Raw genomic sequence first — 144,179 nt, 5'->3', positions numbered from 1 at the left:
TCACTACCTTTTCTGTCAGCTTCGCCCTCTTACCCCCACCCCCAGACAACACCCTGTGCAAATGATGATAACTGTGCCATTTCCTTGATTTTTTTTTATCTTTTGGATTCAAGGATACATACGTCATTTGTCTGAAGCCCTGAGTTGATACCTGACTGAGTGCTTAGTATATATGTTTTTGTGATGCTCTTTTGAAAATTGTACTGCTTTCTTACAGGTTTTTGTAATGTGTGTATCTTTGATGCATGAGGACTATTAGTTGATAGAGAACACATCTATTAATATAAGTCAGTGCTGTCACATATTGATGTCATTGCTGTAAAACTCTCCCACATTCTACTTAGTTACATTAGCAACCAACAGTATGCAAGGATATATTTGTGTTCTTTGCTATTTATTTTACAATTCCAGGCTCTTCACGTACCTTGATAGTCTGACAGTTACAAGTGTTTTCATTTGCGGCTGACTCTGCGTGATGCTAGCAGTACACAGGCATTACATGGGTAAGTAAAGGTTGTGAACATTGCCTGGCATCAGTTTTACTGTATGCATCTGCATAGGGTGAATGCCTTATCCCCATTAGGCTGTGAGCATGTGTGCTATCCATTGTCTCTTGGCAAGGGCAAGGGCATATCATGGATGCCTACATCTAGCTACACCCACAGTGACTGGTAGTTCCCCCTCTAAGTCTGGCTGTGGTGACCTTGCCAGTGGTGGAGGGATGTCTGTGCCTTCCCCTTGGTGTTCCCACTAAAGCTGTTTTCTCAGAATAATATTGTGAATGATACAATAGACAGTGAAAATCTCTGCACAAGTATGGGCATTGTAATGCAGGGCTCCCCGTGATGTATCTAGGCATTGGAATCATGACTTCAGCAGCCCAAACACACACTCTGTTATATTTCTTTTTTGAGTGTGTGGCTCCTTATAGCATTCTTCAGTGAGTGGGTGGATGTGCATTTCTGATGGGTGTCATCAACCATGACTCGAGTGCGTACCCTGCATCCCCCAGGAAACAGCCCTGTGGTATATCCCCCCAGAAAACCTCTGATACAGTTGAGACTTGTGCTAGATTTGAGAATTGTGGCAACTGCTTTGGTTGCCAGTACATATGTTCAGGATGATTCCCTTAGAATTACATATGATCTGGCAGTTAATGAAGTGGAAGCCCTTTCTATTTATGGACCCCATTCCCTGTTTCCCAGGTGGTGCTTTGATTTCAATATGCATGCAGTCTATGGCACCCAAGACTTTAAGGAAGTGTGCTACAGGGTAGAAATCCCACATAATTGCAGCTTTGTCCTCAGGTGTACAGGGAAAATGTATGTAGTCACTGGCATGTTGTAGGATAGCATTCAGAAATTGATGCAGGATCTTGGAAGCTGATGCCTGTGACACTCCCAACGTGCCCCCTGTTGGTCTCTGGAAGGTTCCTGTAGTTAATATTTCTAAGTGCTACACATACCTTAGTCTCCACAGGTATTGGATCCTCTCAGTCTGCCCTGCTCTCAATTGAGGATGACAGAGGTTGCAGAGTTCCTGTAGTGTGTCTATATCCACCCTGTACTGCTCTAGAATGTCCACCTCATGCAGACCATGAAAAGTTAAATGGGGTCTAAACACCCTTCTCCTTCTTGGCCAAGGCCTATTAACAGTAGCAGCAGCAGCATAGACTTGGGCCTGTTGCACATAATCATGTATAAGAGCAACAGCAGCCCCTATATTGTTTCCATGTAAAGTAGTTTATATGGCTGTATTCCAATAGGTTTTCGAATTCGAGACTAAAACCTGCACTGAGTGTACACCATTGCTTTATAGCTTGTTGAATAGGCCTCTATCTTGAATTGGCTAATTAGCATACAGTTCAGCTGCTTATCTTGTAATTAGCATGTCACGATGTTTACCATGTTTGCACAGCTCTACATGCCCTGTAGAGATGCTTACTGAATACAAATCGGTGTATTACCGTGTGTGTGTCATGCAGCAACATGCACACAGTCTTAGCACATCATGTAGACTTTAATGAATCCAGCCCAAAGACTTTTCCTTTATTTATTAACTAATCCATCTTGAAGTGCATAGGTTAATAGCAGCATAATGATATACATCTGTCCAAGAAAGGAATGGCTGTGTTCTCATCCGGGTAGAAACCCAATTAACTTAAACACATACAGCCATTTGCAATAACTACAACAGGATGTATTCTGGAATTCAGAGCTTTTTATTTTGTTGTACACAACATATCCGATAATGAGGCACAGACATGTAAACATGGTGCAAGGCTGCAGTGAAATACATTTGCCAAAGCACTAAGCTTCAGTAATGCATATCAGTTTGGATGCTTAAGAAATTCAGGGGATAATATAAAATGAAATGTTTCAAAATGCACATGAGTAGTGCTGTATCAGTGTGTTCTGTTCTTCTGTTCCTATTAAAGTTAGAGAAGCATAAATGTCAACAGGAAACACTGATTTTTATGTTACAGTTTATTTTGACTGGATATACATTGATTCTGTCTCTGTTACATGTTTGCAGACTTGCTGTTATGGAATAGTAGATTGAAAGTCACTTAAATGTATCACAGGAAGAGGGCACTGTGTAAAGGTCATGGTAAACTGAAAAAGACTGCAAGAAAGAAGAAGCAAAAAAATAAAGAAAAAAAAAAATCAGGAAAAAGATGAAAAGATGTAGCAACATCTTTTCAGGAGCAGGGAGTAGATTAGGGTGAATAATCAAAATAGAGGAGAAAGGCTACTAGAAACAAAGATGGAAGGAAAGAAGGATAGAAGGGGAACTGATGGAAGAAGGGGTGAGTGGATGGTTGAATAAAATATAGTGAAACACTAATGACAGAAACAAGAATCAATCAAAATATAGGGAAGAGAAAAAAAGTTGGGGAAGGAGAAAAGGTCACATTTATTGGGGGCATCAGTTGAGCTTTTATCTTTTATTGTGGTCTTTATAGAATAGTTTATTTGCACTAAATCATCTCCACAATATAGCAAAAACATGTTGTTGATAGTGACCCTATCAATGGAAAGACAAAAAGTAGAAATAAATAAACAGCTATATAATTTTCTTTTTTGCAAGTGGTCAAGATCACTGCAGGTCCCCCCCTTCCAATTCTAAGATATCACAGCACTGGAGAGAAAGACAATTTCCTATATCCCAGTGATTGCAGACTCCCACTAGACATCCCTGGTGCCATGAAAACCTAAGTTGTGTAACTGAATCATAAAGGAAGATTCATGCACACTACTTAAACTAAATGGAATGCATGTAGTTGAAAAAGAAAGACATACACTGACTAGACACACTTCACCAAATGTCACTCTGTTTATCTATATGTATATATGGATAAACATACAAGTAAGTGTATTTATGGACAAATAGATAGAAAGCTAGATAGCATTAAGCATGCTAACATGTAGTTATACAAAGCTGGATTTCATATTGTGCACTTGCATGTAGAAGGAGCCATGTGAAGGACTTCATGTAGCCTGACAATATACCATCATTGCATGTGTTGTTCAAAGAATATCATGGTAAACATTTACATGTTATATCATGTTAGAAGCAGAGAATATATGTACAGAAGTAAAGAAATAAGTTAGATTTTGAGAGGTTATGTCCTTTGAAGTATGGAGGCATAATATGCAGTTAAAACATGCCATAAATCCAAAGGATTCTCTTAAGGCAAGGAAATTTAACATAAAAAGCAGGAGCTTTAGGTAAAAATATGTATTCTTCACTGTGAGTGGAATAGCTGGGAAGCCTAAATGGTGTACTATGTAACTTATTGCATCTCTTTGTTTTTCTGAGAGAAAGGCAAACAGCAGCAATTAGGAAAAACACATCAGGAATCATAAAATAGTCTAGAACAGTAATTTTGGGACTGTGGTCCACTGACCCCTGGGGTCAGAATGATAATTTCTAAGGGTCCGCACATCCACTGATGCAGCATTCGAATGACCAAACTTGCTGTAGTTAAAAAAAACTAATTTTCCACTACAGCTACACAGTTCACACTCAGTAATTAAAAAAAAAGAAAAGAAAGAAAAAAAAAAAGAGAGAGACTTCCATGTTTGTAGCTGAGAAGCTGAATTTCTATGTTCATGGGTAAACAGCTGCTTGCTCTTCATTAAAAAAAGGAAGAAGACCTAGTAACTTCTGAATTTGCATTTGAGGCTGAGCAGCTGCTTGCTTACCCTGTGTTTTCCACCTGGCAATTGGAACTTGGAGGGAAATTTAAACAAACTGTTCTGTTCCCTTCATGTTACAGTGATGGATTTAGGCAGGTAGCAGGGACGTGCACCTCTCCCTAGCATAGAAAAGTCAGTACTACAAAGCTGATCCTGAAGATCTCATTCCAGTAATTCAGGAGTGAGTGTTTGAAGACCATGAAGGCATTTTTTTTTTGTTTTTGTTAAGCAAGGCTTGAATAAGTCCAAAGCAGATTTTCACAGATTTTTGTCATATTTTTGACAAATCACTGGGATGATTAAAGTTACTAAAACTAAATAGTGACATGCATTTGTGTTTCAGACTTCATATCCTTCAGAAAAATGCATTCTAACACAAATCCTGTCATTCTAGCAATTTTCTATGTTTATAAGAGCAATATTTAAAATGTATCCCTAGTTTTGGGGCTTTGACCCCCCCCCCATTATGACGGGCTTTGTCCAGATTTCTTGCGCTAAGAGGTTGAGAGGTTTGTGTTCTGTGTGTGTGTGTGTGTGTGTGTGTGTGTGTGTGTGTGTGTGTGTGTGTGTGTGTTTTGTGTGTATGTGTGTTGTGTTTTGTATGTGTGTTGTGTGTGTAAGAGGGAAGTAGATGTGTTCTGTGTGTAGAAGGGAGTGAGGTGTGTTGTGTGTGTAAGAGGGAAGGAAGGTGGTGTGCATGTGTGTGTGTGTGTGCGTGTGTGCGTGTGTGCGTGTGTGTGTGTGTGTGTGTGTGTAAGGGGTAGCTAATATACCCCTCAAATGTCAAGGTTTTTGCAGAATGTCTAGATTTTTGCCCCATTATTTCTGTCTGCTCCTCCTAAAAAGGATTGAAGTTGCTAAATAATGACAGACATTTGAGTTTTAGATGTCATATCCTTTAGAAAAATAAATACTAACACAAAGCCTATTATTCTAGTAAGTTTCATTTTCTAAGTTCATGAGATCAGTATTTATAATCTGTCCATATTTACTTTAGGCTTTGCCCAAATTTCTTGCACTAAGAGGTTGAGGTGTATGTGTAAGAGAGGGAAACGCCCTAGTTAGGGTTAGCTGGTGGTTAGCTGGTGGTTAGTAATTTGCTTAGTCTCAAACCCTGCATCTTAGCTACAGGAAACAAGAGCCTGACTCCTACCCCAATGACCAAGCTGCATTTTTCAAGGAATTGCATTTCTGGTGCATTTTTCAAAGAATTTAGTTTCAAGCACATTTTCAAGGAATTGTTAGCTTCAAGGGAAGAGATGTTTACTGTTTTGTTTAGCAACTGGTATCACTATTGTGGTATAGAGTTTCCAAGCAGTGTTAGCAGCACAACAGGTAGCATACTTGTCCTTTGATACATAAGGCTGTGGGTTCTACTCCCACAGTATGTAGATGGATTGCTGATACGGTGTTGCATTTTAAGGGGGGGGGGTGCTGCAGTCCTGTGTATGTCCTCATTTAGATGAGATGCCTAGTAACTATGAACCTGTTTCCATTTTGCCATCCATTACCAGCTTGCCATTTTTTAATGTAACATAGGCAATTTATTCTTCAAGGGTAGCAGGAATTGACTTTTTAGATGAAACACTGAAATATAAAGTTTTTAAAATTCAAATGTTGCTTTATTTGTATTAATTATTAATTATTAATTAATAGTGTAAAAACACAATCCAAAATATAATGGTCTGCCAAAATATTTCCTTTGTATAAGGTGTCCTCCAGCTTGCAAAGTTTTGAAACCACTGGTCTAGAAAGAACTTGTTTATTCAACATTTGTTTTCCAGAATAATATAAACAACTGCACAGACTGTAAGTGTTTATGCTACTGAGATGAATAACTGAAAGACTGTGAACTTGATGAGTTGCATGATTTGTTAATACAATGGAGACTCCTTTTTAATATAGGAAATGATCAAAAAGGGTCAGGCTATTTAGAGCATCAGACTTGGCTATATTCAAAGCTGTGGATGTATTTAAACCGTATATGTTTCAACTAATCAGCTGAAAATAATCACGTGAGGAAATGGATGTACGCAAGATAAAAATCTAGCTCAGATAAAAATCTTAAATTGAGAGATAAATTGTTAATGAATACAAAGAGCCCACAAAGTGTGATGTAACTAAAATTCAACCTAATATACTATATGTTGCTATAAGTAGGAGAGGAAGCATTGTCTTCTGTAACTTTTTTTCAGTGAGTGGAAGTATTGTCACTTTTGGAAGCTGTTTTATAACATATCATTTGGCAAAAATGTGTAAAAGGAAGCAAAAGCATATAAACTCATGTGTTTGTTTTAAACTATCAAAATGAGATGGTTACAGGTGCTTTAAAAGTGAAGAGTTTATATTCTAAACTGTTGAAATTAATCAGAAACAATGAGACACGTATGCAAGTTAGACAACTGTCAAGAAATTCCAAGAACTAAAAACTTAAATACTTAATTTTAAATGGACAGAATGTAATATAATTGATAATGCATTTGAAAAACGGGTACTAAAAGGCATATAAAAGCAAGTTTTATTTACATCATTAACATACCAAATTTAAGTCACTCACTCACTCCAATGGAACTTATGAAGTCTGCACTGTAACTTCCAATGGGCAGAGCCTAAGCTTTTAGACAGAATCAAATTATGTCCTCACACTTCAAACAAATGCTCATATTTCTGGAATTATAGGGGCTATGAAAGAAGTATAAATGGCAAACTCTTCAACACAAACTGTTTTTATAGTGGTAGTATTCTTTAGGTTCTAGGTCTTAAACCATATTTTATGTCACAGTTAACACAGTAACTATTACATTTGTAATATTTTCTAACAACTTACAAAATCTCAGCAACTGCTCAAATTACACACATACTATCAGCAGCATTTTACTCATCTAGCTGAGAGCTTTCATATGAGACTAAGGAGTTCTGTCTGTGTTACTTGGTTGTTAAGCTATTTAGAAAAATGTGGAAATTATATAAATTAATATCATAAAAACAACAGTTAATATGTATTTACCTGCACTAGACAAAGGTCAAATATTAATGCAGTTGAGTTTGCCATTGTGTAAGGTTTAAGATGAAATCTTTTAAAACCTTGTATATAGCATGGATTTGGAATTATTGGTGCGAATATGAATGAATAATATTTGACACCTTGAGGCGCTGGAGGAATTAACTGCAGATGCATCTGAAGGCATCACTCGGATGTGATGAGTTAAGTCAATAAGTAAGCCACTGGGTCAAAAGCTACGCACATCTAAACAGGAAAGTAAGAAGTATAAGATCTTATTTTAAATTGTAGTACTTAAAGAACTAAATTAACATGATATTTTGTGTCCTTTGACTTCTGAGATGGTAAGTAAAAATGTGTTCAGGAACAGATGGGCAGTTGCTGAGACGCTTTGCTTATGGTATAGACCCATAACTATGATATATATTTTTTTGATTTTGCTGAACTATTAACAGGCTTAAGATATTTGACAAGAGAATATCATAAAGAAATAATCCAAATGTAATATCAGCCACACATGGTCCTGAAAAAAGTATCAGTAGCTCTCAGGAAAAAAAAAAACTGAGCAACCATTAAAATAAACTGAAACCTTATACAGCGTTAAGAAACAAACACTGGTGCAAATTAAGACACTGTTTTTAATTGTATCAGTCCTCTTGTTTACAGTTGAAAATGTGGTCTCAGAAATGCTAAATGTTCTTTCAGTATTAGGTGCTGACCAGGTGTTCTGACAGATAAAGCTAGATGAATAAAACTCTAGTCTGTATACTATTAATATGCTACTTTGAAGCTACATATTCTTTAGACTTCCATGGGTATTCCAAAAAGCTGTTTCACATGTAAATGAAAGTTTGGAAGATGTTGTAAACATAACTAGTGTTCTGTTGTTGTGGGGTCAGACACAAGAAGAGAATTAAAAGAAACATATACCGTTTCTATATGGCATAAAGCAGCTAATTGTAAGTTAAGTAAGAACAAATGGAAAAGTTAGGGTGACAAATCTGAAACACATGACTCATGCTTTAACGTTAGAGGTAATGAAGCCTGATATAGTAAAACTATAAACAATTTTTCCAAGTAGCAAGACCAGAGAACAAATAGACATTACAATTGTTTCTAGATATGATGTGGTTTAATTATAGTTTTTACCTACTTTGTCAAGATTATTATCCTTTAAGAAAGCTTTTAGAGCAAACTACAGATTGAGAATGAAGATACATACAATAAAAGTGTTTTGAAATGGTCAATAAACTAGTTCCAGCACCACTGATGTCAAAATATGATGATGTCAACATACAGATTTTGTTGTGGGTAGATGGCAAGCAGAATGGTATAGAAGTTCTGGTTTTACAAGAAAACAGAATAATTCCTTATGAGTCAAGTACATTTACAGAACCACAAAAAAATATGCTGAAATAGAAAAGAAGCTGCTAGTTACAGAATGGATCTGAAAATTTTCAAGAATATGTCCATGGCAAGAAAAGAGAAAAAAAAAGAGAAGAAACAGGAAATAAACAATTGGAAAGGCATAGTCAGAAAGTTTTTATAGAAAACATTTCTTAGACTAGAGAGGATGTTACTCATCCTAAAAGGTATGATCTAATCTTGAAACAGGCAATAAATTATGCTTAGCAAAAATATTGAGTAGAGCATATTTAAGATGAAGTGTTTTTGGAAGAACAACAGACTCTTTATGTAATTCCACAGTTACCTCTTGCAAAAATAAAATAAAAGAATTCAAGAGATGCATTGACAGTAATTTAGAAATGCAATTACTGAAGGCATTATAGCAAGTGCCTGGTCAGAGCAAAAGGTGTTAGTAAGGATAGAAACTCAGTTTTGTTTTTCTTTCAAGGAAGCAATAACTAAGGCTTAATGTTCAAAACTGACAAAATAATAGTTCCCAATCAAATAAGAAGAGGCATGTTTGAAAGGATGCATGAATCATATCTGGGAATGGTGAGAAGCAAAATGTATTGACAAGTCGTGCTGACTTGTATATAAAACAGTTAGTGCAAAGGAGTACCATATGGAGTTAATACACTAATAACAAAGCTAAGGAAAACATAGGAGCATACCCATTTCCAAAATTTCCGTGGGGCAGAATAGACAAAGATTTGTTTCACTTCAGGGAAGCTGAATAGTACAGATTTAATTAGGTCAAGGAAGTTATACACCTTATATGTACAGATTATTATTCTGAGTACCTGGAATAATCAAACCGACAGACATAACAATGGCAATGCAGTTTATTCTACTGAGGGGTTAGTAGTTCACAAAGCAAAAAAACGAACTTCAGGATATTTGTGCATGAATGGGAATTTGGACAGATAACATCCAATGCATGCTCTCTGCAGTCTAATAGGCATAAGGTTGAAAGGTACATTGTCTGCCTTTACATCATTACTGATACCTGCAAATCAACACAATCTAAATGAAATGCATGAAAGAAATCAAAAGTGACTGAGCTTTTCACACTTTGGGTAGAAATAGATGAAAAAAGAGAAAAAATACGCATATAAAGACAATGGAAATGTCTACAGACTGAATCAGAAGAAGATGGCTAAGCAGCTCAACCAAGGACCTATGTTATTTAGAGAGAGGATAGAAAGCTATAAAGAAGCAATAATAGATACTCATATAAGACAAATGTTAACATCTAAGGAAAAAGAGCATCCATAGTTATTACAATCCATAATGCTGCAAGAAAACAAAGACTGTGAAAACTGAGATATTCGAGAGCTGTGGAAAGAAGATCCTCAGGACGTGTCTCTAAGAAAAGGCAGTGAACTGCAAGGACTAACCCAAAAGGAAGATCAGATACCATAGTGAACAGTCTTATTAAATATTTCAGACTGAGGACGACAGAAGAAATCAGCCAGATGTACTGATAGATTGAGAGGTGATCATAGTGCTAAAGACTGAACAGCAGTATTTATGCAAACATACGATCTAATTTTTTTGTAAAAGCCCTTGCTCTGCTTAGTATAAAGTTAAGATAATTTAATGTGATCAGTATGACTAATGCACAATATGCAAAGATTATGTATGAAATTTCATATATTATGAATAGAAAACAAGTGATATGGTGCATTTTGATATTTACCTTAATGTGCTATGCATTGCCATAGGAAGTTGTGTGTTGTGCGGTATACATTTTCCTAGAAAAATTCACAGTATAGACCATCACAGTATAGGGTTCATGGAGGCTGGTCACATGTCAACTGCTCATTCAGACTCTGCTGTACACTGCTGTGACAGAAAGGTTAGTTTGATTTTGCTTTCTTGTAATTTGTAATGCTTTATTGCCTATATTTTTGTATATTGTGGTGTATTTTCATTACATTGTATTTTAATTGTATTCTGCTTTCAAGTACATACTTAAACTAGGAAAAAAAACAGAGCCGTGTCTCTTATGAATTAAAGAAAAGTTAGAACAGGGCAACTAGAGTTAGGTACCTGTGAACTGAGGGTGGAGCTAGGAACTAAATCTTGTATTTAAGGGGTAAAATAAAACATTTCAAAGCTTTAATGGAAAAACTTACACTCAGATTCTGTCATATATTGATGTGATAGAAAAGTTAGTTTGTTTTTGCTTTCTTGTAATTTGTATTGCTTCATTGCCTTCTTTTGTTTTGCATGTTTTGGTGTATTTTCTTTACACTGTGTTTTAATTGCATTCTGCTTTCAATTGCATATTTAAACTACAAAAGAAACCACATCTCTTGTGAATTATGGAGACATTAAAATTTCCCACCCTCACACTCTGTTGCTGTTGTAGACTTAAACTCAGCTGTCCCTCTAGTTGCCTACCTCATATGTTAATTTGACCACACATTTCTTTATCTCTCCTCTTTCATTGGCTATTGTCAGTAAACAAGAAATTGTCATTTTGTGAAGTCACACCTTCAGCTATTTAAATTTATTGGCCACCCCATTGTAGTACAAAGAGCAGAATACTAAGTGCCCACCCCCTTCCAATCTACTTTGCTCTTATAAAATGAGTGGTTCTACTCTTAGATTGTTAAAGCTTGAGTTACCCCCTCTTTCATATCTAATTCTTAGTGCATGCTGCAGCTTTTAGGATATTAACCCATTTTCCATCTTACCTTTAAAATCTGCAACATCTAGTCTAAGATTACCAGTTATTGGAGAGCCCTCATTCTGCCTCTCAGTAGCCATCTTGGGACTAGTGGTGCTGATTTGCTCCTGGTGAGATAAAGAATATAGGAACATTATTTTATGGAAACTGCAGACCACAAGAAAGCCTGATAACTGCATCATATGTACCAGGTTGGAACTTGTGCTTAAATTTTGCTCTTGGTGAGAGATGTAGCAGAGAGCTTTGATATCTGACTGCCTTTGATTGGGCAGTGCGTGTTTTTGTGGGACCTTCCTGATTAGTCTGGTTGCTGTTCAAGGCATGTACCAGTTAAAGGCTACAAGTCTACAGACCCCTGCATCATCTGGGACAAGACTGGTGATCACCAAAGAGCCTGTGGTCTGCTTTTCATTTTTTTTTTCCTTCTGGTCAGAGAAAAAGCAAATGGACATTGTATACCAGCAGCTTGAAGCTGTGGTGAGACCATCACTAGTAGTAGTAGCCAATCAAGTGAATTCTTTCTTTTCATCATTCTTGACAAAGTTAAGTCTTTCGTTTTGGTACCTTCTGCTTAATTAGCTGCTGTCTAACCTAACTTCAGAATATCTCCCTAAATACGTCTTCCATGAATCATCAGGGTTCACTTTAGTAATGTCTTCTCTAGTGTTTGGCAGTGCTCTGTATAGATGCAGGCACCTTGAGTTGACATTTTTCCTGTAAAAACACTCTTGAAATGTCACCAATACCTAGTTGCACACAGGACAACTAGATTGCAGTGACTAGCACTTCTTCCAGAGTTGCAAACCAGATGCTCCTAACATTACTTTGTATTCTTACTGCAACCATCTAATCAATAAAAAAGGCCTGTTGCCTTGTATATGAACTTTCCCATCATCTCCTTTACCAGTCTGGTGACTATGGGCATTCTGAGACAATGCAGAAACTGCCTCATGTTTACTCACTACCAGATAATTCACAAACAAACTAATAAGATATGTGACAGATATATTTACACAATGTGACTGGAGGCAAAGCTATAAATAAATGCAATCGGAGGGTCATGCTACTCAATGCTAGAAGTCTAAATCTCAAGATGCACTCACTCAAAGCACTCCTCAAAATGGAGAACATTGACATTTGTGCTGTAACGGAGACCTGGTTTAAAGCAGCAAAAAGCACCCCTGCGCTACCAGGCTATAACTCATTCCATACCTTTTGGTCTGAAGCTCCAAAGGCGGTGGCATCTCCATATTCATAAAGGATATGCACACCTCCAGACTAGTAGTCCAGCATAACACATCAGAGATACCCACTGTTAGTTGTACCTGAAGTAAGACAACGATTCAGGTTGTAGCCTGCTACAAGTCTCCAACCATGTCCTAGGACTCTCATTCCATGTTCCTAAGCACCCTGGAAACTATTAGGGTCTAACCCAACACTCTCATACTGGGTGACTTCAGCTACCCCTCCATCAACTGGGAAAACTACTCATGCAATAATACACTTGCCCAACGCTTCCTGGAATTCCTTAATTCCAATGTGCTGGACCAGCTCATTCGTACCCCCACTAGAGGAAGCAGTATCCTTAACTTGGTTATTACTAACATGGGCAACTGTTGCTCAACACCAATGGTCAATTCCTTCCTGGTTATATCCAACCACAAACTAATTACCATGGAAATCCACATCTCACCCACACAACCAGCAAATGTAACCACCATGAAAAACTTCTCCAAAGCTGACTTTGAGCTCATACAAAGAGTGGTGGCTAACTTCATGGTACCCATGCAAATGGAAAGTAGGTGCATGACCACCGAATCATACACCAATGTACTGTAAGAACATGTACATAAATGCAGGAAACTAGCCATACCCAACAGAATCAAGATGCTCTCCTCCAAAAAAAGGAAGCCAATCTAGTGGTCCCCTGCCATTAACAAACTCTACAACAGAAGGAAAAAACTGTTACAGAAAAAGTTGAAGTCCCAAGACTGGAAAAAACTCCCTTATTAGCCTCAACAAAAAGTTGAGATCCCTCATCAAAACCTCTAAAGCTTGCTATGAAAGCAGAATTGTGGCAGACACTAAAAACAACCACAAAGCCTTCTACAGTTATACAAGAATCTCCACAGCAATACCCAGATTTGCTCTGAGTTACTGCACAATGGTACCTCCTATACTGAGCCAACAGATATTGCCAACATACTAGCCAACAGATTAAGTGCTAACTTTACCCCCCTCTCTCCCTCCCTAAAGGACCAATCACAATACCAGAAGAATGCCAGGCACCCAGCATTACTGCAGCACAGGTTAAAGCTGCATTGTCCAAGGCCAAGAATACAGCTTCCATGGGACCCAACAATATTTGTGTTCTACATGAAATACAAAGTGAACTGGCACCATACTTTTGTGACCTGTTCAATCACAGCTTCACCTCAGGCTTTGTCCTTACAGAATGACACACTGCTACAGTCATTCCTCTCCATAAAGGGGGAGTGAATACAGACCCTGGGAATTATCGCCCCATTAGCATGATGAGTCTGATATGTAAGGCTATGGAGAGCATCATCATGAACCTAATTAACAAGGATATAGGGAATCTCCAAACTCTGGACCCCACGCAATTTGGTTTTGTGAAGGGCAGTTCATGCTTGCTCAACCTGGTTGACTTCTTTGAGTCAGTCACCAGAGCTGTGGATGAGGGCATGACAGTTCATACAGCCTACCTCGATCTGGCCAAGGCCTTTGATACCATTCCCAACTCAGGAATTATCGATAGCCTCACCAAACTAGGCATCAACCCCTATATCACTAGGTGGGTTACAAATTGACTCACAGATAGACCCACAGTGTGAAAGTAGCAGACCCCTATTCAGACTGCCTACCGGTCATGAGTGGAGTCCCACAGGGATTGGTCCTGGGTCCTCTCCTGTTTGGCATCTACTTCTCAGAAGTACAGGCCAACATGGAGGGAATCTGGCTGACTAAGTTCACTGACAAATGCAAGCTGGGAACCATTATTAACTCCCCAAGTGATGTAGACATCCTACAGAAAGGCTTCACTGAGACCAACAACTGGTGTCGAAACCACGGCCTTAAGCTTAATGCCAAAAAAATGCATCGTCATTCCCTTTGGGAAAAACTCAGTTCCCACTAATTTCTACCTTGATGGTAGCCTACTGAACACTGAAGGTGTTATAAGAGATCTGGGGACACAGGTTGACAGGAACCTCTCCTTCAACCACCACATTGCCACTGTGGTAAGAAAGTCCTTCTATGTGGCACATCTCATTAACAAGGGTTTTGCATCCAGGAAGAAAGAGTTCATCATCTCTCTCTACTCTTCCCTCATTAGACCAATCATCGAGTATAATGCCCCATTTGGCATGTACCTCACTAAACACCTGAAAGAGCTGGAAAGGCTACAAAAGTACCTCATGAAGAGGATCTTAGACCTTAAACACATGCCCTACATGGACAGACTCAAAAAACTCCAGCTTTACTCTGTCTCATATCATCTATTAAGAGGCAATCTCTGCTTGACTTACAAAGCCATGTCTGACCCAGCCCTGTCAGAAATGTTAGACGTAAAGAAATTCCAATCCCTCTGCACCACATGCTCCAGGGATCTCAACCTCATTATCACAGTCAACAGAACATGCTGGAGGGACAGGTTCATAACCCAGAGACTGCCCATGCTTTGGATTAGACTTCCCATACATGTCAAGCAGAGCACATCACTGGCCCTTTTAAAGAGAAATCTTGAAGAGTGGATGGGAAATATTAAGTTCACCCCAGGGATCACCCCAGTGGCTCTACTTGATAGAGGCACCAGGAACTAATGGCGGCATGATGCCAGGGCACTTCTATCGGCTAAGCTTGTAAAGGCACCAGGGCCATTGGCCTAGTACACATCTATGAACCTATGAAGGTATGAACATACAGGCACTCCTAATGCCAATCAGGCTGTCAGTAGTACACATGCTGCATCCATCACATACAGTACAAAGCAGACACATAGACCCACATATACTGAGGCCCTTAAATGTAACCTTCCTAAACTCCAAAGACCTCCTAGATGAAATACACATAAGAAATATCTTCAGCAGCCCTGAATGCAATCTTTCAAAACAGCACCCTCATCAACACATACTGCCACATCTCATGGAGTGTCTAGTTCTAAGACCATAACACAGGACACCACACAATCCAACATTCTGGTCATTGGAGACTCCATTGTGAGACATATTGATATCCCTTTTACCAGGCTGAGTAAGAAGAAAGTCACAATTTCTTATCAGAGGCCAGGATCTGACAAATTCACATGCACTCAGGTCACTGGACCACAAGTGCTATTAGTATTCCTATTATTTCCTCGAAGAGGTGTTCTATCAAATACCTTTTCATCGAACTTGAAGCAGCAACATTTGAAAACATTAAATGTCCACATAAGCAATTTCTTTCCTTGGGGAAGAAATTGCTTTGGCCATCCTCATCAGTTTGCCATTTTCCCCGCTGCGGTGCGATGTCAGAGTTGGTATACTTAGTTAGGGGGTGTGTGGGGGACACAGCCTCCCATGTTGGAGGGTGTGGGGGGCAAAACCCCCACTTTGTAGTGTTCGTGATTATTTGTTGGTGTTTGTAGGGCAAGCGATTTCTTTCCAAGGGAAAGAAATCGCTTATGTGGAGGTTCAATATTTTGAAAGTTAATGGTTTTAGGGTCGATGAAGAGACACTCAATGTAATACCTCTTTGAGGAAATAATATAGACCTTGCCTGTATGACTCAGTCATAGTTCGTGTGTGTGTGTGTGTGTGTGTGTGTGTGTGTGTGTGTGTGTGTGTGTGTGTGTGTGTGTGTGAATGCCCTGAGACATACCTCCCCAGACTATATGAAGACAGACATCATGGAGCTCTCAGAATATTTTTCCCAGGTTGGAATGGGCCTAGCACTGAGCAGCATTTTACCTTCTCCAAGGATGATGCACCAATACAAACAGAAGATGGCGGACTTTAATAATTGGCTTAATTTCTGGTGCACACCTGTGAAACTAAGAACAGTGCCTGTGTTTTATGGATCATTCCAAGAAACAGCCAAATGCAGCACCTGCATCCAGATCTGGGAAGGAAATTAACAAATGAAAGTAATAGAGCAGGTCAGTCACTCATCTAGAACAGGAAAGCATGAGAAGATAAAGAATTATAGGCATTGTACTTTCCAAGCACAATAGGCTAGAGATTGTATAATAAGAGCAATCTTTACCAGCAATAACCATGCAACTTTATGCTTTGCAGTGTTGGAAGATGAAGGCAGACAAATAAACACGAGCAAGGAAAGAGACTATAGGAAATAGATTATAACAGTCTGAGAAAACAGTGTGAGGCAAAAAGAGCAAGCAGCTTATGAGCTATGAGTAAGTAAAGGATACAAGCAAACATGAGCAAGAAATTAGGAAAAAAGGGCCAACATGAGAAGAAGGAATAGATTAATGTGGTTCAACAGGAATTTAAAGTAGATAAACCTAGGAGCTCCCAAGAATGCAATAGAAAAGATGGTTAAGGAGCTTAGAAAAAGAGGGAGACACAAAGTCCAGATATTATATCTGGCAGGATCCAGAGGAATTTTTCAGTCGTGCTTATAGATCCTATGATTGAAATCTTCATCTGATCTCTTGGAGGTAATGAAGTTCCAGAGAACTTAAAGGATGCCACAGTTGTACTATTCCAGAAAGGGATCACAAGAATTGATCCAGAAAACTTAAAACTCATAAGCATCACATTTGGTATAAGGAAAGTTAAGGTAAAATATTTAAAAAAACATTAGTTGATTTCCTAAATGCAAATTACTTAAGTAATAAGAACTAGTTGTAAACAGGCCATGTCAAATCAAAATAAGTCTGATCCATATCTTTGTTAATATTGGAGATTGACAAAGAAAGCCTACTGGATTTGGTATATACAACTTAAGTAAGGCCATCGAGTCTTCAGCAAGACCAATTACTCTTCAAAGTAAGAGAAAGATAAAAATGGGCAGTCAGATTCCAAGAAAGAATGGTGGTTAAGCAGATGTTGTGAAGATGGAAAGCAAATTGTCTCCTTTCATCCCAGGGGTGCTAACCTCATTGGCCTTTCTTTACCACCTCATATGGCACTTCCATCCTAGTTAAATCAGATCACCAGACTATAAACTTATTTTATTTATTTTATTATTCATTTTATTGACATTTATTTATCAGGAAAGTCCACTGGGCAGAACAGAGCCAATTTTCAGTGGAGGCCCGGGGAGAAAAGCTCCAATACACGATAACAACAAGGTAGTTACGATATTTACAAGAGTCAATACAATACAAAAATTGGCAAAAATAAGCAAATCCAAACAAAATAAAAGAGTGATTGCAGAGTTTCATGAAAATCAGGTTAAACTGAGCAAGGTCCACCAGTCTGAATGTGGTAGAGGTATAGAGTCTATGTCAAATGTTAAGTATAAAGGGAATACAAGCATGCAGAGAAGATTCAAGTAGACAGTAGCTACATAAGGTTATAGTTAGTAAGTGGTAAGGTTAAGATGGAGTATAAATGATATAAAAAAGATGATATTACATCAAGGATAAATCTAGTGCTGGAAAAGTGTAGTTAAGGTGGTTAGATAGTTAAGAAAAGCAGTATTAGGTCTGGGTCTGGGGGAAGGAGAGTTAAGTAATAGCATCAATTTAGGTAGAACAACTGCAGATCCATTTAGAGAATAGGTGCTTGTGTAGGGCAGTTTTGAAGTTAACGGGATACTGTTCAGAATGGAGAGAGGAGGGGTGATTGTTGCATAATCTGGCAATGATCCAGGAGTATAAGAGTTTACCTGCAGGTAGGTTAGGTTTGTGAATTTGTAGTAGGTGTTGATTTTCTGATCGTAATGACCTAGTGGGAGAGTAGTGGGAAAATAGGGAGCTGAGAGCAGGGCAGTCTTGTGGTTTGTAAATTAGTTTGTGAGATGTAGTTAGTTGAAGGAGAAGTAGGTAATGTGAGAATTCACGCCACTGGAGATTTCTTAAGGCTGTACAGTGATGGGTAGAATGTCAAGAGTTAGAAGCAAATTTGGTGATCTTTTTCTAGCAAGATTCTAGTTTTAGTTTCAGGGATGACTGCGGATTAATTAATAAGGGTGAACAGTAGGTTAAAGAAGATAGTAAATAAGAGAAGGCTAAGGCTTGTTTAGTAGATAGGGAGAGAAATGTATTATGCCTGTATAATAGCCCTAGTTTTTTATGGGTTTTTGAGATGTTGGATTGGATATGTAAATCAAATTTTAGATTGTTTATTATGACTCCTAAAAGTTTGGTACTAGCTACTAGTTCTACTTTTAATAAATTCAGTGAGAGAATGTTAGTCTTATTTATCGACAGCAGTATTTTGTTAGGGTTAAACAGTATGTTTTTTTTTTTTTTTTTGGCATTTAAGGAAAGATGATTTTTGTGGAGCCAGGATTCAACAGTAGAGAAAGCTGTTTGGGTCATGTGTTGTAGGATATTAGGGTTGGGCGCAGAGCAGACTACGGTTGAGTCATCTGCATACTGGACTAGGGAGGTGTGTGGCATAGCTTGGTGTAGGTTCTTTATGAATATGTTAAATAGTAAGGGACCTAGGATTGAACCTTGTGGGGCACCTGTAGAGTTATAGAGGTAGGGAGAGATAGAGTGCTGCCATTTAATGGCATGTTGCCTATCTGAGAGATATCTCTTAAACCAATTAAGAGACTGAGAAGATAGACCTATGGAAGAAAGGTGAGAGAGGAGGATATTGTGAGATATAGTGTCAAATGCTTTAGATAGGTCTAGGAAGAGAGTAGATGGTATATAGCCAGAGTCACGGATTTTGTTAATAGTATCCAAGAAGGAGATTAGTGCAGCAGAAGTACTGTGCCCTGGATGGAATCCATGTTGGGTTGGGGAGAGGATGCTGTTGTTTAGCAGGTAGTGGAGTAGTTGTTTTTGGAAACATTTTTACAGAATTTTAGATATGAGGATAGAATAACAATGGGTCGGAAGTTTGCAATACCACAGGAAGGGCCACCTTTATGGAGGGGAAAGATAATGGCTTTTTTCCAAAGAGAAGGAACATATGACTCTTGGATAGATCTATTGATTAGGATGCTGATAGGATAGGCTACTGAATCAACAGATAGCTTAAGGAATTTGGCAGGAATATTGTCAGCTGAATTGGAGCAGGGTTTTGAGTTTAGCAGGAGTTTTTTATAGAGGAAGTGGGGATAGGAAAGAAATTAAATTCAAGTTGGGGGGTTTGCTGCAGCTTTACATGGATGTGTTTGGGGACAGATATTGTGAGGTAGATGAAAAGAGGAGGAGTTCTTAAGGTGGTGATTACTTGGTAGAGGGGAGGAAAAGGAAGTTGTGAAACTAGCTATAGCATCAATTAAATATAAGTTACATTTGGAGGTAATAAGATTGGGTGGCATTTTAGGGTAAGGACAGGGATTAGTTTTTGTGCTGGGATTTGTAAGGCCATAAGTTCATAGATTAGTATTAGGCTAACTGCCCTTATGTGCCATTTTAAGCCTAGCCAATTACCCCATGGTATAATCAAACCCTGCACCTTGTGTCTGTAAGGTAAACACCTTAATCATTATGCCAGCTTCCCACCCACTGGAGATTATTAGTGGAAGACCAGAAGAGTTTGGGGTTATTTTTTTCTATTTGACTGTAAGTTCTAGAAGTACTGTTGCTTGTCTTTGCGAATAAGTTTTTTAGCAAGGCTACAGAGCTGTTTGTAATGGATAAGTTTGGAGGGATTACCAGATTTGAGCCAATGCTTCCAGGCTTTGTCCCTATTTTTCATGATTTCTTTAGTAGATTTAGATAGCCAGGGGGCATGGTTGGATTTAATTCTAATGGATCTAGTAGGTGCCAAGCTATGGAGAATGCTTAGAAAGAATTTATTGAAGTAAAGCTGGACATCATCTAATGGCAGGGTTTTAAGACAGTTCCAGTTGTAGCTACTTAGGATAGTGTTGAATTTATGGGGACAGAATTTTGATAAGTTTTGTGTAACCCTGATGTTATGGACTTTTAAGAGAGATGCACAGTTGCAAATGGTGTAGGCTGGGATGTGATCACTAAAGGAAATTGCTAAGGTGCCAGCAAGTGGATATTTAGAGGGATCTGGGACAAGGACAGTCTAGAATTGAGCCTTTGTTAGTTTTGTAGTTGAATCTAGTAGCAGAATTAATTGAGTAAAGTGAAATAGATTTATGCTAGTGGGAGATTGGATGGAAGAAGTAGCAACCCAATCAATATTCATGTCACCTAATATAACTTCATCCTTAATGCTAGGCTTCCCATCCATAAAAAATACTATTCAACAGGCAACTTTTTGTTACTCACAGATATCCTGGTCAAATACAAATGGTATATTCCTCCAAACAAATTAATTTATGATACAACCTTTGCTTTTTCATAGTCCTTAGAGATGTACTGAATATATGAATACATGTATCGAAGATGATGCCCCTATCCACCACAAGCAATGTGGTTCAAATGTAAGCTAGCATGGTCGAATTCCCATATAAATGAACTCTTATTGGAAAATAAAAAGCTCACGAATCTTTACAAAAATCCCTCTTTATCACTATAGAAGAGCTCAAATGTCATTAACGAAAACCCTTAGGAGAACCTCCAGAGAGTGAAACGCCAGTTATGAATTCACAGTAGCCACCAATACTACAGATAGCCACAAGCATTCTTCACTTGCATTACAAAAGTCCAAAGTAATATTCAGCCCTTATCTGAACATACCTCCACTTCCAACATGCTTCAGTCTGACCCAAAACCATAATATCCTTATGTACAAATATATGTCCAATATTACACTGCAAACTTGTTTCACTGCATCTCAGTTTCTCTCCGTATTGTCCCACCTGAAATAACAACTCACATCCACAAAAAATAACACTAATTCCATGGGTCCTGACAATACTCAAGTTTGTCTTCTTCCAAGTATAAAGCACATTTACTAACCCTTCTTAGTCTATTTCATTTTAGCCTCACCACAAAGTATGCTTGGAGAATAGCACAGTAGTGCCTTTCAGCAAAGTGGGCCACATGAATTATTCCAGTTACTACAAGCCTATTAGTCTCACTAGCATTATTAGTAAAGCCATGGAATGCATTACTATTGAACTAATTCAAAATAATATAGGTGACCTCTAAACTCTTTATCCGTTTGATTTTGATAATGGCGGGTCATATATACTCAACCTAGCTGATTTCTTTGACAAAATAACTAAAGCTTTAGACAATGGACAGACTATACATGATGTCTACCTTCAACTTACCATGGGCTTTGACACCATTCTCCATTTAGGTATCACAGGAAAATGTTCTGGTATCAGTGTTAATCCTTGTATTGTCCACTGGAAAGCAAATTGGCTCACTAAGCAGACCTCACATCATGAAAGTAGACATTATTTCTCCCAGCCACAGAGATATCAGTAACAGTGTATACAACACTGAGACTTAGGACCGACTTATTTGTTTTCTCCATCTGAAGAGTGAAATTGTGTTTTGGGGTCTCTGAATAAACATAGTTGCTGATGACAATAATTTAGGCACAGTTGTCAACTTCACCCATGAATCTAATATTCTCCATCAGAGACTGGATGAAACCAATATTTGCTGTGTCAGCCAAGAACAAACCCTGAATATTATGAAGTACAGTCACCTTTGGGAAATCCCTATCCTCTTATCTCATTGCAGGTACTTCCCTCAAAAAAGCCTCTGTTTTTACAGACCTGGGTACTTACAAAGACAAATAGCTTTCATTTGTACATTATATCTCTGTTGTGGTCAGAAGTCTTTCTGCTTTGCACAGCTCATCTGTTCAGGAATGTCATCTAGATCATCACATGTTCTTATCCTTCTATACTCTTACTCCTGTATTAAACCCATTACAGAATACAATGTCTCCTTTGAAATATGCCTAACTACCTTGCATAAATTGAAGTGTCCCAAAGATTTCTAATTCAAAAAAAGATCTCCAGTCTAAATCACTTAAAGTATGTAGATGAAACAAAATATTTTTCCTTTTATTCCATCTCATACAGCTCTAGAGAGGCAAACTATGCTTAGTGTATTGCACAGTGAAAGACCTTACACATTTTGACATTTTCTACCTTCACAGGACATACCTTCTAATGAAGACCTGATCCAAATCCATTAACTTCTATGATTACAAAGCCTGCTGGCATGATGGGTTTCTAACCCAATGCACTCTTCATCACTGGGATAGGCTCCTCCCTGCACATAAAGAAAAGTATCTCCCTTACTATCTTCAAAGCCAACCTTGATTATTGGATTGGGTAACCTCAAATTTATATCTGACATTAATGTGACCATCAGTCTAAGATATGCAAACACACACAAACATGCAACACCTATACCTTCACTCATAACCAGTGTTAACCCCGACCCACATACACATCCACAAAAACTCTCACCACTTCAACCCCACTTACCTGTCACAACATTACACACCATCAATATTTCCACTGCTGGTCTAGCCCTACCATCAACAATACACCATACCCCCTGTGTTTCACAAAGAAACTAGCCTACCTCTACCAACACATGGATGATGTGACTACATTTTTTAATGCCTCACCAACTTTAAGCTTAGTATAAACCTATAAAGCTACCTCTAATCCTATGAACCTGAATTGGCATTGGACTATACTGCTGAAGAAGGATGGGATGGAAAAGTTGGAATATATGCTAGAGAAAGAGATGTGTGATGTTAAAGCCTGTGAGTCTGCAGAGTGTCTCAGAATGCTGATTGAGTAATGATAGTTGTGATGTCAACAATGACTAAATAAAACATAGATAACTTAGAAAGTGTTAGCATGGTCTAGCTAGGGTATGCAGAGCTATGACCTTGTAAGAAACAAAAGACAGAACTACATGCAAAATTGTATATTTCTTAATGGAGGACACACTGAAAACATATAGCCTCATAGTTTTCCATGGGATATTTTCAGCAGAAGAGCAAAGGGGGGTAAAGGGTAACTTGAAGGTAATAATTACTCTTAAGCAGAATCACAGTATTCACTGTGAAAATGCAATGGCAACAGCCAGTATAATGTCTGTGAGCATAGCATGAATGGTTAATTCCAGAAATGATGTGCTCCTCCTTCCATTGTGGCAGGCACTTTGAAAGAGGAAGATGATGATGATGATGACTGACAAAGCCATTTATAGAATACTTTGGATATATTTGGAGGCCATGCAGACAATGGGAAAGTAGGTTATTAGAAAATCTGCTGTGTGCAGATATAACAAAGTCATGAAGGGTAGAAAAACGTAGGAACATGAGCAGAAACACAGTTAACTGGTGATGTATACATTACAAGGAAATAAAGGGATACAATATTTGAAAACATTACATTCTCTGAAGATATGAGTGGGGAAGAAATGAATAAAAAGGAAAGTGGGGGAGACAGCTGAAAAGTTGTTGAATCAAATTAGACAGGAAAAGCTTCTATTTCACAGAGGGTAATAGTGTCCTATTGTGTAGGAAAGTGCACAGTGTGAGTCATTACAGAAATGAAAAGATGCATGTACAGAACAAAGATGAATGAGCTAAGGTGATGGGAGGGGCATTGGTGAGGAGATAAATGCAATATTTGTAGGAGGTTGTTAGAGAATGTATGTTTAAAGCAAGAATGAGACCAGTGGGGCTTATGACTGAGAGTTGAAATCATTTACACAAGCTGGCTTGCTGAATATGATAAAGTTGGCTTAGTTTTGGTTTTATGCTATCCTTCAAGTATTTGCCAGATTTATACTGAATTGTTCATAGGTGCTATGACCTCTCATGTTATAGCTTACATCCAATTGCTTTTGTGAATTAGTAGTGTGGATTTTAAGTAAGGTTTAAAATAGGTAAAATGTATAAATTGGTAGGCTGATATTGGTGATAACTTTTGCACCATTAAGTAGGCTGTGACGATTGGGGAGAGATGGGCGAAGGCTGCCAGCCTAGTCAAATAGAATTTGATATACAATTCTGGCATTTGTAAATAATTGGAAAATACAGGCATGTTTTCTCGATAATAAATGTAAAATACAGACATGTTTCTGGAGTGCAAAGAATACTGTGAAATGTGGAACTGCAAAATATGTGACAACATTGCACTCTACTGGCCCATTGAAGCATGTTGTGACCCTTTCATGTTAGAATTCGGCTCCAGTGTGGCTGGATGAAGGTTTCATGCCCATTGTTTTAAGGCTAAAGTTTATGACCAGAATTTAGATGTGGAAGGTGCTTTATTGCTCTGGTTTCTGCTAGCATATACATGTGAAATGCCTTGTATTGTTGTAAGTTTCTGACCAGGTGTTAAGATGATGCAATATGAATATTGGCAAAACCTAAGTGTAAAAAAATATGTAATTTGGGAGGGCCTTAGAGACATGTCTGTTAGTAATGTTTAAATACTATTTCTCTCAAGAGACTGGAGACCATTTTGATCTTGATATCCAACTTATCAGCACTCTGTCTTGTGCTCACATGTAAGTTTTAGCACTGTGATTCCTTGTAGGAATAGTTAAAGCTAGTAAGCATTAATTAGGAATTTTTCTTTGAAATCAGACATGTCCTACTGTATTATTTTAAGTTTCTGTGTGATCTCTGAACTCTTGGATATCTCTGTGGTGTAGTAGTTTTGTCTTGTTTTAATTATTTATTATTAAATATTTTTAAAACCTTCTACCTGTGGCTGGTTTGTGTAGAGATATGCTCTAAAGTACATTGCGTATTTATAGAGGTTATTGTAATAGGCCACTCTAAAGTAAGCCTTAACTGTTAGTCATACTACCATTGGATAATAATATTGCACAGTAATAATTGGTCACCCTTTTAATGGCCGTTTAGTAGTTGATATTATTAGTTGGGTGGTGGCAGTAATTACTACGGTATAGTCTGGGTAAAGGGGCACAGCTGGAGAATCTATGTCAACCTTTCCCAGTAGTGTCTGTGAAGTTGTATAAATACTTATCTCAAAGTGTGTGTGTTGTGTCAGCTACTTGACAAGGACACGAAGCACTGGTTGGACAGAGAGGATACTGGAGGTTTTAGCTTGCCCAGCTAGGCTGAGACCTGGACCCTATAGTTGTGCCAGTGGGGAGTCTTATTGGGGACCTGGTGAGCAAGGGAGCAAGCAGCCCCAGACTGACTGTGATCTCTGTGTGCACTTAAGTGAAATTGTACTTTACTGTGTGTATTATCCTTTTTTCTCTTTTATGATAGACCTACCTGGTGTTAATGGTGAGGATTGAGGCTTCTTGATTGCTGGGCCAGGGCACGGTCGTCACATAGGCTTTCACTTGATATCATGAAGTACCACATATACTCTATATGGCACAAGTCAGCACAGATATTAATATGAAACATGGTCATAATTTGGCTTAAAAGTCACACTTTCTGAATTACTGACTATTGTGTTTTGTCACCAGCTATTTCTAAGTTTGAAGGATGTGGGGGGTGCAAGTGGGGCTTGCACCCTCTGCAAAAAACATTTTAAGGAGAAGAATGATTTTCACTTTTCTCCTTTGTTTCAGACTTTTTTCAGCTTCTTGGCACTTGGCATTCCAAGTGTTGACATTTCAGTAGGGAGCCAAGTACTACGCAAGCTGCTTAGCCAATTTCCTTTTCAAAGGTGAGAATCGAGCACTGTACCTTGTAACTAGGAGGTAAATACCTTCACCATCATACCAACCCCCAACACATATAATGCTTGCCTGTTAATTTTTACTGCAACAAGGTGTGCATCTCCTGTATAGATGCAAAATACAATATACAAATGCAACAAGCTAACTTCCCCATTACTAAACTGCAAAGACTCTTTTATTTATTGTGAACCATTTCAAGCCATCCCATTCTGTCTTAGAATTGTTTGAGTCTGCGGAAAAACTTGATTGTTTGAAAGCAGTCACTCTAACTATATGCATCTTTAGGCTAAAGCAACAAAAAGTTATGCTTACTCCCATCTTTTTTTAAACAGCAAAATGCTGAAAAAAATATTAAACATTCTTAACTAGAAAGGGGGCAGAACCATTTCTCATATATTTCCATTAAATGAGAACACTTTTAGCATTTGATTTTAAAGAGTACCTATCATTCATTTTCTGTTTCTTTTTTCTTTATATATCCCTTTATTTTGTTGCTGTAGCCATAGATAGGTAACTTATCTTCACTTTTTTAAATGCTCACATATTTGTTAAATGAAAACAAATTGTTTCTAATTATCTAGTGTCTGTATGCTGCTGAGAAATGAACATGCAGCTAGTCTCTATACTTCAAGGGAGTAATTCCACCTGGTTCCGTCTGGATCTGCAGAGATGTCTCGTAATTTGATTGGTTAGTCCTTCGATGGCATCAGACACCTGGGCAGGTGTGAATGCAATGGCAAGAAACATGAGAGATAATCCAGCTGTTTAGGAGGGAGCTGGACTTTATTTACTTTTTAAAGAAAAAAGTAATACTTATAAATTATAATAAAGCTTAAAGTTAAAGCACATAACATGCTCTCCATTCTGCAGGACCATGTAGCCAACTATTGAACTTCTTAAATCTGGGTTATGGGGGGATCAACCCGATATAAAAATAAAAGGTAAATAATACACAATTAACTATTCTTCCCTATTTGAACTGTTATTTGTTATTACATGTAGTTAAAGATGCCGAGTGTGTATCTTTAACTACTCAGCTGAAGGAAATATTTATAAGTGCTGAGTGGTCGTAGGGGCTGCAGGTGTGAAAGCAGTCTCTTTGTTCAGAACCTGCACTGTAGACATGAGTGATACAATTACAAATATAGCTCTATAGCAGTGATGCACAACCTTTTTGTGGGGAGGGTCACTACACGGATTCTTAGTGCATCTATGGGCCACCTCAAAACATAGTAAGTAGCTACAAGTTGACAATAGGTACAGGTGACTGGCATTTTTATTTAAGACAGCAGTAAACTGCAACATAGACTTCACTAGACTAAACAGTACATTAGTAAAATGAGTCACAGTATTCACATTAAATGTGATTACATTTCAAACACACTCGGTGGCAACAGTAGGTTATACAGTCAGTGTGACAGTTGTGGCTGCATCTCTGAAATGAGCTTTGCAATATCAGGCTTAATGCTTGTTGATGACAAACACAACACTTCAAGGTTATTGTCTGTTAGTTGATTCCGAATGCTACTTTTGTTCTGCTTCATTTGTGAAAATGTCTGTTCACAACGATACGTGCTGCCAAACATACTTGCATGAACATGTGCATTGTCTTTCAGATTTACAAACACATCAGGAAGACTCTTGTAAAAGTCAGACTGTTTTCTCTGAATGTAGCATGGAGTCCATCTAATGACTGAAGATCAAGAAGCTCTAAATGGTACTTTGCCTCCATGTCATTAACAGAAACACCAAATGGATTTGCAAACAGTTTCAACTGCAGTCTGTGCTTTTCAAAATCTTGAAACCGACTGTTAAATGAATGAATCAAAACATCCAACTTTTCAATAACAGTCTGCATATCAATGCCTTGGTGTTTCTGCAGTATTGACTGGAATGTGGGGAAGTGGATGAAATTCCCTGATGCTGCCTGCAATCAAAATAGCTTAAGCTTGGGCGTGGCCAAGGATGAACACAGGATAGGAGCAGATTTCTTCAGCTCCACCAATTTCATTACATTGACAGGAATTAATTACTTAAAAAATTAATTTTTGAAGTAATTTTCTTTCTAAATATGTTTGTTTTATATAGTTCTTGAACTATATCTAAAAAAGAAAGGAAATCTTAACAATATTCCTGTCAGAAATCACTTTGGAAATTTTCCTGTCAGTTTATCAGTCTGAAATGAGTTCCAGTAAGACAAATTCTCAAGACTCCAGCATCAAGAAAGAACTTCAGTCTCTGATAATTATAATCCAGCAACTTACTGCTAAGATGGATAAAATGGATACTAAAATAGACACCTTCATAGAAAAAACTACAAAACAAATAGACTTGTTGCATATAGACCTGCAACAACAGAAGATCCAGATGACAGGCATAGAAAAAGCTCTGAATGACATGGAAAATAGAATACAAGAAGAGGAAATCAACATTGAGTTTCTCCTGAAACAAAATACACATTTACAAACAAAGCTGGATGACCTGGAAAATAGATCTAGGCGCAATAACATTAGGATTTTTGGACTGCCAGAAAATATTGAAGGTAACAATATTACTTCTTTTTTAACAACATGGCTCCCTAAAACTTTAGACTTACCAGAAGCATTCTCTTTTGGTATTGAAAGAGCACATAGATCTATAGCTAATACTAACTCTTAACAAAAACTATCCTAGATCAGTTATAGTTAGATTTCTATCATCTTTTGATAAAGAGATGGTTCTTAAATCTGCTTGGGCTAAAGCTCCTGTTAAGATTAATGAGACAACTGTGCGTTTTGACAATGACTATTCTTCCATGGTAATAGCTAAAAGAAAAGTTTTTCTGCCACTAATAAGGGAGCTTAAAAAAGCACAGTTTAAAACATACCTTCTGTTTCCTGCCAAGCTTAAAATCTTCCTTCCTGATGGTCCTAAAATTTTCGATGACTTAGACTCTGCTTTACTGTTTATCAAAAAAAAAATAAGATTTTGAATAAAATAGAAGAAATGGAATGGGCTAGTCCTTCATTAAAGAGACTGGCAACTGAAACTTCGTGGAAGACTTCAGAGAAGAAGAAGAGACTAAAAAACAAATGATTTGTTCTATGTTTTTTTTCTCTCATCATTTTATTTCATTATTAATCTTTTTAAATATAGTTCCTGCATTTCCAAGAAGCCACAAATATTTTGAAAAAGATTTAATCAAAGTTATTCTCTGTGTGCAAAGAAATGTTTTGTTTCATAACTAGTCAAAATATCTGGAGATTTAATGGCAAGCTGTGATTCAACTTGTTTCTCTTTCTGAAAAGGAGAAGTAAGGTCAGTAATTTGATACATTTTTTTCTTTATCTTTTTTTTTCTTCTCCTTTTCTTCTTTTCTTTGTTTAAACAATGACATTTAATTTAGATTATGTAGTGGGTAAAGGGTGGGGGAGGGCAGGGAGAGAAGAGTAATGAAAATATGATTAATAGAATAATAACATATTTATTCCTTGTATAAAGTTTATATGTTCTTCAAATGCTATTCCTAATTATACTTTCTTGATTATACTGCTTATGCTTGTTTGTAAATAATCTGTCATGCTTTAACTAATAATAATTAGAACTAAATAATAGTAAATAATATGTTTTATTTTTAACTCTATTAATATAAATAGTAAGTAATATTCCATTGTATATACTTCTTATAGCTTTCTCTTACATTTTTATATTTCTGCCTTACACCCTTTTACTTACTACACTCTTTTTCTTTTCTTTATTAATATATAGAAATGCTTTTGATCATATAGACACAGTAAATAATAAGATTTGCATAAAAATTGAGTTGGGACAAAAATATTGAGTTTTATTACTTATTAATAATTTTGGGCTTAATTTCACTTACATAGAGGCTGTAATAACCTGTAAAATACATTGCGAAGGTTTTGTCATGTTTAGATGCATTTACACTGCTAAATGAATGTTTGTCACTAGTTTTTAATAAGTTTACCGCCAAAATGTTAAGAGAGACAATCTGGGATGTGGGCTGTCTCATGCACAGTGTCCATGAGCTACTTCAAAAGCTTCAACTCTCAGAATTCTCACAGAGAAGCTGAAAGCTGCCAGTCTCACCTTTGACCTAGATATCACACTGACACATCACAGATTCATGAATGTCACTCTACCAGGAAATAGAAATGATACAAATGCGACTATGTGAAGGAAAATGAACTCTTTAACATCTAAATGTGAATTATTTTATATAATTACTTAAATATATATGTTATAATTCATAAAATATGTCAGTTATAATGAGTTTAAATGATACAGTTTCTTGTAGTAAGTAAATGTCTTATTTTAGAAGGCATAGAAAATGAAACATTTATTCAAGTGTTTTTGAAAATCTACTTAACAGCAGCTTAATAATCTGTGTTAAAAACTTATGTTTCAAACATATACATTACTATAACTCATTTAATTAATCTGATTGACAAGCATAAATAATTTTATAACTCTATTCTGGAAGAAATTGTCATGTGATATATTTTAAAGCAGTAGTATAGCATGGTTGTAAAATCTGGTTACTAAAATGTGTTTGCTGTGCATTATTTTGTATAAAGCAGACAGATTTATTGTAGGGACAGCAAGTAAGATAGTGCTCGGCAAGGACACAACTCAGTGAGATCAGATATATATATATATATGTGTGTGTGTGTGTGTGTGTGTGTGTGTGTGTGTGTGTGTGTGTGTGTGTGTGTGTGTGTGTGTGTGTGTGTGTGTGTGTGTGTGTGTGTGTGTGTGTATGCATATATATATATATATATATATATATATATATGTGTGTGTGTGTGTGTGTGTGTGTGTGTGTATATATATATATATATATATATATATAAATATATATATATATATATGTGTGTGTGTGTGTGTGTGTGTGTGTGTGTGTGTATGTATATATGTATATACGTGTTTCTGAGAATCTGCATAACTATGCAGTATGATTTATAACAATATCTATGAATACAATATTTTATTCTATTGACAATAATGAGTTTGAGTAAATGCTCATATACAAGCAATTCAAGGTTTTTTTGGAAGCTGTTAATTGCATTTACATGACAGAAAATAGATGCATCTTAATATATGTAATGTCTGAATCATATTAGCCAAAGTTTTTGATTTAAATGAATGTTAGAACTTATTTTTCTCTTCTCTTGATTTCTAACATCTAGATTATTTGAATGCTATTTGAATACAAGTGTTTTATATTACATGGATGTATATAGTAGTATGAACAGTTTTTAAAAAAAAAAGGTTTATTTTAGTTTATATGATGCTGTTTTACCAAATGTGTAGTCTTGTCTTGCTAGATAATTGAATTGAAAACTGTTAACCTCAGTTAAATATAACTAGTATTAAATTGATAAGGTGGTAGCTGAGGTACTGCTGCTTAGGGTAGGGGGTTAACTTGAGTGGTAAATACTACTCTAAGTTGGAGTTTATAACTCCAGGCTGGATGCAAGGTTTAATCCTTACATTATTTTCACTTGTTCATTGTTATTTGTATATAGTTTTGACATCCACAATATATTTTGTACATTCATTGTCACTACAAACAAAATTGAATCCTATACAAAATCCCATAAGAGATTCAATAAATACAGCTATATTTAAAGGTACACCTAAAGGAGGAGATGTAACATTACTTATCTTGTTATTTGTTATTTTGATCATAAGATTCTTAAGTTTTAAAAATGCAAAATGACATCTTTAAAAGGAATTTCTTTAAACGGTAATGGATTGAATAATCCATGTAAAAGGGCAAGCCTAATAAGATACATTAATTTACATAAGGCCAACTTAGTCTTCCTGCAAGAAACCCATCTCTTGAAAAAAGATATTGATAAACTAGCCACAAACAAATATACAGTATTGGTTAGTTCAGAGCACACTCAGAAAAAAAGAGGAGTGGCTATTTTATGGAATAAAAGTATGCCCATTCCTAAAACCATTAAGTCTTATGAGGATGACAAAGGAATGTTTTGTATGGTTACAATACAAATTAATGGGAAGACTTACACTTTAATTAATGTATATTGGATACCTGGAATTGGTATTAATACAGTGAAACATCATCTTGATAAGATCATATTATTCTCTATAGGAGATATTTTAGCTGGTGACTTTAATTGTATACTACATGAAAGTGATACTACCACTATAGGGAAAAGAAGAATTACATCTAATGCAAAACATTTAAATGATTTTGCTAATTCTTATCATATGAATGATATTAATAATCAGATAGATTCAAATTCATTACCATACACCTTTTTTTCTAACAGATACAAAACTTATTCAAAAATAGATAGGGTCTTTATTTCTAACCAGATTGTAACAGATTTAATTAATTCCAAAATCATTTCATGTCCTATATCTGATCATAATTCAATTGTTTTTGAATTCATGATAAAAATACTCATAATGTTCAGATCAAAAGGATACCAGCATACTTAACTCAACTAAAAGACTATAAAGAATATATACTTTCAGAAGTAAAACATTTTTTAGACATAAATAATACTCCTAAAGTCTCCATTGTTTATGTTTGGGATGCCTTAAAATCATATCTATATGGATAAAGTATCAGATGGTATAATAATAAAAGGAAATCTTGGGATAAGGAATTGTTAGATATTCAAAGTAAATTAGACTCTTATAAACATAATAATAAAGAAAATATTATGGACAAGAAAGTTATTGAAGAAATAAACAAACTAAATGAGAAATACAAAGAAATTTTAACTCATAAAGTTAAAATAACTTTAGAGAAATACAAGTTTTGTCTTATTCAATAAGCCCCAAATACTTACATAGACTTAAAAATAAAACAAAAAGGTTGAATAAACAAAACCATATCAAAGAAATCTTTTCTGTAAGGAAAAAGAAGAATGTTTCTAGTATACCAGAAATACTAGATGAATTTAGAAATCACTTTCACAAAATTAACCATAATAACATTAACATGGAACCTAAAGATAAAATAAAGGAGTTTATAACCACAAACATGAATAAAAAGCTTAATAAACAACAGATTAAACTATTGGACAAGAGTATTTCATATACAGAAGTTATTACACAAATAAATAAGCTTAAATCAAACAAAGCACCGGGTAATGATGGTATTATACCAGAGATATATAAAATCCTTTCTAAAAGTACATATTCATTAATACATAAGGTTTTATTTTGGCCCAAACTGAGTTAATAACCCCCATCTTGGCAATATACATTTATTTCGCCAATTTTAAAACCTAATAAAGATCCAACTAGATGTTCTTCATATACGCCGATCTCATTACTTAATGTTGATTATAAAATGTTTATGAGTATTTTTGCTGATAGATTGAAGACAATCATTCCCGGCATTATAGATATAGATCAGACAGGCTTCATTGTAAATAGAAATACTTTTGATAATATAAGAAGAACTTTAACATTAATAGATTTTGCAAATAGGAAAAAGAAAGATTTAACACTTATTAGTCTTGATATAAGTTCAGCATTTGATTCAGTAAGTTGGGACTATCTGTTTACCTTAATGAAGTGCACAAACTTCTCAGATGCATTTGTAAATCTAATTGAGCATTTATACAAAGGAACATTGGCTTATATTAAGGTAGGAACTTATGTTTCACAAAAAATACCTATTTTTAAAGGTACAAAACAAGGATGTCCACTTTCTCCACTATTATTCACTTTAGTAATGGAGCCTTGGGCTAATTTGATCAGAAACAGTACTGACATAGAGGGTTTTGAAATAGATGAAAATACAACATCCAAAATTCAACTTTTTGCAGATGATGTTCTAATTACATCAGCAGGATCTAATTCTTCTATGCAGTCTCTATTTGATAACATGATGAATTTTAAAAGTATTTCTGGTTTAATATTCAATGAAGAAAAAACTAAAATACTACCTATATATACACGAAAAAATATTCTCATTAGTGATTTTACTAAATATGTACCCAATTCAGGTCAGATAACTTATTTAGGTATAATACTATCTAAAGATATTAAATCTATTATATATAATAATTATAATACCTGTTTTCTTAATATACAAAATCTTTTTAATACCTGGAATAATATGTTTTTTACTATGGAGGAGAGACTTACAATTATTAAAATGATAATAGTCCCCAAGATTTTATACTTAATACAATCAATAATAATTCCACCTACAAAAATAATTATCAAGAAACTGAATACACTAATGTTAAATTTCCTATGGGCACCTAATAGACCTAGGATTGCATTAAAGAAACATACTAATAGCTGGTCTCAAGGGGGTATTTCTTTTTCAGACTTTAATTTATATACTATCTCTTCTATTGTAAAAGTTATTACTTTATTAATAGATCAGTCATATGTCACAAAATGGAAAGATTATTGGGAGCTAATTAGTATGCACTTCATGAAAATCTCCTTAACACATAAAAATATGATTGTAAATAACTCCATGTTATGGTTACTAAAGGAATTTTGTACTTCACTTATTACACCTAAACATATGGTTTGTTACCCATTAAATATTATTATTAGTTATCGTAACTTTATATTCATGCACCCTAAGTATAGGGAATGGAATTTTATTGTATTCCCTATAATGTATACTCAGGGTATGCTTTTGTCATCTACTTCTGAAGGAACTCATTTAGCTATAGATAATGATCTAAAGTACTGGTATCAGTTGATATCTGATAATAAAGTTAAAAATCTAGATTTCTTAAAACAAGAATTCGATCTAAGAGAAACTTGCTGGTTAGAGGTTCAGACCTTTAGACAACATCTCATTAATAAAATAGATCTAATGTCTATAACAGTTAAAGAATCTATTCCAGCACTGATTGATTACTTGATATTAAATTTACAACATAAAGTTTCTGATAAAGGTAAACTTTCATACATACATAAAATTATCAGACAAGAAACTTTTTACAGTGTAGATTCATACTGGAATTATTTCACTTCTATTAATGGGGACCCACCAAATCAACAAGATAAACAATATATTTTGGAATCTGCTTATAGAACTACGTCTTCCATTGTCTGGAGACTTTATACATGGAAATTTTACATAGATCTTTTTATACACCTTTGATGATGAATAAAATAAATAATAAAGATAATTTATGTAAGAGATGTAATGTAGAAATTAATGCTGACTGGGCTCATATGTTTTATGACTGTATAAAATTGAAAGAATACTGGAAGTCAATTAATGAATTTTTGCAGGCTCTTTTTACAGATAATTTCATTATTTCTAAATCTCTTATATTATTCAACACACCTGTACCTCAAAGTGTTAAAAGGTTAAGCTTCCCTTGTTATGGTCTATTCTAGCAGTGGCTAGGAAAATAATAACTAGAAATTGGATTTCAGATACACCTCCTTTGTTCAATGAATTTAAAAATGTTATGAATACAGTGTGCCATATGGAAATAAACACAATTAGGACAAAAACAAATAGAAAAACATCTTATTATATTGTATGGGATAATTTACAAAATTTGTTAAAAAAATTTTAATTTCAATAGCATGGTATTTTAGTTTAATTAATTGATCTGATTGTAGTGGATGTCTTTGTAAATACTTTAGTTGTTTTGTTGAATATTATAATAATACCTATTTTTAATTACTTGTATAAAATTGTTATGATATTTCTCTTATATGTTAAAACAATAAACCTGTTTTGAAAAAAAAAAAAATAGCTTAAGCTTCATCTGAAATGCTGACACATGGTTTGCAAGTTCACAAACAAGCTGGTTTTTCCACTGCAGTTTCATGTTAAGATCATTAGCATCAACAAGAAATGCCAACTTAGCTTGACATGATATGTCAGTAAGGAAGACAACTTCTGTTTCCTTGTTCTTACTTCTCATGAATGTAGCAACCTCATCAAGCAATTCCCAGAGTCTTTGCAGCATTTTACCCCAACTAAGCCATTGTACTTCACAGCAGTACACCAGGTCATTATGATCTGATTCAGTATCCTGAAGAAACTGCTGGAATTGATGATGGTTAAGGCCTTGACTTTTTATGAAGTTAATTATTTTTACTACCATCTCCATTACTTCTTCAAAACCAAGGTCTTTGTTGCAGAGATTCTGCTGAATGTATGATACAGTGAAAGTTTTCTAACTGCCTGTTTTGATCTCCCAGATGTTTTTTTCATCAATGATACCAGCCCATTACTCTCTCCTGATCAGTTTTAACAATTGGCTTAAACTCTGGTGTCATTCAAAGGGGATCCAATGTCTGTCTGCCTGGGATGACATGCTGGACAAGCCACACTGCTTCGCAAGGGACGGCTTGCACTTGTCACCCCTGGGATTCCGGATTTTGGCAAAGGCTCTTGCCACCCCCATAGTGCCTTTTTTAGGCAAGGCTCAAATTCTAAACCTACCACCCTAGAACAAAACAAAGAAAAAAAACTAAGGGTAATGCTGCTCAATGCCAGAAGTCTGAACCTCAAGATGCACGCACTCGAGGCCCTTCTCAGTATGGAGAACATCGATGTCTGTGCTGTGACAGAAACCTGGTTCAAGGCTCCTGAGAGCACCCCAGCACTATCAGGTTTTACCTCATATCATGCGTTCCGCCACAAAACCCGGACAATACCAAGAAAGGAGGAGGGTATCCATATTCATCAAGGACACCCACACCTCAAGATTGGTGGCATCGCACGATGCATCGGAAACCATCCAGGTGCAATTAACCATTGGCAAGACTGCTATGCAAATTGTAGCATGTTACAGGCCACCCTCGCAAACTCAGGAACCTCACATGGCCTTCCTAAAAACACTGGAGGGGATAAATGTATCTCCGAACACCATCATACTAGGTGACTTCAACTACCCTAATATAGACTGGGAACACTACTCAAGCCCAAACACTCTAGCCCAAAAGTTCCTGGAATTCATAAACTCAAATGCCATGGAACAACTAGTCACCATCCCCACAAGAGGAGAGAACATACTTGATCTCATCATCACGAACATGGGAGCACAATGTTCAACGTCAGAAGTATACCCCTCACTGGTGAGATCTGACCACAAACTAATCTTGCTGGAGGTCCTCATCCCGCCCCCACCCGAAATGAAAAAGACCACAGTAAAGAACTTCTCGAAAGCCGACTTCACACTTCTAAAGACTAGTGTGGTCTCCTTTAAGCCCCCTGAGCCGGCGGTTAACATTACTCAAACCGCTGAATCACTTACAAATGCCTTCTACCAGCACCTGCAGGGCTGCATGGATCAGGCAATCCCAAGCAAAACAAAGACTCTTTGTACCAAAGGCAAGCGTCCAGTCTGGTGGACCCCAGCCATAAACAAACTCTACAATAAAAGGAGAAAGCTACTACAAGATAGAGCAAAATCCTTAAAGGTAAGACACGCTGATCGCTATAAGTAAAAAGCTAAGAGCTCTCATAAAATCATCCAAAGCTAATTTTGAGAAAAAATAGCTAAGGACTCTAAAGACAACCATAAAGCATTCTTTAGCTATGTCAGAAACCTAGGAGGAAATTCCCAGATATGCTCAGAATTAGTTCAAAATGATGTGAAGATTACTGATCCTACAGACATTGCCAACATACTGGCTGACAGGTTCAGTGCAAACTTCTCCCCACCCTCCCCACCTAAAGAAGAGATATCTATACCAAATGATTGTAGCCCCCCAAACATCTCCAATGCCCAGGTGAAAAATGCTCTCCAAGGCAAAGAACACAGCATCCATGGGACCTGATGGTGTCCCCGGCTGTGTGCTCCATGAACTCAATGAGGAATTAAACCCACAGTTAGGACAGCTGTTTAATCTTAGTCTCACCTCCGGATGCACTCCAGGAGTGGCGCAGCGACTGTGGTCCCACTCCACAAAGGCGGTGCCTCCACCGACCCTGGAAATTACCGTCCCATTAGCTTGACAAGCCTAATCTGCAAAGCCATGGAAAGGATCATAATGGATCTCATAAATAAAGACATAGGGAATTTGCAGACTTTGGATCCAACCCAGTTTGGCTTTGTCAAAGGCAGATCATGCCTTTTAAACTTGGTTGACTTCTTTGAAACAGTCACCAAGGCCATTGACGAGGTGAAGGCAGTCCATACAGCCTACCTAGACCTGGCGAAGGCTTTCGATACAATACCCCACTCGGGTATCATTGAAAAACTCATCAACTTAAATGTAAACCCATACATTACAAGATGGGTTGCAAACTGGCTGAGTGACAGAACCCACAGGGTCAGAGTTGCTGGCGCCATGTCAGACTCTAAGCCTGTCACAAGTGGTGTCCCACAGGGCTCAGTCCTGGGCCCACTCTTGTTTGGCATCTACTTTTCTGAAGTACAAGCAAACACAGGAGGGTTATGGCTGACAAAGTTCGCAGATGACTGCAAACTGGGCCGTAGTTGAGAACACATCCGACACAGATATCCTTCAGAAGGGTCTCACAGAAATGGATAACTGGTGCCAGAGCCATGGCCTCAAGTTAAATGCCAAAAAATGCATAGTCATCCCCTTCGGGAAAAATAAGGTTACCCCTAGCTACCATATAGGTGGCAATCCCCTGAACACAGAAGAAGTTATTAGGGACCTGGGAACCCAGGTTGACAGTAGCCTTTCATTCGACACTCATATTGCTAAAGTAGTTAGGAAGACCTTCTACATTGCCCACCTTATCATGAAGGGATTCACATCTAGATCAAGGGAAGTCATAGTCTCCCTGTACTCATCACTCATCAGACCAATGATCGAGTACAATGCCCCATTCGGAATGTACCTGACCCGACACTTGCAGCAGCTGGAGAGGCCACAAAAGTTCCTCACCAAAAGGATAAAGGGTCTCAAAAATCTGTCTTATGCTGCACGACTGAAAGAACTCCAGTTATATTCAGTTGCATCGCTTACTCAGAGGTGACCTATGCCTAACATACAAGGCCATGTCAAACCCAGATTTGATGAACATGCTTCATCTCAAAAAATCTAGATCCCTCAGAGCCACAAGAGCGGGTGACTTAAACCTCGACACGGTTATTAATAGGACGTGCTGGAGGGATAGATTCATCACCCAAAGACTCCCTATGCTGTGGAACAAAATCCCGGTTTATGTGAGGCAGAGCACCTCGCTGGCCTTGTTCAAGAGGAATCTTGACCAATGGATGGGAGATCGCAGATACACCCCAGGGGTTACCTCAGTGTCACTGCTCGACAGAGGCACGGCTAAATAATGGGCATAGTTTCTCCAAAATAAGGGGTGGCGTAAGCCACAAAACTATGGCTAGGCTTGTAAATGCCCTCAGGCAGATAGCCTAGTATGAACCTATGAACCTATGAACTGGTGCACCATCAGTTGTTATGCTCACTAATTTTGTTATATCCAGAGCCAGCCCCCTGTCACACAGTTTCAATCTCTGTTCTAGCCGATCTGTCCCCTTTGTTTGTCCTTTAAAGAAGCCCATGCCTATCAGCTCTTCAGTAATGTCAAAAGTAGGAGATGCTCCACGAACAAACACCAGCAGTTGTGCTGTGGAATCAACATCATTTGATTCATCGGCAGCCAGAGAAAAATATGAAAACAATGCTGCCTTGTCTGCCAGCTGCCTTATGACATCTCCAGACAAGCTAGTAATTCTGTACTGTACAGTCATGTGATTCAGACTGACTGTTTCTATTTTCTTACAAACTTCTGGACATGGCTTTTTTGTTGCAGCTATCATGCAGTTCTTTACAAAATCACTGTCAGTGAATGGACGCCCAGTCTTAGCAATCATTAGTGAAATATCATAACTAACCTCACAATCAGTGTTAAAATCTGCCGATCTTTTTGTAAAAATGTTCTGCTGTTTAGTCAAACTATGATGCAACCCCTCAAGTTTGCACAGTCTTTCTTCACCAGCCACATTTTCAAAATCGTTATGTTTTGTCTCATAATGCCATTTCAAGTTTGATATTTTCAGCACCACAACTATGGGCTGACACAGAAGACAAGTAATGTTCTTCTGTTGAATAAAACAGTACCGCTCCTTCCAGTCTTCATGAAATTGCCTGTTTTCTGCATCAACTTTGCATTTAACTTTATTCTGGCTTGCAGCTATGACTTATCACAAACTCTTGCAGAAATTTACTACTGTATGACAGCAAATAACTGCAGCTGACAGCTTTGTTCATTGAACATTCACCCACTGCTCATTTCCAGCTGGAATGGGCATGGCCTACATGGTTGACAAGCCAGACTCCGGTCAAGCAATATGCATAATACATAGACACCAGCTATCCTATCATTAAAAATAAAAAAAAAAATTAAATGTCGTCTCACCAACTATTTTTCTTTACTTAAATTTAAACAGAACAGCATACTGATTACAATAGACCAATTTTAGGTACAGCCCAGAAATCAAAGAACCAGACAAACAAAAATCATAAAAAATTAAGTTGTCAAACTGTATGCAATGACAACAAAATTTCACATAAAACATGCAATTATTATGTACAATCATCATACATACATTATTTAGAGCACAGAAGCAAGACAGTATTGGATACCAACACAAGAAAATGGAAAGGGGGGGAAAGAACATGGAAAATAAAGAACACAAGGGGACGGGAGCTGATTCAGATTAAAAGTGAAAGATAATATGGAAGCAGCCCAACAGCTGCTACATGAAAAAAGATTGACGGGAATGTAACAGGGGGGCATGACCCGAAGATAAGCAGTTTCAGTAGTCTCCCAACTATGGCAAGTTTACATAAACTATCACCCATGAATCCAATAGACAAGCCCCTGCTGCACAACACTAAATTCTAGTTACATATTTCAGTAACAGCCAACAAACTTCAAGGGTGAGGTCTGACACAGTAGTCAAGATACAAGGTGCAGGGTTTGTTTATGAACTCTGGTTACTGGCTAGGCTTGTGATGGTCTGCAAACTGATATTTACCCATGAACCTATAAACTTAAAGCAATCCCCGAGCAAACAATAACTAATGAACATTAAACTGCATAACTCAATACAGCAATATGACATCTGCACAGGCATGTGGCAAGCAGAAAAGGACAGCTCCTCTAAAAATCCATTTGATGCAGTTTTTGTTGTGTAAATAAACAAATTCCTATCTGGATGCAGGTTAAATAAATATTGTCCTGTCAGAGCATTACAGAAGGTCACAAGCCCTTGCAACACTTGTTAAAAGCACAAGGCCACCTACTACCCAAACAAGAACTTGACTCCTTTACAAATGTCCATCAAAATGTCTATTTCCCCTTCACGCTACTCTGTGGGAACAGCAGCAGGCTTCACACGCACGCAAGCACAGCAATAACAACCTGTCTACTACACAACAAACTGCATTTCATATAAAACAGAAAACTATAAGGCATATAAAATGCGTTTTATCTGCTGATGTACCGGAAAATAATTTTTCCTCCTCTTACAATACTTATGACATTCAAAACAATTTGTCCCACTGCACTGTTTTCATAATACACTTGTACTTCAGTTCCATTTTATTCACATCACATAAAAAGTATAAGAATGGAAACAGGGGACTGGGGGCTGGATGGAGTTGCATTGTGAGCCGGATTTGGCCCACAGGCCGGACGTTGTGCACCACTACTCTGTAGAAGCAAAAGAGTTAAATATATATCTGCAGCAAATCTATATGGATTCTATGTGCAGTAACAATAAGGGATTGTTTCTGATCATGATGTAATTCCTACACTGCCTTATGTTTAATGTTCTATGTAATTAGTCTTACACTCCTGTGGAGAACACCATCTAACTCTGATTTTATCAATACACCATCTAACAATGACTTGATCAATAATTAGATGTTAGTGCAAAGACATTTAAATGCAAACAGCATATGTAAAATGTATAACTTACTAGCAATTTAATCCAAGGTCCATAGTGGGTTTTGTGTTTGTCATTCTCTTTGACTTGGGTCATTTTGGAAAATGGACTAAGGATAAGCTTATTCACCTAGTTAATAAATGTGAAATAAGTTAAATAAATAAACACCCACATGAGTGATGAAAAGGGCCTCACCCCAGGCAAAAATGTTTATGTTTTGTGTTTAAATACTTGCATGAATTTGCTGTTCTCTTCAGGCATGCAAGTTTAGTCTTTATATCTATTCAAATGGATGGGTTTCATGCACAAATGTGCAGGTTGTTATGTATACAGAGTGTATATTTTGTACAACATGGTAGACGCTAGAGAACATGAGCAAAGAAAAAGAGTATTTTCAGTGGCTTCACTCATGCAGGACCTTAACTTGTAAAGAATTTGATTAGTCTTGTTGATTGGTCTTAACACCCATGAGTTAAACTGAATGGAGGTATTTAGAAGACCTCAAAGCACTTTATATTACCCATCTCTACTATCCCCCCCTCCACCTATCTGAGCTGTGATGGAGATGGCTGGTAATGGGATGCTCTGAACTGCTTAAAGCACAAGAACACTGTTTTTGCTTTAGAGATATTATAAATAATGCTAGATGAAACTAGTTACTTTTCCATCTTATTGAAACCTGTTTGCTATATGTGTTGGATAGCATCTGTGGAGTTGCATACAAATAAACCTATGGAGTCATCTGTGTCCTGTCTATCTGGTTGTTGGTACAGATGGTTTAGACTGTCAGCTGTAGTTCCTGTGGTCATGGTATGATTTGTCAACCTTCATTTGCCTACTGTATGACCTTGAGCAAACCAGTTAATCAGAAATTGCTCCCAGATTACCCCTGAAAAGATACTGTGTATCTAGTGGATCTGCTTCATTAAGAAATTGATGTTATTATTATTATTATTATTATTATTATTACTGTATTAGTGATAGATAACAAATGCCCTATATTTGGTCAGTAAAAAGGTAGATTACATAGGTGTCCCAAGACTAGAGCCCTGAGGAACAAATTGCATACTATGAAATGGTTGAAATGGGCAATTATCCCACATTATGTTTTATTTTTCTTTCTTACAGAAACTTGATGACTCACTTAATCACACCTAAGCAATGTTAAGTCTGTTCAGTAGCATCTTATGGCTGAGGAAGTCAAATATTTCAGATATTAAAGAAAAGACCACCACTCACAAATCTTTCATTTAGGCTATTCCTTGGTAATTCAGCTGGAGTGAGTAATGCAGTAACTATCCCATGCCCCTTGCAGACGCCATGCTGTGCATAATTAATTAAGCTGATTGTACCCCACTTTTACCAGGATATTACTAGAAATTTGTAGTAACACTTAGACTGTACTTGTTCATGTCATTTGATCTGCCATCTTTATATAGTGAGGTGATTATGTATTCTTTCTAAACTGATGTTTTTGTTGATGAGGCACATTACTGCTACTAATAAGTTGTAAGCTACATGCTAGATGCATGTGGGAGGAAGTCGACCAAAGTAGAACACCATGAGTTTCTTTCTGCCAGAGCTTAAGGGGTCCCTACTCACTTCAGGTAGCTCAAAAGATTTTCAGGTGGAGTATTCAGAATTCTTAATTTGTGCAGATTATATGTTATTAATGTCAAAAATAAAGGGCTCAAAATTATTCAAAGACTTTCCAGAAATTATTTAACTGCCAGAACCAGTTGAATGGGAAGATATGGGGAAATTAACAGGTGTATTAAGTTTAATTATACACCCTTGGCAATTCCAGAGCCAGTGTATGTATTCAATGTATAATTTTAACCATATTTTATGAGATTTTTGCTGGTATTTTAGTACCATCAGTTCTCCTCCTCCAGAGAAGTCAAGAGCCTGTACTTCTACTGTATTTACTTTCCACCTACAGTAATCATTAGCAGCTTAATCTCTGGGGACAGCTATGATGCACAATTAACATTCTTCCTGAAGCATATGACTTGAGCAACAGAGCCATATCACTTGTTTAGATATTTTAGTATTATCCAGACTGAGAATTTTATTTGGTGTGAGATGTTAGGGCAGTCAAAGATATTTTAGGCTTTTGGCTCTAATAAATCTATATTGATAAGAGGTTTTGCAGTGACCGAATGTTCTAAAGATGGGGCTGAAACACAAGCAAATCATGTAAGCTCAGAGTACTTCTGATATCAGCAGGACAAAGTTAGAGGACCAAGTTCAAAATGTTTTCACAATCAGTACTTTTTTCTTTGTTTGTAAAGGAATTAGTAATTCCAATCTGAATTATTTACTAGCTAATAGTGTCCTTGTTGACAAAGATATTGTCTGGCCCATTCCATATATCTGAACAAGTTCATGTGTGAAGATACAGGTCTATATTAGATCAGGGAATGCTTAAACAAGCGAACGCTGATTGATCGACCTTATTTTAGCGAATGTTCAAAATATCGAAGCAACAGAAAACCAAATTTTTTCCTAGGGAAAGAAATTGGTTGTCCGTTTCTGTTGCTTTGGTATTTTCAGTGCTGTGGTGGAAAGTTATGGGTCAGATTCAGGTAAGTGTGCGATTGTGTGGATGTGAGTGTTAGGGTGGGTTAGGTGAGTTAGGGTTAGGGCTCAGGTTAGGTATGTGTGCGATTGTGTGGACTTGAGGGTTAGGGCGGGTTTAGGTGAGTTAGGGTTAGGGAGTGGGTGAGGTGAGTGTGCGATAGTGACAGACCTTAGGGTTAGGGTTTGGGTTAAGGTAAGTGGATAGTTAGTGGTGTGTGCATAGTTTAGTGTAGGGTTAGGTGTCATATTTTAGGTGTATGTGTGTGGATTTCTGTTTGTTTGGTGTGTTTGTGTTGTGTGTATGTGTTTTGGATCAGCGATTTTTTTCCCTAGGAAAAAAATCACTGATCTGACAGTTCGAGATTGTAAGCTTTCACTTATATAAGGTCGATCAATCAGCGTTCGCTTTTTTAAGCGTTCACTGATCTAATATAGACCCGAAGATACTTCCTCTTCATGTCAAGCAGAGTACCTCACTAGCCCTTTTTAAGAGGAACCTGGATGACTGGATGGGAAACAGAAAATATACCCCTGCAGTCCCACCTGTGTCCCTGCTGGACTGGGAAAACAGATGCTGACTTTGTGGGAACATGGGTGAAATTCTTGGCTAGGCTTATAAGGGTCTCCTAGCCAATAGCCTAGTATCGCCCTATGAACCTATACCTATGCCTAAAGTACAAACACTGATATCACCCACTAATAGTACTTCAAAATAAACATTTTATGTAGCCTCTCTCAAAGTCTTGTCTAATACTATATTCTGATGGGTTGAGAGATATGGATTTCCATGGTGTGTAAAAGCATCTGTCCCAGAGTGGCAGCTCCTTTAGCACAATACCTCTGTCTTGCATTAATGGAAGTTAACTGGGATGTAAGGGATATAAGGAAACCTTTGGCAACTCTATTACAAGGACAGTTAGAGTACTGTGAGAGATACAGCTCATTATCATGGACATGACCTATAAGACAAGTTTCTGAAATTTCTAGGAAATCTAAGGCATAGAAAGCATAGTATCAAGGACAAAAGAAGTATATATTTGTTCATATATTTTATGTATTCTTTGCAATAATATGCCTCAGTTTTAATCAAAACAAGGGCTCTAATACATTATTATGAGGTGGTAGTTTTCACAATAACACTGGGTTTGAAACACTAGGGAGCAGACTATATACATATATATATATATATATATATATATATATATATATATAGATATAGATATATACATATATATATAGATATAGATATATACATATATGTATATATATATATATATATATATATATATATATACACACACACACACACACACACACACACACACACTGCACACATACACTCAGAGGCAGTAAGCTTGTATAAAGTAACAGATGAATGTAATTCTTCTTTTAATTTGTAAGATAACTGGCATGTAGTAGATGATATCTTAGCCATATAATCACAGGAGAATGATCTGCCCTTATTATTTAGCAACTAGAGATATTTTCATAGACTGTCATGGTTGTAGAAAGCTGTAGAGATAATGTGTGTTTTATCTGACCCACCAAAAGAGTGACAGTAGGTATAGGATTCCCTACCCATCACTAAAAGGATTGTCATCATAATTACAGTCTCAAGCATGATGGCACAACCAACAGTAGATAAGAAAAAGAGCTTCTGCAATTGTTCAACCCAGTAACAAGAATAAGCTTGCCTATATGGCTTGATAGCAATAAATTAAGATTTATTCCAAATGTGTACAGCTTTTTAGGAATGAGTTAATTTGAGCTGGTTTCAGAGAAAGGTGTGTGAGGGGTGTGGAAGAGATATAGAAGGAAGTCCACCAGATTTCCATCTTCTTAATTTGGTAGTAATGTTATAAGTGCAGTGAATATTAAAAAGATCCAAGTGTGGTTAGCAGCAGATGACCAAGCCTTTTGTTGATTAAGTTCAGAGCAGTTACCAGGGAGTAGTTAATATGGAGGGGGAGGATAGCTGTACACTAACTAAATACATAAATATGGATTCACAGTATTATAGCTTTGACATGTAAGTCAATCCTTATTGCTAGAGTTCTACTGATCTATTGATAAAATGGAAGTAAGAGAGCCATAATATATATATATATATATATATATATATATATATATATATATATATATATATATATATACATTTCTTGCTTGCAATTCGATAACCGGGTCATTTGGGTAATTAGTTGACACTTTTCAGCCATGAAACAGAAGAGAAATTACAACACAGATTTAAGACAAGTATGATAAGACTTAACATCACATTACATAAATAACAAACATATTTGGAGATAGAATTAACATCCTGGGAATAACAGCAGGACGTGCATTTTACAAAATATATACATTTACAGCAAGTGACATTGTATGGTTCACACCTAAAGCTGGTATTTGCAAACTTCACAAAAGGTTTCCATGCAATAGTAGTATTTACAAAGTTTACAAGAGGGATTTCAGTCTGTGCAATTGTAATTTGCAGTAACAGATGAAGAGGGAAAAAATAATACGTAACAGTAGAAAGGTCTAAGAGACACCTAATAAGATAAAAAAGTAAAACTAAAGTTGACCAAAAAAAGATGAAGCAGTTTGCTCACTCATAGTCAGCTGATGAAAACAAAAAGAATCAAACTCACAGCTACAGGGAAGAAGCATGCCACCTTCTCTGACGTCAACCCTCTAAGCTGAAGTGCTATTATTCAAAATACAAAAGAAGAAAAAACTCCATACAAAAAGATGAAATAATGACTCCATTCAGAACTGCAATGGAATGAAAAAAATGCTAGATAGAAAGTACTAATAGTGAGGTGGGGGATCAGTCAAACTAAATACCTGGCCAGCACTGGAGATAATTCTCCCTATGCATGTATTAGTCAAGCAAAGGAAAATATTGAATAGGATGTTTGTGTCAGGCAGCAAGAAAAGTGCATAACAGCTGTCAAAAGGTTACTTTGGGAGATCAGTAACTGTTTCTGGAAATGCAAAAATAAGAACTAGAAGGAGGGTATGCAAGGTATAATTAAGCTATACATAATGGTCTTGACATAATCAACTGAGTGATTAAAAAGTTTAATTCTCTGCCATCCTGTGAAACAAGCAACTTGTAATATGAATACATTTAGTGTCGATAGCTAAGCAATTATGATTAAGTTTAATTATGAAGGAATTGATTATAACAGCTGTATTCTGCAGTGACTGTAATATTCTAGCACTGTATCTAAACCAGAACTGGATCTAGACTCTCATGGGATTTATATTAACTGAAGTAAAATAAATCCTCAAATTTAATAAAATCCATGTAGGCATAGTGTAGAGCCTACACAAAAGTTACCTTGTCCACGTATATGGTTGTCCCTTGGTATAGTGTCATGCATATTAATGATGGTGTGTTGCTGAGGGAAAGCCATGGAACATGGTTATTGAATCAGTGTAGGGAGTGTGTGACTAACTGTGTCCACAGATGAGTAACACACACCCTGCACTTTCCAAGTGTATTATATCAATGTATTTAATTTTAATTTTTTTTCAAGTTTGAGTGGTGCAGCATGGAGCACAGCAACTGACACATGCCAGACATCTAAAAATAGAAAACATATGCATTTTATTTGTGATTCAAAGGTCAAGTTTAAGCATAGGTTAGTGGGTTTGCATGGTGCAGTGCAGTGTTTAGCAGTGCTTAAAGTTAGCTCAGAGGTGTATGTAAAAGTATAGCAGAACTTCACATATCCATGTAGCCAAGTGGGTAGAGTTATGGCCGTATGTGCAGTAGGTGCAGGATTTGAATACATGGAAGGGAAATTGAGCATTTATTTTCCAAAGACAGATTATTATGATTATTTTGGCAGTGCAATGGTGCAGCGGTAGTGTTGCCACCTCACAGCAAGAGATTCTCCGGTTCAATTCTTGGCTGGGGTGCCTTCAGTGCGGAGTCTGCATGTCCTCCCTGCATTCATGTGGGTTTCCTCCTGGTGCTCCGGTTTCCTCCCACATTACAAAGACATGCATTGGGAACCTTTCTCCCCAGGCCTCCACTGAAAATTGGCTTTGATCCAAGTCGGACTTTCCCGGTTAACAAAATGTTAAATAAATAAATAAATAAATAAATAAATAATTTTCAATCCTGATCTGATGGCTCAGCTAAGCTCTGTAAAACCTTCTAAGTCCTTCTAAGCACTGCTTAAACAATCTATGTTTGTGCACCGTTTGGCAATGCTTGGCATTGCTTGGCTGTGCTTAGCTGGTTTGCACACTGCTAAGCACTGCTAAGCATTGCTAGTTTAAATACTGCTCAGCTCAGCTACACTGGTTTGCATGGTGCCAAGCGATGTACTGCATTTTTGAAAATTGCCCAATGGCATGTAAGGGTAGAAAAACAGGCTATATAAAGCACAATAGTTGGAAATACAGCATAATCCATTGGAATGCTTTCTCTGAGGGATACACTATGGCAGGTGTTGGGGAGGGTTCCCACTTTCAGTCGCAGCATTAGGGCATCTTGGAGTCCATGGTCATGGTCAGACTCCTTATTAAAAAACATGAAGGCCAATTACTGCAGGGAGGTTAACAGGGCTCAGAGTGCAAGGCAGAGGCCTGGGACATCTGGCAAGGGACCTCACCAGTGCAACTGGTGTCTCCAACACAGGCATACAGGTGAGTAGTGTTATCACCACTATGATGACCTGAGACGACATAAGGGGGATGTTTTGGACACCTGTGTCCCAGAGTTTTGGACAGGGGATATCCCACATGTATGTGAGTACATTAACCTGTGTACCACTGATATCTAATCTGAATGTCTGCTAAACTGGTATGCATAATGGTGGTCTTCTCTCCCAACAGCTGCAGATGAGAGGGCTTGCAACATTGAGGCACATGCCGGGCACCTGACCAAGTTGCACCTTGAGTGTGGTGAGTACAGTTGTGGTTTGCAATCTACAGTCAGATAAGCAAGAAAGAGTAATGCATTACCTGCCATTAAGTATATACAGTAAAGGTTGCATTACAATGAATATTGACATTGACCTGTACTTCAATAAGTGACTACTGTCAACTGTAGTGCAGTAAGCAGGGAAGAGCAAAGTTATTAACTTTGCTAAAGTAAATGAAATAAAGTTTCTACTGCAATAACTGTGGAATTACAGCTGTATTGCAACACCTGCATTACAACAACTGCTGTGCTATAAAAACCTGAAAGTATAACAGTAACTGCATGAAGGTACCTCTAATAAAGCTGTGTTGTGCAATATGTGTGGAATTAGGGCTGTTTTTCATTAAATTGATTCTGACAACTGTTCTGCAATGAAAACACAAAACAATACCAGTTTCTGCCTCAAGGTATACCTAATAAAGAGTGTTGTCCAATAAGTGTATATTTGGAGCTGTTTTACAATAAATTAATTATGACACCTGTCCTGCAATAACACATGAATAAACAGCAATAACACCCATGGTATATTGTGTATATCATGATTGTCTTGTTTTAACCATTGCATTTCAGCTATATGCATCCAGGCTCTGGGGTACAGTGCTACAAGCAAGTATAACAGTATAATAGCTGTAGAATCCAAATATAACTATTTGCAAATGTATATGGGTGAGGTAGCCAACCCAATAATATGATATGGTTTGTAGACATCACCGGTATTTCAACCCACTAAGAATATATTGTGTAAACCTGCAGTCTATTTAATAATGTATAGGGTACCTAGTATGTCTGTCTTGCTTGAAGTTCATGCCTATGTGTGCAACTGTTACTGCAGTACACTATAAAACTGCACCACTACCAGGTCATATATTGGTTCCAGGTGAGTTCTAAGCAAATATCAGTCAGCAACTGCACAGCAGTGACCCAGTAGCTCAGTTTGTCAAATGCTCTATCTGAAGTATATTTTGCCACACACAGGCTGGGGTTCGAGTCCTGTGCTCTGTAGCACTATATATTACAGTATCACTCACAAAATGATTACAGATTTTCTCTCCACAAGAACTATAGCAAAATGGGTGAGCTAGGCCAAAGTCTGGGTAAACAATTGTGTGCTTAGATGTCACAGACTGTTAAAATCATTACCAGGTATGTGAATATGCAGCATAAAATAAAGGAAATTAATATAATATTAATAAAATAAAATAATGTGTAATTCATTGCTGTGGCTGTAGGCCTGGAGTGTCTGTTAAAGGTTGCTGCAGTCAATTAATACAGTTGATGCAGATGCCCTCTGCAGACATTGCTATTGGTTTCTATCCCCATAACTGTTAAGCAAGGCATGATAGTAGTATAGTGTTTGTACTGTACTCATACTTGTCTCTCAAGTGTCACACTGTCATGGAATATAATTAGTACTGCATAATACCTCTGTCACACATTTACCATAATCATGAGTATCTCACCAGGAATGCATCAATACAGTGGCCCACAGTATACCTTGTTAATTAAATAGGTCCACCTGATGTGCATGTGTTCTGTGGAGTTTACTACCTGCAGTTGTTATGGCTTGGCCCATACTGCCCCATGCAGATAGCTTGAGAGGTAGGTATGTGCTACAGCAGCTGTAGCCCACTTGTAAACATAAAGAAATTACAGACCTGCAGAGCAGATGTCAGTACTGTTCTGTATACAATGGTATTAATGGCCTGTGTATTTCTCTCTCTCTCCATCCCTTATCTTCATTTATTTATTATTGTTATCCATTGGTTATGGTTTACTATGCACATCTGTTGTTCCATGATAATTTATTTTGGGCATGTGGTTTATTATTGTTATGCATTTTAATGGTTGCATATTAACAAATCTTGTTGAATTGCCTATGTTGTTGGCCTTATTCCATATCTGTTTTTGGCATGCTGTTAATATACTGACTGTTATGTTATGTATTGTTGTGTTCCATATAATATACATTGAAATGTGATTTGGTTGTATACAATGTTCTGGCATGCTGTTATTACTAACAAATTGTTTTCTTCGTAACTAACCTATGCACATTGCCATACCTCTATCACCATAGCATGACAGAGTAGGTCATTCCTGCTGATCTTCCCACCCTACCTCAGCTGGCCGTGACACCAGATACCAAGCCATCTAGGACCCAGGCCAGTGGTGCCCCCTCTGCTGGGCCTGCACCGCCTTCTGGTGTAACCACCTCAGGGGACGGGGCCTGTCCCCAGGTAGTTGTGACGGAGGTGCAGTAGTCACCCAAGATCAACTACTGGCCATGTTGTGCAGGATAGCTCATAGGAGCTATGAGCAATGCCTACACCAGATTGATGGCAGACTTTTCTACCTGGTGGGGCCTGCTGGCCCTGCATCCAGCCTCCAGCGCAGCCACCTTTGTGGCAGAGAAGGAACAGTGTTGACTGCCCATGGGTGGGGATCTCAGTCACACTGCTGCCATCTGGAGGCACATGTTTCTCAAATTCCACAACACCCTCCCCATCCAAGGTGTTTATCCCCCTCATGTGTCACTGGAATGCCCCTGCACTGGCCCAGTAGTCAAGGAACCTCAATCCTCACCACTAGCACCAGTGAGGGACATGCACATTGGGAGGATGACAAGTATAGACACAATAAAGTACAATTTCCCTTAAGAGCACACAGAGATCACAGTCAGTCTGGGTTTGGTTTCTTTCTCCCTCTCCAGATCCCCAATAAGACTCTCTACTGGCACAGCTATAGGGTTTAGATTTCGGTTGAGTGGCCAAGCTAAGACCTGCAGCAACCTCTCTGTACAACCAAGGCTTCATGTCCCTGCCCAAGTAGCTCTCACACACACACACACACACACACACACACACACACACACACACACACACACACACACACACACACACACACACACACACACACTTTGAGATTTGATTGATATACAAACACACACACATACCTGGGAAAAGCTGGCACAGGTTTACTAGCTATGCCTCCCTGACTATAAGGTAGTACCAGCTGCCACCAGCCACCCTTGCTTATCAGCTACTATAAAGATCTTTAACAAAGGATGCCCAATCTTACTGTGTAATGTTACTATTATCCAAATGGTAAGTGTGACCAAGACTTTCAAGGCTATTTAGGAGTGGCCTATACAATGTCACCAAATACATATGCAAGTACTCTAAGAGCTTAAATATCTCTAAACAAACCAGCCACAATTAAAAGGTTTAATTATATTTAATAATAAATAATAAAAGAACAAAACAATACTCAAACAACACAGTAACTACAGAGTTCAGAATCACAGGAAATATTTTAAAACACCATTGCAGGAGAGCCTCAAATAAATATAGAAGACATCTAAATTAATCTTTACTATATTCCTATCTCTATCTAAAAGATACTATTCCCTAAATGACTTACTTACAGAGCAAAGCAAATGCAATGAGAAGTGCTGAATGGATGTTTCTAGATCCAAGACAAGATACAAAATGCACAGTCTCTGAGAAAGCTCCCAAATTAATATCAAAACATTACTGCTGAGTCAGCTGGATGACATCACTATCTGTCACCTGCCTTCAGTTCCCAGGCTAACAGAAACCAATATCTCTGTCTCAAAATACTTATCTATCAGATGTGCAGCTACTAGGAAGTAACACAGCAATAAAAGCACTTTACATTTGAAACTTAGTAATTATTTCTGTTTCAAGACAATAGGAAAGAAACTTTTAGGTCTAGACATCCTGTCTCCTTGCTGCAATGAAACACAATCGTAAAACACTTTACTTTTCAACTTATTTTCCCGAGGGATTTCAAGTTAACTCTGTATGTATCAGCTTCTACCATGGAATCACACATTTGCACAGGCACATAGTCCATATACATTCCTGTTCTTTTCCAGTAGGGTACACTGTGAAGCTCAGTACATAACACACAGTTCAACACACACTTCTGCACCAGCAGTTTAATATACACATATATAGTTCTCTTACATTTGTAAGGCAAGCCTATGGATCATATTAATATTCACAAATAACATATGGTTATTTACAAAATTCCAGATAGCTTGGCTGGCAGTGTCACATTTCTATATAAATCATATTAATATTTTCAAGTGACACATAATTATTTACAAAATTCCAGTTAGCTGGGCTGGCAGCATTTTGGTTTGTCACACTCCCCTCCCCCCCATGAGAACTCATGCTAGTTTTTCAAGTGACTCTTGAGAAACATTGCTTGAGAGGGTTGAGCTGATCTGGGAATACCTTACCCCATTCCCTGTCTTGGGATTCCAGCTGCCTTGGCATTGCTGACCCCAGTATCATGTTGCGCAGCCCCATAATATGCCTGCAACCATAGGCTCCACCATGGTAATTTGAGATTTTTCTGTCTGGTTCCCTGTAGCCATAGATCCCACTCAGACTCCTCCTGCAATCCGCAGCAAATAGTCAGCACAAGGGCCTCCCTATCATGGTAAGGTTTCATCATGTTAATATGATGCAGTTTGTGCCTCTGCCTCCTGCCTAGTGGTTCTATCATGTAGTTAGCATCACTGACCTTCATTCTACCTTGTATGGTCCCTCCCAAGCTACCTGCAGCTTTTTGTGTCTGACAGGAATGAGAACCATTACTTGCTGCCCTACAGCATACTCTCTAGTTTGAGCATTCCTGTCATACCATACCTTTTTCTGCTGTTGGGCTTCTGCCAAGGTCTCCTGGGCCAAGCTCTTGAGCTCTCTGAGCCTTGTCCTGAGGTGTAGGACATATGCCACAACAGACTCCTTTGGGATTCATGCTCACCCTCCCACTCATCTCAAATCAAATCTAGAGGTCCCCTCACCCTATGCCCATACAGCAATTCAAAGGGTGAAAAACCTGTGGATTTCTGGGGCACCTCTCTATAAGCAAACAACAGATGGGGCAAACATTTTTCCCAGTCCCTCTTAGACTGGTCTGCAAATGCCTGTAGCATCGTCTTGAGTGTAGAGTTTAACCTTTCAACAAGACCATTAGTCTGGGGATGGTAAGGGATGGTCTTTAGGTGCTTCACCCCACAGTACTTCCACAGATAAGCCAGCAGGTCTGACATGAAATTAGCACCTCTGTCAGTCAGTATTTCTTTTGGGAAACCTAGCCAGCTGAAAATCTCTAACAAAGCATTTGCCACATTTTCTGCCTCAATGGAGAACAGAGCCACTGCCTCAGGGTATCTGGTAGCATAATCTACTAGCACTAGGATATACTTTTTCCCTGTGGAACTTGGGGTACACAAAGGCCCCACAATATACATAGCTACCCTCTGAAATGGCACTTCAATCATAGGCAAAGGCATCAAAGGAACTTTCACCTTGTCTCCTGCCTGGCCTACCTTTTGGCAGTGCTCACAGGTCCTGCATTATCCTGTTACATCTCTGGAAATCCCAGGCCAATAAAAGTTCTGCATAATACTTCTCTTTGTACATCTTATGCCCATATGACCTGCAAAGGGAATATCATGGGCTATGGCTAGAAGTGCCAGATGGTAGGCTCTGGGCACTACCAACTGCTGTATTCTCTCACCCTCTAGCCCTCCCTCAGGGGTCCACTCTCTGTACAGTAACCCTTTGTCCCAGTATACAGACTCCCCCTTCCGTTGACAATCAGGTGCCTCACTAGCTACCTCCTTCAGGGCTTGTAATGTATGGGTCTGAGAGCTGAGCCTGTCTCAACTCTCTCTTTGTAACCCTTCCCAGCTCATCTGGTATCCTCTGACTGCAGTGCCTCACTGTCAGTCTGGGTACTACTACTACTACTCATCTCTGACCTTGCAGTCACTCTGTCCAAGGGAACATCAGTACCCACAAGCAGCTGTGGCTTACCTTCAGTCTCACTGCTACAGGGTAGCTCCCTCCCTGAAGTAACTACCTCAGCAGTTCTGGCTGCAAGTGTGCAGTCTGTCTTGGTCTTCCCCAGGCTACCAGACCCACATGCTTGTCTCCAAGCTTGGCTGTGTGCAGCTGCATGAACACATGGTACTGCATTATCAAAATAATTCCCTATCAGAACATCTGCAGGGATATCCTCAAACACACCTACTTGCTTGCTTCCTTTTCCACCCTCCCAGTCAAGGTGAACCATAGCCAAATTTATTTGGAATGGGGTCCCTTCTAAATCTCTGACTGGAGTAGACTGCTCAATCAAGTAGTGCTCCTCTGTAACCATTGTAGGCTTCACAATGGTTAGGGGAGAGACTGTGTCTCTCTTAGCCATGGCCTCTTTCCCATTCACTAAGATAGGATATGACCTCTTGTGGTAGTTTGGTCCCCTTGTTTTCTCAAGACAACATACTATTGGCATTTTGTCATTCCCACTTACTGGATCTCCTTCCTTTTGTTACCCACTTTGCCTCCATGGATATCCATATGCTACATGGCCCCACCAGTTGCATTTAAAACATTTAACTCTGGGTTCTGGATGTGTAGCTGGACTAGTGGCTTCCTGCTACTGGCGGACTCTGTTGGGGCAGTCTGGGCTGCCTATCATGGGTTGCCTTAGACCCATGAGCAGCAATGGGTGTCCCTTTCCTGTGCAGTGATGCCCTGCTTGCTAGGTATAGGTCTCCCTTCTTCCCCAACACATCTACAGTAGTGCATTGTCTATCAGCTAATCAGATTCTCATGTCCTCATGCAAAGTGCTATGGACTTGTTCCCTCATCAAAAGGTCTGCCACCCCTTCAAAAGTGGTGACCTGACATCCACTCACCCACCTCTGAAAATAAGTGCTTAGTTTAGCAAAATATTCACACACACTTCCATCTGCCTTGCATCAATGCACACAAAACTTTTTCCTATAAGCTTCCGATGTTAACTTAAAACATTGTAGCAGACAGTTCTTTACAACATTATAATTTAAACAGTGTCAGACAGTTTGGAAAGAACACCTACAGCTTTACCATAAAGTAAGGGGTCAGGAACCATAACCAGAGCCCTTGGTCAACATTATGCGGTTTACATATCCTCTGAAACATATGAATAAAACTATCAAAATGATCCCCCTCTGTAAATTTTGAAAGAAATTTACTGACCTTTGTTCCTTTTGGGGTTTGGTTACTCTCTTCCCCATTATCTCCATGACTCTGGCAAAGTGTCAGCATCTCCTTTTTATGTTGAATCTGCCTCTCATTCTCCACAGCCTCCAGATGTCTTTGTCTCTCTGCTGCTTCTATTTCCAAATACTTGGCCTCCAACTCAAGCCTCTTTAACTCCAGATAGATTTTTACGTCCTGCATGGAATGATTGAGCTGTCAATTTTCTGAGAGTTGTACACCTCCACAGCCAGTCTGATTGACCTCCTGGTTGCTATTCTGTGATTCAGCTGTGACTGAAGCTGTAATCATGTCTTCTTTAGTCAGGTTGGTATGCACCAGTCCTTTAGTCTGGCACATCTCAGCCAACTGGCTCCTTGTCAGCTTGCCATACTCCTCCGCTGACATGCTTGCCTGCTCTTACTGACTAACTAAGCTAAAAAAATAAATAAAAGAATAGTGTTATGAACTCTGAATGTTCACTGGGTGGCTGATTAAGAGTGCAAACACCTTCAGTGATCACTGTACATAAGCTACAGGAATTCAATATCTACACCACTAGAAGCCAATTAATATGTCATGCGGCTATCTCACCACTGCTAAACAATTAATATGTGATGCCCCTGCACTGGCCCAGTAATCAAGGAGCCTCAATCCTCATCACTAGCACCAGTGAGGGATGTGCACATTGGAAGAATGACAAGTACATACACAGTAAAGTACAATTTCCCTTAAGAGCACACAAAGATCACAGTCAGTCTGGGGCTGGTTTCTTCCTGTCTCTCCAGATCCCCAATAATACTTCCCACTGGCATAGCTATAGGGTACAGATCTCAGCTGACTGGCCAAGCTAAGACCTCCAGCACCTGATCTGTCCAAATGGACCTTCGTGTCCCTGCTCAAGTTGCTGACACACACACACACACACACACACACACACACACACACACACACACACACACACACACACACACACACACACTGAGATCTGATTGATATACAAACACCCACACACACTTGGAAAAGGATGGCACAGGTTTACTAGTTATGCCCCCTTCTGCCCAGAAAATAATGTAGTACCAGTTGCCACCAGCCACTCTTACTTATCAGCTACTATTAAGGACCTTAACAAAGGGTGCCCAATTTTACTGTGTAATGTTACTGTTATCCAAATGATAAGTGTGACCAAGTCTTTCAAGGCTATTTTAGGAGTGGCCTATACAGTGTCACCAAATACATATGCAAGTACTCTAGGAGCTTAAATATCTCTAAACAAACCAGACACAATTAAAAGGTTTAAATATATTTAATAATAAATAAAAAAGAACAAGACGATATCCAAACAACATACAAAAGGGATGCAGATGGGAGGATGGAGGTATGGGGAATAGGGATTACAACAATAGGCTTGTATTGCATCTAAGCTAATAACATCTCACTGATACTCTGCTATCCAACACCTACAGGCATGCCTCACAATTGTCCCTGCTTTGAATCACATCTCCGCTCTGTCTCTGTCCATCCCTCCTACAATGGTTGGCTGTTGTAGTAAAGATAGTGGATTACACATCAGACATAGTGACACTAAGTAAGAGTGTACACTCCTGTAGCATCAAACTATGCCATGTAATTCATCTCCTCTCAGTCTGTAAGTGTCACACATTAATAGTACTAACATTGTCAAACTGTCCCTGCATGTCCCTGATGTACTCAGGTTAAGTCCCTGTTTTGTGGACATTCATCCCTGTCTGGTTGAGAGCTATGCCTAACATGCCTCTAAATCTTCTACAGTATGAAATTAGGACAGAGCCATATTTAATGGGGAGACAAAGGCCCAAACTCAGTGACAAAGTAAACATAATCGCCATGCAAAGTAAGAATGTGATTAGGGTAACAGACATTATTGTAGCATAAGTATTGTCTGAGGGGATTTGATGGGTGACAGATTCTGTGTCATTTGGCTGACAGCAGCCATCAATCAGTGGACAACCATTTGTCAGACATGCACAAGTTTGGGCAGGAAGGACCACAGGTATGAGGCAAACATGAGGACATTCTGCAAACGTCTGCAGAGTGGAGAGGTATGCTGACAACAGGCAACATATACAACAACAGGTTTGCATTAATGTCTGTCATAGTGGCACACTTGTGTGGCTGGACTGTCCCCATATAGTTGGAATAGCACACTGCTATTTGTCAGACAGTGGCCATATCACATTTTAGTGGGGATATGCCTGTAGGGGACAAACCACAGTATACTGCAGTAATGGCTGTAGAGACATACATTAGAATCTGTCACAGTACACAAGGATATTACCCATTATTGCTACTAACTTAGTCATAGCCACACGTAGTGAGTTGCCAAACTGTGGGGTATGACTTGTGATGGAGCAGGGGATAGTGCAGGCCATTATGGGTGTGTGGGGTCTGTACATAGTTGGCATTTGTGCATCTGGTCTTGTAATGTGTTCCCCTGTTGTTGTCTTGCAGGTACAATGTATCAACAGAGACATCCTTCATTTTCATCTGCAGAAAATGACGCTATACAGGATGCTCTCAGACACATCCATCACATCCTGCTGTCAAGGGGTTGCCACAATCAATAACACCGGCAGCATTGTAGGCCAACCTTGTGAGGGCTGTTAATGATATTGGCCAACAGGACCTATGGGAAGGTTCCACACTGGGCCACAGACATGGTCAATGCTGCATGTCAAAGGGCAGCTGCTGTTGCCATGGACTATGCTGCCACAAGTGGAGGGCCTGCAACACAACAACCACAGAGGAATTCCTGACAAACCTGGGATCAACCCATAGCTCCCAGCCAACCATCACACCATACATCCTGGAGGTGGGTGCCACAGTGCCCATATCAGAGGAGAGTCCGGGTAAGCTCACTATGTTCACCACTATAATACATTAGCAGTCACTCTAGCAGGCTCTACAGACCAGTACATGGGTATCATATCTATTTGCATTGGAGGGGGTTGGCTTTCACCCACAGTTATGCACACATACTCAGAATGTCATCAATATAGTCAGTATCACATTAGCTGCTGTACATGTGGATATACACACATAATACCTTGTAACACTGCTACATTTGGTGTTCCTGATACTACGTCTCCCTCACCTATTCACAGGTCCATCAGGTGTGGCTGGTGTTCATTGTCTTCTACCTGGTAAGTGTGATAATGTTGTTTTGCCAGATCACATTTACACTATGAATGTCAAGGGCTGCCATTTGCCTTCTGCACAACTGTTGTGCTTAGCCAAAGTAGAATAATCGTATGTTCCATTTTGAGCAGTTAACCACAGTGCATAACCTGGGGAATGACAGGTGTGAATTTCTACAAACATAAACATTTTTGAACTTATACTTATGAGAAACTATGCAGCCTGCTATGCATGAGGCAATTACTCCAAGATTCCCGTTCAAACACAATAGGGAGAAGATACATACCTGAGGTAGTGTTACTACAACTGGCATATCATTGTTACGATAGGTGTACTGTGTTTTATGTGTGGTTCTGTCATATACACTGTCATATTGCATACCTCACAGGTGTATTTAACTAGCAACATTACCCAGATGAAGGTGGTGTGCATGTTATATAAGGTCTGAATTGTCTGTGTATGTTCTGAGTGTGTGTGTTGTGCATAGGATCACAGATGAGAAAATGTGAGACATATAATGCAGTTGTGGATCCACATCTGTATGAGTCTGTGTGGATTATCATACATAATATTGCAGGTGGTAATGTATTGCTTTTGTCTTGCTTTTCACAGGTGAATGGGGGGGTGGTTGGAGTCTGTTCCCCTCACAACATGATGTCAGTGTCTCATTGGACTCTGATGATGATGGTGGCCATAGTGAGGCACAGGTGGGGTTGTTGGTGGCTGAATCTGTCTCAGAGATTGACATCCCTCTTCTGCCCCCATTGTCCCCATACACAATCAGTATGCCCATACATACCTAGTCACCAGAGGCCACAGATATTGGACAGTCAGAAGGTGGTGACATAGTACAGGACAGTGTGAGGACTATGGCATCAGTGAGTGTAGCCTCTGGCCATAGCCAGAGAGTTGTCAAGGTCCCACACAGGCAGTTGACAGGGGAGATCAAAGGAGGACTACTGCACATCCTGTTGCAGGAGTCACATCGCAGGTCACTCACCGCATGTTTCAGGATATCATGTAGGCACAGGCATAAGCTGAACACAGCACCAGACGGATGCTTAGGGTGCAGCACAGTCTGACATCCGTGACTGCCTCCACTGCATAGGTGATGCCATGGAATGTTTCACTAATGTAGTGGACAGATTGTGGGCTGAGACAGTGTCTGTGTTTGAGTGCACATTTTCTGTGCTGGAGCATGTGGTAGGCATTGGGCATCGGACACATAGACATAGGCCATCAATACCATTTGCTGGGCGTCCACATGGCCATGCACACTCATGTTCCTGTAGTGGCAGTACCTTCAGTGGTCTGTCCACACCATGACTTGGCAGGCCATGGGCATGTGGTCCTGGGCATCCCTGTGGAGGGACAGAGGCCCAGCAGACAGCAGTCACCCTCAGGTAATAGTACCGCATCTGACTTTGGGGATGGTGCTGCCCATGCTACTCCTGGTGAAGCCATTTCCTGTGTTCATGATCAGAGATGGTGAACTGTCCACTCTACCATGTATGGTGCACAGCTGTGCACCATACACATGTGTAGGGCTAGCACTGAGTTTGACTGTGCACACACACACACTCAAACATCACTGTCACATGCAGGTCACCTACAGACACACAAAGGACCTTTCCATGGCCCATGTAACCAGCACCCCTTCCTGACTCACACACATGCTGTCAACTGTTTGGTACTGCATAGGCCTCTGACACCCTCACACCACACCCTGTGCATGTGACGATACCTGTGCCACATCCCTATCATCCATGCCGATGATGCAGGGAACTGTATATATTCATGTGATGCACAGGGTGGCTATTTCTTTACATGTGGTTGTATAGTGCAGTAGTGTTATGCCATGGAAGTTGTTGTGGGCCACAACAGGCATTGTATGCTGGCATGCGTCAGGTATTCACATTTATTTATTTATTTATTTATTTATTTATTTTACATTTGTTGACCGGGCTAGTCTAGCTGGATACATGTCCTTTTTCAGTAGAGGCCCGGGGAGAAAAGCTCCCACAATAAAGAGAAAAATCACAATACAATTAGATAGAAGAAACTACATTAGTATAATAATAACAAGAAAACAACTACACTTACATGCTGATAAATTGACAATCGTTTGTTGAGTAGCTCAACTTGACATGGGTATATGGAGAGGCAGTGAAATACAAGATTAAAAAACATGAGAGGAAGACGAGACTGAGGTGTTGTGAGACCTATAGGAATTAATCTGGTTTAGGACATGGGCATAACCAGTGAGACTTAAGAAATTCTTTGAGATTATTTTTGAATAGATTAAGCGAGGTCATAAGCCTTAGGTTGTTGGGAAGGGAATTCCATTGCTTTCCAATGGAGTTAGCATAAAGAGCATCACCGCCCAAGTTATTAGATTTAATGGTTCATAGGTTCATAGGTTCATAGGTTCATACTAGGCTATCTGCCCGAGGGCATTTACAAGCCTAGCCCATAGTTTTGTGGCTTACGCCACCCCTTTAGTATGGGGAACTATACCCATTATTTTGCTGTGCCTCTGTTGAGCAGTGACACTGAGGTAATCCCTGGGGTATATCTGCGATCTCCCATCCATTGGTCAAGATTTATCTTGAACAAGGCCAGCGAGGTGCTCTGCCTCACATATACCGGGATTTTATTCCACAGCATAGGGAGTCTTTGGGTGATGAATCTATCCCTCCAGCACGTCCTATTAATAGCCGTGTCGAGGTTTAAGTCTCCGCCTTGTGACTCTGACAGATCTAGATTTTTTTGAGGTGAAGCATATTCATCAAATCTGGGTTTGACATGGCCTTGTATGTTAGGCAAAGGTCACCTCTGAGCAAGCGGTAAGCGACTGAATAGAGCTGGAGTTCTTTCAGTCGGGCAGCATAGGACAGATGTTTGAGACCCTTTATCCTTTTGGTGAGGAACTTTTGTGGCCTCTCCAGCTGCTGCAAGTGTCGGGTCAGATACATTCCGAATGGGGCATTGTACTCAATCATTGGTCTGATGAGTGATGAGTATAGGGAGACTATGACCTCCCTTGATCTAGATGAGAATCCCTTCATGATAAGGTGTGCAATGTAGAAGGTCTTCCTAACTACTTTAGCTACATGGGTGTCGAATGACAGACTACTATCAACCTGGGTCCCCAGGTCCCTGATAACTTCTTCTGTGCTCAGTGGATTGCCACCTATTTGGTAGCTAGGGGTAACCTTGTTTTTCCGAAGGGTATGACTATGCATTTTTGGCATTTAACTTTAGGCCATGGCTCTGGCACCAGTTATCCATTTCTGTGAGACCCTTCTGAAGGATATCTGTGTCAGATGTGTTTTCTACTATGGCACCCAGTTTGCAGTCATCTGCAAACTTTGTCAGCCATAACCCTCCTGTGTTTGCTTGTACTTCGGAAAAGTAGATGCCAAACAAGAGTGGGCCCAGGACTGAGCCCTGTGGTACACCACTTGTGACAGGCTTTGAGTCTGACATGGCGCCAGCAACTCTGACCCTGTGGGTTCTGTCACTCAGCCAGTTTGCAACCCATCTTGTGATGTATGGGTTAACATTTAAGCTGATGAGTTTTTCAATGATACCCGAGTGGGGTATTGTATCGAAGGCCTTCGCCAGATCGAGGTAGGCTGTATGGACTGCCTTTCCCTCATCAATGGCTTTGGTGACTGTTTCGAAAAAGTCAACCAAGTTTAGAAGGCATGATCTGCCTTTGACAAAGCCAAACTGGGATGGATCCAAAGTCTGCAAATTCCCTATGTCTTTATTTATGAGGTCCATTATGATCCTCTCCATGGCTTTGCAGATAAGGCTTGTCAAGCTAATACCTGAATACTGTTTGAGAATCGAAGGCAATTTAGGTTGGTGTAGGGGGTCAGTATTTTGCTCAGTGAGGGGGTTATATCCGGTTGATTAATTATTTTGAATGCTTCTGTGAGTTGGTTTAGTTTAAGAAGATTGGGCAGTTCTAACCAGCCAAGTTTCTTGAGGTTGAGGCAGTGGTGAGTACGATAGGGTGAACCTGTTATGAATCTGGCAATATGATGATAGGTAGTAGAGAGTTTATTGAGCTCACGTTTATTGAGGAAGGAAAATATCGGAGAGGCATATAGTAGGGTGGAAAGGAGATGAGTACGAGCAATGGTTAATTTGGCATGAGGAGTAAGAAAGTTCTTAATTCTGTACATTGAGCCTAGTTTCTTGTTAACTGACTTAATGATTTGGCCAATGTGCATATCGAATTTAAGCTTGTGGTCAATAGTAACACCTAATAGTTTGGTATAGGAGACAGGCTCAATGATGGTGCCATTAATGGATTCCACAAAGAAGGTCCTAGTATTAGCAAGTGGGGGTTCTTATCCTAGGGGAGTGGTTGACGTGGGGGAAAATAGAAGTAACTTGGTTTTTGTTGGGTTTAGTATGAGTTTCAGGTCGGAGAACCATTTTTCAACTTTGGCAAAACATTGTTGGGTGACTGCTTGGAGATTCTGGAGAGAAAGTTCAGAGCAGATCAGGGTAGAGTCGTCTGCATATTGAATGCAGGTTGATCTGGGGATGACTGTGTGAAGATCATTTATGAAAACGGAGAAAAGAAGGGGACCAAGTATGGAGCCCTGAGGAACTCCAATGGTATTAGGGAGCAGGTGAGATAGTCTGTTTTGCCATTGGACTGCTTGTTGCCTGCCAGAAAGGTAGTCCTTAAACCAGCTTAGAGCTAGGTTGCAAAGATGTAGGGTTTGCAGGGTGTGGAGTAGTAGCTGGTGATTGACCATGTCGAAGGCTTTTGATAGGTCAAGAAAGAGAGCGGAGGATATTAATTTTTTGTTATGGTTGCTATTGACTGAGTCAACAAAGGAGAGAAGGGCAGTGGTTGTACTGTGATGGGGGCGAAAACCATGCTGGGTTTTAGACAGAAGATTATTAAGGGTGAGGTAGTGCAGGAGTTGTTTGTGAACACACCGTTCCATAATTTTAGCTATTGGAGACAGTATTGCGATGGGTCTATAGTTAGATGTTTCCGTGGAGGGGCCTCCCTTATGAAGTGGGATGATGTACGAAATTTTCCAAATGGGGGGGATGGTAGCCTCAGTTATGGTTCTGTTAATCAAGATTGATATGGGATAGGCAATGGCATCAGACGCTAATTGTAGGTATTCCGCTGGGAGACGATCGGCCGCTAGGGTGGACAGTTTAAATTTTTTTAATAGGGTGTGAATATAGGAGGTAGATACTGGTTGTAGGTAAAAGGAGAAAGGAGGTGAGTCATTAGCAAGAGTTAAGGAGGAGGAAGAAGTAGGTAGATGATTGGCTAGGGATTGGATGGTCTCTGTAAAAAAAGAGTTAAAGGTATTGGCTATTTCTTCTGGATCTTTACCAGTAAGTTTCTCAGGGGTAGGGGTAGTAGATTTACCAGGATGGAGGAGGTTATTAAAACCAGCCCAGAACTTCTTTGGGTTGTTCTGGTGTTTATCCTGGAGGTGACAGAAGTACTGTTTTTTATCTCGAGTAATGTCTGATTTCGTGGAGTTTCTAAGCTGTTGAAATTTAATGCGATCTAGGGGAGCTTTGGAAGCTCTCCATTTATCCCATGCCTGGTCTCGGAGTTTAATTTTTGCTTTGGTTTCTCTTGTTAGCCAGGGAGCTATTCTGTCCTTGGTTCTAATTAGACGGTTTGGGGCATGAGAGTCGAGTATGTTTAGGAATGTGTCATTAAAGTATGTAACGCTCTCGACTAGGGGTAGAGTATTTAGGATAGACGAATTACAGGATTTTAGTTCTGCTACGAATAGTTCTGGATCGAACTTCTTCCTGTTTCTGACAAGTTTATATAAGGGTGGGTTAGTACAAGAAAGTTTGTGTTTTATAATGTAAGTGACAAGGTGGTCACTAAGGTCATTGGGGAGGGTACCAGTGGTATAGTTGTCCGTATCTTTATTGGTGAGAATCCAGTCAATGGTGCTCTCTTTTTGCTGAGTATTACCAATTCTAGTTGGAGATGTAATATTTTGGGAGAAACCGTATAGATTGATTGGATGGGGATTCGTCTTGGCGGAGCAGTGGGACCAGTCAATATTGAAGTCCCCTAGTACTATGGTTTCTTGAGGGTAGTTGGTGGCTAACTAACTTAGAGTTTGCTCTAAGTTTTCAAGGTTCTTTCCTGGTGGAATATAAATTACTACAAGATTGATACATTTTTGGGTGTTTAGGCATATCTTTAGGGCAATAAGTTCTATATTAGAGACCTGGGGAGGTTGCAATGGGTTCATATTGATATTCAATGTGTTCTTAAACATTACAGCTATTCCCCCACCCCTTTTGCTTATTCGATCAATCCTTAGGATATTATAGCTAGGTGGAAGAATTTCTTCATCCTTTGTGGCGGGTTTGAGCCATGTTTCTGATAGGCACATGATGTCTGGGGAATGTGTGGCTATCATAGCATGTAGGCTATGAACTTTGTTCTTTATGCTTCTTAGGTTGAGATGAAAGATGAGGAGGGAGCTAGTAGGAGTTTGGGGTATTTTTGAAGTGACAGAATCTCGGTTGGTGGCTGGACCTGGATTAGGGTGAATGTCACCATATTGGGTAATACATTGTTTCAGGCGATCTAAGAATCTTTGAAGTTTGCTTAGGAGTTTAAGGTTAGTTTTATTGGTGGATAAGTTAGGGTAGCGAAGGGTAAGATGTAATTTATTGAAGCATAGAGTTGTTGCAGGTACAATTAGGTTAGGGGGAAGGTTTGTGTGAGCGGTAGTGTGACCCTTGGGGAAGGGAATTCCTAGAAGTGTTTGGTTTTCATATCGTGATAAAAGGTAAGGAATAAGGAGGAGTAGAATTATAGGAGAGATGATGGAATACATAGTTTTGACCATGATATTGAGAGAGAGATAGCTTGTGGGATGGGAGGACTAGGAGGGCTTACTAAATATTGGGGGATGGCCAAGAGTGTGGGAGGAGGAGTTGTAAATTAGGGGACAGCCGTGATTGGTAGAGAGCAGGGTGGGATGGGTTAGGTATCCTTATAAATTTAGAGGTAGTGGGGGCGGGTGGGATATGGGGGCAGGGTGGGGCGTGAAGCGAGCCCGAGCGAAGCGAGGGTGAAGCGGAGCGAGGAATACACCTGCCAGGAGTTTGCAGGGCCTTAAAGGCAGCTGGATGTAAGTACTGAGGTCTGGTGTTGAATAGCACCTTTCTAATGCAAGGACCTAAATTCTTGGCAGCGTAGTATTAGGTTGCCAGTTAATGTTTAAGGTACTGTTAGGTTTCCTGCCTGCAGAACGCTGTCCTGGCTAGGTACACTTATAGTATGGGTATAGCTTTTACCCTAGAGTCTTTTTAGCTTGAATAGGATTTTCGGTTAATGGTAAGGATAGGCTTGTGCATTCGCACCATAGTAGGGTTCCTTCGGGGTCGGCGCCTAGAACCTGGGAGCCACGCGGTGGTAGTTAGTGTGGGGGGGTTCCTGGAATAAGATGAAGGAGAGAGACAACATTTAAGTGACACGTTGCTTGTAATACCTTGGCATAGGAAAACTGAAGTAAATACAGTGGGTTACTATAGCTAGAGTTAGATTGAAGTAGGCAGTAGAGGAGAGACATAGTTAATAATACACAGTACTGTTCACCGTTAAACTTCACTCAATAGCTTGTGAAAAACAGTTTGTGCATAGCCAAATTCAGTAGATGAACCTTGATATAAGCAATATAAGCAAACTAAGCATCAGGTACGATTAGACTATGCTAGGAACGCCAGTAACATCATCTTCGCATATAATCCTTAGGTATGTCTGCTTTACATTTGATAGTCATTCGCTCTTACACAGAGGTAATTACACCATTAAACAACAGTAAAATCAGCTGTTTCACGTTGTGCGTAATCTATACTAGGAATGCCAGTAACATCATCATTACATTTAAGCCTTAGCTGTGTCTGCTTTAAAGTTAGATAGTCCGTCGCTCTTACAAAGAGCTAATTACACTATTAAACTACAACAGAGATAAAATGCAGAGTTAAAAACAGCTTTCTCAAGTTATGCTAGTCTATGCTAGGAACCCCAGTAACATCACCATTGCATATGAGCCTTTGATAGTCAGTCGCTCTTGCAGAGAGGTAATTACATGATTAAACAACAACAGAGATGATATGCAGAGTAAAAAACAGCTTGTTCAAATTATGCGTACCTTTAGGGGAGGAGAGGCGTCCGGGCAGGAGGACAGAACAGTACCTGTAATTCTCAGAGTAAAAATGGCGGAAAACTGGCGGGGATTATGAAAACTCCCTGACGTCAGGAAAAGCCTGCCAGGAGTTTGCAGGGCCTTAAAGGCAGCTGGATGTAAGTACTGAGGTCTGGTGTTGAATAGCACCTTTCTAATGCAAGGACCTAAACTCTTGGCAGCGTAGTATTAGGTTGCCAGTTAATGTTTAAGGTACTGTTAGGTTTCCTGCCTGCAGAACGCTGTCCTGGCTAGGTACACTTATAGTATGGGTATAGTTTTTACCCTAGAGTCTTTTTAGCTTGAATAGGATTTTCGGTTAATGGTAAGGATAGGCTTGTGCATTCGCACCATAGTAGGGTTCCTTCGGGGTCGGCGCCTAGAACCTGGGAGCCACGCGGTGGTAGTTAGTGTGGGGGGGTTCCTGGAATAAGATGAAGGAGAGAGACAACATTTAAGTGACACGTTGCTTGTAATACCTTGGCATAGGAAAACTGAAGCAAATACAGTGGGTTACTATAGCTAGAGTTAGATTGAAGTAGGCAGTAGAGGAGAGACATAGTTAATAATACACAGTACTGTTCACCATTAAACTTCACTCAATAGCTTGTGAAAAACAGTTTGTGCATAGCCAAATTCAGTAGATGAACCTTGATATAAGCAATATAAGCAAACTAAGCATCAGGTACTATTAGACTATGCTAGGAACGCCAGTAACATCATCTTCGCATATAATCCTTAGGTATGTCTACTTTACGTTTGATAGTCATTCGCTCTTACACAGAGGTAATTACACCATTAAACAACAGTAAAATCAGCTGTTTCACGTTGTGCGTAATCTATACTAGGAACGCCAGTAACATCATCATTACATTTAAGCCTTAGGTGTGTCTGCTTTAAAGTTAGATAGTCCGTCTCTCTTACAATGAGGTAATTACACTATTAAACTACAACAGAGATAAAATGCAGAGTTAAAAACAGCTTTCTCAAGTTATGCTAGTCTATGCTAGGAACGCCAGTAACATCACCATCGCATATGAGCCTTTGATAGTCAGTCGCTCTTGCAGAGAGGTAATTACATGATTAAACAACAACAGAGATGATATGCAGAGTAAAAAACAGCTTGTTCAAATTATGCGTACCTTTAGGGGAGGAGAGGCGTCCGGGCAGGAGGACAGAACAGTACCTGTAATTCTCAGAGTAAAAATGGCGGAAAACTGGCAGGGATTATGAAAACTCCCTGATGTCAGGAAAAGCCTGCCAGGAGTTTGCAGGGCCTTAAAGGCAGCTGGATGTAAGTACTGAGGTCTGGTGTTGAATAGCACCTTTCTAATGCAAGGACCTAAATTCTTGGCAGCGTAGTATTAGGTTGCCAGTTAATGTTTAAGGTACTGTTAGGTTTCCTGCCTGCAGAACGCTGTCCTGGCTAGGTACACTTATAGTATGGGTATAGCTTTAACCCTAGAGTCTTTTTAGCTTGAATAGGATTTTCCGTTAATGGTAAGGATAGGCTTGTGCATTCGCACCATAGTAGGGTTCCTTCAGGGTCGGCACCTAGAACCTGGGAGCCACGCGGTGGTAGTTAGTGTGGGGGGGTTCCTGGAATAAGATGAAGGAGAGAGACAACATTTAAGTGACACGTTGCTTGTAATACCTTGGCATAGGAAAACTGAAGTAAATACAGTGTGTTACTATAGCTAGAGTTAGATTGAAGTAGGCAGTAGAGGAGAGACATAGTTAATAATACACAGTACTGTTCACCGTTAAACTTCACTCAATAGCTTGTGAAAAACAGTTTGTGCATAGCCAAATTCAGTAGATGAACCTTGATATAAGCAATATAAGCAAACTAAGCATCAGGTACTATTAGACTATGCTAGGAACGCCAGTAACATCATCTTCGCATATAATCCTTAGGTATGTCTGCTTTACGTTTGATAGTCATTCGCTCTTACACAGAGGTAATTACACCATTAAACAACAGTAAAATCAGCTGTTTTACATTGTGCGTAATCTATACTAGGAACGCCAGTAACATCATCATTACATTTAAGCCTTAGCTGTGTCTGCTTTAAAGTTAGATAGTCCGTCGCTCTTACAAAGAGCTAATTACACTATTAAACTACAACAGAGATAAAATGCAGAGTTAAAAACAGCTTTCTCAAGTTATGCTAGTCTATGCTAGGAACGCCAGTAACATCACCATCGCATATGAGCCTTTGATAGTCAGTCGCTCTTGCAAAGAGGTAATTACATGATTAAACAACAGCAGAGATGATATGCAGAGTAAAAACAGCTTGTTCAAATTATGCGTACCTTTAGGGGAGGAGAGGCGTCCGGGCAGGAGGACAGAACAGTACCTGTAATTCTCAGAGTAAAAACGGCGGAAAACTGGCGAGGATTATGAAAACTCCCTGACATCAGGAAAAGCCTGCCAGGAGTTTGCAGGGCCTTAAAGGCAGCTGGATGTAAGTACTGAGGTCTGGTGTTGAATAGCACCTTTCTAATGCAAGGACCTAAATTCTTGGCAGCGTAGTATTAGGTTGCCAGTTAATGTTTAAGGTACTGTTTGGTTTCCTGCCTGCAGAACACTGTCCTGGCTAGGTACACTTATAGTATGGGTATAGCTTTTACCCTAGAGTCTTTTTAGCTTGAATAGGATTTTCCGTTAATGGTAAGGATAGGCTTGTGCATTTGCACCATAGTAGGGTTCCTTCGGGGTCGGCGCCTAGAACCTGGGAGCCACGCGGTAGTAGTTAGTGTGGGGGGGTTCCTTTAGGGGAGGAGAGGCGTCCGGGCAGGAGGATAGAACAGTACCTGTAATTCTCAGACTCATATACAATACATCATATGTATTGTATCGTTTTTGCCTGTCAGTACACTGGTAGTAGTGTTATAGAATAACAGATGTGTCATGGAGCTGTGTATGTTTTTGCCCCAGGAGTCTAAGAGTGCAACTCTGGACACATGGCAGTAATACAGCAGCACAAGTTGGCAAGGCAGCACAGCAGAGATATGACATCTGCAAGGTATTCCAGTATATACGCATGGTTCCCTAGGTGCATATGTATACAACAGTGTGTCATGAACAATGGAGGCAGTCAGATTCATCATGCTTTCATACCCTGTGATACTCTGTACTAACCTTGATAGATGTCACTTGGGTAACCTGGACGTACAACTGTAGATGGTGGTGAACATCAATTCTGCTTATGTAGAGGTGGGAAATTTGGGGCCAGCAGCTAGTCACAAGCCCATAAAATGCATAACCAATGCACATGGGTAGCCCCCATGGGCATGTCTGTAGGGCTGTCAGAGGACATATTTGCACACACACACACAACATCAGATGTTGTGATGTTAGACCTCCGACCTGTCTAGAATTACACACTATAGTTTGCAGTGTTTATCACATGCCCCACACTGCCTGCTAATATGCTGTCAGCCAGTGTTCTTAAGGTGGATGACATCAGCAGGCCTTGTAACAGAGGCCACTATTGTGGCCAGCAGCTAGTCATTGGGCTTAAAAGCTATAACCATTGCACAGAGGTAGGCCATAGGGGCTTGTCTGAAGTCCTGCAAAGGGTTATATTCACACCCTTCACACATACACACACACACACACACACACACACACACACACACACACACACACACACACACACACACACATACACACACACACAAACACACACACACAATGTTGGATGCTGTGAGATTAGAACTCCTACCTATCTAGTATTGCACACTATAGCTCACAATACTTATTGATTGCGCCGTGCTGTTTATCGGTTAGTATAATCTCAACCAGTGCACTTAAGGTGGATGACATCAGCAGGACTTGTAATGGAGGCCACTGTGGAGGCCAGCAGCTAGTCAGTGGGTGTAAAATGCATACATGTTGCAAGGGGATATATTCACATACAGAGTTGGATGCTGTGAGATTAGAACTCCTACCTATCTAACATTACAGACTGCAACTTGTAGTACTCATCGCATGTGCCATGCTGTTTATCTACTAATGCACTGTCAGCCAGTGCTCTTAAGGTGGATGGCATCATCAGGCCTTGTAGAGGAGGGAATTCAGAGGCCAGCAGCCAGTCATAGGCCCAAAAATCCATACCATTGCATGGAGACAGGGCATATGAGCATGTCTGTAGTGCTGTGAGGGGATATATTGATACACACACACAGACACACACACACACACACACACACACACACACACACACACACACACACACACACACACACACACACACACACACACTTAGAGAATGTGAGATTAGAACTCCTAGAATTACACACTACAGCTCATAGTACCAATCTCACGTGCCACAGGTTATGTCTGTTATATATGTTGATGCAGGCACAGTACTTGTGGAGAACACTAAGTGGCCTTGCATTAGACAGTATGTGTGGTCTGCAGAGTGATACTTCTTGGTACAGTTATTGTATCTAGTTTCTTAGGGGTGGGATGCCTGGTCATAACCATGTTGTGTGTACACCTACCAGTCTGGCCATATGTGTTTGCAGTTTGATAGGCAGACATGTGGCCAGGGACAATATAGCCTGCCCAAGGAGTGCATTGCACTCATTGTACATTACACCACTTGTGTACCTCTGTCTATGTGCAGGGTGACAGCCCACAGGCGTAGGGGTTTGTAGTTGAGTGGATTATGTACTTTTGTGGCCTTGGTCTGGTGCCATTGGATGGCTGTTGTTATGTGTATGTGCAGATAACCCCAGCAGGATGGCAACATTCATACATCCCTGCCCATATCTATGTCAATCTGTATAACATGGTTGTCTCATTAAATGTAGTTGTGTGTGTCAGCAATGTAAATGTGTTCTGTAGATGTATGTGTGAAGTCTATGTATCACTGTACTTTATATAGCTATATATATATATATATATATACATCTTATCATATATATATATATATATATATATATATATATATATATATATATATAGATATATGTATACGCAACATACTGTGAAGGGGGATAGGGAGATACAGATATGTATACGTAGCTGTATGTCTGTACAAACATATTTCCACATAGCAGGTATGTGGGCAGATGAGGCAACAGACATGGGATCAAGTTAGCTAAGTGTAGGAACATGCCCAGTGCGACTGTCAGTACTTAAAAGGTGACTCCAGGCCAGCCCTACCTGTACTCCAGTCCGGGATTTTGTGGGCTCCAGCCAATTGGCTGATGGACCTGTTTCTACATTCCAGCACCTTCCTGATATTTTGTCCAAGGCATTCCCCGTCTGTTTGCTGAACGTAATATGTCACCCATACCTATCAACTGTACAGATTGTAATGGAATGTGTAGAGTTTTGCATCAGATTTTTGGTATGTTTTGCATAGCATTGTGATTTTCTGGCACATTGGGGCAAAACATTATAGACTGACATTAGGAAATGAGGAGAGCCATTTGAGCTACTGACTCCATGCACATCAGAGGAGTCATGCTAATGCAAGACCTGTTATTCTATCAACTTTCCACATTTGTTTGGCCATAGTTAATCCTTCTCCTTATATTTGAGCCTTTGTCCCGCTATTGTTTATGGCTTTGTCCAGATTCCCTAGGCTAAGAGGTTGAAAGGTATGATGTGACTGGGGTACATGATGTAACACCACACACAGGGTGACAGTCTTCATACTCTCATTGTACATGATTTTGCAGAATGTCCAGCATTCCACCCCATATATCTCCAGTCTCAAATATACTGTTACCCTCTCCATGCATAATATTTTCCTAACCTGCCAATGGCTAGTAGCTATATATTTTGAAATGTTAAACCTACAGTTGAGTTTATAACAAAAATATTCACTTTATGTAAATGTTGAAATTTCTGTATTGAATTATGTCTTTTCATTTTTGTAACAGTGTGACAAGCCAATTGCAAATATCATGGAACTTATCTATAAATGTTTAATTACCTGTAAGAACTATGTACTTTTGTAACATGTGAAATGTAACTTGCAATTATTGTGGAGCTTTTCTCCCCAGGCCTCCTCTTAAAATGGGCTCTTCTTGGCCCAGTGGACTTCCCCAGTCATCAAACTTAAATAATAAATAAATAAATAAATAAATAAATAAATAAATAAATAAATAAATATATCTGGTCTGTTCCTCATACAGTTGTGTTTTTCCAGTAATATACTATAAAATGCAGTCCATTGAATTGTTGTAAGTACTGAGACAGTTAAGTGATGGCCTTAATATACTGTGGCTAATCTGATCTGTTGCAACCTGCTGTTATACTAGCTGTTATACTAGCCACCTTCTAGGTTACTCAGATCATGTATAATGTCTGCAGGTTTGGACCTTTGTCTCTCCATTTTCTCTGGCTGACTCCAGCTTCTTTGCAGTAACAGATTATGGTGTTATGACAGTCTGCAGGACACCTACCATGCGTGTAACTCACATGCAAAAGTTGTAGGTGCAGCTAGCTTCAAACCATCAATCCCATCAACCATGCTAATGTACTTAGCCCAGTGAGCCACACCAGCCTCCAGAAAGTGAGGTTTAATTCCTCACTCTGTCAACATACAGATATACACTGTGACCACCTGCATTTTGTGGAAAATACAACATGCGACCAGGTTCTTTGTGACAACCCTGGAATTGTGTGGTTTGCTGATATATCCTTGAAAACATACTGTTACTGCAGTTGTATGGGAACACTGATGTGTTGGGGGTAGGGGACTCTGGCATTGACAGTCGTGCATCTGTCCTATGACCCCACTGTTTGTCATTTCCCTTGCATAATGCACGTGGGGTTTCCTGCCATGTGGCCTAATGCATATTATGGGGTACCCAGTATTGGATAGAGTACCTGTTGCCCCAAGTAGGTGTTAGTTCTCGGCAAGTAGCCCAGTAGTCCACTCTATTTCCTTGGATACATGCAGCAGATCCATACATAAGCTACCATAGTCTAGTACCCTGTACATTTGTTGTATAGGATAGTGACTTACCTTGCGAACAAAGTGGTTGAGAGACCTGTGCTTCAGGGCTGACTCTGTCTGATACACACAGTACACAGCCAATACATGGTTAGGCATAGATTGTGTGGTCTGGCTGGCATCCTTTTTACTATGTATGTGAGTTGGAGTAAGGTGTCAGTCCCTAGGACCCTAGGTTGTCAGTGCATGTGCTATGCATTGTCTCTTGGCCAAGGCCAGGGCATTTGAGCACTCCTATGTCTGCCTACAGGGACACCCTCAGGGGGTACCTCCTCCAAGTCCCCCTGTAGGTGTAGCTGTGGGGACTTAGGCACTGGTGGGCACTGTGTATCCCTTCCCTCTGATGATCCTGCTGCAGCTGTTTCTACAGGATCATATTGTGTAGCATGGCACATACTGTGAACATCTGTGCACATGTGGCTGAAGAATACTGTAGGACACCACCAGAGCAGCCCAAACACACACTCTATGATGTTCCTAGCTTGTGCCTCATTATGGTGTTCTTTGGTGGGTGTGTGTGCATTTCTGATGGGTGTCATCATCCACGGTTCCATTGCTTAGCCAGCATCCTCCAGTTTATGGCCATATGGGATGTCACCCCAGCAAACATCTGGTACAGCTGTGATGCATGCCAGATATGGGAGTTGTGATAACTGCGAGGGCTGCCAGCACACACATTCATAATAATGCCCTGGGCATTGCACACGACCTGGCAGTTGATGGAGTGATACCCCTTGTGGTTGACATAGACTCTACCCTCCTCACTGGGTGGTGCTTTTATGTGTAGATGAATGCAGTCTATGGCACCCAGAACCTCTGGGTAGTGTTCTACCTGGTAGAAGAGTCGCATACTGCTAGCCCTCTCCTCTGAGGTGCAGGATAAATAAATGTGTTCACTGGCATGTGTTAGGATGGCATCCAGGAACTGGTGGAGTACCCTGGATGCTGATGCCTGTGAGACACCATCATGTTCCTAGTTTGTCTTTGGAAAGTACCTGTAGCTATTATACTAAGGGATACACATACCTTTGTTTCCACTGGGATAGGTTCCCCTCTGTGGCTCTGGGTCTGAGTTGAGGGTGGCAGAGCTCAGTGAGTTCTTGTAGTATATCCCTGTTGACCCTGTAGCACTCTACAGTCTCTAGCTCATGTAGCTCCTGGAAGGTTACCCTGGGCCTGAACACTCTTCTCCTTCTCAGTCTAGGCCTATTATCAGCAGCAGCATCAGCATCTAGCACATACAGATGTAGTGGAGCTGCAGCAGCCCTCAGCATTGCTTTAGTTAAAAATCCCATGTTTGTACTCCACTGGTGCAGAATATAGGGGTGAAATAAGATCATAGGGTGCATGGAACTTTTCTTGTGCTCTGCTGTAGGTACACCCTGTGAGATTGGCTACCTATGATGCATTCCACCTATCAAGTACATCATTATCAGTGTTTTAATGGCCTAGTTTAAGTGGTACAGGGGTCATCAGTAATTTATATATGATTCGCTTTCCCAGGCAATTTTCTTTTTCTTTTTTTTTTTTAAACAGTCTTTCCTGCTAAGCATTGAGACATGAGGTGCAAACCTGAGCTGCATATATAAACAATGCTCAGCACTCAGTGGACACATCCCCATAGATGGGCATGTCAGCACAGCAGTGCACCACACAAACATTCTCAAACTAGCTAAAACACGTGCCTCAAAGTTAAATAAAGCTTAGCAGACACTGGACACCCCCCCCCCCCTGCTCAGCTCAGTAATGGTGCATGCAAACAAGCACCAGTGAGCTCCAATGTGCTTAAAGAAATACAGACACACCACCTTTTTTTGCCAGCTACCTCTTCTGTGGACATCAACATGGTTCTGGGGTTACACAGATATGATCTGTGGGTACAGAGACCCATTTTTGCTATTCAGTAAACCCAGCTCATTTGCATACAGATCCGTGCACACAACCAGGAAACTGCACTATTCCAGACTCTGCCTCCTTAGCAACCACAGAAATCTACTCTTGCACATACTCCATACAAGGCCCTATAATGCATTATTGTCACATATTTATTTATTTTTTTTGTTTTTACACTTTTAAATATTTTCTTTTGCATAACAGCATGTCTGTGCACTACTCTGTGCCATGCATAATATAAGTATTAAAAAAATAATTATTTTAAATTATTTTCCATTACTTTTTGGACACACATAGCATAGGTTTTGTACATATCTGTGTCTACTATGCTATTTCTGTCCTTCTAACTGGGCTTTTGCAGCCCCTGTTCACTTTTTATCTCATGTACATGGAATTTTTCCATGTACACTTCGGACACCAGCACGGGGTCTGCACAACTGCCTACCTGCTCGCTGGATCACTCTAACACCCTAATTTGCATGCAATTCACCTGCTTATGAGATGATTTGCCCATGGACACTTACATGTTTGCAGACTCGTGCATGCCCCACAACTATGTTTACTGGATTGCATGGCTGCTTACTTCCATGTAAGCTCCGTGCCACTATGCCTACACAGAAAATTAATCCATGTAGGCTTTATTGAATTCCCCCAAAGAGTAATCTTAAAAGGGACTTCATTTTTTCACAACATACTTAAAATTGTTTTTAACTGGTCTCATCTTCAGCTCTGCTAGCAATGTCACTTATCTTAGATATATAACTGAGAAGTATAATAAAATAAAATAAAATAAAATAAAATAAAATATATTTACTATGATGGAATGGAGCACAGCAGTATCTACTATGTGAAATCTGTAAAATGATTTGTTGTCCAAATGTGAATGTAGGCTTGATCTTTGCAATGTATACCAACATGTTTATTCATTTATAAATGTGTTACTTGTGGATGTCACATTACTTTTACAATCTCCCCTCCACCATTTCAGATTCAGTCTTGAATGCATGTTACTTCAGTTAACTAGTCTTACATAATTTATATCATATAGACATTGTATTTCTTCAAATGCAGTATTTATATGTGTCAACTGGCATAAGACTGTTATTGCACACTGTAAGACTGATTGTATTTTTATATTAATTTTTTCTGCATTGATTGTGACTGCATGATTCAAAAAAGTCAGAGTGCAGACACGCCTAACACCATACTACCTAAAGTAACAGGCTAATGCTGATTCTCAGGGCAAACACCCATGTGGTAGGGAGGAATGAAACAACATACTACCCAAAATAACAGGCTAATGCAGATTCTCAGGGGAAAATCCCATGTAGTAGGATGAATAAAACAATATACTACCTGACATAACAGGCTGATGCTGATTTTCAGGGCAAAACCCCATGTACTATGGAGGAATAAAACAACATACTACCCAAAGTAACAGGCTAATGCTGATTCTCAGGGCAAAACACCATGTAGTAGGGAGAAATACAACACCATACTACCCAAAGTAACAGGCTAATGCAGATTCTCAGGGCAAACACCCATGTAGTAGGGAGGAATAAAACAACATACTACCCAAAGTAACATGCTAATGCATATTCATGGGGCAAAATCCCATGTAGTGGGGTGAAAAAAATAACATACTACTCAAAGTAACAGGCTGATGCTGATTCTCAGGGTAAAACCCCATGTACTATGGAGGAATAAAGCAAACTACCCAAAGTATCAGGCAAATACTGACTCTCAGGGCAAAACCCCAGGTTGTAGGGAATGATAAAGCAATATACTACTCAAAGTAGCAGGCTAATGCTGATTGTCAGGCAAACCACCATGTTTTAGGGAGGAATAAAAGAACATACCTCCTAAAGTAACAGGCTAATGCTGATTTTCAGGGCAAAACTCCATGAAGTAAGAAGGAATACAACAACATACCACCCAAAGTAACAGGCTAATGCTGATTCTCAGGGCAAAACCCCATGTAGTAGCGAGGAATAAAATAACACCCAAAGTAACAGGCTAATGCTGAGTCTCAGAGCAAAACCCCATATAGTAGGAAGGAATAAAACAACATATTACCCAAAGTAACAGGCTAATGCTGATTGTCAAGGCAAAACTCCGTGGAGTAGGTAGGAACATTGATTAGCATTTCCTCCACAGAGGCACACCCTCTAGATCAGCACACAGCTCAGAGTTGTAGCTTCATGTGCTTAGTGGGCTTCTCTTCCATCCCATCTGTATGTATTTCCTTCATTGATAGAATGCGGTTCAGGTAATGGTAGGGTACTTTCCTATACCGCTAGAATCTTCATTCCTACAATAGTTATGCCCATAATGAAATACATGTCTCTGGATTAAACCTGGTATATGACATCAGGACAAACTAGCACTATAGAAATGATACACTTAGGAGGAGATATTTTTCCAAGTTAAATGCCCTCTCCTCAGAGGTGCAGGATAAATAAATGTGCTCACTGGCATGTGTTAGGATGGCATCCAGGAACTGGTGGAGTACCCTGGATGCTGATGCCTGTGAGACACCATCATGTCCCCAGTTTGTCTTTGGAAAGTACCTGTAGCTATTATACTAAGGGCTACACATACCTTTGTTTCCACTGGGATAGGTTCCCCTCTGTGGCTCTGGGTCTGAGTTGAGGGCGGCAGAGCTCAGTGAGTTCTTGTAGTATATCCCTCTCCACCCTGTAGCACTCTACAATCTCCAGATCATGTAGCTCCTGGAAGGTTACCCTGGGCCTGAACACTCTTCTCCTTCTCAGTCTAGGCCTATTGTCAGCAGCAGCATCAGCATCTAGCACATACAGATGTAGGGGAGCTGCAGCAGCCCTCAGCATTGCTTTAGTTAAAAATCCCAAGTTTGTACTCCACTGGTGCAGAGTATAGGGGTGAAATAAGATCATAGGGTGCATGGAGCGTTTCTTGTGCTCTGCTGTAGGTACAGCCTGTGTGATTAGCTACCTATGATGCATTTCACCTGTCAAGTATATCATTATCAGTGTTTTAATGGCCAAGTTTAAATGGTACAGGGGTCATCAGTAATTTATATATGATTTGCTTTCCCAGGCAATTTTCTTTTTCTTTTTTTTTTTTTAAACAGTCTTCCCTGCTAAGCACTTTTAGTATTTCAGAAAAAGGCTTGTTTAAATCTAGTTCTGCTTATAATAATGGTAGCATATTTTCTGTTCTTTTAAAGTGAGGATTCAAGGATAGTTGTGGGATTCTTACAGCAATAGATGAATAACTATTGCATATTCACTTTAAAATTAAGATATAGCAAAGGAGTCTGACTAAATGTTTCACAAACAGAAGACACTCTAATATATTCAAATATGGTGTCTAAATGGGCCTATCTGGAATTAGAAATGTTCTGTTCACAATACCGGAGGAATGCCAGGCACCCAGCATTTCTGCAGCACAGGTTAAAGCTGCATTGTCCAAGGCCAAGAATACAGCTTCTATGGGACCCAACAATATCACTGGATGTGTTCTACATGAACTACAAAGTGAACTGGCACCACATATGTGTACCCTGTTCAATCCCAGCCTCACCTCAGGCTATGTCCCTACCAAATGGCACACTGCTACAGTCATCCCTCTCCATAAAGGGGGGGGGGTGACATCAGACCCTGAGAATTATCGCCCCATTAGCCTGACAAGTCTGATACATAAGGCTATGGAAAGCATCATCATGGACCTAATTAACAAGGATATAGGGAATCTCCAAACTCTTGATCCCACACAATTTGGTTTTGTGAAAGACAGATCATGCCTTCTCAATCTGGCTGACTTCTTTGAGTCAGTCACCAGAGCTGTGGATAAGGCCAAGGTAGTTCATATAGCCTACCTCAATCTGGCCAAGGCCTTTGATACTATTCCCCACTCAGGAATTATTGATAAACTCAGCAAACTAGGCATCAACCCCTATATCACTAGGTGGGTTGCAAACTGGCTCACAGATAGAACCCACAGTGTGAAAGTAGCAGACTCCAAGTCAGACTGCCGACCAGTCACGAGTGGAGTCCCACTTGGAGCTGTCCTGCATCGTCTCCTGTTTGGCATCTACTTTTCAGAAGTCCAGGCCAACACGGACAGACTCTAGCTGACCAAGTTTGCAGATGACTGCAAGTTGGGAGCCATTATTAACTCCCTAAGTAATGTAGACATCCTACAGAAAGGCCTCACTGAGACCAATGACTGGTGTCAAAACCATGGCCTTAAGCTTAATGCCAAAAAATGCATCATCATCCCCTTTGGGAAAATCTCAGTTCCCACTAATTACCACATCGATGGGAGCCCACTGAACACTGAAGGCATTATAAGAGATCTGGGGACACAGGTTGACAGCAACCTCTCCTTTGACCACCACATTGCCACTGTGTTCAGAAATTCTTTCTATGTGGCACATCTCATTACCAAGTGCTTTGCATCCAGGAAGAAAGAGGTCATCATCTCTCTCTACTCTTCTCTCATTAGGCCAATCATTGAGTATAATGCCCCATTTGGCATTTACCTCACTAAACACATGCAACAGCTGGAAAGGCCACAAAAGTACCTCACAAAGAGGATCATAGTCCTTAAACACATCCTACATGGACAGACTCAAAAAACTCCAGCTATTCTCTGTCTCATGTCATCTACTAAGAGGAGATCTCTGCTTGACTTACAAAGCCATGTCTGACCCAGCTCTGTTAGAAATGCTACATCTAAAGAAATCCCGATCTCTCCACACCACACACTCCAGAGACCTCAGCCTCATTACCAGAATCAACAGAATATGCTGGAGGGACAGGTTCATAACCCAGAGACTGCTCATGCTCTGGAATAGACTTTCCATACATGTCAAGTAGAGCACAGCACTGGCCATCTTCAAGAGAAATCTTGACGAGTGGATGGAAAATAGAAAGTTCACCCCAGGGATCACTCCAGTGGCTCTACTTGATAGAGGCACTGGGAACTAACATCGGGCAGCATGGTGCCAGGGCACTTCTATGGGCTAGGGTTGTAAAGGCTGCAGGGCCATTAGCCTAGTGCACACCTATGAACCTATGAATTTAGTATGTTAGGTTGTGTTACAGTGATTTAGAAATAGCATGGTGTTTTGCTCACAATATGAAATTATTTCAACAGCTACCCTGTTAAGGCAGGTAGATGCTATTACTTCTCTTTTTGGCCCTTCTTTTACATATCCTGCATGCTTAGAAATTTGTTTAATACTAGTACATTATGTCCACAATGCAGACACCAGAACGGGTTCATTGTTGTTTCATTAGCTTGTACTAGTTATCTTAGTTCTCCATACTGGAATTAATGCAGTCTCTGAGATCATTATATCAAGTTACACTGTGCAGTGATTTTATTCTTGCTATGTATCTGTAGGTAATAGTTATGTGTGCTTTACTCCCAGACAGGGTCATGCTTGAAAAAAGTCTATTTTTCAACAATTCACTTTTCCAATTAGCAAACACTGACTAAATTAAGTACATAGTGTTAGTAAACATTTAATAAAATAAACAGCATAGTATGTCAAATTATGAGAATATTAATAATTCATGACAAGTACAGATTCAAAGCTTAGGTATGCCATACACAGAAGCATCATATCAGTTTCTTTAGAAAAAAAATTGCTTTAAAAACACAATGGGATTTGGACCGTGTTATATTACTGGTAATAGAGGAAGTCATTTTTATCTGATGTGGGAATATGTTTCACAGATATTTCAAGGAATTTATAAAGACTGCAGAATGTTTTGTAGGTGGAAGATTACTGATATCACTTAAGAGCCTCAAAGGTACAAATAAAATGCTGTATTAAAATATATACAATTACAAAGATAAACTGACAACAAAGAAACTATTCAATAGATTGAGCAATTGTAAAATAATCAGAGACTTTGATATGGGGGATGATCTTAACTGTATAGCAAGAAAAACAGCAGTGACTACAATATATTTTAGTAGACTATATATAACAGGACTCAGTTATATCAGCTGATTTAATTATTTCAGAAGGCTTTGTAACGGTAGCACATGGTACATCTATAAATATAATCATAGCACATCATAATGGACTGTTTGCTGCTCAAATCAATTAAGCATTAGTGCCTTCCATGAGATTCTTTCAATATCAGATCACCTTCAATTAAACACTCATTTTACAATCAATAATATTACATATAATTGCACTAAGCAAAGTTGGAAATGACAATAATGCATTTTTTAAGAATCTGATGTCAGAGCATCCTGTTATATGACCTACATCTGTCTCATTGAGAATATGCATTTTAAATAAAACATAAAAGAAAAAAGATACTTTCAATTACCTTAAATGTACAGCTTGTATGGATTTCTATTTTTTAATTATGTTGTGCATTACAAATAAATTTTGATATTATTAGGCATCATCTTATGTTAAAGGTACAAATTCTGATTTGATTACAGATATTAATATTTGCATTCACAAATTATATCAAAGACTAGTGGTTTATGTTCAGCTATTGAAAAGTAAAAAAACCCGAATGTCGAAGTATCTAATGGAAGACAGTGAAATCAACAATTACCGAACAACATAATTGAAAATAAATGAATCAAATCGTCGTGGTTGGCCAACAACAAGGAAGTAATGTGATGCATACAGTAAGTGAAGGGAAACCTTTTAAATTTGTCCTATTCTCCATTTTAATGCAATCTCGGAGTTGGTGTATATAGTTACGGGGTGTGGGGAGCACAGCCCCTCCACCTTGGTTGGTTGTGTTTGCGATGTTGGCCGACTTTTTCCAATGATGTCTTTCTTCAGTAATTGTAGGTTTCACTGTCTTCCATTCGATATTTTGCCATTCGGGTTTTTTTATTTTTCTGTAGCTGAACATCGACGCCCTAGAGTCTCCACAACAACGTTTGGAGCTGTTTTTCAGCTTATGATTAAACGTGTCCTGCAATATGTTCTACATTATGATTCATAAACTCTCAATCCCTTATACTCAACACAAGCCAATGCTTGCAGTGGTCATAAGGGCTAGAAGGATGAATCTTGATGTACAAAGATTCTCTCAGAGTCTACAATCTGCCAGTGCTACAGTAGCAGCGTGCAAAGCACAGTCATGTATATGCATCCACTGTTGTGTGCAGCTGAAGAGAGACAAGGCCATGAGCTGTATGTATGCATTCCAGCCTGTAAGTATTCAGAAGACCCTCCCACATCCAACACAGATATCCTGGCAGAGATTGTTATTCTATGAGGTTATCATTAGTTTTGTGTATGAAAAATTGTTTAACACTACATTACCATTCTAGTATGTGATATATTTACATAGCTCCTTTTTGTTGTTGCTGATTTTTTTGATCTAAGTATTTGTGACCCTTACTTTGTTTAGCTTTGTGGCAAATAGTGGCCTAAGAGTTTCTGGTTGTTTCTCAAGAAAGAACCAAGAACATTTTATAAATAGGGCAGATCATGTTGTTGCAAACTCTAAAACATGTATTCTTAAATCTGTTTTGACTATTGTTCTGACTATTAGGTCTTGCTAAATTTTTCTGGAAGGAGATGTTTGGCTTGAGAAGAAAGGTAAACTCAGATATTGTAGTAAAATATATTGGTTCAAACTAGCCTCTGTTTCTTTTATTTTTTTATTTTTGTTTTTGAGAAACAGATGTGCTCACCCAGGCCATCAGATCATCTGAAGTAATGTCACATTACCAATTATACCGTATAAAAATGGCAAAATATGTTTTGGTACATGTGATGGAACCAAAGGGTCTATATGTATATATATATATATATATATATATATATATATATATATATATGTATAGAGAGAGAGAGAGAGAGATAGAGAAATGTATATGAACAAGCCATGTTGAATTAGCTTCCCCATTACTATGATGGGTAAGAAAAGATCCTAAAAAGATTCTGTTTTTAACTAATAGGTAAATTGCAAATATTTCATTTTGTTCTTCCATCTATTTAATTTAACTGTTTAATTTAAATCTAATATGTGGAATTGGTTGTCTAAAATAATTTACCCAGAAATGGGCTATTTTGTATTTTGTAAGCATTTGTGTAAAAATTACATGACTTTTAATGATTCTGTCAATTTGTGTGCATTTTCCTCTTTTTGCAGTATAACTCAATGACAATTCAGATTCTTTTACATTTTTCCTTGATCATTTTATGTCTCATTTTTTTTCATTGAGAAAGTGGTGCAATAAATAATATTGAGGGGTACGGATTAGTCCAAAGTTAATTTTTGATGATTCTAATCATAAAACAATAAACATCCTTGCAACCACTTTCCCAGCTTAGTAGCGATTACACATTCCAACCACCTCTTCATACGTGATGTGATTGGACAGTGTTCATGATCCTTCCCTTTCTTGACAGCACTCAGTATATCTAACCTATAATCTTTTCATTCTAGCAGCAGTCTTAGTCCATGGTTTACTATAGACTTACACTGCAGTGAAAACAGATCCCCAGCCAACCCCAACACCACTTACAATGCTGACAGCTACCTCCCATAAATCCATTTTACTGACTTTGAAGTTGTCAAAGCTTGCAGCCTACCCTCAACTGGCCAAGCAGAATGTGAAGCCTCCTCAGAATTGCTTGTCCAAACCCAGCACTGACATGACCATTATCTTAGTTCCACACAGTCTGTCACCAGATGGATCCCTCCTCAGTCCTTTATTTGGTGTAACAGTGATTACTGTCTTCCTTATAACCTAATCATTCTACCAGCAATTAGATTCCTTCTGCAATACCTTTCAGTGACATATAAGTGTGTGGTCTCATATTTACCAACAGAAGAACAGTAGTCAGCCTGTTGTCCTCAGCTGGTGAGCCCATAATTTGTGTCCTTACCCTTCAGTCTACTGGCAATTTCAGTAGATGATTTGACTTCTCCTTCCTGACCCACTCAGTCAGCTTCTTGCCTCTTGTCATTCATATGGGGCAAGCCCGATACTCTGGTTCAGTTATAACTCACTTGGATAGGAAACACAGAAAAATCCTAGACCTATATAATCCACTCCATTAAACATTCTGCATAAACGCAAATAAAATAAAGGCTGAAACATTGTTTCTTTTAATGCTGGACACATATGAAACAAGTTTAACTGGCTATAAATGAAATAAACTTAACATTAGTGTTATAAAAGAGTAATGTCTGAAACCTGATGACCTTAGCTTATAAGCAATGGTAAAAAGTAACAAGTCTTTTCAGAGATAGAGGTCATGACTAAGAGGGTGTGGTGCAGTATTTCTGTTAGTTGCACAGCTCCTTCACTGCAGTCACACCTAATCTTAATTGTCATTGTCTCAAAGTGATGGCTTAAAGTTGCCTGACTGGAGGTAGTCTAGTGCTAACCATTGACTTACTGCCTGTTCTGCCTCACTTAGCAGCTAAATCCACTTATGTTAAAATTAAATGATTCCCTCCACTATGAATCCACACTGTAATCATCATGGCATATTTAAATTTCTATGAAACATGTGCTTCAGCCATCATTAATAATGCTTTCCAGATTTTCTCTAAAACAAATTGTTATTGACTATTACTGAGGCAACCCATTAGCATTAGATATTCAAAAAATTCTCAAAAGAATCCTCTAGTCACTGCACCCATTTTATAGATTTATTTAACTTTTGGTAATTTGGTAAATGGGCTGGCCTGGGGACACTTTTTAGCTATGATCCAGACCATCCATTGACTGAGTTTTCTCAAAACAGTCAGTTCTGATGCCATGAGACCACACATACTAGAGAATATATACTTTTTAAAAGGACACAAGTTCCTTAATGCCACTAATGATGCTTGCAGTGGCTGTAACTATAATACAATCACCAGTTATGTCGCAAAGTGACTGTTCAGTTGCACTAGAACACCTAAAAATGATATTCTACCACTGCAAAAAAGTACTACTTAAACATTAGCAGTCAAGTCAAAACATTTAAGTTTACCATTGAACAGAGGCATAGTTAGCTCTTCTGGTGCCTGGTGCCATTCCTGATATGGCAAACCCCTAAACAATACAAAAAGTTGCCTTCTTTCTTTTAAACTGTAACAACTGCTTATTAGCAGTTGCTACAGTTTATGTCATACAGAGTGCTAAGCACCTCAGATCATAAGAAAAACAAAAAAAACTTCTTTCCTTTTAAACTGTAGCAACCTGTTTGTTAAAATGTTGCAAGCAGCTGTTACAGTTTATGCTACAGCAGAGTGTTAAGTACTTCATTTCTGTTTCCAAATACAATACTAGCATATGAACGATGACAATGCAATACAATGAAGAACAATCTCTGTGCCCCCTTCACCTAACCCTAGCTTAGGTACTGCTAGTGAATTTGGAACAGCATCTGTATGTAGAAATAAAGTATGGACTTCGGATAATCTTTGAATGCAAAAATCTTAAAATTAAATGTTTGGATTCAGAAATGGAATGCAAATGGCAAAACGTAACCTAAACTTCTGCACATTAAACAATGGCAATGATATCTTTTGGGAGACTTCATATTTTTGCACAAAACAATACTTCTGGGCTTAAGGAGAAAAGATTGTTCTGAAATTATTCTGCATAATGAAAGTCAACTAATAATTTTCTCAGCTCCTGCAGCAGTAGACAAAAGTAGAAAAATTAAATACAACCATCCACTACCAGGATGCAGCTATTTTTTAGGGTTTTCAATCAGTTCTCCTTTCACCCTTTCACCTGTTTACACTTAGATAGACAAGCCAATAACCATAACAAATTCCACATCCCTACAGATTGGGCTTTGTTGGGTTGTTGCCTAAATTCATTAAAGCTTGTAACACCTTTACATCTATGCCACTAACACATATCATCAGCAAATCCCTTGACACAGACTCCATCCTTAGCTTATAAATTTCAACCCCATTGCCTCTGTTCATAAAGTTGGGTCTAGAGACAGTATAGAATCATGTTGGGTCCTTTTGCTACTGTCACCTTATTCAGAGATATCCTGAGTGGGTAGTCTTTGATCAAGTGAAAGCCCCTATTGAACTACTTTCTGTGTTAATCTGAGAGAGTCTTTTGAAGACCATAATAAAAGAATTGTACTTCTTACTCTCAAAAATTATACTTACAATATCATGGACTTTGGTAAATTGTCAAGGGTCATTTTTTTATTGATAATATAACAACCTTTGATTGTGTGTCACACCAACCGCTGCTATAAGAACTTCACATCTATGGCCTGGATGAATCCAGTTTCCATTTCTTTTCAAACAACTTTACGGTTCAAAATTTTATAGTGATATTTGGAAGAGTCATATTTCACCCTCTAATAAAAAATGGGATGCAAGTGAGTTCCATCCAGAAACACTTCTGTTTTATACACACTTTTATTTTCTGCCTCCAAAAGTGTAATGCAATTTTTAAGTAGACAATTTCAAAGGCTATGTAACTATATTCAGCCATAAAATCCAACTTAATGAATCATCTAACAAGTGGTACACAACAGGGTGAAACAACTTGGCTTAAATATTAGTGCAAAAGTAAATATAACTTGTGCTGTTTGGTACATACAAAATACCATCTAAATGATCAGTGGCATACTGAAATAAGTGGAAACATTTAAACAATGATATTCACAGATCTTCATATTTGCCTGGACCATTGATCGATGTTCTTTGAGCACACATGCTCAAAACACTTCTTCATTTAAACATTTTGATTAGTACTTGATACAAGATTTCCAGTCTCTTTACTAGGGACACTAAAGCCATTCTGTCAGGGGAGTGATAATGGTAATCATGGAATATGTTTTGCCAGTGACAGCCATAAGCTCAATGGCAAGCATGCAGAAACTTCAGAATGTCTAAATTAATGTAAGAATGCTAATGTGCATATGCTTTTGAAAAGGGAGCATTGTTACATTACAGTTAGATGCCATTTCATGTAACAGTTGAAGGTGCTGTTTACATGTACATTAATTTTCAATCTTCTTCAACTGGGACAGTCTTCAACTTTATGGAAAATGAAAAAAAATGAGGACCTATCCTGAAATCTGTAGGTCAACAGAAACATCACAAATGCCTGTCAACATTTTATATTGCTCATCATCATCTTCATCAAGAATCCACTTTTTCTTATTTTCCACATGAAGTCAAAATGTTGCGTCTGCTGTCACTACCTCTCTCAATTCTGTGACACTCTTCTCTTCTACAGCCATTCTTGACTGTTGCAGGTTTTCTCTCATGCAATCCAGCTATCTCTTTGCTGGACATCCTAATTTTCTATTGCGTTCTTCCTGTATCTCTCAAATTTTCTTCATGAAATCATATTCTGCTTTTCTGTATTTTCTGCATTTCCAGCACATATCCAAACCACAGTAATCTGTTGTCTTTGATCTGCTCTACAACTGAAGCTACTTTAGTTTCCTGTCTGATGACATAATCGCTTTGTCTGTCCCACAGTGTGCATCCTACCAGCCATCTGTGGCACTTTATTTCCATCATATGTAGCTTCCTCAGCTGCTCTGTCTTCACTGCCCAGCTTTCTGTACCATACAGAAGTATTGGTTACACCACTGTTTTGTACACCTTACTTTCTTTGCCACATTACCCCTGACACTCTGTGCCTGTTGGTTGCAACCAGGTGATTTGGCCTGCAATAGATAATTCGGTCTATAATGCTCACCAACTGCAAAAATAGTTTCCCTGTCTTTGGATCAGCCCTTAGAGAAATGGTCTACCAAACCATCTAGGATTAAAAGTATAACCTTGCTGACTCAATGGAATCTTCCTGGTTTAGGAATGATAATTTATTTATTTATTTATTTATTTAACATTTGTTTACTGGGAAAGTTCGACTTGGAATGAGACAATTTTCAGTGGAGACCTGTGAAGAAATGCTCCAAATGCTTGTCTTTGTCATGATAAAATTAACTGATTACTGTTAAGCACATGGATTCATCCACAGAATTTAGACTTGTAACAGTTTATACATATAGAGCAGACAATTGCTATATACATTCCTGGTGATTCAATAAACTCTGTTTAGGCCTTGTACAAAGCCTACAGGGAGTTTACGTGTTTGCACAATGAGCAGCAGTGCTAATTGCATATGCATGCTGCACATTGTGCTTACACAAATACAAGCAATGTTTCATGGTCAGCAACAGTGTTATTGTCCAGGAAACCATGCAGAATACGTGTCCAAGTTTGCCTATGGGTAAACCTGCTCTGTGAGATTGCATGGACAGCCACAATGACTATCAGGGTTGAGAATACTGCAACTGTGGTATTAACAGATTACAGAAATGTGTACTCAATGCAATGTGCACTGCAACAAGTTTTTGCAGACTGAAATAATACATGTTGGGGTGATCAGCAAAGGCAAATATAATGCAACATAAATACATTAGGCAGGGAAAGTGTACTGATTAAAATGGCCACAGACATTAATGATAGGACTGAATAAAGAGGAAGTGGGCATGTACAATATAGCAATGCATCCAAGATAAGATATGCCAAGTTATGTACACTTCCAAGTCTGCAGCATAACATGAAGCACATATGTAGATAGCACAGTACGTACTGCTGCTTACACCTCTTGTGTGGGTATATGTATATCACCACACATAATATATATATATATATATATATATATATATATATATATATATATATATATATATATACATATATAAAATTATCACGCAAGGTTACACGTCAATGGGGATGAATGGTTGTAATATAAACATCAATGACATGCTCACTGGAGAGGACATTTAACAAGGATGGTATATACAATAGGAGGTATGTCCATGTTGTGAAGATCTTCAGAATGAATTGCTTGAATGTGACTGGAATGTCAGGATACCTCACAACCAGTTATGGAGACATAGCACCAGACCCAGGGACAACTGCAGTCTGAGGCAGGGCACAATCAGAAACACTTTAGAAATATCAAAAACATGAATCTGTGACATTGCCAGAATATGCAAGTTTAATTTATTATACATCTTCTGCAGTAACAGATGTGTTACAAGTATAGTAATTGTCAGTATTTAATAAGGGGAATTCACCAACCCTTTTCCAAATTAGACCATCTTTGGAGGGATTAAGTGGAACAATGGTAAACCTGGAATTGAATTCAGGGCAATCCTGACAATTTGACAGGTTGGCATGAAACATAACCCACAAGACACACTTGCAAAAATGGAACCCATGCTATCAATGTTGTCAAGGATCTCTGCATTTACTGGGTGCAACACAGAAATATGTATCACACATGGATCTTGTACAACACCTTGAAGGGAAGTCTGCACTGTGCATTCCTAATAGATATGCATACCAAAAAATAGTTTTGTATGGGTGACAAGATGTATGTAAGGTCACTGAGCTAAATGTAATACACTTGACTAAAGCATCCTTGCCAAACATAGATATTGACTATAAGGATAAAACACTTACAAGCAACACACTATTATGAGTAGATTCCCTCACACAGTCGTGTATTGCATACATCTGCCACAATTAATAATGGATACATTGTCTGAAGCATATGCAATTGATGTTTGAATTTAGAACTGGTATTTTATAATGAATGGTGCAGCAGTAAATGAGACTGATGACAATGCATCCACTATGCCCATATGCACAGAAGCAACATCAGTGCAATGTTTAGCATCAATGTGCAAGAAAGCTGTCACAGCAATAATTTGTTCACACTCTATAAGCGCATGTCAAACTTCAAGACATATGTCACACAATCACTGTCTCACTGACATTGCCAGTAAAAATGTCATACTGGCATCAAATCCTGACATGCATACATATGAGTTCATGCAAACTATCAAGTGGGAATACTGATGTGATGTACTGTTACATCCGTAATGTTGTACAGTCATACTATAGCTGTACCTAGAATACATCTGGAGTTCGTAGGTTCATAGGAGAGTACTATGCTAATGTTCCAACATGACGTAAATGCCTAGCCATCTTTAACACGAGTTTTACAATTTTAAATAGCTATGTGAGCAAAGTTCATACATTTACGAGCCTATGGTATGTTATCTAAGACCAACTGCCTCTATCCATGAGGGATGTGGGTACAACACCAGGATTACAAGTAACATTAAACATCTATTGATATAGGTTGCACTTGAATGTGATCAGAAAAGGCCTTTGCTTTGCATGAATGGGAAGCTTACAACATGATTTATTATGTCAGAGGCTAAGGTTACCATCCTTTGAAAGAGTGACCCTCATGCAGTTTGCGTAACCAATGTGTAACATTTCCATCAGGGCTGGATTAGAGACTAACCTGTAAGCCAGACATAAATTGGACCTTATTAATGTGTACAGGACAGTATATAATGTTATTTTTCAATCATTTCACACATGATTTATCTTGTATACCATGTAGCTTCCTTGTGCAAAATCTGTGGTGTTATTCCAGTTGTTACATATGTGTCAGACTTACAATTACTATCTACGTGAGTAGCCAGATCATGTACAACTGGGTGTACTCATAGTGTGGTGTGTTGTCTTTATTGCACTTAAGTTGTGTATTTGATTTACCAATAAAGTATTTATGCTTTTTTGGACATTTAGTGTGTCTCAATGGCTCTGTCACCATTCATTTGTGTGTGTTAATACTTTCTGCAGTATATCAATAATGTTAAAGGATTTATAGATTGTCCACAATCTGCAATCATCCACAAAGATGGTTGCACAAAGGTTGTCCAATTTATCTTGACATCTGTGAATTGACTACCAAAAAGAAAAGGGCATAGTACAGAAGCCTGTGGTAAGCATTGGTCACTGGCTTCTTGCTACAGGTGAATTCAAAAACTTTGGCAGTATGTGTCCTGGTGGTGAGCCACTGAGATACCCACTTGGTGAAGTAGTGGTTTATGGCCAGTTTAGGCAGTTTCTATGTAATGCCTGAGTGTGGAATTGTGTCCAGTGCCTTAGCCAGGTCAAGTTACAGTATGTGGGATGCATATACTTTCCCTCATCCAGGGCCTTGGTGACCTTCTTTAGCAGAAATAATCTAGCATTAACAAATCAAAAATGGGTTAGTTACACAGCTGGGAGATTACCAAAGTATTTGTTGATAAGGTCCATGGTGATTCTTTCCACTGGCATACAGATGAGACTAGTCAAGCTTATGGGTCTATAATTCCATGTGGCGGCTATGGTTGAGTAGGGATCCAACTGTGTCTGCTAGGTCATATTTTAGTTCATTGATAAGGCAACATGGGATGTTGTTAGGGCTCATTGATGCCATGAGAGCATACAGATGATCTGTTTCTGGAAAAAAATATGCTATGTAATGTTTACATGCACAATTTTGGTAGCAAGCACCTGGTACAGCGGATTGAAGTTTGGTCCAAATATGTCTGCTACCATGTTGTCTATTGCCATCAGTTGAGTATTGTTGTTACCATCCACAACCATCTGTGTGCAGAGCTGTGTTTCCCATAAGATTTTCTAATTAATTAAAAAAAAAAAAAGATTTGTGCAAACACCTATAAATACAACCTTGGGTCTGCATCATATGATACAGCATGGAATTATTAACACAGTTGTACAACTCTACCTATTTCACAGCATTGCATCACTTGCACATCATATGCCTACATGTTCATCATTGGAAAGATGTGTGTGAGCACTATGATAACATATATGGGCACATTACATATGAGGTGGATGTGGTCATGCAGAACAGTTAATGACGCAAATGCTGACAGTCACACAATGCTGCTGAGCAACACGTGAATAATCTTCTGAATAGCAACACAATTAGCCATGCAATTAATTCACCACAGCTGCAAATGAATCTGAGTTGGTTATATATTTGTGTATATACCAGCATTACAAGGCATATATGGCCATGTAATTAGTATGATGTAATATTGCTGCATATCACATAGCATTTCATGTTAGTCGTTATACACATGCACACATGTGCCCTACTGCAAGTGTCACTGTGATGGCTGAATGAGAAATGTGCAGAATGTTAAAATACTCTACTCATACATCTCAACCTCTTAGAGCAAAAATTCTGGACAAAACCTAAAATGATGGCGGGACAAATAGGGACAGATTTTAAATACTGGTCTTACAAACTTAGAAAATTGATAGAATAATAGGGTTTGCATTAACATGAATTTTTTGAAGGATTTGAAGTCTTAAACTCAAATGTTTGTCATTATTTAATTACTTCAATCCTAAGCTACTTGCCAGAAAAGTACAGATTTTAGGAGGACACACCAAAAATATGAGGCAAAAATCTGGACATTCTGTGAAAATCTGTACAGTTGAGAGGTATGACTCTGTTACAAGAACACATGCCTTATTAAGGCAATCCTATATCTAACATCATCCCATGGCAACAGTCCTCAGGAGGCATATTACTACAGCTGTTATGTAAGGAACATTTAATCAGTTAGCAGCAGTGGTTATCAATACATTAAGTCAAATCTCAGATTGGAATACACATTTGTAGAGCTACTGTACATCCTCACCTCAATATAGCAGCTGTGGATGACAGTAACATTGGCATGTGCAATCTTCATAATGTCATAGGACATTACTAGGCTAACAGCCAACACCACATAACATTATAGCCATTATTCTAGCCTTTAAAACAAAATCAATATATCCGTATGATGTAAGACAGTAGGGGTACATGCATATGGGTGTATGTGTTTGATTTTATTACATACTGCCTTTGTCTATGTGTGACATGTGCACCACCCCATGACAGAATTAGCAATCACTGCCTCTGTCCATATGTGACATGTGCACCACCCCATAACAGAATTAGCAATCACACATCCAGTAGTCTGCAGATGGCTTGATGAGGGTCAATGAAGGGCTGTGCTTCATGACGTGTGTATGCAACTTTGAAATGATGACATCCTCCAGAGTTCTTCAGAAAGGATGTTATGTTGGAGGGAAATGTGATGTTGGATTCATGAGGCTATGTAAAAGGTTCTCCTGACTGGGATTCAAATGATCATATACTGGATGTAATATATTCCCAACCACACACACAGTAGTTGAATGAGGTCAGATTTGAACATTAAGCCTTTGTATGTATACAAACTGGATTCCATACAGTGCAAAAGTAGCACCACCATAGATGTCTGATGCTGATAAGAAGATGGGAGGAGTGTGTGACATAGATGTGGAGTCACATGTTAGAGTAAAATTATCTCTATACTCACGTTTGAATGAACTCACACACAAAAATTGCCTGCTGTGAGATTAGGAACACACACTATCTAGCTACACAGACTGGAGAACACAGTAGTCAATGCTCATGCCAGCACAAACATCTGATTGTAGAACTGTCAGAGTGCACTTTAGAGGGGATCATATCATCATGACATAGCTGTGGTTTCACATGCTGTTTTAAAATTGTCTCCAGACTGATAGTTGAATGAACATACATAAACACAAGTTAACTGCAGTGAGATTAGAACCCTTACCTGGTTATCTAGAGAATTCAGTACTTAGAGATTAGAACCCTTACCTGGTTATCTACATAGTGCAGCACTTAACACTATCACCACATCACAACTCTGACATTCATTTTGTCAGAGAACTCTTCACAGCAAATGATATCATCAGTATCTGTTGAGAAGATAATGCTAGTAGGAGTGTCTTATATACATGCAGAATGGTCTCCAAAAGGATCTAACAGAACACACACTCACAAAGGTTGATTGTAGTTTGATTAGAACCCCTACTTAGCTTTCTATACAAGCTAGAAAACACAGCACTTAACACTAGTGCCATGGCACAAGCCTGACTTGCTTGTTGTCAGAGAACACGTTATAGTATATGACATCATTACTGCCTGTTGAAAAGAAAGTGTTAGTAGGAGTGTCCCACATGCTTTTCTAAAATAGTCTGCCAGAGAGTTACCTGAATGCACTCTCATACAAGCTGACTGCAGTGAGATTAGAATCACTACCTGCTTAGCTACAAAAGCTAGAGAACACAGTACTTAATGCTAGCACCACATCACAGGCCTGACTTTTATATTTTCAGAGAACAAGTTACAGGAAATGATATCATCAGCGTATTTTGGGAAGATGATGTTGTGAAGGCTGTATGAAATTGCAGTGTCCCCCCACGATCCTGAGTAACTGAACAGTCTCACCTACATGCCTCCAACTACTGCAATGCCAAATTACTCTTTGCAACTATAAGATTAACAACTGCAGTGTATGTCCTATTTATTTGGTTTATACCTAAAACTAGTTTACAGTGGCATTCACATAGGTCAGACCAAATGAAGCTCAGTCTTCCCCACTGTAATAAAGTACTGCTACTTTCTATAGCTACTTTTCCCCTGATATTGCATAGCATAACATACAGCTACTCTTCTCCTGATATTGCATTACATAAATGGTAATACCTGAAACACCAACAAATTAAGAACCCTTACTAAACATCTGAGCCAGCCTGCTTATTTAGGTATCTAAGCCCATAGTAATTACTATTCAACAATAGTCATGAAACTAAATGCTGTTTAACTTACTGACCTTAGCTGGATATTTTCTATAATGAACAAGTTGTACCATGGTTCATCCCGCTCCATGCACCCTCGCCATGCTCACGCTCACTCCACTCCCCTTCCCTACCCCATTCCCATCAATGCCCACAGCAATTACATTTATACTTTCCATAAGCCCCTCCCTTTCCTGATCTCCAATTAGAAGCCCTTACACTAACACCAGTATCCTCCCATCACTCCACCCTAATTAAACTGCATCTACATCCCATTTTAATACATCCTCCCTGCTAACTTCTTCCTTTCCAAGAGCTACCTCTTTCTTCTCCTTTAACTAGAGTACTGCTATCATTTCTAAACATGTTCTATACCTTAAAACCCTGTATTACTTTAATCATCCTCATCACCACTCATTGGTTTCTATCCCACACCACCTCCATCCTTACTATATTTCACTCCCCACCAACAATATCTCCTACATTACCCATTGCACCCCACTCTAATACCAACAGTTTTTCATTCATCAAATATCATAGGGAGGTATACATATATATATATTTCTCTCCTTTAAATAAAGAGGAAAAGATTTTCCCTCTCGTCCATTTAGTGTATGTGGTAAGATATAAGATTTATGTTAGGTCTTATGGATGTTCACAAGAGAAATTTTAGCTAGGTAGTAGAGGTATCATCCTATTTGAATTGTTTAGGTATTTTGAGATTTTACATAATTATTTTAACATTAAATCTTTTAAAATATACATTTTTAAGAACAATAGATATGTAGTAAATAGATTATATAGTATCGATAATATGTGTGTGTAGATAAGATGAAAGTTTTCTTATATATAAAATTTTTTGTACATAAAAGTTATTATTCATTGTTTTTATATACACATTCCAATTTAAACAATGAATACAGATTGTTCAGTTTTTAAAATAATAGCTTGTTCGTAATTACTGCAAAGCAGAATGGTTGATTAAATTAATTAATTTATTTAGTCATGTGACATGACTTTGACTATTTAAAGATTTACATTGAATGTACACACATTTGATCCTTGAAAAAGCCCGGTAATACCCGGGTGAAAGCGCTTGGTTATTGTCTGTGTTTTAATAAAGATTGCTGCTTATGGACTCACTGGACTATCGCTACATTCATTTTTAAGTGGATTATCATTGCTGCTGGTTTCGGGTCCTGATTAGCCGTGCGGAGTTGTTTTGTTTGTTTTTTACACATTTTCACTGTTTTCTGGTGATTTTCGAGTCATGGCTGAAGGAACGGAACCTGGCAGCTTAGCGGATATGCCTACACTCTTAAGAGATGACGTAGATACGTCACCAGTCACTCGCAGTGAATTCAACCAGATTTTAAAGATGTTAACACAATTAACAAACACTATTAATGAAAAGAATAGTCATATGGACAAAGAGATTCCGTGTAACCAGATGCAATTGCCAGAGAGGTCTATGAGACGTGCTGTTGCAGAGGCTTCATCTTCCAATTTTAACACCTGCACTAACGGGAGGGGGAACAATTCCTCTTCAAATGGGCAGGTGGCCCAAACCAGGATTAATGCTGCCAATACCAATTCCAATAGCTTCGAGGCAAAGAGCTTTGATTTTGGTGCATGGACTGCCAAGCCTTTTTTATTCAAACCAGGTATGGTTAACAAAGACTTTGACATTAATATTGATCATTTATTTAGTGACTTTAAAGACAAGCTCTATATGTATAAAAATAATGAAATGGAAATTGATTACTTAAAGGAATGTCTTCAAGTACAACGTGTACCTGAGGGCCTACGATTTTATAAATTTCCGAATAATGCTCAGTTTGGCTCAAGGTTACATGATCAATTGTGCGAGATATTTAATAAAGCAGGTCTGGACATGTTGAACTGTATGATCATAGATTATGAGAGGAGAGCTGATAAATTATTAAATGAATTAAACATCTTGAATAATAAATTGATTAATGATGCAAAATTTATAAGTACCAAAAGGGAATATGAAAGAACATTTGAGGAGGTTGATCAACACTGTGGAAGAGTCTTGAATCACAAAATAAAGAAGTTAGAACGCGATTTAATTGAATATCATGAAGGTAGAGCCTTTCCTATGCCTAACACTAGGAGTTGGGGCATTAGCAATAATGAGAATGTATTTTTTAATGAATATGAAAGTAGCATACAAGATAATTCTATGAATGCATGCCCAGAAACTTTAAGGCAAAGTGAGAGGATTGCAGAGAAGGGCAGAAAACAATCCACACAGGATTTTCAGTATCCCCCTAGGGGGGGAGGGGGGCGAAGATATCAGTGCAATCATTGGAACCATCCACAGAATTAAGTATCTTCACTATAGCACCCCAACCCCTGGAGATACCATTAATGGAAGGGAATCAGATTATACACAGAAGGAATAATTTCACCATTTACAATTACACTGAGATGGAATTAATGCAAGAATTTTTTAATTTATTCTCAAAAGGCTTTCAATTTGTTCCTTACAAACCCGTGCGCATACCCGAAATATTGATAGATTTAAAATTGTTCATGAGACAACTAAATTTGAATATATTTTTTAAAGGGCAGAAAAATATGGTTAATGAACTAACAAGGAAAAGCACCTTTAACCCTCCTATGCACCCAATCCTAAAAGTTTTTGAAGAACTGGTTGAAAGGGACATTAGGAGAATAAAGGAAATTCACCCCAGGGATCACGTCAGTTGCCCTGCTAGACAGGGGTCCAGGAAAGTAAATAATGTGGGAAGAAATAGCCAGGGAATTGTTATGGCTAGGCTTGTATAGGCCTTAGGGCTGATAGCCTAGTACCAACCTATGAACCTATGAACCTATGAATAGAACAGGAAAACAGGAGGATCCCTGATAATTTAAGTGATAAGGAGATTGAATTGATCAACCGTTTAAGACAGGAAGGTTGCAGGGTTATGAAACCAGACAAAGGAGGGGAAAGGTCTTGATGTATAAAACAGAGTATGAGGCTCACATACATAACATGTTGCAAGACTCGAAACAATACGAACTAGTTTTGAGAAACAAAATTAATATTGCTTTTGCTAAGATTAATTACCAACTTTTTGATCATCTTTTATAGAATGCTGTCAATGAAGAACTTTATAATTACTTACATGTTGACAAACCAAAAATTGCACAAATTTTTGGTATTACTAAAATGCATAAGACATTAGAACCACTTAAATTTAGACCTATAGTAGCGGGGTCTGGTAGTATTACGGAACCGCTAGCTAAATTCATTGACATAACTTTAAAGCCTTTTGTAGCTTCCATTGACCACATATTTCTAAGGACTCCTGGGATTTTTTAAGACAAATTGACCAAAATATTTTTAATTCCCAGGTTTTAATGGTAACGGTGGATGTAGTAGAACATTTTCCGAGTATCCCACATGGAATAGGACTGGAATGGTTCAGCCAAATTTTAGCAATGGAGGTGGCCCAAACGGCCACAACCATTAACTTGTTTTTAGAATTTATGGAGATCGTCCTTGAGAATAATTTCATTCATTTCAATGGAGAATTTTATTGTCAGAAGAAAGGTGTGGCAATGGGGGCCCCATGTGCATCCCTCTATGCAAACATAGTACTGTACTTTTGGGAAAAGGAATTCATTTTTTCCAGTAGATGGCAGCATGACATTCTACACTATAGAAGGTTTTTGGATAACATCTGTATTTTTTGGGGGGGAGATGAGGAGAGTTTTATAGAGTTTTGGCAATACATTAATAATACACCTTTCTTAAAATTTACATATAATATCGAAAAGAATGAATTACACTATTTGGATGTAACCATTGACAAGGATTATGGTAATAGATGTTTTAAATCTAAATTATACAGAAAAAGCTCATACTCTAATTCTTACCTCCATTTTAACAGCGGACATCCACACTTCCAAAAGAAGGGTATCATTAAGAACCAGTTGATCCGGGCTTCTCGAATGTGCAGTACATTAGAAGATTTTACAGAAGAAGTTCACATTTTAAAAAGTTATTTCATGGAGAAAGGTTACCCAGAGGGGTTGTTTGATAATTTAGCACAGGAGATCTACCAGAAAAGATTAGTTCGCTATCCCCCTCTTTTAGGAACAGGTTCCCTCAATCTAACACAGAAACATCAACAGAATGTAATTGAGGTTAAAAATAGTTTTATTTACACCTTTAACAATAATTCTGAAGAGATTGAGGGTATTGTTTCTCAATATTGGCCCATTTTGAGTCTACATGAAGAAACAAAATGTTTTGTTGCAGACCAACCACACTTTGTTAGAAAAAGAAATAAGAACCTCAAGGAAATTTTTGAAACTAAAAATACTTTGGAGATGGACAAAAATAAAAGGAAATGGGGTACATATTCTTGTGGCAATTGTAAACAATGCCAAGCCATGGTAAACCAGGATAGGGTGAACATCCCTTCTAGGAAATTCAAGTGTACCTCAAAGAGATACTACAATTGTGGTACAAAAGGGGTGGTGTACTTAGGGATTTGTAAAACCTGTGATAGTTTTTATATAGGAAAAACAGAATGCCACCTGAGGAAAAGGGTTTATGAACATTTTAATGATGTGGCCAAACAGAAAGAGAGCAATGCCTTTTACAAACACTCCCTAGTATGTGAAAAAATGAACATCAAGTTTATGGTGTTAGAACAAGTAACACAGGACATCAGAGGTGGAAGTTGGGAAACAAGATTAGAATACCAGGAGCTGTATTGGCAATTGAAACTGAATTCCAACAAGTCTCCGGGCTTGAATGACAGTATCAATATCAAGAGTGTATTGAAATTAAGGAAAGCTCGCCTGTAACATGGTGGGTCTCCTTTTTCCCTTTTCCTTAATAGGTTGAAATATCATAGAGAGGTATACATATATATATTTCTCTCCTTTAAATAAAGAGGAAAAGATTTTACCTCTCTTCAATTTAGTGTATGTGGCAAGATATATGATTTATGTTGGGTCTTATGGATGTTCACAAGAGAAATTTTAGCTAGGTAGTAGAGGTATCATCCTACTTGAGTTGTTTAGGTATTTTGAGATTTTACATGATTATTTTAACATTAAGTCTTTTAAGATATACATTTTTAAGAACAATAGATATGTAGTAAATATATTATATAGTATCAATAATATGTGTGTAGATAAGATGAAAGTTTTCTTATATATAAAATTTTTTGTACATAAAATTTATTATTCATTGTTTTTATATACACATTCTAATTTAAACAACAAATACAGATTGTTCAGTTTTTAAAATAATAGCTTGTTCGTAATTACTGCAAAGCAGAATGGTTGATTAAATTAATTAATTTATTTAATCATGTGACATGACTTTGACTATTTAAAGATTTACATTGAATATACACACATTTGATCCTTGAAAAAGCCTGGTAATACCTGGGTGAAAGCGTTTGGTTATTGTCTGTGTTTTAATAAAAATTGCTGCTTATGGACTCACTGGACTATCGCTACATTCATTTTTAAGTGGATTATCATTGCTGCTGGTTTCAGGTCCTGAAAAGCCGTATGGAGTTGTTTTGTTTGTTTTTTATACATTTTCACTGTTTTCTGGTGAGATTTGAACCCCTACTTAGCTTTCTATACAAGCTAGAAAACACAGCACTTAACACTAGTGCCATGGCACAAGCCTGACTTGCATGTTGTCAGGGAACACTTTATAATAGATGACATCATTACTGCCTGTTGAAAAGAAGGTGTTAGTAGGAGTGTCCCACATGCTTTTCTAAAATAGTCTGCCAGAGAGTTACCTGAGTGCACTCTCATACAAGCTGACTGCAGTGAGATTAGAATCACTACCTGCTTAGCTACAAAAGCTAGAGAACACAGTACTTAATGCTAGCACCACATCACAGGTCTGACTTTTATATTTTCAGAGAACAAGTTATAGGAAATGATATCATCAGTGTATTTTGGGAAGATGATGTTGTGAAGGCTGTATGAAATTGCAGTGTCCCCCCACGATCCTGAGTAACTGAACAGTCTCACCTACATGCCTCCAACTACTGCAATGCCAAATTACTCTTTGTAACTATAAGATTAACAATTGCAGTGTATGTCCTATTTATTTGGTTTATACCTAAAATTAGTTTACAGTGGCATTCACATAGGTCAGACCAAATGAAGCTCAGTCTTCCCCACTGTAATAAAGTACTGCTACTTTCTATAGCTACTTTTCCCCTGATATTGCATAGCATAACATACAGCTACTCTTCTCCTGATATTGCATTACATAAATGGTAATACCAGAAACACCAACAAATTAAGAACCCTTACTAAACATCTGAGCCAGCATGCTTATTTAGGTATCTAAGCCCATAGTAATTACTATTCGACAATAGTCATGAAACTAAATGCTGTTTAACTTACTGACCTTAGCTGGCTATTTTCTATAATGAACCAGTTGTACCATGGTTCATCCCGCTCCATGCACCCTCGCCATGCTCAAGCTCACTCCACTCCCCTTCCCTACCCCATTCCCACCAATGCCCACATCAATTACATTTATACTTTCCATAAGCCCCTCCCTTTCCTGTCTAATCTCCAATTAGAAGCCCTTACACTAACACCAGTATCCTCCCATCACTCCACCCTAATTAAACTGCATCTACATCTCATTTTAATACATCCTCCCTGCTAACTTCTTCCTTTCCAGGAGCTACCTCTTTCTTCTCCTTTAACTAGAGTACTGCTATAATTTCTAAACATGTTCTGTACCTTAAAACCCTGTATTACTTTAATCATCCTTATCACCACTCATTGGTTTCTATCCCACACCACCTCCATCCTTACTATATTCCACTCCCCACCAACAATATCTCCTACATTACCCATTGCACCCCACTCTAATACCAACAGTTTTTCCAACATCTCACCTTATTTATTCAACTACTATACTTGGAACCTAACAAAGTTAAGATCCTTTGTTATCATAATCAAACTAAAATTAACTTATAATCCCCTCATTAAGCCTCTCTCCCTAACCCAACATCTGTCCATCCTTACATGTCATTACCAGGCCCTCTCTCTATGTGGTGACATTTTACCCCAATCCAGTACCTAGTAACTGTTCAGCCCACAACCTTTCTTCCAGTACCAAAAACCTCTGCTTAACTACAATTAATGTTTGTAGCATCTGTAACAAAACCACAAAATTCCATGCCTGGCTCTCTCATTACTCCCTAGATTTTGTAGCACTCACAGAAACCTGGCTAAAACCACATATATCTAACGCTGAAATAATCCCTCCAGGATATAATATACTTAGAAATGACCGGCTCCACAAAAAAGGTGGAAGCATTGCATTAATCTGCAGTGGTGCTTTAGATATTACTCCATATTTCAAACCTATATGAACATTTAAAAATTTGGAATTATTACTAGCAAACCTTCATATCAATAGCAGAAAGCAATTATGTATTGCTGCACTTTATATTCCTCCAGGTCAAAATATACCTATTTTGGAAGATCTACTATCATGGACAACCCTCAATATATCATACAAAACCATCATTCTTGGTGACACTAATTTAAATTGGCAAATTCTCATCTCTGATTCTCCACTAAATAGTATAAATTTACATAAATTTACTCAACTCATCTCAGACCCCACACATAGGGTGAAATGGAGTCAACCCTAGACTGAATACTCGTCACGCACCCTCAAAAATTCATCAAGGGGGGAACCCTTCATAATGCCTTTAGTAACCATCTACCCGCCGATACCCCTAGAACCCAAACACAAATACACAAACTGCATTCTCTAAGAACAACTAGGAATCTCATCCATTTCAATTTGCAACTATTTCTAGATACTCTAAAAATCCACAAATAGTCCCTTACCAAAATTCTCCCACTAGATGAAGCAGTTAACTATTTTGACAAACTCTTTCTTGATACTCTAAACAGTCTCGCCCCCACACATGCCGAAAGAACAAAACTTAACCATGCCCTTTGGCTAACAAAACAAATTAACCAGTTACTTACTTCTAGAGATAAAGCCTGGAAGGAATGGTTTAGAAATAGAACCCCACAAAATGAACTCAAATATAAACAACTCCACAACAATGCCAAAAAGCAAGTCATAAATGATAAAAAAGTATTTTCTCCACTAAACTTTCTACCCAACAAAACAACCCCAAAATGTTCTATAACTCTATTTACTCTCTTCTAAGTCCTGGTACTCAAAACCCTACCCCATCTCCTGACAAATACCCTCAAGAAATTGCCCAAGCTTTCAACTCTCACTTTATTAAAACTATCTGAAAACTTGTTAATGGCTTCACTTTACAAACCAATAAAAGTACAAATTGCAACAAAAACTACAATAACTTCTCTAGCCATCTCTCAAATCTTGACTCCCCCCATGACAATTGCAATTCAAACAATATCCAATCCTCTCCTCAATTTACCTTACAACCTGTACCCACCTCTCTAGTGCACAAAATGTTTTCAGAACTAAAGCCCTGCTCCCCCTGTTCTGATGGCTTCCCAGCTTAATACCTAAAACTTTCAGCAGATTCTATAGCTCTTCCAGTTAGCATTCTCATTAATTGATGCATCTCAGAATCATATGTCCCACAACTCTGGAAAAACTCAATTATTACTCCCCTACATAAAGGTGGTAACACCAATGATCTGTCTAACTACTGGCCCATCTCTATACTTTCACCTCTATCTAAAATCCTTGAAAAGTGTGTTCATTCTCAAATGCTAAAACATCTCACAGACAATAACTTACTTTCACCCACCCGCCACGGTTCACGGCCAGCACACAGCACAACTACAGCCTTACTGTCATTTACCAGCACTGTAAACAAAGCCTACTAATTTCAGTTATACCACTAGACCTATCAAAAGCTTTTGATACAGTGTCCCACTCTAAATTACTTTTACAACTTGAAATCATAAACTGTTCCCCACACACTCTAACCTGGTTCTATAACTGTCTTCAAAACAGAAAACGATCTGTTAGATGGCAATCCAAGCAATCCAAATACCTAATAAACAACACAGGCACCCCCAAGGGTCTATGCTTAAGCCCTTGCCTTTTAATACACTTATTAACAATCTCCATAAAGCATCCCTGCAAAGTACACTCATTCAATATGTTGACGATTCAACAATAGTCACATCCTCTAGCAATGTCTCAGATCTCCTAAAATTAACACAAACTACATTTACTTCCATTGAATCCTGGTTTAATGAGCGTCAACTACTACTTAATCCCAAAAAATCAAAAATGTACTTTTCTAATCCAAACCTCTAGCTCTAGACTTTTAAAATATTCTCTCAAAACAGTACAGAAATTGAAAATGTAAAAACATCTACACTACTTGGCATCACAACTGATGATAAACTCTCTCTTGAAAATAATATACTCAGCACAATCAAAAAGATCCATTTTAAGATTAGCAAGCTCTATAGGTGTCCATATCGCATAATGAAAAGCTGATAACTTTGAATCTCAAAACCGCGAACTTCAAACCTTGAAAGCTGACAACATTGAATCCACCAACACCCCCCTAATTATCCAAAAAACAAAACAAATCACTCTCTGCAGGGGGGCAAGCCCCCTGCACCCCCCACTACTTAAAAATACCAACTCCAAGATCGCACTACAGTGCAGTTAAAGGAAATCTGCGATCTCCATTCTACGGTTCAAGGTTTTTGAACTTCGAGGTTTGAAGTTCAGAGTTTTGTGCTTCGGAGTTATCAGCTTTCGAGATTATGATATAAACCCCTCTATAGGCATAAACTCTATTTGGACAAGGCCACCAAGTTAAAGCTAGCAAATAGTGTACTTCTCCCCTCCCTCCTCTATGGTAGCCCCATCTTCACTAGCCTACACACATCTCTCCTGAACAAATTACAGTCATGCTACTATAAAATAGCTAAGCTTGTCTTCAACATGCCAACTCACACACATCACTGCCTGGCCATTAAAGCTGTATACTAGTTTGAATTCCCTCATTACTTATATTACTCCCAACTTACTCTTACCCACACTGCTATACAACCCAAAGTACTGCCCATCCCTTCAAACTATAATACAAACCCACACCCCAACTCAGAATCTTAGGTCTTCTAACAAACAACTCCTGACCATAACTAAACCCAGCAAAAGAGCTGGGCAATGTCTCTATTCCCATGCCATTGCTAAAGTATGGAATGCACTCCTTCACGCTATTACCCAACTAGACTGTATAAAAACATTTAAATCTGCACTGAAAGAACACTATCTCATGTCTGTTCCTGTAATCACATGATTAAACCACCTTAAATATTTTATTTTGGCTACAACATCCAACAAATACTTTACAACCTTAAATATATCAACAATTATTCTCCAGCTTGTTTTCTTCCCTAGTCTTTCTTCATTTTTTTTTACTTCTGCGACTGTATAAACAGAATTACTTAAACACAATTTTACTTCTGAGACTGTATAAGCAAATTTACTTAAACATTAGCACACTGGATTGAAATTTTTTGTATATCTCTGCTGCAAGTTGTAAATTGTTTTGTATCTCTGTTTCAATTGTATTATGTAAAACCTGATCTTGACTATCACACTTACGCTGATGTTGTATAAAAATTTCTGTAATTGTATGGAGGTTTTCTTCCCGGGCCTCAACTGAAAATGGGTCCTTTGGGTCCTTTGGCCCAGTGGACTTTCCCAGTCAATAAATACATAAATAAATAAATAAATACAACTGTAAAACACTGTTCTCAATAAGACTTGAGAGATGACATTAGGAGATAAACTCATGTTCTTCTGACTACCCACGCACAAAGTTACACATATAGGCAAACACACAAGTTGACTGTTGTGCAATTTGAACTCCCATATACCAACTGCAGTTATTCCATCTGCAGAACATAATTCTTAACATTCACTCCATCACAGAAGTCTGGATTTTCATTGTAATAATGATCTTTACAGAGGGGTAATACATGTTTTGAAATAATTATTTCTGACTCAGCAGATATGCTAACTATTTTTGTCTGACCATATAACATGTAAAGTGTGTTTTCTTTATGCTTTGTCACAGAAAGGAGAGTTTGCACATCACATTAAATGAAGATTTTGTCCATCATCACCTGGAATCCAACAGTTGATTTTAAAAGATTCCACAGTACATGGGCACTGATAAACTATTGACTTAAGGTAATATGTTAGTATTATCCATCAGCACAGTCGAGTTAGACTGCAGACACCATCCATCAACTTAATAGATACACACATGTACAGAGGCATTGGAGTGATGGGATGAATACAATGAGAGGTGAACATACACCCAGCAGTGTATTTTTTAATGGCACATTAATGGTAATGTCTTTGTTTGTTGTATTACATGCCGTGTAGCATGAGGTGAGTGGAACAGTGTTACAGAAAGCTTAGGAGAGGAACAACAGGTTTATGACAAGCACAAGTTTAGCTAAATATGTGATAGCAGTGGGGATGATGTCACTTCAGATATTCATTCTGGACAGTAATCAATATATCTCCATGAAAAATCTTAATTTTTGAAAGTTTTAGTATGTAAGTGTCTAAATATATAATACACATATATCTTCAGAGTAAGAAATGATGAGACAGGAATCTGGAATTGAACCCTTGAAGATATTGGCAAAAAAGTCTTCATCCCAGTGATTTATGTTAACAGTCCCTACAGTAATTAGCATTTTGTTACATTCAGCAGTCTAAATAACTGTCAGAATAAAAGTTTCAAAGTACTGCCTTTACTCTGATTTAACTCTGCGTTCCTGTAGTGCAACGAGTTTAAGCAGCATTGTGTGGAGATAACTGGACTAGTGCGGCCGATGACAAAATCTCACTAGGTTTAGAGAAAGAACATGAAGAGCCATTCATTGTCACTCGGCATTGGTGTCTGATTCTAAACTCTGTACAAATACAGAGGACAAAATGTTAAGGTTTACTGAAGGCCATTTCTGGCTGTGTGTGTGTTGTGTGTGATTCTATTTTTTGACTAGATTAAAGATGTGAAAATGAGGCAGATAGGAAACTGGTAAAATGGGGGGTTAGCAGGGGAAGAACAAAGGGGATGCAATAAAGGCAATTTTAGAAGGGACTTAGGAAAGAGTCATAGATAGCCACTTCTTTAACACTGTAATGTGAACATGTAGAGAAACCTGTAGGAATTTGGACTGTTAGTACAACACAGATTGGTGACAACAATGTGATCATGTTGTATAGCCAATAGGACCAAATCATGTGTGTCAAGAAGACACATATGTGAAGTGGAGAGCTATGTATGAGACTAATTGTTTTGTGGTACAGGTGCCCATTTTTTTTTTTTTTTGGATTTCAAGAAGTGAGAAATGTTGTGCAAGGGATGTATGAATGTTAAGGTCGGGTAGGTAAGGTAGGTGAGGAAGCAGGGCAGACAAACTGGACAAACATCCAAAGAAGCAAGTTCTCCAGACAGCTGAGGTGTGCACCAATGCTAGCTTCTAATATCTCATTCACCATCCCTGGCAGCTCCTGACAGATGATGTAATCCCCACCTCCACCAATCAATACTCCTGGAGGGTATCAATGCACCAGCTGCCAGGACGATGCTTTCTGATGTTGATGGGCCAGGCAGTGCACAGGCTGCAGAGGTAGTACTATCAGGTTGCATCTCAGATGTGCTGGGTGCTGGTGTGTAGCCGTTGGAGGGTTTGCATGCTGAGCTGCAGTGTCTGGTCTACCTCCCTGTGCTGAAAATCATTTTGTTTGTTGGAAGAAAAGTATGAAATCAAAATGATGTGTTTACATATATATATAAAATAAAAAGAGAGATAAGGGGTGGGGTGAGATAAAAAAAAAAACAAAACAGGTGATTCGAACCATTATATGTCACATAAATTCTTTACCGCGATTATACTTTCATTATTATATTAGCTATACAGCTTTCCAAATCCAAAATAGGATTGTGAATTGTAGCAAGTAATCCTTGTAATATGCAGATATTACATATATGCTATTAAACATAATACAGATTAAGTTAACAACATGGAATTAAAGCCACTTTTGTTGGAATTAAAATTATATTTTTGTAATTTGAATGTATATGTTACTTGTAGGAATTGAACCCACCAAATCTGAATACACGATCACATTTGCCTAATACAATTATGTAAAGCCACAGAAGAAAGCATGCATGCATGCTTTTACAGTTAAAATCTGCATGCTTAACTTACTAGTAATGTATGGAAGAGCAATAATTTTAATGCAGTCATGTTCAATCGTGCTGCATACATACAACTTCTCTCTCAGAAATTTTTTAATCTTTCCGCATCTGTCTCCATATTCACGGAAATTTCCTGAGCAGCTGGAAAATAAAGGAGAGAAAAAAACCATGAAAGCATTATGTATGCCAGTCTTTGCTATCTACAGCTTTCATTATCAGTTAAAGTTCTTTTATCTGCATACTTATACAGCTTTGTGATGTCAGCAGTCTTAAACTTATCCATCCCCTCATTGAGCTGTGCCTTCTTGAGCCATTTCAAGTCATTATAATGATGTCTGCATTGCTCCAAGGTATGTGACATGCCAGTCACACTGGAGACAGCCTTAGCCAGACTATTCTGAGCCTCAGCTTTGTACTGAGACCACGTATAGACCCCCCTGCAGAAGCCTATGGCTGTAGCATTTTAAGAGGAGTGCAATGAATATTTTTGACTCCTCCACACTCCACCATTGAGCCCAGAATTGGGCACCAGCCATCCCAGCTCCTGCCATGTCTGCACAGGTCCTTCAACAACAGTTAAATTGTTTTCCCACCAATTCATGATATTATGTTTTACGCCCAGTGAGCAAACCCACACAACCATGCTGACCACATTTGCATAATGTTAAGCAGAGAGAAACATTGCCAAAGAGGAAGGCAGTTTATGAAATAGGAAAGATAATGTGACAGTTGGCATTAATTTGTGGCATGTGTGCTGCTAGACCTAACAACAATTTTTTTTCCAATGGTCAGCAATGATATGGCGAAAGACTTGGCTTTTAATACCTGAATTTGGGGGGATCAGTTGTATGACTTCACACATATTTTATCTGTCCTTCCACATTGAAAAACATAATTTGTACAATGTGGAATTAAAACCTACATGAAAAAGAGAATACATATATTTCCACATATGCGTTTTCACCACAGAAGAGGTGTTTGCCAAACATGGACATTACTAATATGCACCTTAAAGAATTAATGGTGTTATACTTCCATTAACCATGTATGTGTGTGACCTGACAATGTCCTGGTTTATGTATTGTCTGGTGTGATGCAGGAGTAATGTGTGACAGTATGCTGGAAATGCAAATACTTGTATTACTTTCCGAGTAGATTTTTGAGTAATGGTTCAGACCACACAATACATTCTGTTTTACAGATTTACTTATGTTATGCAAATTGTGCAGATGATTGTGTGTAAACTATGAAGTCCATCACATGTCAGAAATTGCATTTTTAATTACAGAACCATAATAGTCAGTTACCAGTTACACATATAATACATATGATACTATGTGTATGCTCAACCTGCTGTACATAGTTATTATGTATAATTATTGTTATATTATTATTATTTTTGTAATAAATTACAGTGGGACACCATTAATAAAATAAAAAGTAGATTTTGCTGGATTAGAACCCTGGCACACCTGTGTTCTGGCCATGAGCTTACTCTGGTACTACAGGTGAAAGATAGGCAGGTGTATTTTTTCTTTTTTTTTTTTTTTTGGTCAGTACTGTTCAGACTGCTAACAGCCGCACAATGCCACTAGGCTTGTTTGCACAAAGGAAGGAAAGCAAGTAACAATGTTTCATTTTTGCAAGTAAAAATTTTACTTTTTTCTTCAGTATTGAACCCTGCTTGTGCTTAGGTGAGCAGTGTGCAAATGACATAGGTAAAGGTGAATATAGATTATTTCTATTAATACTCATTATGATTGTTCCTCAGTAAAAAAATAAAAATTACAGTGGAACTTGAACCACGGTCTACCTGTCTTATTTGTGGTGTACCTCAAATGTCTTTACATCTTGAGCTACACACAGACAGTTGGTTCACAGGTGTAATTTCTGCTGTCATCATCATCATCATCCAAGGTGCTAGCCACTGAGCAATGTCAGTAAGAGTGATTATGCTTCCTAAGGCAACTGACTTAAATTTTTAAAATTTTATGCATTTGACCATGTTTGTACTAAGCCATGCACCACATAATGTTAAAAAGAGAAAAAATGTTAAACACATTTTAAACAACTACTCTGAACTATCAGAGTAATGGAATGGGTTATCTGCCTTTGCTACAGACACACTTTTGCAGCAGCAATCAAATCATGTGCATATAAGCAACTCACATTTCCTCTACAGTATTAACAGGACAAACACTTGTACAGTCTCAGTTAGTTGTAGATGTATGGTTTACAGATTTAGCGCAATGAATGATGGCACAACTATTTATGAAATTCTTTGTACAAGTGTAGCTCTGTCTTCTCTTTGTATTGTGTTCATTCTTCCATTATCTCTGCTGTAATCTCAGGCATGCAGTCTATAGTGCATTTTGAAACATTTTCCTTTAAATGTGTGATAAAAATACATGACAGTGAAAAGCAGTTTTCAGCAAAGACAAGAGAGTTTTGCTATTATTGATCAAAATGATAAATGCATGGTGTTTTATTTCATTTAAAAGCTTGCTGAAGTTAGTTCCATATTTGGAAGTGTATACTAGCTGACACACCCACTGCAGTGAAGGTTGTCTGAATTACTGCTGTGTTTTCCTTCTCTTTCACATTAATCAGTCACAGTTGCAAGCCACTAGCATCCACAAGCCGTCTACAGCTTACACTGTGTTTATATTTACTACACAAAGTCACAAGTTTGGTATTCAGCAATTCTACTGCAAAAGCCAAAAAAGATGAATAAAACAAAACTCAAAACAACAAAAACATCCAAAAACATCCACTGGTAGGCAAATAAAGATGATGTGAAGTTCCTTGGAAAAAAATGTAAGCGGTCACATCCATAAAAGGACTTCATCTGAATAATGCTAATGAGTTCATACTTCATTTGCAGCTTCACAGTGCTCAGAGGGCTGAATCTGCACTATAAAAAGGTAATCATGTAGTTAGGGAACTTGAAGGTGAAGAGACTTGTGTATTTGGACAAAACAGAAGATTAGTATTCCTTTGAAGGTGATTTCTTGGTAGTAGAGGCTTATAATTTGGCTAAGGTATGCTTGTATTATTAAAGTACATTCTAAATTCTGTAAAATATTACAACTGTATTTATATATCTAGCAAAAATGTAACTTTTTATCTGTTGCACTTCTTATACTTTATTGTTGACATAGGCATTTTTGGCAGGCATCTACATTTCAAAGATATGTAGGTTATATTTTTAGCACAACTATTAATTTTAAAATTTGATTTTACAGTATTCTATCTTATTTTTAAAGGAATGTAATGTACATACCACAGACACTAGTGTTATGCTTCTGAGATGGCCCAGGGCAACCTCAACGTGAGTGCTGGGCACAGTGAGAATTGACTGGCATTCATAAATTGACTTTTCTGTTGTAAATGTGTATACATCCTGATAATTTTGTGGAAAGCATATATACAATTAATTCTGTGGTATTCCTTGGTTTGTAAAAACCTTCATTTGTTTGTTGTTTTAGGGGTGAGGGCACCACCTACCATTTTGTGTTCCAAGAACAAATCTGTGTTTCAAGTGATTTTCTGTTGAAAATGGGTAAACATCCTGATATTTATGTGGGGAAACTACATACATTACTTATGTGCTATTCCTTGGTTTGTGTGTAAGGGGGAAGTGGGACAATCACATAACCTTCAGTTTTACTAAATGAAAAGTGTGTTTCCAGTGCTTTATCGTGACAAAAGGGTATGTATGCAATACATGAGTCATATGATATTTATCTCTTTTATGCTTCTCTGTTTTATGTGACATAGGATAATGGCACCCAAGCCTACAAATCCACAGAAACCCTCTTTTCAGTGACATAGAAAATGAGGTTATAATACAAGCTCTCAGGCACCACAGAGCCTTTCTGCTTGAGAGAGGATGTAGGGATATGGCTGCCAGAAAGGAGATATAGAACCAGTTACTGAAATATGCCAATACTATAGGAGGTCACGGCAGAAATTATGATGAGGTGCTTCATCAGCCTAGAGGAGAGCAACTGCACTTGCCATAGAACAGCTGGCTACAGGGGGGGTGGGGTTGGTCTGCCTCCGAGCCCGCACTGAAACCAAATGAGGAGATCATGTCTGTTGTCAGTGATTCAGACACTTCAGTGGAAATTGCACATTGTGTGCTTTATGTCAGTGCTAGTGTGGCTGGGAGGACAAGTGTGTCCCAGGAACAACTCCCAGGTAAGCTTACATATGACAAATTTTATATTTGTGCAATAAAATGTTTAATTTAACTAATACTTCCTGTGAAATTTTTTTGGACCTGTACCTATTGATAAATACATAGAGTTATACAAGAGTATTGTTCAGTACACATGCGTGTGGGTGCACATCTCAGCCAAGTTTCAGTTTCAGCTATTTCTTAGAGGACATATAGGTCCCCCTGTGTTAGTACCATTGTGATGCTTAACTGCTGTCCTTTCCTTGCTTCATTTTTACATGGCCATCCTCCCTGCAATATGTGGACACATCTGCATGTAGTAAGCAAATATTTATTTGCTTATTACTGACCATTTTTTAAATATATAATTATTTGTATGTGTGAGGAGGTTGTACTGAGTGTCTGCAATTGTGTGATCAGTGTTACTTTGTTATCATATATATTGGTTTAATATTTAGTGTAGTAGTAATTTTATTCTTGTATTTGTTGCTTATTATCACAGGTGATCTTGATAGTGGAAGTATAGGACTCCTACCAACTGATGTCGGAGTATCAGTAGGCTCTGATGATGATGGTGGACAAACATAGGCATAGTCGGGGGCACTGAAGTTGAATCTAACACTGAGATTGTGATGCACACATCTGCTGTATTTCCTTCAGACACAGTCAGCATGCATACGCATACCCATTTCCCTGAGCCCTCAGATACTGGACAGATTGAGGGTGACACACTTGATCTGTGTGGTTACTGTGGCTTCATTGCTGATTGATTCTGGTCATAGCCAAAGTCTGTGCAAGGTGCCATGCATGAGGTTTTGTTGGGGTGCTTGGAGGGGGCCTGCTGTACACCCTCCATCTGATCTTGGTGTGTCATTATGTGCCACTCAACATATGTTTAGGGCCATCATGGAGGCACAGACATGATCCACTAGGGCTTCCAAGGATGTACTTAAGGATTCTAGATGGGGCACAGGCTGATGTGCATGACTGCCTCTGCCATGTGGCCGATGCAATGGATTGAGTGAATGACACAATAGAATGGGCAGTGTCTGTGATGGAATGTCATTTGGGAGGGGAACAGCATCCACATGGCTGTAGGTCTGCAACATCTTCTGTTATTAGACATCATGGCCATGCCTGATCCCACTCCCATAGTGGCACTACTTCCACTGATCCATCCAGATGTGGTAGGCCACAGGGTCATAGACCTGGGCATAGTCATGAGGAGAGCTCATACAACAGACAGTGCTCATGTTCAGGTAGCATCAGCACATCTTGCCATGGGTATGGATGTGCCAGTGAAACTCCTGGCAGCACCAGTTTCTGTGGTCAAGAGTGATGCTGATGCACTGATACCTCTACCCTGTATGGCTCACACCTGTCCAACATGCCAGAACATTGAGCTAGCACAGAGCTTGTCTGTGTTCATGCAAGCGCTCGCACACATATTTCACATCAAGTGCCCATATAAACACTCACACATAACAGGTACATGAGACATTCATTAGACTTGCAGGTTACTCTGTCTCAGTGGCCATTTGATAATTAGCTACATTTCTGCCTGCCTGTCTTTCTTATTCAGACACACACAACTACTTTGTGTCAGCCTTGGAGTCCTGCCCTCCCCAAACCCCACCCTGTGCAAATGATGATATTTGTGCCACCACCTTGTTTCTAACTTTTAGATTTGGGTCTATTTTTAGACATTGAAGAAATATTAAATTGAATGGCTGTATATCAATGAACAGCACTTTGAATGCACAAGTGTCTCTTCAAAAATACAGTCATAGAATGGCCATAGTTGGCCAACATAAAGGAACTGTGATCTACTACTAACTTACAGGTAATTTAGCTTTAACAGAACCTGCCTTTTTTCCTATTTAGTGTGACCTCAGAGTTGGCATATATAATTGAGGAGGGGTGCATCCCCCCACAACAGAAGGATTCAGTGAACGTGGGACAATATATATATATATATGTCGGCAGCTGTGCCCTCCCACACCCCCCACTAACTACATATATCAACTCCAAGGTCATACTAAATTGGGAAAAGGACAGGTTCTGTTAGAGCTAAGTTACTAGTAAGCTAGTAGTAGATTGCAATTCCTTTATGTTGGCCAACTATGGCTATTCAATGACTTTATTTTTGAAGACATCCTTGTTCTTTAAAAATGCTGTTCATTCCATTCGATTTAATATTTCTTTGATTTTGTTATTTTGAAACTTTTACTGATTTCTCACAGCCTTTTTACTGTTGAGACCACTTCCTTGAAATTGTTGAAATGTCAGTGAGGCTTATTGCTTCACGTGTGAGAATGTAGGGATAATTAAACTTTGGCCTGCTTTTCTATTGTGTGTATTTTTGATGTGTGAGGCATGTTAGCTGATAAATCTATCAACATAACTCAGTTCTGTCACATATTGATGTCATTGCTGGACAACTCACACACATTTTACTTAGGTACAATTTTAAGTAACAGTATGTAAGTATCTGCCATTCATTTGTGTTCTTGCCCATTTATTTTCCTGTTCCAGGTTCAGCACTTACCTTGATAGCCCTGCAGTTACAACTGTTGTCATTCAGGGCTGACTCTGTCTGATGTTAGCAGTACATAGCCATTACATGGGTAAGTAAAGGTTGTGAGCATTGCCTGGCATCAATTTTAGTGTATGCATGTGCATAGACTGAAAGTTGTACCACTTAGTTGGTCAGCATGCATGCTATCCATTGCCTCTTGGCCAGGGTGAGGGCATATTATGCATGCCTATGTCTACCTGCAGCTGTAGCAGCTGGTGGATCCCCCTCTGAGTTGTCATCTTCATGTGGCTGAGGTGACCTGGCTAATTGTGGTGGAATTTATGCTCCTTGCCCTTGGTGTTCCTTTTGCAGCTGTTTTCTGAGGATAAGATTGTGTAGGATAGCACAGACAGTGATAATTTTGGCACAAGTACTGGGATCATACTGCAGGGCACCGCTGCTGTTTCTAGGCACACAAAGCTGTGACATCAGCAGCCCAAACACACGCTCTATGATATTTCTTGTTTGAACATGTGTCTCATTGTACTATTCCTCCATGAATGTGTGTGCATTTCTGATGGGCATCATCAGCCATGGTTAGAGTGCAACCTGTACATTCCCACAATAAATGGCCTTGTGCAATAGCCCCCCTGGAAAATCTCTGGTAGAGCTGTGAGTTGTGCCAGATATGGGAGTCATGGTAACTGACGGGATTGCCAGCACACATATTGAGGATGATTCTTTTAGTGTTGAACGTGATCTGGCAGTTGATGGAGTGGAAACTCTTTCTGTTTATGTAGACACTTGACTGTTTCCTGGGTGGTGCTTTTGTCTCAATGTGCCTGAAGTCTATGTCACTCAAGACTTCAGTGAAGTGTGCTATGGGGTAGAAGTCCTGCATAGTTGGAGCTCTGTCCTCAGGGGTATGGGAGGAAATATATATAGGTACTGGCATGCTGTATAATAGCATTCAGGAATTGATGTAGGATCCTGGATGCTGAAGCCTGTCACACCCACAGCATGTCCCCTGTTGGTCTCTGAAAGGTTCCTTTAGCTAAAATTTTGAGTGCTACACATACCTTGTTCTCCACAGATATTGATTCCCCTCGGTCTGCCCTTGATCTCAGCTGAGGATGACAGAGGTTGAAAACTTCCTGGAATGTGTCTCTATTCACCCTGTAGTGCTCTAATATTTCCACCTCATGCAGACCATGAAATGTTAAGCGGAGTATAAATACCCTTCTCCTTCTTGCCTGAAGTCTATCAACAGCAGCCACAGCAGTATAGACTTGAGCCTGTTGCACACACGTGTGCAGAAGTGCAACAGCAGTCCATAACATTCTTTCCCTCTAGTGTACTTTCTGTGGCTGTATTCCAATAGGTTTTGAAGTTCGAAGCAAAAGGCTACACAAAGTGTAATTGATTGCTTTATAGCTTGTTGAATAGCTCTGCTATTTTGTATTGGTTGATTAGCATACCATTCAGCTGCTTATGCTGTAATTAGCATGCCACAATGTTTACCATGTTTTTGTGGCTCTACACATCATGTAGAGCCACTTACTGAATACAAATCAGCACACTATCATATGCTCATTGCGCCACAACTTGCACACAGTTTTAGCAACCCGTGTAAGGTTTATTGAATCCAGCCCATAGATTTTATCACCTAAATAAATTGTATTTTCTCTTTTTGCTATGCTGCAAGAATGTAACACACTGATAATCTCACAGAAAACAAAACAACAACAAACCATAAAATCCTGTGGCACTGAAGAATGACCCAAATGGTTTGTATTTGATATATACCTTTAATAAACAAAATTAGTTGAATGCTTTCATTCCTGCCATTTCCAAGAACTTTTTCAGAACTAACAATAATTAAAACCATTGACTCATGTAACAAAGTAAAAAAATCACGATTTAACACCAACCAAAAAAAAATCTATCCAATTACATTAAAGTTGTACTTAAGAAAATGATATAACAAATTAAATAACTTGGGAACAAGAGTTTTGAATCTTAAATAATTTAAGCTTCATAATACTTGAGTTTTAGAACAAAGTTAATGGAAACAGAATTATTGAGCCCAGCGAAACTTGCAGCATTTAACATCAATTGCCACTTTAATTCACATTTATTTAAATGCTTTTCAATAATAAAACCCCAGGCATCACTGATGACTTTTTCCAATACCAGAAAATTGAACTTGTGCCCATCTAATTCCTGTATATGCCTATACCAGAAAGGCTCATCCAGACTCTGCTACACTTTGCTGTGAAGGAAAGGTTAGTTTGCTTTTATTTTTTGTATTACTGTATTGCCTTTCTATATTTTGAATACTGTAGTTTGTTTTCTTTACCTTGTGTTTTGCTTGCATTCTGTTTTAACAGCATATTAAAACTTCAAAAGAGACCACAGCTCTCTCTGTTCTGAGTCAGGCAGAATTTTTTCCCGCTCTCCCACCCATTTAAGTTGTTTTGTTAAATACCACTGTCTTTCTAGTTGCCCGCCTCTTATGTTAATCTGACCATATATCTCATTTCTCTCTACTTTCACTGGCTTATGTGAGTAATCACAAAATCATCATTTTTGAAATCCCACCCCTTCAATTATTTAAATTTATTGGCCATCCTACAGTATTTCATAGTACCAAAATACAAAAGTGACCACCCCTTTCAGTCCATCTTGCTGTTTTAAAAATAGTAACTCTCCACTAAACCTTAACTTTTTAAACAGGTAAAACTCAAGTTACCTACTTTCACATCTAACTTCTCTAGTGCACACTGCAGAGTGCATTCTTTTCAATCTTACCTTTAAGCATCCCTGTGACTAGCACTTCCTCTAATACCTGCTGGAAAGCACTAGGAAGCCTTAAACTCATACAAACACTGAACTCTCCTTGTTAACAAGGAGAAATTAATAGTAGGCACTAAACAGCCTATAATTGCAAAGTACCTTGCTAAGGAAACAGCTCCTATACTTTACAAAGAAAAAAAAAGCCCCAAACCAGGCATGTCCAAGGGTCAGCTTCCGGTGATTTCTCCTGTCCACCTGGTGAATCTGGGCATACTGGGGCAATGCAGCAATTGCCTCATGTACACAGACAACCCTCTCCTCCTACCACCCAACACTACAACCTGTGAGAGATGCACTTACATAGCCAAAATGGAAGCAAAGCTCTCTCCACCCAAGTTTGTGCTAAACAGTCAAGAGGAAAAGGTTAACACCCACACTACACCTCAAGCAACACATAGCCCTTCTAAACCCGCACCACCAACACCCACATATAGCAACACTAAATCTACATATGCAGAGGCCCTTAACTGTAACCTGCCCAAGCAACAAAGACCTCTGAAGCTGAAACGCAAACAAACACCAATCACAACCAATGTGTCACATAGTTCACAACACCAGTGTGCCACCCAGCAGCAAACCCTAAGGCAAGACAATGTACCTAACACTTTAGTCATAGGTGACTCTATAGTCTGGCACACTGATGTCCCTCTCACCAGGTTGAATAAGGAGAAAATTACAGTCAGCTGCCTGTCGGGTGCCAGGATCCGCCACATAACGCATGCACTCAAGTCACTCCACAATAAGTACAAATATGACTCTGTCATTGTCCATGTTGGAGTGAATGACTTGAGACGTACCTCCCTGGACTACATGAAAAGAGACATGGAAGAGCTCTCGGATCATGTGGCCCAGGCAGGTATGACCCTAGCCCTGAGTATCATCCTGCCTTCACCCAGAATGATACCACAATATAAGGATAAAATGATTGACTTCAACAATTGGTTAAGTTTATGGTGTCATTCAAAGGGGATCCAGTATCTGTCTGCCTGGGACGACATGATTGACAGACCACGATGCTTTGCCAGAGATGGTCTGCACCTGTCACCCCTGGGATTCAGGTTACTGGCTAAGGCTCTTGCCACCCCTATAGTGCCTTTTTTAGGCAAACTTCAAAGGACAAAACCACCACCGTAACAGGTACAAGCATGCAAAATCTGAAGGTAATGCTACTCAATGCTAGAAGTCTAAACCTCAAAATGCACTCTCTCGAGGCACTCCTAAAAATGGAGAACATCGATATCTGTGCAGTAACTGAGACCTGGTTCAAGGCTCCGGAGAGCACCCCTGCAATACCAGGCTACAACTCTTACCACACTTTTCAGCCACAAAACCAGGACCGAAACACTAAAGGTGGAGGAGTGTCAATATTCACCAAGGATATTCACACCACCAGGCTAGTTGGCCAACACAATGTGTCTGAAATTCTCCAAGTACAACTAACACTAGGTAAGACTGCAATCCAAATTGTAGCTTGCTACAGATCCCCCACCATACCCTAAGATTCTCACTACACCTTTCTAAACATACTGGAAAATATTAAGATAGAACCAAACACCCTAATACTGGGTGATTTTAACTACCCTGCCATTAACTGGGAATACTACTCATGTCCCAACACCTTTGCGCAACGGTTCTTGGAATTCATAAATTCCAATGCCCTGGATCAACTAATCCATAGTCCCACCAGGGGCTCCAATATCCTAGACCTGGTCATTACCAACATGGGAAATCAATGCTCCATACCTATGGTCACCCCTCGTTAGTCAGGTCTGACCATAAGCTAATCACCCTTAACATCCACATCCCACCCCCACCCCAGTAAAGAAACCACCATAAAAACTTCTCCAAAGCCAACTTCATGCTACTCAAGTCAGAAGTGACAAACTTCATGACACCCATGCAGACGGGAACTGAAAGTTCAACTGCTGAATCCTACACTAAGGCACTGTACGAGCACATCCACTCATGCATGAATCGTGCCATCCCAAATAGAACCAAAATGCTCTCATCCAAAAAAAGGAAGCCAAATCTGGTGGTCCCCTGCCATAAACAAACTTTACAACAAAAGGAAGAAACTTTTGCAGAAAAGAGGAAAATCCCAGGATGCAAAAAACTCCCTTACTAGCCTCAGTAAGAAACTGAGATGCCTCATAAAATCCTCCAAAGCTAGTTACGAAAATAAAATTGACAAAGATTCCAAAGACAACCACAAAGGATTCTATAACTATGTCAAGAATCTAAATGGCAATGCTCAGATCTGCTCTGAGGTACAACAGAATGGCATTAAATATACTGATCCGAAGGATATTGCCAATATCCTGGCAGATCGATTCAGTGCCAACTTCACCACCCTCTCACCCCCTAAATGGCCCATCTCAATACCGGAAGATTGCCAAATTCCAGTAATAACGGCCACACAGGTACAAAACGCACTCTCTAAAGCCAAGAATACAGCATCCATGAGACCAGATGACATCCCGGGCTGTGTACTACATGAACTACAATATGAACTGGCACCTCACCTAAGTGTCATGTTTAATCATAGCCTCACCTCAGGTTTCGTGCCCACTGAGTGGCGCAGAGCTACAGTTATCCCAATCCACAAGGGGGGATCCACCTTGGATCCCAGAAACTACCGTCCCTTCAGTCTGACAAGCCTTATCTGCAAGGCCATGGAGCGTATTATCATGGAACTTCTAAACAAAGACATTGGCAACATTCAAACACTGGACCCCACCCAGTTTGGGTTTGTGAAGGGCCGATCTTGTCTCCTGAACCTGATTGACTTCTTTGAATCAGTCTCCAGAGCCATGGACAAGGGTAAGGTGGTCCACACAGCCTATCTAGACCTTGCCAAGGCCTTTGACACCATCCCCCACTCTGGAATCATAGATAAACTTACTAAGTTGGGCATTAATCCCTATGTCACCCAATGGGTTGCTAAATGGCTTACTGATAGAACCTACACTGTAAAAGTAGCCGACTCCAAATCCAGCTCCAGACAAGTGACAAGTGGAGTACCTCAGGGTTCAGTCCTGGGCTGCTCTTGTTTGGCATCTACTTCTCTGAAGTACAGGTCAACACTAAGGGACTCTGGCTAACAAAGTTTGCAGATGACTGCAAACTGGGAGCCATTATTGAATCCCCAAATGATGTGGATACTCTACAAAAGGGCCTTACAGAAACAGATGCTTGGTGCCAGAGCCATGGGCTCAAGCTCAATGCCAAGAAATGTATTGTTATCCCCTTTGGGAAAAAAACATGTATCCATGAATTACCATAGAGGTGGCAGTACACTAAACGCAGAAAATGTGATAAGAGACTTAGGGACACAGGTGGACAGTGGTCTCACCTTCGATAACCACATCGCCACAACAGTCAGGAAATCCTTCTGTGTGGCACACCTCATAACGAAGGGCTTTTCATCCAGAAAAAAGGAGGTCATTGTCCCACTGTACTCATCCCTCATTAGACCCATTATAGAATACGCCTCATTTGGTATGTACATCTCATCACATCTGCAACAACTGAAAAGGCCTCAGAAATACCTCACTAAAAGAATCACAGGCCTAAAGCAGATGCCCTACGCTGACCGCCTTAAAAAACTCCAGCTATACTCTGTCGCATATCGTCTACTCAGGGGTGATCTCTGCTTAACATACAAGGCCATGTCAAACCCAGAGCTGTTGGACATGCTACACTTAAAGTAATCTCAATCCCTCAGAGCTACACGCTCCAGGGATCTAAACCTTGTCATCACAATAAACAAAACATGCTGGAGGGATAGGTTCCTGACCCAGAGACTCCCCAGACTCTGGAATAGATTGCCCATACATGTTAAGCAGAGTGCCTCTTTGGACCTCTTCAAGAGGAACCTTGACGATTGGATGGGAGAAAGGAAATTCACCCCAGGGATCACGTCAGTCACCCTGCTAGACAGGGGTCCAGGAAAGTAAATAATGTGGGAAGAAGTAGCCAGGGAATTGTTATGGCTAGGCTTGTATAGGCCCTAGGGCTGATAGCCTAGTACCAGCCTATGAACCTATGAACCTATAAGGCATTAGTAGTCTTATATTTGTGTATATTGGACACATGTTCAGATATTCTGTCTTTTAACGTCTGAGAAGTTTTTCCTACATGAAAAGGACAGGTATTACACACTGCTGTATAAGCCACCTCAGTGGTATCGCACGAATGATGTCCATTAATTATATAACTTTTTTTCTCTTATCCCAGTGCTATTAGTTTTAAAAATATAAAGGCACTGTGCAGAATGGCCACATATAAACATGCCTAATCTCTTGTTTGTGTTGGTCCTTGTTAAATTGCTCCTTTCAAGTAAATCCTTGAATGATCTATTTCTCCTGTACACTATTATAGTTTTTTTGCCTGTTTTTCTTAAAATCAAACTATCTGATCCAAAAATAGTCCAATTTTTAATGAGGCATTCACCAGTAGTTTTTACCATTAGCATCAAACTCTGCCTGACTATTAGAACTCAGCTGGAAATTATACCCATTATTGGCATTCAGAATAGGAACATAAATTCCATTCCTTCTTTTATACAAAACCTCTTCCTTAATTTCCATTAAGAAATTTGAAGGATATTCCCTTTTAGAAAACATTTCCAACACAATATTGCACTCATGTAAGAATGTATCCATATCTAACACCATACATCCCATGTGCACTAATTGCCCCTTAACTACTGTCTTTTTCTGGTGAGTAGGGAGCCAACTTTGAAAGTGCAAATAGTTATTGGAAAAAGTACATTTTCTTTGTATATTGGAGGTGAACTTTAACTTTCCTCTATCCATTGATAATTTGACATCCAAAAATATGATTTTCTCAATGTCAAACATCTAATTAAATTTTAAAAATTCCACTGTGTTATTTATATAAGTAAGAAAATCCATCAATTTATCAGGGGTGTCCTTTAATAGGATGAAAATATCATCCGAAAACAGGTATATATTGTCTGTGACTCGTGAAACTCACTGTTAAAAATGTATAGTTTTTCCCAGTGAGCCTTGACAAGATTAGTAAAGCTTGGGGCGTATGCTGCAGCCATTTCAGCTCCAGTGACCTGCCTGTAATAATGGTCTCCAAAGGATATGAAATAATTTTTAAGAACCAACTCTATCAAAGTAACAGCAGTGTTTATTTTGTCAGCATGCAAGTCCCCTAACATAAACAGCTGTTCTTTGAACCACCCTAAACCCAAGTCATGTGGAATAACTATGTATAATTTATTAACATCACTTTTGTTTATTAAAGATTTCTATCAAATACAAACCATCTGGGTCATTCTTCAGTGTCACAGGATTTTATGGTATGATGTACTATCACAGAAGTGAAGTTGGAGCACCAGAACTCTGAGCAACAGTGGGGAAGGGAGACCAACGAATGGGAATTTTGTAATATAAAAATAATGTAACATTAGTAGTGGGCTGGCATGTAATTTATTAGTGTGAGGGAGTGAGGGACAGCTGAGAAGGAACAAAATAAAGTCTTAAAAGGTCCATGTCCAGAGCATACCCTTGTACATTCATAAGCTAAAATAAATTAATTTAGAGGCTGGAAGGGGGGGGGTCCAAAAACTGTTAATCATCAAAGAGCACAATTTTCAGCTTGGAAGGTAGGCTGAAGGGAAGCTTTATGCTTTAAGGGAGGGGTGGGCAAAACAAACAAAGACAATGCAGGTAGTTACATGGAACAATGGGAATTAATCAAATCCTGTCAGAAGAAAGAGAATACAGGAATGCTAAAGAGGATGAGGAAGACATTGTTCTCTTACAAGAAGCACAGCAGAAAGTCAGAGGAAATAAGAAGATAATATGTTATGGCTAGCAAAAACAGAGAAATGAACAAAAAAGCATGGGAAGAAAAGGAGGGAGTTAACTGCATTTCAGAAAGGATTTCAGACAACCATTGAGAAAGTGTTAAAAAGTAAGACATGCAGATGGGTCATCTGGCATGAAAGGGTATAAGATGGGCACTAGACAAAGGAACCATACGTACACCAAAAAAGGATGAAGAAGGATTTTACACGAAAATGATTGCTAACTGAATATAGACAAAAAGAGATAGACTACAAATAATAGGGAGGGACTACAGCTTCTCTATTGAGAAAAAGATATGTTGTATGGAAGGAAGGAATGCAGACAAAAATGAGATAAGAACTAGACGAAGGAAAGAAAGATGGATGGTTTTGGGAGAGGGAAGAGTATCCTCCCAAGAGGGTATGTTCTTCATATGAAATATTTTCTACAGATAAGTAAGTTAGAGTGTTAGAGAAGAGCAACCTAAGTGAAAACATGAAAGTGATCCAAACTAGGACAAGCACACATGTGAAACTTAAGTTTGTAGGAAGAGAAAACAATAAGAAGTAGTTGGAGATGGGCTAGCTGTAAAATGTTTATAAAAGAGGACAAGGAAACACTGCAAGAACTATCAAATGAGTCAGTACAAGAAAATGTAAAAGACATGGAAAAAACTTGGAAGAACATTTGTGGGATGGAAACAAATGTTTGTCAGAGGAAAACTGAAGACTGCTGAAGGAAAGAAGAATATAAGAGAAGGAGGGGTGTTGAGGAGCTGTATAGAGAGAACAGGAGGTAGTAGAAAAGGAAGCCAGAAGTAATGAAATTAGATGAGAAATACTATACATCAGATAAAAGCAATATGAATGAAATTAGAGAGCAAAAGTAGTAAAAAAGCAAACAATTCATCAGCGTTTCTGGTATTGGTGGGACTACTGGTATCTAGTGGAGGAGGAACAAAGGAAACAGCTACCAAATAAATATCAAATGTAGCTGGCAGGCAGAAATGAGCAAGTGATTAAGGGAGAAGATGATTAGAATATGAGATAATCAGGGAAAGATTTAAGGAATACTACAGAGAGATTTGCAAACAACAGGAGGGGACAGATGTCTTGGAATGGAACTGGGGAAGGATATAGAGGGATATAGACTGGAGAATCCACAAATAGTCAAGCTGACTGCAGAGACGATGAAAGATTATAAAAAGAAAGCCATATACAAGATGAAGGAAAACTAGAGGGTCTGATTGGATTCTCTCTAGAGTTCTACAAATGGAGAGGGAAGAAAATCTGAAAATGTTAGATGAGAAATACAAGTGAATAGAACAGAAGGCAAAACAACTAGAAAGATGAGTAGGGACAGGATAACAATGATTACTAAAGGGGGAGGATGAATTGAGGAAGTCAGAAATTATAGACCTGTGTCTTTAATGTAAACATCAGGATTTGGGCTAAGGTACTGGCAGGAAGACTGGATGAAGGATTGCTAAATAATAAAAATATGGCAAAATGGCTTTCTGAAGGAAAAAAAAAATCACCCCCCCCCCCAGAAAAAAAAAACTGGTGGGACCTGCTAGAATTTATGCACAAGAAGGAACATAAGCAAGAAGGGAAAGCTGGGATTGTGCTCTTTGACATGCAGAAGACCTTTAATATGGTGAGGTGGGAATTCATATGGAATACAATATAGTAAAGGTAGGTAGGGGAAAAGTTTATACATTGTATACAGGCTATATACCAAGATCCAAAAATTGAAATATTCATAAACTGAAGAGTATTTGAGGAGACAAGTTTAAAGAGTAAGAGATCAATCAGGAGTGCCTACTCTCTTCTGATCGGTTAACATTTGCAATGAAGGAGCTGGCAGTGGAAGTCAAAGTTTAGCAGAATAGGAGGGCATTAAATCTCAGCTAGTGTTATGTTCAGTTGACTGCATGTTAATGTCAGAGGATATGACTACAGCAATAGGATCTATAACAAGCACATTAAGAGAAATACAAAATAAAAATGTCTTAGGAGTGCAGGGAGACCAATACAAAGACCAATAGGAACATGTCTTCACACTGTGATTCAATCAAAAGCACATACTCGGTAGATAGGACTTTTTTTGGATATATTCACTGTATGAAAACAAGAACACTTACCAACAAAAAAGTAGTACTCAGACCCCCATTTTCCAGGTATCAATGACAGTGTATATTTAATACCAGCCCTAAAATAAAATGCAACTAAACTATAATAACACCCTAACAAGTTTTATTTTTCTTTTTGTAATATTTGTGTTTCTTTTATTTAAGTTTTAAAAATGGATGAGAATTTTACATTATGAATTTTTATAGATACACATATAGTTCTACAACTTATATATTTATGAATATGTTTGTAAAACAACACAATTTTATATGGTATGTATTGCAAAAAATGCAAAAAACACAAATGTATACATTATTTAAATAGTATTTTAAACATTACTTATTTAACAGTTTAAATTAATGAGATTTTTTTTCAAAGAATTCAAACTTCTTCCATTTTGTGTTTATTCTTTTGAGTAAGGTGGCTTTAAGCTTTTGGACTGTCTAATTATGTAATTGGGAATCAATTATCTGATCTTGCTATAAATATGGTCACAGTTATTGTTCCATTTTATTCTGATGAAGTCTTTTTAGAGGATGAAAAGTTGACTGAATTTTCCAAGTTTCAATAAATTCATTTTGTGGTGGTATTAAACTCATTGGTGTGTGGCTTCCCTTTTGGAGTTGGAGTCGGCCAACACCCGGAATGGTTTTCTTTTGAGTATTTAGTTGCATTTATTCTCCAGACTGTATTTCTTCTGGTTTCTTGGTTTGTAGTGTTTGCAGGTATAAGGCAGTTAAAATATAAACAAAATTTATGTTATAAACAGAAGAATCTGTTTTTGTATAAAAGAGTCTGCAAAAGGAAAATATTATATTATGTCAGAAATGGCAATTTTACAAGTACATATACAGAAATGAAAGTGTTATGCATCCATTAATGACTAAAATATTTCTTTTACTGTTTTTACAGACTAATTTTTTAGAAATTTGATCTTATATTGCTGTGTGTAATGAATGTTAACTATTGTCTTTTGACAAAGGTAATATAAAATTGAATGAGTGTATAGGCGAACACCTACCTAATATAACAATAGAGACTCATACCATGTCCTTATATCAGCATATTGAAGAAAAGGAGAATAATCATAACTTTAGATATACTGTCAAAAAACAGTCTGTGAAAATATGAGAGGAGATGATCTAGTATCAAGAACGGAAAATCTACAGTGCAAATAGATTAATATATTTAGAACTAATCAGCCTGCTATTTTAAATGATTGTACAAAACCAGTGTTAAAACTGCGACCAATAAGGTAATGTATATTATTAAGTCAAACATCCAATGAACGGTTTAGAATGAAGTAATGTGTATACCTCTGTTTTTATAACCTGATGAAACATGGAGTGAGAAAGCTAGTTCTCTTTGTTTTCATATGGTGAATAAAAAGTAACCATTTGAAATGTGGGGACATGCTAAAGGGAATCCTGAAATATGGAGACTGAATCACCAAAAACACACACTGACATATACGAAGTCCAAAATACAATTTCTCAGAATATTTCCTTCTCTTCGAGGTATGACAATCTCAGAGCTGGTATATATAAGTTCAGGGGGTGTGGGGGACTTGCCCCGCAGCAAAAAAGAAATTTTAAGGAGAAGAGTGATTTTTGAGATTCACCCTTCTCCTGTGTTTTCAGGCTTGTTTTTTTTTCCCTGCTTTTTGGCACTCTGCATTTTGAGTGATGACATTTGAAATGGAGCTGAATAAATTCTTTTGTCTCATTGTTCTCCTGAGATGTTTTTATTTTGTATCTGTGTTTACATTTTTCAGACTGAGAGCTGGTCTGCTTGAGCTACCTGTCTGGACTGTTTGAAGTTTAGAGAAATTACAGAACTCAAGTACAATGACAAAAATACAGTGATAGTAAAATTAAGAAATGGAAAGAAGAGGAAATAGGTGAAATGAAAGAGATGAAGTTCCTCAGTTACCTAGGGCTCTGTGTTAGGATCATGATGAAAGAAACTCTAGAAAAAAAAAAAACTAGAAGTTGGCAAAAAGGCAAAGGACACTTTCCATAGAGGAGGCAGAATATTAAAAGATTGGGAGAATTAATACAGCAAGAATGATGATACTATCAATAACCCTCTATCTACTCTGCAATATACAAATATGATCATAGGAGGTTACTAGGCTAATGGCCCTGGGGCCCTTAGAAGTCTAGCCAAGAGTTTATCCCCACAAAAGAAACCTCAGTCAGCACCTGTCATCCCTGTCAATGAGGAACAAAGGTGAAATGCCTGGGAAAAATTTGTGGTTTCCCATTCGCTCATCAAGGTTGCACTTGAAGAGGGTCAGACACATATGAGAAGTCTATTCCAGAGATAGGGCAGCCCCTAGGAGACAAACCTGTCTCTCCAGCAGGCTTTGTTGATGCTCTATATTGTATTTAGGCCTATCGAGCAGGTAATGCGTCAGGAGTGAGACTTACGGATATGGAGCATCTCTAATAGGGCAGGGTCCAATATTGCCTTGTAGGCAAGACACAGATCACCTCTGAGCAATCTGTATGATAACCGAGTAAAGTGATAGTGATTTGAGCCTGTCCCCATAGGACAGGTGTTGGAGGCCATGGATTCTCTTTGTGAGGTATTTCTGTGGCCTTTCCAGTTGGTGCAGGTGATTGCAGAGGTACATACCAAATGGGGTGTTATACTCAATTATAGGTCTAATGAGGGAGGAGTACAGAGAAGTAATAACCTCCTTTCTTCTGAATGCAATCCTTTTACTTATGAGATGAACCAAGTAAAAGGCTTTTCTGACCACTGAGGCCACATGATGGTGGAATGTGAGATTGTTGTCAACCTGAGTCGCCAGGTCTCTCACCATGGGTTGTGTGCTTAGTGGGGTTGCCATTAATGTAGTAATCAGTAGGGGCCATGATTTTGCCGAATGGTATGATAATACATTTTTTTGCATTTAAATTAAGGCCATGACTTTGGCACCAGTTATTTGTAGTTGTGAGACCCTCTTGCAGTACATTAATGTCATCTGGGGAGTCAATGACAGCACCCTACTTACAGTCATCCACAAACTCAGTCCGCCAAAGGCCCTTGGTCTTTGCCTGGACCTCTGAGAAGTAGATGTCAAACATTAGGGGTCCCAGGACAGATCCCTGCAGAACACTACTAGTGACAGGTCTGCTTTCAGAGGTGGTGGCACTTGTATTGGCCTTGTGGGTACTATCTGTGAGCCAGTTGGCCACCATATGACAAGATAGGGATTAACATCAAGTTGTGTTAGCTTTTCAATGATGCCCAAGTGGGGGATTGTATCAAAGGCCTTGGCCTGGTCAAGGTAAGCTGTATGTACTGACTTTCCTTCATCCAGGGCCTTGGGGACAGTCTCAAAAAAGTCAGCTAGGATCAATAGGCAAGATCTGCCCCGACGAGTCTGAGTTGGGTGTGGTTGAGTGTTTCAAGATTGCCTGTGTCCTTGTTTATGAGATCCATAATAATATGCTCCATGGCTTTACAGATCAGACTTGTCAAGCTAATGGGGCGATAGTTTCCCAGGTCAGTAATGGCACCACCTTTGTGCAAGGTGATGACAATGGTGGTTCTCCACTCTGCTGGACTGAAGTCTGTAATTAGGTCGGGGTTGAATAGGCTGCTCAATGGTGAAGCTAGTTCTTGCTGGAGATGGTACAGAATATAGCCTGGGATATTATCAGTTCCCATGGAAGCTGTGTTCTTTGCCTTGGTTAGGGCCTTTAACACTTGATCTACTGAGATGTGAGGTGTGGGACAAGTATCAGGGATATCAACTGGGCCTTTGGGGTGGGGGTGATAAGGGGGTGAAGTTTGCACAGCTCGCAGGCTGGCTAAGTTGGCAGGATCAGTGTAAGTGGTACCATTAAGTACTAATTTGGAAAAAACTTGGGCTTTGCCATGGAGATTCCTAATGTAACTGAAGAAGAACTTGTGGTTTCCTTTTGTTTTGGAGGCTAGTTTCAGCTCATAATTGGCTTTGGAGTTTTTCACTAGTGATCTAATGTGCTTGTTGAGGCAGATTTTCCAATTTGGAATTTGTTCCTTTTTACCCTTAGGCAACAGTTCTTCCTTTAGTTGTAAAGTCTGTAGATGTCCACCAGACAGGTTTGTGTTTCCTTGAGGAGCAGGTTTTAGTTCTGTTGGGTATGGCTGAGTCCATGCAGTTGTACAGGTGCTTGTATACTGCACTGGCATACTGTTCAGCATAGCTGTCTGTATCCCTTGATGGGGGCCATGTTGTGAAGCTGCTGATCCCCTCCCTTGGGAGGGTGTAGTCAGCTTTTGAGAAGTTTTTTAGCCTGGTTATGGATGGGGTAGGGTTGGGTGGGATAGAAATTTGAATGAGACAGACTGCTGATCTGATCTCACCAGGGAATAACATACTATGGGAGTTGTGCAGCGGTCACCCATGCTGGTGAGAACCATGTCCAATATATTATCTTCCCTTGTGGGGGATGAGACAAGCTTGTCTAATGCGTTCAAGTTGATGAAGTCAATAAATCATTGGGTGAGTGCATTAGTGCAGGAATAGTTCACCCAGTCTATGGTGGAGTAGTTGAAGTCACCAAGGATCAGGGTGTTAGGGGGTACCTTGATGGAGTCAAGTAGGTCCAAGTTGGAGGAGTCGGTGTCCTGAGACATGGAGGGGCATCTATAGTTGGCTATAACTTGGATGGGTGTCTTGCCAACTGTCAATTGCACCTGGATTAATTGCAGTGCATCATGCTGGTAAACCAGTCTGGAGGTGTGCCTGTCTTTAATCAAGAAAGAGACTCCACAACCCTTAGTTTTCTGACCTTATTTTGGGGTAGGAAAGGGTGGAATGAGGTATAGCCTGGTAAGGCAGGGATGTTCTCCGCAGCCCTGAACCAAGTTTCCATGACTGCACAGACATCAGCATCTTCCAGTTTGAGGAGACCCTCCAGTCAGTGCATTTTCAGATTAAGGCTCCTAGCATTGAGCAACATTACCTTCAATTTGCTTTTTGACAGATCTTTCATGTTGGAAGATTTGGGGCATAGCCTAAAAAGGCACAATGGGGGAGGCAAGAGCTTTGGCCAAGATCCGGAACCCCAAGGGTAACAAGCGAAGGCCATCTCTGGCAAAGCAATGAGGTCTGTCAACCATGTCATTCCAGGCAGACAAATACTGGATCCCCTTGGAAAGACACCAGAAACTAAGCCAATTGTTGAAGTCAATCATTTTTTGTTGGTATTGTGGCATCTTTCTTAGTGAAGGTAGGATGCTGCTTAGGGCTAGGGTCACACCTGTCTGGAGTGCATACTTTGAGAGCTCAATCATGTCTCCCTTCATATAGTCCAGGGAGGTACATCTCAAGTCATTCACACCAACATGGACAATGACAGAGTCATATTTGTACCTGTTGTGGAGATACTTAAGTGAGTGCGTGATGTGGTGGATTCTAGCACCTGACAAACAGCTGACCGTGACCTTCTTCTTGTTGACCCTGGTGAGGGGGACATCAATGTCTCTCACTATTGAGTCGCCAATGACTAGTATGTTTGGTTATTTTTATTCCTTATGGGATGCGTTGGTTTATTGTTATGCCTACTGGGCTGTGTTTGTGTGTTGACTGCTTTGTGTGATGTGATTGGTATTGTGTGTGGAATGTTTGTGAGTGTGTTTTGGGGATCTCTGTTGTTTAGGTAAGTTTTTGTTGAGGAACCCTGCATAGGTAGGTGTGTGACTCTGTGATGTGAGTGGTGTGGTGTTTGTGCTGACAATTTCCTTTTTGTCAGGAGTACTGACTAGTGTGAGCGAGTATGGATTCCATCTTACTGATGCAGATCCATCTCTCACAAGTAGAAGAATTATGTGCTAGGAGAAGGGGACTGTCCATGAACATGAAGCAGCTGCTACACTGTCTCAGTATGCCCATGTTGACCAGACTAGCAGGGAAAACTGATGTGAATTGTCCAGATGTAGTGATCTTAATACTTGGTGGACTTAGGGAGAGCAGGGTTTGATGAGGGTTTGCCCACAAAAAAACCTAAATGTAAAATAACTGGCCTGAAGCACAAGTGCTAAAACCAAAACTAAGGTGCCTAGAATAGCATGTAAATTTAATCAAGCTACTAGCAAGCAGTAATAAGTGCAGAATAAGAGCACTTGAGCACTTGAGAGCACACAGAACAGCAAACTAAGGTAATAAATAGATATTGGGGACAAAAGATTGCAACAAATGCAAAGAGGCTTATACTAATGGGTCATTAAGGTGAAGCATGAGTAAGGAAAACATGAAAATGAATTGTAAAATTGGAGGCTGGGGTCTCATGCATATCTCTATATATGTACTGACATATGACATCATTTACTGGACAGAAACAGAAGGGAAGTTTAAATAAAAGGCAGTAAAGGAGAAGAAGACATGAAGAGGCTTACTAAAGGTCATGGACAAAGAGGCACTAAAGGAACTGGGATACATGAAGTGAGGTGAGGGGAATTCCAAAAAAACTGGGGAACAGAAAGTGGATGGCAGAAAGAGGGAAGAAAAATGAAAAAAAGTGGGATAGTTCAAGAGGAGGATTTGCTCTGCAGAAAAAAAGATGGGGGAGACTTAAAATAATGGAAGAGTTAATACAGAAATACAGAATGCCAGCAGCCCAATGGTGGACCTAACTTTTATTCAGGGAGACCTGGTAAAAGAAGATAGAGAAGACAACAGAGAAAGGAAAAGACAGAAAGGGGGGGGGTGGTAAAAGAAGAGAAGATGGGACCTGGAAGGAAATGGAAGAGGTTATAGAGGCAAAGGACCAAGCAGGCATATGATGAGCTGAGAGAAAGAAGGCACAAGGTCAAAGAAGAGAAACTGAAAAAAAATGGACAGTGGAGGAAAGATGACTATAGGAGTTGCAGTTTACTGGAAGAAGACTATTCAGACAGTGAGACACATGCAGAAAATACATTAAATGGGAGAACAAAGACTGAAAATATCATGTAGATGGTAGCTAACCTCCAAGAGAATGAGAAAGGAAGCCAGAAAGAAAAACAGCAAATTAAGAAGATGTCAAGAAAAAAAGGCAGGAATAAAGCACACCTATGGTGGGAGGGCACAAAAGGTCTGGAAGCAGGCAGAGAATATTTGAGGAGACATATTTCTAAGGAAGCAGAACATACTTGGGAATTTTGTATATGGCGCATTAAAAAAGAAGACTGCCTCTGGAAAGAAAGACAAATGAACATTATCAGATTGTTGAGTACAGAAGTTAAAACCATCATCACTCAAATCTGTAAAGAAGTTAAGACAGAGTCTACCTCCAAAAAGATGTCAGACACTAGCAGAGTCCCACAGGGCTCAGTTCTTGTGCCACTCCCTTTTGGCATCTATTTCCCTGACAACAAGGTCAATTTCAAGGATTTCTGGCTGACCAAGTTTGCAGACAATTGCAAACTAGTACAGTCAGAGAACCCCCCAAAGACTCAAATACCCTACAAAAATACCTGACATAGACTAATAACTGGTGCCAAGAAATGCATAATAGTGTCCTTTCAGAAGATGGCTACCACTGGAAATTACAACATTGATAATGCACCCCTAAGAATAGGCCCAGTGGTTGGTGATTTGTGAACACATGTAGGCAGCAACTTAGCCTTTGACCATTATGTGCCTATAATAGTAAGGAAATGATGCTGTATTGCACAAGCTATAAACAATGTATAGCATGTAAGTCCAAGAATGTCAATGTTGCACTGTATTCGTCCATCATCAGACTAATCATTAAGCACAATGCCCCCTTCAGTATGAACTTGACCAGACATATACAACAGCTGAAGTGCCCACAAAGGTTCCTCACAAAAAAGAATAAAGGCCATAGACAACATGTACTACTCAAATTGTTTCCAAGGTCAATCCCCATACTTGGTCTATTACATGCTGCTTAGAGGTGATTTATGCCTAGTCTACAAAGCATTATCTTACCCCTCTCTGATCATAGGATCATAGGAGGTTACTAGGCTAAAGTCCCCAGTGTCCTTACAAGCCTAGCCAAGTCCAACCTGTGTTCCCAAGGGTGTCTGGTTCAAGCAGACACTAAAATCAGCACCTATTGCCCCTGTCTAAGAGGGTGCAGGTTGAACACCTAGGGTGAATTTCCATTCACCCATCTATAGGATCATAGGAGGTAATGGCCTACCTGATGTATCTATTGCACATCCACAAAACAATACCATCACAATTACCGAATCTAGGGACCTAAACATCCTCTGCAACATAAATAGGACATGTTGGAGAGGCAGGTATGTGTATCAGGGACTACTCCTTCTCTGGGATAGGCTTTCCATCCATGTGAGTTTTTTCCTAACCCAATTCAAATGAACTTGAACCAGCAGATGAGAAATCAGAAATGTACCCCTCTTCTGGCACCAGAAGCATAGATGGCTTAACCAGTGCCCATTGCCAGTATCATGGATCTCATTAACAAGGACATTGTCAACCTCCAGATACTTGATCTCACACAGCTCGGTTTTTTTCAAGGGGAGGTCATGCCTGTTAAATTTAGCCAAATTATTTGAGACAGTCACCAAGGCTATAAACAAGGGGAAGACAGTGCACACCACCTTCCTTTACCTGGCCAAAGCCTTTGATAATATTCCCCATTCAGGTATAATAGATAAACTCTCAACTAGGCATCAATCCATATGTTACCAGATGGGTAGCAAACTGGCTCACTGATAGAACCCACCTAGTCAAAATAGGGGAAGTCATGTAACAAGCTGTGTACCCCAGGGATCAGTCTTGGGGCCTCTGCTGTTTGGGATATACTTCTCGGAGGTACAAGCCAAATCTAGTGGGCTAGGGATGACCTAGTTTGCAGATGACTGTAATCTGGGTGCTATCATCAATTCCCTTAGTGATGTGGACATCCTCCAAGAGGGTCTCACCCAAACAAATAACTGGTGCCAGGAACATGGCCTCAAATTGAATGCCAAAAAATGGATTATCATCCCTTTTGGAAAGAGTGACATCCCCACAAATTATCACATTGATAATAAGGTACTAAGCACACAACCAGTCGTGAGGGACTTAAGCACCCAGGTTGATAGCAAACTGACTTTTGACCACCATATTGCCTCCATTGTATGGAAAGCTTTCTACATGGTTCACCTCATCTGTAAGGGTATCTCATCCAGGGACAAGGAGGTCATAACATCTCTGCATTCTTCCCTTATAAGACTCATTATTGAGTACAATGCTCCCTTTGGCATGTACCTCATAAAGCACATGCAGCAGCTGGAGGGACCATAGAGGTTCCTCACCCAAAGAATCCACAGCCTCAAACATCCACCCTACACTCAAAGCCCTGTCCCCCTACTCAGTCTCCTACAGACTGCTCAGAGGTGACCTTTGTCTGGCATACAAAGCAATCTCAGATCCCGCCCTGATGGGATTGCTGAATATCCGGAAGTCAAGCTCCACTCGAGTAACCCACACGCGTGACCTCAACCTGGTCTGTGACATCAGTAGGACTTGGCAGGACAGATTTGTGTCCCAGAGACTCCCCCTTTTGTGGAATAGGCTCCCTCTCCACATAAAACAGAGTATCTCATTAAACTTTTTTAAGCACAACCTGGATCACTGGATGTGGAACAGAAAATACACCCCTGGAATTCCAACTGTCTCCCTGCTGGGCAGTGGCATAGGGTGCTGGCTTGTAGCCTAGTAACTTCCTATGATCCTATGAACCTATGATCATTTTACTGTATTAAGCTAATTAGCTTATTACAGATCCATGCACCATCCCCAGCTCTTCCACTGGAAAGAAAAAAAGAAAAAAAAAAACACAGCCATTCTTTCTGGCACACCTATCAGGTGGCACAACTCCTTCCCACCTGGCCATTCAGGTCCATTTCTGTGTCTTGCCTCTCATCCATTTTATTATTTTAGTAAGACAAACAAAAGAGAATGTTTCTTTTTGTTATAAACTGTAGCAAACAGTTGCTGCAGTTTATACCCAGCCTGTGCGGAGCACTAGGTGCTCATGTTTTACGTATAAAAAAAAAATCCAGTAAACTGTACCAAACTGTTTGATACAAATGTAGCAAACAGTTACTATAGTTTAAACCTTGCCTGCATAGGCACTTATGTTTTATTTAAAAAAATAACTAAATAAATAAATAACATTTCTTTTTATAAACTGTAGCAAAGTGTTTGCTAGAATTGTAGAAATCAGTTTGCTACAGTTTATACCATGTTTGCACAGAACACACAGCTTTTTTTGTTAAAAAGTGATTTTTTTTTTTATTTTTAAACTGTAGCAAGTGGTTACTACAGATTAGACCACACACGACTGTGCTCAAGTTTGACTTCAAACGCACCGCTGGGTTTAAAAAAAAAAGTATTGCATTAGAGATCAGGGTCAGCTAATTAAATCCCTCAACACTTTGTACCCAGGGTAGTTGGCCCTTTGGCCCATCCCTAGCTACACTACTGTCTATTGACTATTTATTTAACATTTGTTTGCCAGGATAGTCCGACTGGCCACGAATGTGCATTTTCAGCAGAGTCCTGGGGAGAAAACTCCATAAGTTTACAGAGAGAAGAAAAATTTGCAAGAGAGACATTACAGAGTAGTAGCATACAGTTTGTAAACTTTACAGCTGTTAGTATACAATAAGAGTATATTCCTCCTTTTGGTTGAAAATGCAAGTGTACAAAATATACAAAAAGAGTAGATAAGAACCTGGTAGAGCATTGTGAGATATTTCACAATTGAATAAGAGTATATAAATGTTTAAGGTTTCCATATATACATTCAAGCAAATATACATGTAAGAGCATATACACATATATACATATATAGGTATACACATACATACACATTGTATATACACACACACACACACACACACACACACACACACACACACACACACACACACACTTACATACACTTATATATATATATATATATATATATATATATATATATATATGTATAGGTTATTGCTCACACATGGATAGATATAGTTACATGGTGTTGTTTCTGTTGTCCAGGGCAGATGGGGTGTAGAAATAGTAAGTGGACGAGGCTCCAGTGGGCAATTACAGTTGCATAAATGGTTGGTGAAGAGGTATGTTTTAAGCAGGCTTTTGAAGGATGGTGTGGAGTTTTGTAGTCTGAGGTCAGGGAGAAGGTTGTTCCATATTTTTGCTATTTCATGGGCAAATAGTGATTCCCCAGAGTTGGTTTTGCATGTGATAGTTTCTATTAAGGCTTTGTTGGAGGACCAAAGTTGTCTATTTGAATTGCAGAAGTTCAGCATGCCAGTCAAATTGGGGTTTTTCTCGGGATAGTACAGAATTAGATGAGCTAGGCTGAGTTGATGGTACCTTAATAGGTTCGGAAATTCAAGCCAGTGCAAGGCTTATAGGGGAAAGCAGTGGTGGGATTGTGATTTGGCATTGATAGTGAATCTAGCAATTTTGTTGTAACAGATGGAAAATTTATTAAGGTCAGTTTTGTAAAGATTAGTTAGAATTGGGGATGCATAAAGTAGAGTAGATAGGAGGTGGGTCCTGGCTATTGCAATTCACGATTCTGTGGTTAGATAACTTACAGTGATAGAGGGAACTTAGCTTTTTCTGGACCTTAGTGATGGTTGTTGATATGTGCTTTGTGAATTTGAGTTGCTGTTCAATGGTAACTCCTATGAGTTTAGCCTCAGTGACAGGGGTGATTTGGGTTTTGCTGAGGGAGAGTATAGAGAAGGTAAGGTTGCTCACTTTAGTAGAGTGGAATAGCATTAGTTGTGTTTTCTTGGGATTTAGTATGAGTTGTGAGTTGGTAAGCCAGTTCTCTATTTCAGAGAAGGCTTCTTGGGCTTTTTGTTGGAGAAGTTGGATGTTGGGTCCAGAGCATATGAGAGTTGTGTCGTCAGCGTATTGGACTATGTTGGCTTTAGAGGTACCTGAGTAGAGTTGGTTTGTGAAGATATTAAAAAGAAGGGGTCCTAGGATTGATCCTTTGTGGCATACCTAAGGAAGTTGGGAGGGGGGGGTAGAGAGTTTTGCCATTTGATGGATTGTTGGCGGTTATCTAAATAGCTTTTAAACCAGAGGAGGGTGGGGTTGTTAAGGTTGAGGTCACAGAGACAAGACAGTAGTTTATTATGTGAGACTGTGTCAAATGCCTTGGATAAATCTAGGAAGATAGCTGAGACAAATTTACCTAGATTCCTGTGGGAGTTTATAGTATTGGTGAATTTGAGTAGGGCAGTGGTGGTTCTATGGGATGGGTGAAATCCATGTTAGGTTGAGGAGAGAAGGTTGTTGGTGAGAAGATAGCAGAGGAACTATTGATGAATACTACCTCTTTCTAGGATCTTAGAGAGGGGTGAGAGAATTGCAATTGCTCGATAGTTGGAAAGATATAGGGAGGGGCCAGCTTTGTAGAGTGGTATGATATATTAAGTTTTCCAAAGGAATGGAACGGTGTGTTTGGTGATGGGTCTATTTATTAGAAGTGAAATGGGATAGGCTATAGCCATGGGTGCAATTTGGAGGTATTCATCAGGAAGGTTATCGGCTGCAAGAGTGGTTGGTTTGAGTCTGGCTAGGAGTTTTTGGATAATAGAGGTAGGAACAGACTTAAGTGTGAAAGGTATGGTATTGATTTGGGTCTGGGGTGGTTGTGAAGTGTTGGAGGAAGTGATGTTAAGAGTTTGAGTACTGAGGAGGTGAAATAGTTATTAAAGCTGGAGGCTATGTCCAGGTCTGCACCTGTTATATTTGGGGCAGGAGGGGGTTGTTCTTATGGGCTGTAAGATGTTATTTATTGTTGCCCAGAATCTTTGCAGTTTGGTACTGTATTTGTTTTGTTGAGTTATACGGTAATTTTGTTTATCGAGCTTAACCTACTTTTTTGCTTTGTTCTGGAGCTCGTGAAAGGTTTGCCTAGCTGTGGGTGATCTGGTGTGTTGCCAGGTTTTCTAGACTTAATCCCTGGCTCTAAGTAGGGCTTTTGATGTTTTCTGGAGCCAAGGAGTAGGGTTACTACATATCTTGATAAAAACATGGGCTAGTTCATTGAGGATATTTAGGAATGTGGAGTTGAAGTAATCAACTGCTTTGTCTAATGAAAGGGTTTTGATGGGAGACCAGTTGCAATGTTGCAAGGCTCTTATGAAGTGGTGTCTAGGAAAATTTTTGTTAGAGCATGTTTGTAGAATGGAGGGAGAGTTAATTATTTTAAGTTGGTGCCTGAGGATAAAAGTGGGGCTGTGGTCACTCAGAGAGTTTGGTAGGGTGCCACATTGATGGGCAGTATTTAGTTGATTTGTGAGGATCTAATCAAGTATAGATTCTCTTTTTGTGGCCTTATCAATATGTATGGGAGCATCTATAAGTTGGGTGAAGTTATATAGGTTAATGTGGTGGGTGGAGGTGGGAGAATGGATGGATTTCAAGTCAATGTTTATATCACCTAGCATGATAGCTTCTTGAGGGAGGGAATATGAGGCCCAGTGAAGTATGGATTCCAGGGTGGTTAGGTTGTCACCCAGGGGTATATAGATACCTAGTAGGTTTAGGTGCTTATGTTGGTTATGGGAGAGTTTTGCAAATAGAGTCTCTGCATTGTTGAAGTTGGGGGAATATTTTTGGAGGAGTTGGAGTTGTAGGTTGGTTCTGTGAAGTAGAGCTAAGCCTCCACTTCTTTTATGTAGCCAGTCTGCCCTGAAAATGTTATACCCAGGTGGGGGTGATGGAAATATCTTTAATATATGGTTAAAGTCAGGTGTCTGTGATGAGAATATCAGGGTTATATAAGGAGATGGCAGCATGAAGGTCTTCTATTTTATTCATGATATGGTGGGTATTCATATTTAGTATCAGTAAGTCAGTGGGTTTGCGCTTAGCTTGATAGTGATGGGTGCATAGCTTATTAGCAGAGGTTGCTGACCTGGGGTTGGGGTGAATGTCTCCTCCTAGTAGTAGCTGGGTAGTTATACAGGTGATAGTTTTTAGGTATTGGATGATTAGGTATTGAAATTGTAGACTTGGTTGCTTTTTAGATTGATAGAAGTGGTACATGGGAGGGGAATAGTATATGGGGGGTTGGGTGTATATGATGGTGTATATGATTGTGTGAATGGGGTGATATTAATGTTGTGAGTTAGGTGGAGGATTTGGGTTGGATACAGTGAGTGGGTGTGAGGAGATAAGAGATGCTGATGGTGGCTATGGAGAGACAGGTGAATAGGGAGGTTAATCCCAGGAGGGTATAGTGGAGATGAGACTTGGGGTAATGAGACATAGTGGAAGTGAGGTTGTGAAGATAGAGGAGGTATTTACATTTGGTGAGGGTGGGAGTTGTGTGAGTAGGAGACATGGGTGTGGATATTGAACTGGTAGGGGGGCTGGAGTGGTAGAAAGTAGAAGTGCATGTGTAGATGGTGCTGATGGATGTAACTATTGGATAATGGGATGATGAAGGGTGGGTCTTAGTAAAGGAGGTTATTTATAAATTCAGGGCATACAGGGGTGTGTGGGAATTGGGGGCAGGGTAGGGGAGCAGAGTGAGCCCATAGGGCGAATGGAGCAGGATGAGCCAATCAACGTATGTGCAATTCAAAAATAAACTATAAGTTGCTCAGAAGTCACATCTATAATATTAGTCTTTCTTTTGTTACCAATGCTTTTTTTTCCTTTTTTTAAAGGAGTGAAAGTCCTTTTTAATTTTAACAGTTGCATGCCCTAAGAAATTACCTTGTCTGAGTGCTGAGAGAGAGTGAGTCAACTATTGTTGAGTCAGAGACAGACTGGGAAGGTAGTGGGGATATATCACATAGAAGAAGAAAAAAATAAACAGATAAATGTTTCTTTAGAGACTGGAAGGGCTAGAATTACACTTTGGTGTGGAGTGTTTTACAGATTTTAAGTGTAGAAACCAGAAAGTGTGTACCGCAGGGGGGTGACTCAAATGTCTGAGGATGAAAGTGATTAAGTCGGTTAATGCTGACACAGAGACAGACTGGGAGGGTAATGGGGACATATCACATACCAACAAAGATGGCTAGATGTTTCTTTAGAGACTGGAAGAGCAAGAATTACAGTTTAGAGTGGAGTGTTTTTATAGACTTGAAGGGTAGAAATCAGAATGTTTCTACATTGGGGGAGGGGGCTGAAATCCCTGCTGCTGGCTCATGTATTTATGTTCAGTACATTAAGGATTATAGTAAAACACAACATATTAATGCCTTTTGTATTATAATGAGACATACACTTAAATTTTGCAAGGTTCTTCAATACAGTTGGAAGTCCCACTAGCTTTACTTGTGTTAGTGGTGTTATTTGCCAAAGGATAGGTGCCACAAATTCTATAAGACGCAGCTGGCTTGGGGAGATAAACTTGCCATGAGACCAGCAGGGGAGGATTCGTAGTTTAAAGATGGCATCTGTTGTTACTGGGACTGAAATAAGCTCACATTAGACTATGTCTCTAGTATGCAGAAGAAGCCTGTAAATGCTTGATCACCCATGCCCAAGCTTACATATACTCCTTAAAATAACTCTGGGATATCAAAATTTGTTAGATATGTATGAGAAGATTTACTAAGCTTAAAACGCACCACATGTGATATAGATTTGTATAGATAAATTGATATAGCTATAGCTATGAATCTAGATATAGATAGAAAGATCTAGATATCTATATCTATATATATGGTTTATGCATCTATATGCATGTATAGACTTCTAGTGAAAGATATACATATCCATAGAGCACATGCACACTATAAAAAATAAGATATCCTCGGAAACAGCCTTTGTTCTCTAAATATTTGCCTTATTATAGTCAGAGAAAATATCTTGCACCTCTGTTTTTCCATCTGACAGAATACTTTATGAGTATTGAACATGAAATCATTGTGTGTTTGATTTGTAACCTCCTTTTCCTTTTTGTACTATAGAATAATAGAACATTGTATTTCACAATGTTGGAGAAAAATACAGCACAATAATTTATTTGATAAGTAAAATACATTTGGGGTAATTTTAAGTGACTATGTTGTAGAAAATTATTGCAGTGATAATGAATGGCAGACTCTACCCAATAACCCTAAAATAATTTGTTCATGTCAGAAAAGAGACATGAGGACCTGAGTCAAAAAGACTACTATAGACTATGAAAATACAGACATGTCAGAAACATATTCCACATGACATTGAAACTGACATTAATAGTGGTGACTGTTTTTCACTTTAGTCAGTCAGATCCACTTGTTTGGTCCCTAATACAGTTGCAACTAGTTTAAGGTGTAATAAAGCTACTTACTAATTTTGGCATGCACTCAGGAAGGTCTAAGGAATGTGAGGTGGAATTCCTAACAAACACATTGTTTATCACCTTTTGGAAGTTCAGCACTTAAAGATAAGGACCTGCAATGGAAAACTTAAGTTCAAGTCAGAGAAATGTTCATTTTTTTTTTATTTGTACAGCTTGTCAACCCACTCCCCTTCACACACAAAAAAGTATGGCCATGCTTTGAGGGTGCCTGTCATCTGCTTATCATTTTGTTGTAGGCCAATCCTGCTGGAGGAAAAGTCACTGTCATCATCCAGGGCCAATGAATTCAGAAGCAGAAATCTGTCCATTGTAACAGTAGACTTTCTGTGCCATTTGTTTCGATAAAACACATATGCACCATACTTCCAAGATACACTGATTATAATGACATGGCATAGCTAGCTGTGCATTCTATAGGAGCCTTTACCTCTGTGTTGTCCTGCAAAATCTAGTTTGTCTGTGGGAGATGATTACATGAATTACTACATTTTCAAGTATTTCACGAGTGAGGAGGGAGGGGAGTGGAGAACTTGTACAGGTGCACATTTGTTATGAAATAGCTGTGTCTGTAGCATTAGAATTATATATGCTTTGATGAGGTCTTGCATGCTACAGGAAAATTATTTGTGGTTTCAACAGGAGACCACAGGACTTTTTGGAATATCAGTATGACTTACAGATGAGGAAGAAGACAAAGAGAAGCTTGCAAGCTTCGCTGGCCCATTTTCTTATATTTTGTAATTATGCCTATTGTCGTGCTCTCTATCAGGTATTATCTACTGACCACCTCTTCTTTGCTGTTACCTTCTTCCTTTCTTTTCTATGAATGTTAGTTTACAGTTTTGACTTTTG

This window comes from Protopterus annectens, chromosome 7.part0, assembly GCF_019279795.1.
Source record: "Protopterus annectens isolate FY-2018-M chromosome 7.part0, PAN1.0, whole genome shotgun sequence".
Taxonomy (NCBI): Eukaryota; Metazoa; Chordata; order Ceratodontiformes; family Protopteridae; genus Protopterus; species Protopterus annectens.
Note: the sequence above shows the minus strand (reverse complement) of the source record.